At 46.3% G+C, this 140944-nt stretch overlaps 6 protein-coding genes, 1 long non-coding RNA gene and 2 other non-coding genes across 16 annotated transcripts; 4 read left to right on the top strand and 5 right to left on the bottom strand.

Annotated features, from left to right (window-relative positions):
* Window positions 1–21264: 21264 nt before the first annotated feature.
* On the bottom strand, window positions 21265–38657 carry LOC149122988 (uncharacterized). Of its 3 annotated transcripts, XR_016217344.1 has the most exons (4): window positions 38412–38657; window positions 38180–38263; window positions 25736–25847; window positions 21265–21655 (listed from the first exon to the last, which is right to left on the bottom strand). It is a non-coding gene; the product is annotated as an uncharacterized LOC149122988 (long non-coding RNA). The 3 variants fall into 3 exon arrangements; XR_016217345.1 differs by lacking the exons at window positions 38180–38263; window positions 38412–38657 and adding an exon at window positions 35717–36052; XR_016217343.1 differs by lacking the exons at window positions 38180–38263; window positions 38412–38657 and adding an exon at window positions 30394–30719.
* Window positions 38658–56761: 18104 nt separating this feature from the next.
* On the bottom strand, window positions 56762–58028 carry RPS29 (ribosomal protein S29). Its single transcript, NM_001289812.1, has 3 exons — window positions 57962–58028; window positions 57646–57745; window positions 56762–56867 (listed from the first exon to the last, which is right to left on the bottom strand). Exons 1-3 carry the CDS (start codon window positions 58021–58023, stop codon window positions 56859–56861), a joined length of 171 nt encoding a protein of 56 aa, NP_001276741.1. The 5' UTR covers window positions 58024–58028; the 3' UTR covers window positions 56762–56858.
* A 221-nt stretch (window positions 58029–58249) lies between these two features.
* On the top strand, window positions 58250–58547 carry LOC102723302 (RNA, 7SL, cytoplasmic 1). Its single transcript, NR_110379.1, has one exon.
* A 6818-nt stretch (window positions 58548–65365) lies between these two features.
* On the top strand, window positions 65366–77675 carry LRR1 (leucine rich repeat protein 1). 4 transcript variants are annotated; one of them, XM_002718227.6, is made up of 4 exons: window positions 65366–66006; window positions 70322–70420; window positions 73973–74694; window positions 77249–77675. In XM_002718227.6, the coding sequence occupies exons 1-4, from the start codon at window positions 65809–65811 to the stop codon at window positions 77487–77489; spliced, it is 1260 nt and encodes a 419-aa protein (XP_002718273.3). In that variant the 5' UTR covers window positions 65366–65808; the 3' UTR covers window positions 77490–77675. The 4 variants fall into 4 exon arrangements, with proteins under 4 accessions (XP_002718273.3, XP_051678768.3, XP_089165408.1 ...); XM_051822808.3 differs by having other exon boundaries at window positions 65684–66006; window positions 70319–70420; XM_089309282.1 differs by lacking the exon at window positions 73973–74694 and having other exon boundaries at window positions 65695–66006; window positions 70319–70420.
* Window positions 77676–81311: 3636 nt separating this feature from the next.
* LOC127484029 (small Cajal body-specific RNA 13) lies at window positions 81312–81585 on the top strand. The gene has a single exon (XR_007910810.3).
* Window positions 81586–85004: 3419 nt separating this feature from the next.
* Window positions 85005–86259, bottom strand: RPL36AL (ribosomal protein L36a like). The gene is made up of 2 exons (XM_002718228.6): window positions 86213–86259; window positions 85005–85465 (listed from the first exon to the last, which is right to left on the bottom strand). Exon 2 carries the CDS (start codon window positions 85436–85438, stop codon window positions 85118–85120), a length of 321 nt encoding a protein of 106 aa, XP_002718274.1. The 5' UTR covers window positions 85439–85465; window positions 86213–86259; the 3' UTR covers window positions 85005–85117.
* A 128-nt stretch (window positions 86260–86387) lies between these two features.
* On the top strand, window positions 86388–88942 carry MGAT2 (alpha-1,6-mannosyl-glycoprotein 2-beta-N-acetylglucosaminyltransferase). Its single transcript, XM_008269624.5, has one exon. It carries the CDS (start codon window positions 86897–86899, stop codon window positions 88238–88240), a length of 1344 nt encoding a protein of 447 aa, XP_008267846.3. The 5' UTR covers window positions 86388–86896; the 3' UTR covers window positions 88241–88942.
* A 2769-nt stretch (window positions 88943–91711) lies between these two features.
* On the bottom strand, window positions 91712–98526 carry DNAAF2 (dynein axonemal assembly factor 2). The gene is made up of 3 exons (XM_008269626.5): window positions 96633–98526; window positions 93629–93772; window positions 91712–92344 (listed from the first exon to the last, which is right to left on the bottom strand). Exons 1-3 carry the CDS (start codon window positions 98406–98408, stop codon window positions 91841–91843), a joined length of 2424 nt encoding a protein of 807 aa, XP_008267848.4. The 5' UTR covers window positions 98409–98526; the 3' UTR covers window positions 91712–91840.
* Window positions 98527–105115: 6589 nt separating this feature from the next.
* On the bottom strand, window positions 105116–140378 carry POLE2 (DNA polymerase epsilon 2, accessory subunit). 3 transcript variants are annotated; one of them, XM_070053697.2, is made up of 19 exons: window positions 140182–140378; window positions 138231–138331; window positions 135719–135794; window positions 132567–132644; window positions 132285–132378; window positions 127826–127900; window positions 124996–125079; window positions 123536–123592; window positions 123045–123093; window positions 121969–122041; window positions 119796–119968; window positions 118583–118672; window positions 118354–118408; window positions 116071–116130; window positions 115907–115984; window positions 114116–114224; window positions 113002–113178; window positions 109112–109179; window positions 105116–105557 (listed from the first exon to the last, which is right to left on the bottom strand). In XM_070053697.2, exons 1-19 carry the CDS (start codon window positions 140247–140249, stop codon window positions 105539–105541), a joined length of 1584 nt encoding a protein of 527 aa, XP_069909798.1. In that variant the 5' UTR covers window positions 140250–140378; the 3' UTR covers window positions 105116–105538. The 3 variants fall into 3 exon arrangements, with proteins under 3 accessions (XP_069909798.1, XP_089165405.1, XP_089165407.1); XM_089309279.1 differs by lacking the exon at window positions 132567–132644 and having other exon boundaries at window positions 140182–140368; XM_089309281.1 differs by lacking the exons at window positions 132567–132644; window positions 135719–135794; window positions 138231–138331; window positions 140182–140378 and having other exon boundaries at window positions 127795–127900.
* Window positions 140379–140944: the final 566 nt, after the last annotated feature.

Genomic DNA, 140944 nt, shown 5'->3' with positions numbered 1-140944 from the left:
ACAACAAAGCTTAGTGTGACATCGCCTTCCCCTGAGATCCTCGAGGATGCCCCACGGAGTTTTTCAGAAATTTGCTGTGCAGTGTCTCATAGAACAGAAGGCCAATGTCAATGACAAAGAAACAAAAAACAATACAAGCAAGCACAAATTCTTGTTAGGATCCCCAGGTTATTCTCTATTTTTGCATAATGGTTCAAAAAATAATTACATCAAAAACTAGTAAGTAAAAGAGGGAATAAATGGGAATATTTTGCTACAAAAAAACTTCAGTCATTGACACAGAACACACACCTGTGTAGGCCAAAGACTGAGATCCTTCAGACAGCTTCACGCACTCCAGCTGTGTTTGTTTGGCAACTGAAACACAGCTCTTAGGATTGCGTTTTGCTGCATACAATAGGAACTAACTACTTCATCTTCCTAAGTTAGAACTGATTTTTCTCGCAGAACCGGAAACACAGGGGCAAAGAGGCCACGATTGGAACAGCTGTTCAAGGCAAGAACCAAGGACCCAGGCTGCTTCTCACTTACTGCTCCACTGTCTTATGGCTTCTGTCCTCATAGCCACCAGATGACTGCTTTGCTTCCAGTCTTGGAGTCTTTCTTCCAAGGAAGAAGGCTAGAGGCAAAACAGCCATGCCTTCGAAATCTGCCCCCGTTTTTGTTTTTTCAGAAGAATAGCTTTCTTCAACTTCTATCACACAGGCCAGAACTCTTGTCAGTCTGTCTATAAGAAAGCTAGGGGAATGGGTCCCTTACTGCCCTGAACAAACCTGGCTTGTTAGCAAGGAACATGGAGGAGAATGATATTGGGCTGGGGTGGGAGCGACAGATGTAGCAATACGTGCCATGAGGCATGAAGAAGAAAAACCAAAAACACTAAGTCATAAAACGTTTCTAGTCTTAGGACATGACTAAAGTAGTCTTCCACAGTGGCTGTACCAGTTTACATTCCCACCAACAGTGGATTAGTGTCCCTTTTTCCCCACATCCTCGCCAGCATCTGTTGTTAGTTGATTTCTGTATGTAAGCCATTCTAACCAGGGTGAGATGAAACCTCATTGTGATTTTAATTCCCATTTCCCTGACAGCTAGTGATCCTGAGCATTTTTTCATGTGTCTGTTGGCCATTTGAATTTCCTCTTTCAAAAAATGCCTGTTCAAGTCCTTTGTCAATTTCTTAACAGGATTGTTTGTTTCGTTGTTGCTGAATTTCTTGAGCTCTTTATAGATTCTGGATATTAATCCCAAAAGGTTTTTCTTAAGAGAGCTGATCAACCAGCCCTCAAAACTCGACCCACTCAGTCCCTGAAATGAGAGACAGGGATGAGCCGCAGCAAAGTCAGCCCAGCCTCCATCGTCAGTCACCTTCACCTGACTGGACAGGCAGGATGGAGGACAGCTTAGGGCCAAGGTCCTTTTGTCTACAATAACTGTGGACAAGGGAAGGAGCTGGAGCAGAGAAAAGCCAGGCTCGGGAGAAACAAGTACTGGCAGATCCTGGTGCCCCAGTCACTCCACAATCACTCCTGCCACCTACACCATCACCAAGAAGGAAGGGATATTTGAAGATGTGTTTGCCCTTACAGTGGCCTTGCAGTTACACCCCCTACAAAGGAAACGCGTCATGAGTAGCTTAAAGCCAGTTTAGAAAAGAATGGAAAAGTCTGATGACCCTGTGCTTCTCTTCCCATTTTGTTTCACCACTACCCCTGGAGTAGCCGGTGAGTGCTGGGGAGTGAGGCCCGCCCCATCTGTTCTACTCTCAGCTGCCTACTCTCCCCATCCCCCACCCCCATCGTATCCCCAGCTGGGTACAATCCAAGTCATCTAATTCACTTCCTCCTCTTCTGTTATTCCACTTTCTGACTTCTTCCACATCATTCTCCCATAATGTTCCCGCACCTTGAAGAAATATGGTAGAAGATGGAGAGGCCCTTGAGGAAAGGGTGAGGGGGAAGTAAGAACGGGGAGATTTATGGAGCGGAGGTGAGCCTCTTCCTGTTCTCTATGTTCTCACTGCCACGGACTTTACCTTGGGGGTACTCTGTCCTAACCCCCAAGAACGCTGAGTCTCCTAGAATGAAATGGAGAAGGGGAGAGACATCTAGAGTCAGGCTTCCAGGCCGCCTTCCTGGAAAGCATGTACCGGCTCCTTCTGTCTTCCCAACCTGTTTCCTGCATCAATGGTAGAAACCAAGCATAGGCACCTTCAAGGCTGACATTGAATATGTGTGCTTGGGGAGAGAGGTCATCAAGTGTAACCCTGGAAAACCAGGACACACACACCACACACACACACACACACACACACACACACACCGCGCAATGCAGAAATAATAAAATAGCACTCACTGAGACACCCACCGAGTAATCAGCACACCTAGAAACAGAGCGCCTAGGTCCCACTCAGTGATTGGAATCATGGAATCGCAGATGAAAAAGCCTAAGAGAGGCTAAAGGACACCATCTAGAGGACGGTGGTCCAGGTCGGCACCCTCCCCGGCACCCCACTTTACAGATGAGGACATCAAGGCTCCTGCTTCAGCCTCCAGACTTCTGCACTGACCATGTTTCCCCAAGCCCAGCATGGACACAGTCCTGTCCATTAATCAGGGGGTCAATGGTCCTTTATAGATATCAGTAAAATTTCCAGATCGGGTTCCTTGGAACTGTCAGGACAGTGAATGAAACCGTGAGGCACTACATCACATTGTTTATTGCTTTTTCACAGCTCATACTGGCATCTGTTCAGCCCAAGGTTATTTAAGGCCTAATGTTCATGGTGCTGGAGTGTACAGTGAAATAAATGGAGTTGCAGCCAATGAAATGCTGGCTCAAAGCTGAGGTGTTTGAAAAATCTCAAAATCCATCTATTGGCCTATCCCAGAGCCAAGAGCTGCTGCTGTTATGTGACACAATAAAAGAGATGCTGTGTAAATTTTAAATATTTTATTGAACATAAATAATTAGAATAGCTAACCATTTTCTAACGCAGAAATATCCGGCAGCTAATGTGCACAAAGCTTTGCAGATGTTCACAAACTACAAAAATGTCAATTTTCTTTTAAGTCCCTTTTAAGCAGTTTTTTAGTCTAAAGAAGGAAACATTTATAACTATGAATAAATCGTTTGTGGTTTGGGAAAATGTTTAGGAATATTCAATAAGACATCCGTATAAATATTCAGTTATGGAGATAATTTGATTTAAATAGATGGTACTTTCAATAAATAAACATTGTTCAACATGAATAAGCATTTTGAACAACCAGCAAGCATCAGAATCCAGCTGATGTTTCATGCAAATCTCTGGAAAACATTTTATTTAGCAGTTTCTTACAGACACCACACGCTGTCGGGGATTCTTTCGCACTCTTTATTATTGGGAGCATCTGCATGAAAGAATCCACCACCATTTTCTTGCCATCTTGTCGTCTTTGCCGGGTTACCGAGCTATCTTGTGGCTTTTCAGTGGCCAAAGCTCTGGGCACAAGCTCAGGAGCCAGGTGGCCTGCATTCAGCCTGCGTCTGTCACTTCCAGCTCTGTGACCTGGAGCATTTTAACTTTGTTCAACCTCCGTATCATCATATATGACATGGAAATCATAATATCTGCCTTATAGGACCGAAGATTAAATAAGACCGAGTGAGTAGAATATCCAGAAAACACTGTACCAGGGATGGAGAGCCTTTTTTCTGACAAGGGCCATCTGGATATTTACAGCATCATTTGCAGGCCATGCAAAATTATCAACTTTAAAATCTTTAGCCTGCTTTAGATGTGTTGAACTTACAGAATTTCCCTCCTGCTGTTGCCTTGGCAAGGCCAGACCAAATGATGTCATGGTCCAGAGGTTCCTCACCCTGCACCTACCGATGACTACTCTATGTCCACATAAAACGAACATCCCAGCTGAATCACTGAAAATAGACCTTGGGCATCCATCGGTTTGGCCTGTAACTACTTCCGTGCATTGTTAATGGGACTGCAATTTGGCAACAGCTGTCAGAATGTGCACCTTTCCTTTGATCCAGGAACTGTGCACCGAGGAGTTTACCCACCAGCATCTGGCCAACAAGTGTGTCACTAGATTACATTCCAGAGTGTACACTGCTGCATTTTCATAATAGCTAAATAAGGCAACAACTTAATTATCTATCAGGAACCGATTAAGTCACTGTGATGGATACCCACTTTTAGAGATCTTAACCTTTGTACATTTGATTATTGGGTTATTATCTTTCTTCCCTGTCAGGAGAGAACATTTACCCCTGCCCCTTGCTTCAAAAGTGTCCTTCTATATAGCGTCCAGGTAAGGATACAATGCTGACCTCTCTGTGCCACTCTATGCATACAACTCAGCAGAGGTGGAGGTTCCTAGGACTTGTAATTTGAAAAAGAGTGACTGGACATGCTCCGCTCAGTGGCTCCCTTTTATTTCTTAGAAGAGAGCAGGGGTCAATGCTGTGGAGTAACAGGTTGAGCCTCTGCCTGCAGTGCTGGCCTCCCATATGGTCACTGGTTCGAGTCCTGGCTGCTCCACTTCTGATCCAACTCCTTGCTAATGTGCCTGGGAAAGCAGCAGAAGGTGGCCCAAGTTCTTGAGCCTCTGAAACCCATGTGGGAGAGCCAGAAGAAGCTCCTGACTCCTGGATTTGGCCTGGCCCAGCCCTGACCATTGCAGCCATCTGGAGAGTGAACTAGCAGATGAAAGATATATCTCTCTCTCTCCTTCTCTCTCTCTCTCTCTCTCCCCTCCCTGTATCTCTGTAACTATGAATTTCAAATAAATAAATAAATCTTTAAAAAATAAATAAAACTAAAGGCTACCATGTGCCCCACAAATATAAACTCCCTGGAGAAGGGAATCCTTTTTAAAGCTTTTATTTAATATATATATATAAACTTCATAGGTACAGGTTCTGAATTATAGCAGTTCTTTCCCCCATACCCGCTCTCCCACCCCCACTCCCATCCTACCTCCTACTCCCTCTCCCATCCCATTCTTCATTAAGATTCATTTTTAATTATCTTTATATACAGAAGACCAACTCTATACTGTCGCTCCCCCTCTTCGTGGAGGAACGACACTAAACCCTGCCTAGGCTTCATATCCGAGTCACGGCACCATTATGTCGCTCCTCCTCTTCGCGGAGGAACGACACAGGACCCTGCGCTGTTCTTTCGTCTGCTCGGCCCTTCCCAGGTTTGCTGCTGGTTCTTCCCAGGTTGGCTACCAACCCTTCCACCTCCGTGGAAGGGCGGTTCCCCCTGCCACATTCCCCACTTCCGCGGGGGAGCGGCACACCGCCGGCCGGCTCTCTCGGGGGCTGCACAGGTGTTCCCTCAGATGTTCCCCTTAGATGTTCCTGGTGCATGTCGTCTCTCTCCTCCTTTATAGTCCTTTTCCACCAATCCCAACTCTGCTACCCACACGCCGAGTATGCTGCTCTCCTCCAATCAGGAGCAGGTCCTGCTGTTTATTGGTTGAACTGGAGGCAGCTGTGTAGAAGCTGCTTCTCCCTTCTCAGCGCCATATTGTGGGAGAGCAGATGCATAGAATAAGTCTTAATTCCAGTAACTTAGTCTAGTCCGAGTTGCTCCCCACACTAAGTAAAGATTTCAACAATTCGCACCCACACAGACACACAAAGTATAAAGTACTGTTTGAAGACAAGTTTGACCATTAATTCTCATAGGACAACACATTAAGGACAGAGATCCTACATGGGGAGCAGGTGCACAGTGAGTGATTCCTGCTGTTGATTTAACAATTGACGCTCTTATTTATGACGTCAGTGATCACTCAAGGCTCTTGTCATGAGCTGCCAGGGCTATGGAAGCCTTTTGAGTCCACAAACTCCATCAGTATTTAGACAAGGCCATAAACAAAGTAGAAGTTCTCTCCTCCCTTCAGAGAAAGGTACCTCCTTCTTTGATGGCCCAGAGAAGGGAATTATATGCACCTTATTCATCAGCATATTCTGAGAACAGAACCAGGGCCCAAAACATGAATGGATGGATGGATGGACGGACGGATGGATAGATGAACAAATCATACAAATGGTGCTATTTAAAAGCATGTGATATGTCTATTTGTGCTGACATAAATGTTTCCTCTGGAGAAAGGGATCAGGAGAGAGTGTGGCAGTTTCAGTGTGTTTCTCCTGGTGCTGTTTGGATTTTCTAACCGTGCTTATGTGTCAGTTATCTGATTACAAGGGGGTAGGGTAGGAACTGTCCACAGAAGCTTATTAGGAAGCATAATTATGAACTGCTTTGTTTTCTTCTTTATACTTTATATATCAAGGTAAACATCTTTAAAAGAAATTCTCACTAGAAAAGAAGAAATAAAGGAAAGAAGAGAAGAAAGAAAAGAAAAAAGTCCATAGCAAATCCTTTGCAGAATCATCACCCTTCTGCAAATCAGGATTCTTAGTTGAAAAAAAAAAAAAAAAGAATAGAAACACTTCGGCTACATAAACCAAAAGACATGTATTTGAATGCATTAAGTGGCTGGCAAATTGATAGGCAAGCTGACGAACTAGCTTAAAAATGGGCATTGGTCGAAGGCACCCGTGAACACCACACTCATGCTGAGGACTCATGATAATGACCATGCCACCTAGCGCACTGCCACAGGTGGCCACCACCACCCGTGCTCTCTGGGCCCAACCAAGTCACCTCTGACCGTCCTGTCTCTCCAACTCACAAACGCAAGGTTCAGAGTCTAGTGCTGGAACAGCCAGTTAGCCAAGGTGTAGACATGTGCTCCGGTGAAGGGTTTGACCTGTGGGCGGCTCAGGGACAGTTCACTCCGTCGCTCTCTAACAGGGGGTCAGAGAGGTTCTCTGGAGACAGACCCTGGAAGGCAGATGGGTTTGGAGTGGAAGGATGAAAGAATCTGTTTGCTTCTGTTTCTTTCCGTGAATTATGACAAAGGACCTACCAACTGAGAGACAAATGAGACAACAGTGTTCGAGATTTGAGGGAAGAAGAAGGTGTGATACAGCACTTTTGGAGGGAGTTGTACCTACTGCTACATAATAAAATACCCCCAAAACACTGACTTGTGAGCATAAAAATCATTTATTTTCCTCCTGAATCTGGAGATGGAGTGTGCTTGGTTAGGCAGTGCTCACTGAGGGTCCCTTACAAGACAGCCGTCAGGGGGCAGGTGTCAGACTGAGAGATGAACATGCATCCCACATCCGGGTTCCTGGATGTGAGTGCCAGCTCTGCTCCCAGTTCCGTCTTCTTGGGAGAGAAGCAGTAGGTTATGGCTTAAGTAGTTGGGTTCCTGCCACCCACGTGGGAGACCCAGACCCACATGGAACCTCCAGCTGATGCAGGCACTTAGGGAGTGAACCAGCAAATGGAAGACCTCTCCCTCTCTGTCTCATCTGTCTCTCTCTGTGTCTTCTTCCCTCCCTTTCAAATATGTAAATTTTAAATTAGAAAAAAGAAAGATTGTGGTCTACTATCTGGTAGGTGGAGCTAGGGTTATCTTGAAGGCTTGTTCACAGAAAAGCCTGGCTCCTAGACTGAAAAGATTTCTCTCTCTCTTCTCTCTTGCTCTTGCTGTTTCTCTCTCTCTTTCACTCTATACATTTACTTATATTTATATATATCCACACAGAGGTACATATGTATATACATACTTACAATATGTGTGTGTACATACATATAACTAATGTGCAGTTACACAGCAGTATCAGTGTGCATTCCCAGCACCAGGAGAGGCTGGCAGACTTTACTGCCTGGCCTCAGAAGTCACAGTCTCCCTTCTCCCATGTTCCAGTCATGGAAGCAGACTTTTTTTGTGTGTGTGTGTGTGTATGAATTTTTTTTATTCAAGACTGGTAGAAACAAAATACAAACAACTTGTTATTAACATAATAGCTGCAGTTGTTAACTGCAAGAATACAGTCAAAAGGAGTATTACCAAATGTCAATTTTCTTGAAACAAAATTATCCCAGTTACCTTATGGGTAGCAAATTCTAGCAAATGAATTTATCATTTCTTATTAAAAGTACTTAAACAATTTCCAAGATTGATCAGTGTGCCACAAATAAAATAGCAGTTTATTCAAAAGAGCCCTTACCTTTCTCTTATTTTCCTAAAAGATCTGCCATATACGGGTAACTGCTAATTTCAAATTGGTTCCTCAAACCAGGTTCTTCCTGTAAATTCACATCTTAGCTTTATAGATAGTTAACTTACACTCATTGACTTTTTTTTTTTTTTTTTTTTTTTGACAGGCAGAGTTAGACAGAGAGAGAGACAGAGAGAAAGGTCTTCCTTTTCCGTTGGTTCACCCCCGAAATGGCTGCTACAGCCGGCACACTGCGCCAATCCAAATGCAGGAGCCAGGTGCTTCTCCTGGTCTCCCATGGGGTGCAGGGCGCCAGCACTTGGGCCATCCTCCACTGCACTCCCTGGCCACAGCAGAGAGCTGGCCTGGAAGAGGAGCAACCGGGACAGAATCCGGCGTCCCAACCGAGACTAGAACCCAGGGTGCCGGCGCCGTAGGCGGAGGATTAGCCTAGTGAGCCGCAGCGCTGGCCACTCATTGACTTCTAACTACTAAAGTCCTGCCTGGACTCAAGGGAAGAGTTGTAGACCCTATCTCTTCATGGGAGAAACATCCAAAAAATTTACAAAGATATTTCTAAACCACTACAGATGGAAAAAAAAATTAAAGATGTAAAAAGAAATCATAGAGCCATCTTGGGTGCTGAGCTGACTGCTAGCGTGGTATGTTTTTGTCCGTTGACTGTGGGCTCCAAGGGTCTTCCCCGGAGGGAGAACAGTTGGGTTGAACGTGGGTTTTTAGAGCCTCTATCATCTCTACGTGCACGTAGGTACTAGGAGGGCAGAGACCTGGTGCGTCTGCTGGTGGCTGATCTTGCACAAAGGGCACCTCAGTGTATCTGTACTGAACCCTGCTCTTCCTCACAGCTGTGTTCCAGCAATGCTTCCCCATCAGGGTGCCCCCCCACCACCACCTTCCCTGTCACCAACCTCACTGTATGACTCTGCACAGACCACTTGACTGCTTGCAGCGTCCATGTCCACGTCTATGAAATGAAGATTCTATGATCCTTCAGGTCCCTTTCAGGTGTCACAGTCACATCTCACTCTCTCATCCCACTCATTTCACGACTTCCAGCTACGATGCCAAAATACTTCCGCTCAGATGAAGGCACCGGCACAGGCGCCCTCGGGTTTTTACCTTACAACTGATCTGCTTAAGACACGGCCTCTGGAAACACATTGAATCTAAAAGCAAAGCGCCCTACACTCAGCAAATCCGTGTTGAATTTCAGCATGAGACCACAGAGCGAGCAGTATTGATGCTGGTGCTGCAAGGTACCAAAGAAAAAGACAGATCTCACCCATTCTTTGCCCTCCTGGGTGATCGCATCCCTTCCTAGTTATCACCCAGCCAAGTGAGATAAATATATCTCTTCTTATCTTCGCACATATGTCAGTCCCTTTTTTCCCTGAATCATTTTTGTTGCTTTTCTCTGCCCTGTCCCCCGTCTGTCTCTGCCTTTCCCATACTTGGTGTTAGAGCCAGCCACAGATCAGAGGTAGGGAGCCTCAGAGGCAGTAGAGGGGTGAGGGCAGCAGAGGTGGATCCCACTCAGCCAGGACGGCAGCAGCACTCCCTGAGCGTCCCCTGTGCCCTGGAGGCTGCAACACACCCTGGACTCAGATTTGCAAAGCCGTCAACTGTCATCAGCAGCATTTGAGAGTCTGATGAAAGGTCTCTTGCATGAAAATCACTACCCTGAGTTCAAATTCCAGATCCATTACTAATTAAATGTGTATGTAAGCTTGGATAATTTATCCCTTAACCATACCATTCCTCAATTTCTTCTAAAACAAATTAGGATGGGGACAACTGTTCCAGTGTTGTGGCACAGCAGGTTAAGCTTCTGCTTGTGACACCAGCATTCCATATCAGAGGGCCAGTTTGAATCCCAGATGCTCTGCTTCTAATCCAGCCCCTGCTACCCATGAGGGAGACCAGGATGGAGTTCCTGGCTCCTGGCTCCAGTTGGCTCAGCCCTGGCTGTTCTGGCCATTTGGGGAGTGAACCAGTGAATAGAAGATCTCTCTGTCTCTCCCTCTCTTTATTCATTTCTGTCATTCTGCCTTTCAAACAAACAAATAAACTTTTTTTTTTACATTAGAATGACAGTAGGGGCAGGCATTGGAGTGTAGCCAATTCAGCAGCTGCCTATGAGCACTGATTCAACTCCTGAATACTCCACTTCTGATCCCGCTCCCTGCTAATGCTCCTGGGAAAGCAACAGTGGATGGCCCAAGTGCTTGGGCCTCTGTCACTCAAATGAAAGAACTGGATGGAGTTCCAGGCGGTTTGTTGTTGTTGTTGTTGTTGTTGTTGTTGTTGTTTCTTTGCGGCCCGTCTGCTGCGCCAATCCGAAGCCAGGAGCCAGGTGCTTCCTCCCGGTCTCCCATGTAGGTGCAGAGCCCAAGGACCTGGGCCATCCTCCACTGCCTTCCTGGGCCACAGCAGAGAGCTGGACTGGAAGAGGAGCAACCAGGACAGAATCTGGTACCCCGACCAGGACTAGAATCCAGGGTGCTGGCACTGCAGGTGGAGGATTAGCCTAGTGAACTGCGCACCAGCCCAGGCTGTTGGTTTTGAACTGACTCAGGACCAGCCATTGTGGCCATTTGAGACTGAACCAGCTAATAGAAAATCGCTCCATCTCTCCCTCTCTAACTCTGCCTTTCAAACAAATAAATAACTCTTTTGATAAATAGATTAGGATGACAGTGCATTTGACGTCACTGGATTGTTGTGAGGATTAAATGACACAAGACACATAAAGTACTTTGAGCAATGCCTAGCACATAGTAAATGCTCAATAAATGTGATATTATCTTCCATGGTGCCATTAAAAACTCACTCCTTAAAATTAAGGCAGGGAATCTACCCTTGCTGCTAGTCCTATTCCATTCATGTTCCCAGGAAGTCCAGCCATGCTCCTGTCCTATTCTCACATGAATGAGACTGTAACCTTGGGCCCCAGAAACTAAACCTCCACCTTCGTAATCTACCCAATGTCCAATCCCTCTACCACCAACTCCCTGCCTTTAGTCTCCTTGTTGCAACTGAAATCTAGAGCCATGATGAGGTCCTACTAGGCACGAAGTAGCTATTCAATAAATACTAGTTGACTGAATGACCAGCCACCTTCTACTGGCCTCTTTGATGCTGACCTGGAATCTTAAGGGATGTGTTCCACCCTCCATGCTCTCTCCACCTGCATCCAGTGGCTGCTTCCTGGCTGCCCACACTTGAGCCCCCCTACCATCCTCTACAAATAGAATGCCCAAAACATCAGCCAAACCACTATCCTACTTCCTTCTTCTTGGCTGATTAAAGCAGATCATTAAATCACTGGGGGCTCCTCTCCAAAACACACACTCTAGTAATTCCCCTGCTCAAAGCTCCGCTCTCCAGGGCTACACCAGGATCCAGGGGGTGCATTTGCCAACATTCGCTCAGTCTCCTTCGCCTGCTGCATCACCCTCTGCAACTCTCCATGAGCGTCCCAGTGATGGCCCTGTTGTTCCTCCCCAGTGCCCAGAATCTCGGCCAAGTGTAGGTTAAGGGTCAAATCTAGGAGGCAGACCAGGCTGCCTAGACCAAAGAGTTCAGATTAAGAGAGGAACATGGGGTCGCCACCTGCGGTGCCGGCATCCCATATGGGCGCCGGTTCGAGTCCTGGCTGCTCCACTTCTGATCCAGCTCTCTGCTATGGCCTGGGAAGGCAGTGGAGGATGGCCCGGGTCCTTGGGCCCCTGCACCTATGTGGGAAACCAGGGGGAGGCTCCTGGCTCCCAGCTTCAGATCAGCCCAGGTCCGGCCATTGTGGCCAATTGGGGAGTGAACTGGTAGCTGGAAGATCTCTCTCTCTCTCTCTACCTCTGCCTCTCTGTAACTCTGCCTTTCAAATAAATAAATAAATCTTGAGAGAGAGAGAGAGAAACGTAAAATAAAGTTGAAAAAGTACAAAGAGACTACATCAAGAGACTTGGAAGGAGGCAGGCAAGTCTGAACTGGAGATTGGTATGTAAGAGTGGCACTTTTACTGGGGATCCTGGCCCAGGTACACTCATGTTGGGATGAGAAGAGTTTGGAGGTCAGAAGAAGACAAGGGAGGGAAGCACAGACTCCTTGGAAAGTCAGGAGAAAACTACACCTTTGTACAGAAAAAAAAAAAAAAGTTAAAAATCTGCATTATATTTCAAGGAATTCATAGACTTCAGAGACCCTACACTGAGCTCTCTGGGGTAGCCCTGAACTTCAAAAATCCCTGGAATGGAAGCTTACAACCAATGAGCATCTGGCATGCAGTCATCACTTAAGGAGCAGGTGTTGTGCACTGAATGCTTGTGTTCCTCAAAAATTCATTTGTTGGAGTCTAGTGTGGTTTGAATATTCGCACTCCCCTAAAACTCACATTGAAATCTAATCCCTCAGGGGCCACTGTTGTGGTTTAGGGCATCCCACCTGGGTGCTGGTTCACATCCTGGCTACTCCGCTTTCCATCCAGCTCCCTGCTAATGACCTGGGAAAAGCAGCGGCAGATGGCCCAGGTGCTTGGGCCCCTTGCTTCTCACGTGGGAAATCTGGAAGAAGCTCCTGGCTCCTGGATTCAGCCTGGCCCAGCCCCGGCCGTTGCAGCCATCTTGGGTGTGAATCAGCAGATGGAAGATTTCTCTTTCTCTCTCTCTCCTTCTTTCTGTGACTCTGACTTTCAAATAATAAAGTAAATAAATTTTTTAAAGATTCATTTACTTATTGGAAAGACAGAGTTACAGAGAGGGAGAGGCCGAGAAAGAGAGAGAGAAGTCTTCCATCCACTGTTTCACTCCCCAAATGGCTGCAATGGCCAGAGCTGGGCCAATCTGAAGCCAGGAACCAGGAGCTTCTTCCAAGTCTCCCAAACGGGTAGCAGGCACCCAAGCACTTGGGTCATCTTTCTGCTTTCCCAGGCCAGAGCAGAGAGCTGGATCGGGAGTGGCGCAGCCAGGTCTTGAACCGGTGCCCATATGGGATGTTGGCACTGCAGGCAGCAGCTTTAACTGCTTTGCCACAGCACCAGCCCCAATAAATAAATATTTTAAAAAATTTTAATCACTTAATTATGCCTGTATCCCATACCTCAACCAAAAAAAAATTAATATCCAACACAATAATCAAAAAGAAAGCTGGGCCTTTAGGAAAGTAGGGCAAAGCCCTCAAGAAAGGGAGCAGTCCCCTTAAAGAAGGGCTTGCGGGAACCAGGCAGCCCCTTTCGCTCCGGCCATGTAAGACACAGCAGCCGCCCGGTCCACCAAGAGAGGAGGCGACAGACAGGAAGGGGCCATCCTGGAAGCAGGCAACAAGCACCTAGCAGACACAAAATCTCTCAATGCCTCCATCCTGGCCTTCCTAACTTCAGAACGGTGAGAAGCAAATTTCTATTATTGATAAATTACCCGATCTAAGGGACCTTTTTAGAGCAGCCCCACAAAGCCCTCACTCACGATGTGATGACGTGAGGAGGCGAGGCCTTGCAGAGGTAACTTGGTTCAGGAAAGACCAAGAGGATGGAGCCCCATTAAGGGATTGATGCCCCGATAAGAAAAGGAAGAGACACAGGAATTGACATTGCTGCTTTCCACCGCATGAAAAGGGTGGCCCTCTGCCAGCGGGGAAGGGGATCCTCACCAAACCCTCAATCTGCCATCCCCGTGGTCTCAGACTTCCAAACCTCTAGAAACATGAGAAATGCATGTCTGCTGTTTAGGTTTACCCAGTCTAGGGTACGCTTTTGCAGCCAGTCAAGCTGAGACGGTAGCATTTAACCTACAACTCTACTCGGTTACCGGGGAGTGAAAGCAGGAGCCTGGGTGAGCATGGTACTAATGGAATGGATGACAAGGAGGGAAGTCCAGCCATTGAAGAAAGAGGTCAAAACCTATACTTTTTGACCTTTTGAATGTGGGAAGTATGAACATTTCTAATGTCGTGATCAGAGGAATGGTGACACATCCAGGTGAGAGGGTGCTTGCTAGTTTGTTTTTTTCTTTCCTTCAGTGCTCTTAGAGATACGAAGTTTGATGATTCCTTTTTTTTTTTTTTTTTTTTTTACAGGCAGAGTTAGACAGTGAGAGAGAGACAGAGAGAAAGGTCTTCCTTTTCCGTTGGTTCACTCCCCAAATGGCCGCTACGGCCGGGAGGCTGCGTCAATCCGAAGCCAGGAGTCAGGTGCTTCCTCCTGGTCTCCCATGCAGGTGCAGGGCCCAAGCACTTGGGCCATCCTCCACTGCACTCCAGGGCCACAGCAGAGAGCTGGACTGGAAGAGGAGCAACCAGGACAGAATCTGGCGCCCCAACTGGGACTAGAACCCGGAATGCCAGCGCCGCAGGCAGAGGATTAGCCCAGTGAGCCACGGCGCCGGCTGATTCATTCTTTTAAAAAGCTTTTATAAAGGGGCTGGCGCTGTGGCACACCGGGTTAACACCTTGGCCTGAAGCACCAGCATCCCATATGGGCACAGGTTTGAGTCCTGGCTGCTCCACTTCCAATCCAGCTCTCTGCTATGGCCTGAGAAAGCAATGAAAGACGGCCCAAGTCCTTGGGCTCCTGCACTTGCATGGGAAATCCTGAAGAAGCTCCTGGCATCAGATTGGCACAGCTCTGGCCATTGCGGCCATCTGGGGAGTGAACTAACAGATGGAAGACCTCTCTCTCTCTGTCTCTACCTCTCTCTGTAACTCTTTCAAATAAATAAATAAATCTTTAAAAAAAAAAAAAACTTTTATAAAGCTTGACCTTGGGAACAACAGAAAGAAAAGCCAGGGGTGGGTGTTTGCCAGGGAGGTTAAGAGGCCACTGGGAAACCAGTATCCCACATCAGAGTGCCCGGGTTTGGGTCCCGGCTTTGCTTCTGCTTCTAGCTTCCTGCTAATGCAAACCCCGGGAGGCAGCACACAATGTCTCAGTACTTGGGCCCCTGCCACCCACATGAGAGCCCCAGATAGAGTTCTGGGATCCTGGCTCCAGCCTGGTCCAGCCCTAAACGTTGTGGACATTTCAGAGAATAAAGCAGTAGATGAAAAGTCTTTCTCTGTATGTCTCTCAAATAAAATAAAAAAATAAATAATCCAGGAAAAAATTGTAAAGACAAAGATCAGGAAAGAGCTCCCACTGCTCTGGGGAAATAGAATGGGCAGAGAGCAAGGCCAGGGCAGTGACTGCTGGAGGGCAGGGGGCTTGCACACAGGGAGGGAGCAGGGTGAGGACACAGCCTGCGTGGGGGAGTCACAGAGGAGGAAGCTTGGAGCTTTGCCTCATGGAAGGAGGAGGGCCGGACTCAGCACCCTCAAGTTTCCGCAGGAGAATCTACTTTTGCCCTTGAGGTTCTTGGCCAAGGGCTGCGTATTAGAGATGGGAAGAGAGGAGCCCAATTCAGCACATGAAGAGTCTCGCTGACAGCTAGGGGAGGGTGGGAGCAAGAGAGGACGTGAGACACTTGGGGAGGGGGAGGGGATGCCAAACAGGAAGCTGTTCATGGGCCTCCATTCCAAGCTGTTTCCCCCGCTGACAAGACAGAGGGAAACAGTCAAACGGGATCAGCACAGCCCGATAGGCTCGAGCTGTGTCTTGTGGGGAGACACAAGAGTCACCCTGCAGGGAACTCAAGAGGCCCGAGCCTTTGCCTTGGGTGTTCACAGCAACAAAGCCAGATTCTCCTCTTTGGTCTGCAGTGGTGTTGGCGTCTGTGATCTCTGAATACGTCAAGCAAGATGTCATTCCTCAAGGAGGAAGCCTCCCGTGGCTGGTTTCTTGGAAGCCTGGAACGTCGTGCTTTGGCAGGAATGTGGCTGCCCAGCAGGGAGTCCTGGAGCTTTGAGCAGACCCAGCAGTCTCAGAGGCGCCGGGCGCCCAGCCTTGGAAATCTCCTTGTAAAGGAGAAAGCATGAGAATACACACTCAGGGAGGACAGGCACTGAGTACAGAGGGGTGATAAGTGTCAGAGGTTTTGCAAAGTAGACCAGAAAAGAGTGATTAGTTAAAGAGTACAGATTTTTTTTAAAGGAGGAATTTAGAGCAATGCCCAGATTTCTCGCCCAGGGAATTTGGGCTTTGATAGTATATCACTTAAATAAGAAATGGTGGGAGGGGCCAGCGCTGTGGTGCAACAGAGTAGATTAAGTCACTGCTTGTGATGTGTGGGGAGCAACTCGGACTAGACTAAGTTACTGGAATTAAGACTTATTCTATGCATCTGCTCTCCCACAATATGGCGCTGGGAGAGGAGGAAACAGCTTCTACGCAGCTGCCTCCAGTTCAACCAATAAACTGTAGGACCTGCTCCTGATTGGAGGAGAGCAGCGTACTCAGCGTGTGGGCAGCCGAGTTGGGATTGGCAGAGGAGGACTATAAAGGAGGAGAGAGAGACCATGCACCAGGAACATCTAAGGGGAACATCTATCTGAAGGAACACCTGTGCAGCCCCCGAAAGAGCCGGCCGGCGGTGTGCCGCTCCCCTGCGGAAGTGGGGAATGTGGCAGGGGGAACCGCCCTTCCACGGAGGTGGAAGGGACTGTAGCCAACCCGGGAAGAACCAGCAGCAAACCCGGGGAGGGCCGAGCAGACGAAAGAACAGCGCAGGGTCCTGTGTCGTTCCTCCATGAAGAAGGGGAGCGACAGTGATGCTGGGCTCCTGTCTCCAAGCACCAGTTTCAGTCCCAGAGACTGGCTTCAAAGGCACCTCCCTGCTAATGTAGCTTGGAAGACAGCAGGAGACTGCCCAAGGACTTGAGCCCCTGCCACCCATGGAGAAGACAAGGATGGAGCTCCAGGGCCTGCCATTGGCCTGGTCCAGCCCTGGTTGCTGCAGACAATTGGGGAGTGAACAAGTAGATGGAAGATCAATGTCTCTCTCTTTCTCTGTCATTCAAATAAATAAATAAATAAAGTATTTAAAATAAGGAAAAGAAGAAAGCAAGTGGTAGAAATTCCAGGGAACTAACATGGGAATGGAGGTTGCCAGAAGAGAGAGGAGCTCAATTCAGTTCTGGAAGTATTGGTTTCATGTACCTTTGAAAGACACAACCAACAACGTACACAAGACTACAGTTCAAGAGAGGAGGGTGGGCGGACACTTTTTGGAAGTCAGAGGTGATTGAAGTCACGTGCAAAAATAAGACTGCACAGAAAGAACGCAGAGTATAAGCAAACAAGGAGGCTGGGAACCAGTATTTCAGAATTGGGCAGCAGAGGCTGAGAAGGAACAAGACAGCAGGATTAGCGCGGAGAAGAGTGCCAAGGAAATTAAGGGAAGGATTTCAACGATGTAGCGGTCAAAAAGGTCAAATGTCCTATAAAGTTCAAAGGAAATGTCAGCTAAAACGTGTCTATTAGATTTAACCACTGGGAAGTCACGGGCAACCTTTTCAAGATGGGGCAGAAATCAGATTACTGAGGACTGGGGAGCACCAGCTGGCGAGGCCACGTGGACGGCACTTTCACAAGACTTGAAGGGAAGCAGAGGGTGGGGGCCAGGAGGGGACCGGGTGGAAGAGGCCCTGGGACACTGATGGGTGTGAGTAGTTCCCGGTGTCTTCTAATGGGAAAGACCTGTAAGTATTTCTGTTCTTTGGGAAGAAGCCAATAAAGAGGAAGAAGATTAAAATAAAATAAAATAAAATAAAAATAAAAACCAGAAGGGAAACTTGACAGTCTGACCCTAAAGGAGAATGGAGACATAGAACTTTAGCTCACAGATAAGCCTTGGTGTGGAGGACTCAGCTCCGAAGCATCGTGACAGGAGGTGAAAGCTGACACTAACACAGATGAATGTGCCCACGGGACAATGACCGTCTTTCTCTGAAAAATAATAAGTAGGCTTGTCCACAGAAAGTGAGGTAGCTGGAGAAGAGATGGGAGCCTGGGAGGAGAAGGAGGGGTGGTGAAGGCAACATCAAAGGAACCCCAAACAAGGCTATGGCCGCCACTGATGCTGGATGCCATGAACAACATCTACACCAGTACATGCACCTGTTGCATGACTACCTCCAGGATCTCTGAGAATGTCAGGTGTTAGAGATTAAGTATTTTAGGGGGGCTAGTGCTGTGGCACAGCTATTTGAAGCCTGGGCTTGCAGTGCCAGCTTCGATTATAGGCACCAGATCAAGTCTCGGTTGTTCTACTTCTGATTCAGCTCCCTGCTAATGCACCTGGGAAAGCAGTAGAAGATGGCCCAAGTCCTTGGGACCCTGCTCCCACATATGAGACCTGGGAGAAGCTCCTGGCTCCAGACCAGCCCAGTTCCAGCCTTTGCGATGATTTGGGGAGTGAATCAGCAGATAGAAGACCTCTCTCTCTCTATTGCTCTGTTTCTATCTCTCTCTGTAACTCTGTTGTTCAAATAAATAAAGCAAATCTGAGAGAGAGAGAGAGGCCGGCACTGTGGCACAGTGGATTAATCTTCTCCCTGTGGCACCGGCATCCCATATGGGTACTGGTTTTAGTCCCGGCTGCTCCTCTTCCAGTCTAGCTCTCTGCTATGGCCTGGGAAAGCAATACAAGATGGCCCAAGTCCTTGGGCCCCTGCACCCACATGGAAGACCTGAAAGAAGCTCCTGGCTCCTGGCTTCGGATTGGCCCAGCTCCAGCAGTTGCAGCCATTTGGGGAGTGAACCAACAGATGGAAGACCTTTCTCTCTGTCTCTCCCTCTCACTGTCTGTAACTCTACCTCTCAAATAAATAAATAAAATCTTAGAAAGAGAGAGACAGGAAGTATTTTCAATGTAAATAAGATATGAGTTGGAGATCTGGAGATTTTAGGACAGGTGTAGCAGACAGGTAATAGGACAGAGGAATTAAGGATAACAGCAAGAGAGAGACTGAAGGAGGATTGCACCATGAAACTGCAACTGGAATGATAAGAAATGAAACTGAGAGAGGGTTGACAGATATTGGAGGAGAGACTGGATAATATCACAACGAGGGAAAGCAGACAGATTTAAGGGGTAGATGCTGTGCTTCATGATACGGGGTGCTATCAACACATGCTGATTGTGATTATCCTATCTTGAGAAATGAGGAAGCAGCTACGAAAGCCAAGTGTGTTTATAAACTGCAGATACTCCTTTAAAGAAGTAAAATTAACTTCAACTCCTCTTTAACTGCTAACTGCCAAAGGCATGCAAGTTTTGTCAGATTAAAAAGCTAGAGGCAGTGACGTCAAGACAGATCAATGAGAAACCAGCTCCCGCTACTGACACCAGTTGAAATCAAAAGACTCAGCCGGCACTGCGGCTCACTAGGCTAATTAATCCTCTGCCTTGCGGCGCCGGCACACCGGGTTCTAGTCCCGGTCAGGGCGCCGGATTCTGTCCCGGTTGCCCCTCTTCCAGGCCAGCTCTCTGCTGTGACCCGGGAGTGCAGTGGAGGATGGCCCAAGTGCTTGGGGCCTGCACCCCATGGAAGACCAGGAGAAGCACCTGGCTCCTGGCTTCGGATCAGCGCTGACCGCAGCGCGCCGGCCGCGGCTGCCATTGGAGGGTGAACCAACGGCAAAGGAAGACCTTTCTCTCTGTCTCTCTCTCTCACTGTCCACTCTGCCTGTCAAAAAAAAAAAAAAAAGAAAAGAAATCAAAAGACTCCATACCAAGGTTGGTCCAGGACATGGCTGCTGAGATGTCAATCTAGCTTTTTTAGACAGCAGGTTGAAACATCATTCAGTTGATAGTTTCCCCCAGTGATAGCCAAAGTCATGGTCCAAGGGAAGTGGTCTGCACTGCCCTGCCATGAGGGCAAGCCACTATGAGACCTCAACTCTTCCCTCTCCTCCACCTCCTACCCATGCCTCTTGTTGGCTGAACCACATAGAAGCCAGATAGACATACCATCGAGGCAGTGTGTGCCCATCAGCCTCCCAGAAATCGGGAAGAACTGAAGAGTGACATGAATGAGAACATAGTAAATACTCAGCTGAGTCAACAAAGACTGGAAGAATCGTAGTCCCTTTGGGGTAAAATAACAAAATACCTTAAACTGGGTAGCTTATGGACTTCAGAAATGTATTCTCATAGTTCTGCAGGCTGGAAAGTCCAAGATCAAGGCATAAAGAGATTCAGTGTCCGGTGAGGGCCCTCTTCCTGATTCACAGAAGACTTCTTAGCATGCCCTTGCATGGCGGAGGGGGAAGGCAGCTCCCTGAGCACTCGTTTCATTCATGAAAGCAGAGTCTTTGTGATCTAATCATCTCCCAATGGCGACAACATGTTTACCAGCATTTTGTAAGATTTATATATTTACCAAAAAGGCAGGCTGAATGGGGGGAGAAGAGAATGAGAGAGAGAGAATCGTCCACCCACTGGTTCACTCCCCAAATGGCCACAATGCCTGAGGCTGGGCCAAGCCAAAGCCAGAAGTCAGGAGCTTCTTCCAGGTCTCTCCCTTGGGTGTCAGGGACCAATTCCCGCTGCTTTACCAAGAGCATCAGCAGGGAGCTGGATCGGGAGTGGAACAGCTGGGACATGAACTGGCACCCATATGGGATACTAGTGTCGCAGGCAGTGGTCTCACTCCAACGCTGGCCCCCATCCAAGCATTTTCAAGTCAAGAGATGTCCCTCTCTGTGAGTGAGATCCAAGCAGAAAGAATGGGCCATCAAAGAAGGAGGTACCTTTCTCTGAAGAGAGGAGAGAACTTCCACTTTAACTATTGCCTTGTCTAAATAAGATCAGAGTAGGCAAACTCAAGAGGCTTCCATAGCCTTGGCAGCTCATGACAAGAGCCTCAGGTGATTACTGACGTCATAAATAAGAGTGTCAATTGTTAAATCAACAACAGGAGTCACTGTGCACTTACTCCCCATGTAGGATCTCTGTCCTTAATGTGTTGTACTATATGAATTAACGGTATAACTAGTACTCAAACAGAACTTTATACTTTGTGTTTCTGTGTGTGTGCAAACTGTTGAAATCGTTACTTAATATATGCTAAATTGATCTTCTGTATATAAGTAAAAGGTGAAAGATTTATATGATCTGAAGAGAAACCAGAGTATGATCTTCTGTATATAAAGATAATTGAAAATGAATCTTGATGAAGAAGGATGGGAGAGGGTAGGAGGGAGGTTATAGGGGGGAAAAGCCACTATAATCCAAAAGTTGTACTTTCGAAATTTATATTTATTAAATAAAAGTTAAAAAAAGAGATGTCCCATAAAAATGCAAATATCTGGCTTTTCTTAAAAATCGGAAGATCTAGTAAATAAGTTCCCTGTATGGCCTCTAGAGGGAGCACATCTTCTCCAACTCTCCTCTGACCCTATCACCTTCACATACTGGGGCACTTCAAAAAGTTCATGGAAAATGCATATTATTTAAAAGCTACACGTGGATTTCAGAAATTTTTAGCACCACAAAAAACATCTCTTCATTCCATTTTTCCACAAACTTCATTTAACAGTGAAGGTCAAAGGCGAGTTTTCACCCTTGGGTTGTCAATCAGCATCAGGCTCGCAGGAGTGTTTTCTTAAAGCAGATGGATTTTGGACTTCTTGGGTTTTTTATTTTTTCAATTTTTTTTATTTATGTGTCTACCAAAAAGAAAAAAAAGTAAATTAATAAGGCAGAATTTTTCCTGAAAAACAGAAGAGAACATTTTCCTTATGGCAGTTACGAGTATTCTTCTGTGTTTGAATATGCATGCAAAGCACTTCTGAATCAAAAGAGCATAAGTTAAAGACCAGTCTTCTGGGGCCGGCGCTGTGGCATAGCAGGTAAAGCTGCTGCCTTCATGCCGGCACCCCAATATGGGCACCAATTCGAATCCCAGCTTCTCCACTTCTGATCCGGCTCTCTGCTATGGCCTGCGAGAGCAGTGGAAGATGGCCCAAGTCCTTGGGCTCCTGCACCCACATAGGAGTCCTCGAAGAAGCTCCTGGCCACAATGGCTCGGATTGGCCCATCTCCGGCCATTGTGGCCAATTGGGGAGTGAACCAGCGCTTGGAAGACCCCCCCCCCTTCCTTTCCTTCTCTCTCTCTATAACTTTGACTTTCAAATAAATAAATCTTTAAAAAAAAAAAAAAAGACCAGTTTTCTTTTACCTCACATAACTGTGTTACCTGCCTGGAACTCCAAACATTTAACCCTGAGAGCCTAGAACAGAGCCACGCACTCAGAAAGCAGAAAAGTCATCTGGATTTCATGTGACTTGCCCACAGGATTCTTTATGCTATGGGTTACACTTCCATGTCGGCCCTGAACGAACAAGGCCCCACCATTACCTTGTCCTCTAAGTCACTTGGGGCTTCTCAATCTAAAATGTTCTGTGGCACTGACAGGTGGCAATGTCCTCCAGGCACGTAGGAAAAAATGTCACTGGAGGGACCAGTGTTGTGCCGCATCAGGTAAATTATCGCCTGGGACACCTGCGCTGGTTCAAGTCCTGGCTGCTCCTCTGAAATCCAGCTCCCTGGGAAAGCAGCAAAGAGGGCTTTGGGCCCCTGCCACTCATGTGGGAGACCCAGAAGAAGCTCCTGGCTCCTGGCTTCAGCCTGGTCTAGTCCTGATCACTGTGCCATTTGGAAAATGAACCAGCAGATTGAAGATCTCTCTCCCTCCCTACCTCTCTCTTTCTCTCTCTCTGTAACTCTGCCTTTCAAAAAAGTAAATTAATCTATTTAAAAAAAAAAAAAAAAGGAAATGTTGCTGGAGACAAGGATGTGTGAGGCAGAGGTGAGAACAAGGACATAGGAGCCGATGAATTCATTTCATTAAACAAGTGTGGAGAGAAGAAACCAGGGGAAAGAACAGAGCTGTAGTAAGCACAAATACTTAACAACCAAGGGAAGGAAATTCAAGTGGAGAAAAACTCACACAGGGAATTGGTTCCCCAAGTGATGAAAGCGCCAAGAAGCTACATGGATGATGAGGCGACACAGAGAGCAGCACTGGCAGGAAATGCTGGCCACTGCTGGGACTGATGAGGCCTAAGAAGGAAACGCTGACCCCACAGCCAAGAAGCCAGGACGAACAGCGGGGAGACTGGAGCCAGGACAGAGGCTGCCTTCCCTGCACTGGAGTGACAGGAAAAGGACACGGTTCATAGAACCTGGAACCATGGAGCAGGCTGAGCCACTGCCAGAAAAACTGCCTGATGACTTCTGCCAGCTCCTGCTAACGGTCAGATCCACCCAGAATGCGAGTTTGATACAGCAGATCAAGGAGGGAGTAGAGAATGATTCTGGGAGCAACCAGCAAATCAATACGTAGAAATCAGATCTGGGGCAATTTAAAGGGACTCGGAGGATAAGAAGCAGAGGCCACTTAGGGCACACATGTCAGTAGTGCTTGTGTTTCGATATTGCAGGGCAAGCTTTGATTATTGGCATTCTTCACTTTTTTTAAGATTTTATTTATTTGAAAGGCAGAGTGACAGAGAAGGAAAGACAGAAAGAGAATGAGATCTTCCTCCCACTCATTCACTCCCCTATTGGCCACCACAGTTGGGGCTAGGCCAGACCAAAGCCACGACCCAGGAACCCGACCCAAGTCTCCCATGTGGGTCCAGGGGCCCAAGTACTTGGACCATCATATGCAGCCTCCCAGACCATTAGTAGGGAGCTGCATTGGAAGTGGAGTAGCTGGGCCCCCATCGGTGCTCTGATATGGAAAGCAAGCATTGCAATCAGTAGTTTAACCACTACAATCCTAAGTCTGTCTCCAGCATTCTTCTTATATTCTCAGAATTTCTGAGATACTACTTCCAAAAATCATCTGTTAAAAAGTTCCATTTGGGGGCTGGTGTTGTAATGTAATGGGTTAAGCCATTGCCTGCACCAGATGGATGCTGGTCCAAGTCCCACCTGCTCCACTTCTGATCCAGCTCCCTGCTAATGGCCTAGGAAAGCAGCAGAAAATGGTCCAAGTCCTTGGGCCCATGCACCTGCATGAAAGACCTGGAAGAAATGCCTGGCTCCTGGCATTGACCTGGCCCTGCATTACGGCCATCTGGGAGTGAACCAGCAGATGGAAGATATATATAAAACTCTGCTTTCCAAATAAATAAATAAAATACCTAAAAAAAGAAAACACCTCCATTTCAAATTATTTTTCCCAAATGGAATAGCTTTTTCCGAAGTTTCTCCTTCCTCTCTTTCTGCTAAAATCTGTATCTTCTTCATTAACTTATAATTCCAGGGCTAGCCCTGTGTCATAGTGGGTAAAGCCTCTGCCTACACTGCCAGCATCCCATATGGGCAATGGTTCAACTCCCGGCTGCTCCACTTCCGATTCAGTTCTCTGCTATGGCCTGGGAAATCAGTAGAAGATGGCCCAAGCCCTTGGGCCCCTGCACCTATGTGGGAAGACCTGGAGGAAGCTCCTGGCTTCAGACTGGCACAGCTCTGGCCGATGAGGCCAACTGGGGAGTGAACCAGAGGATGGAAGACCTCTCTCTCTCTCTCTCTGCCTCTTTTTCTCTCAGTGTAACTTTTCCTTTCAAATAAATAAATAAATATTTAAAAAACTGATAATTCCTTTTCTTCCAGAAATGTAATGAAAATAATAAATAGCTGTATGATTCTCCTCAATAATGTCCCAAATTCTGCCCCTGTACAAGCGCTCTGGATAGAATTTTTAACTCTATTTCAATCAGGAATTCAGCGGCAGGATGCTGTTCTTGTTTTTACTTTGCAATCACAAACTGTAAATCCATTCATTTGAGAAAAAGCCAGGCACTAATTTAAAATAACATCTAAGTAAAGCTGGGGCCACTCCTCTAGTGACTTGATAAGGTTTTCCATTTGAATTACCTCAAGTACAGACAGTCTATGCTTTCCAAGTTATCTGTTCCTAAATTAGGTGATTACTATTTTTAACCACATATTACATGGTCAGTGAAACAACCTGTGCTTGTTTTAAGAGAGAAAGACATTACAGAGAGATAGATTGACCTGGACCCAAAAACAAAGCAAAATAAAACAAACAACCCTAGATCTGACCTTCAGTTTCCACATTGGACAAATGACAATAATCACTGGTGCCCCAACTACTTTATAGAACTTTTGGAAGATCAAATAAGCAGCGTAGTTCCCTTACAAAATGAACTGTAAAAATGGAACTGCCAAGCCAGAATGCCCAGGGTCCAAATCCAATTCCACCACTAATTGTGTGTCCTTGAACAAATGATGCAGCTTCTTCTGTACCTAAATATCCTCGTGGTAAAATGGAAGAGTTGGGAGCCCTCACCACGGTTTGTAACGAATGAGCAGGAGTCTGGAAGCCTTGCTCCCTCCCTCCCCGGTGGGACATGGTGCAGTTTACGATCCAGAGTCCCACCGTGGATCCCACTGAGACCACATCTGAAATCCCATCCCTGTATAGCAGCCTCTTCCAGTACTCTCTATCGCGCTCTCCCTTGTCAGCTTTTACTAAAAGTATTCTTAGTAAATCTCATGTGCAGTTGTTCCCCCCACCATCCACAATCTCCCTCTCTGTGGTTACCCAAGGTCAATCTCAATTTGAAAATATTAAATGGAAAATTCCAGAAAAAAATAACTTGTAAGTTTGAAATTGTATGCTGCTCGGAGTAGCATAATGAAATCTCATGGCATCCCATTCTGTCTGAACAGACTATTATTCGTCCCTCTGCCCAGTGTATCCACACAGTACCTGCCCAGGAGTCACTTAGCTGCCACTTTAGATATTAGATCCACCATTCCACTATCACACTGCTTGTGTTGTGCAGGGTGTCAGAATCAAGATGGGATTGTTCATGTCAGACCTAGCAAAAAAGAAAGCCAGGAAATCATGAAAGAACAGATTTTATACACGACTGCCTGTTAGTAACTATAATAGACTCTGCTAGAACCACAGCCTTACACAAAGGCACAGCCATGGAGACAAAAGTGTTTCTGTCAGGCTGTCTGTCCAACAACTCTGCTCAACCTAGGACTGACGTCACTCCTGCTGTTAATAACTGTGACCAAACATCATAGTTTCGGAATATCCTATACAATCCTCTTCATTTTTTGTCTTTAAAAACCTACCCCTGGGGCCAGCACATTTAAAGCTGCCACCTGCAGTGCCCGCATCTCATATGGGTGCCGGTTTGCGTCCCGGCTGCACCACTTCCAATCCAGCTCTCTGCTATGGCCTGGGAAAGCAGAAGATGATGATCCAAGTCCTTGGGCCCCTGCACCCGCATGGGAGACCTGGAAGAAGCTCCTGGCTCCTGGCTTCAGATCAGTGCAGCTCCAGCTGTTGCGGCCAATTAGGGATTCAACCAGCAGATGGAAAACCTCTCTCTCTAATCTCTCTCTCTCTCCCTTCTTCCCTCCCTCTCTCTGCCTCTCTGTAACTTTGCCTTTCAAATAAATAAATAAATCTTAAAAAAAAAACCCTACCCTTGCCTCAACCTCTTTGCATATGCCCATAATTTGCACGGCATTCCCATTGCAATGCTATTCCCAAATAAAACTGGATTATGCTTCCATTTTAACCTCTTCATCTTTCTCCCAGCTGACAGTGGCCAAGCAAGCCTTAAGTAGCAGCCTAGTGCTGCATCACAACGCCAAAGTCATTCACCTCGCTTCATCTCATCACACAGGGACAGTGGAGCATCTCACAGCATCACAAGAGGAGCGAGTACATCATAGCAAGGTATTTTGATAAAGGGGCAGAGACTACATTCACACAATTTTTTTAAGTATGTTGCTTCAATCATTCTGGTTTATTATGTTATTAATCTCTTACAATGTCTAATATTCTAAATCAAGCTTCACACAGGTCTGCATGTTGAGGGAAAAACAGTACAGTTTGGGTTTAGCACTTTGCTGGGCTTCAGGCAACTGCTGAGGGGCTTGGAACACTCCCTCCGGCAGATACCAGTAGATTAGTGCACACTAATCACTGTTGCAGACTCTGCCTGTTGATAACCCAAACTAAGTCAGTAATCCAAACTACTCTTCCAGGCTGTTGATAATGGAGATAAAGCACTGAGCAAGGTATCTGATACATGGTAATTGCTCACAAGGCTGAGCAGAAAATGGGCCAGAAACGTGATAGGATGATCATGATGATGATGTTACAAAACCCCTAGCTCGCGGTCCAGCATGTAAAGTGCTTGGATGTCACCAGTGCATCCTAACAACTCAAACAAACTTCAACAACTCTCATTAGATCAGTCGGGGCAGTGAGAGCTCAGGGTGTACTGCTGCCCCCCAGATGGGAGAGACAGTCGGAGAGTCACAACTTCTAACAGAAGCCTCCAAAGGAACCAGTGTCAGGGTAGGAAACCTGACTCATTGCTAGAGGCTCAGAATTAGGAACTTCAGGGGGGCCGAGGCATACACAGGAGACCCTGACATTTTTTAAGTTTTCTCTCTTCTGCGTTCTCTCAGGGAAGACTCGAGAAGTCTCCTCCAGCTTCACAGCAGAGGAGGGAAAAGTAACCATTCTGCAACCAGATATTCTGTTCTGACCAAGGCCTGCCCTCAAGAGAAACCATTGCCACTGAAGCCTAACCTACCGGGATTTATCAGAACTGAACTGAGCAGTGAAAGGGAACTATCCAACTCCAGCACACCTAAGCATCTGTCCTCCACCATCTGGAGACCACCAGCAGGAACCCAGCAACACTGAACCAGGGCAAAGTGCTGTCATTAAGAAAACTGTGAAAACTCAGCTTGTTCTCCTTGCTACAAACTGTTCTTTAAAATTTTTACTTGAAAGACAGAAAAGGAGAGATAAAGACCCCCGATCTACTGGTTCACTTCACAGACATCCACAACAGCCAAGACTGGGCCAGACCAAAGCCAGGAACCCTAACCTCAATCCAGGTCTCACATGGGTGACAGGGACCCAAGTACTTGAGCCATCATCACCTGCTGCCTCCTGGGGTGCACATTAGCAGAAAGCTGGATTGGAAGGGGAGCCAGGATTTAAACCCACAAGCCCTGTCCCATATGGGATATGGGCATCCAAAATTGCATCCTTTGTTACAAAAAAATAAATAAATTCTTTACTTACTTTGAAAGTCAGAGAGGGGGGAGGAGAGACAGAGAGATCTTCCATCCACTGGTACACCCCTCAGATGGCTGCAACAGCCAGAGCTGGGTCAGACCAAAGCTGGAAACCAAAAGCTTCATCTGGGTCTCCGATGTGAGTGGCAGGGACCCAAACCCTTGGACCATCTTCCATTGCTTTTCCCAGGCCATTAGGAGGGAGCTATGCTGGAAGTGGAGCAGCCAGGACGCAAATCAGTGGCCATATGGGATGCTGGTGTCTCAGACGGTGGCTTTACCCACTATGCCACATGGCCAGCCTCCCAAGTAGCATCTTAGCTACCATGCCAAATGCCTGTTCCAGGTTTGTTTTTCTTTTTTCTTTTTGATCAATTTTTACTTTACTCTTTTGCTGCTAGAACAAGGATTACCAGATCATTCAAACTCCATTCAGAGCTGCTTTTTCTGGTCACCTGAACATAAATTACTGAGATGTTCCTGTGAATTCAGTCTTAACTGGGAGAATTTCAATAGATTTTCCAAAGTCATTAGACATTAATGGAGTCCCCAGAAATTTTTCTGAGAGTTCAACTTTTCCAAGACAAACTCTATAACTTCTTTCTCAAAGTTTTAATTACTTGGCGATGACTCTGTCCTCCTGGCAATACAATCGGAGCAAAGCCTCTGCTATAAGCTAAGACTTGAGTTCTGGTCTTGGTTCTACTTAACCTTTGTCACTGGACCTCAAATAAGATCTTGTTGATAGGCCAGTGCACTGCACTGGTTTATATGCAAAGCCAGGGCTTAAGCAGAAGTCAGCTCATGAAGAACCCTGGCAGCTCGGCCAGCCAAGAGTTGGGTCACTGGAAACGGAACTGCCCTGAGTCAAAGGACACACCTGGATCTGAGCTGCAGAACTTGCTGGCTCTAGGCTGAAAAGCCCTTCACTCTGCTCAGCTTCCAAAGTAACCAGCACTGGAGAGGGGATGGCCAAGTGGGATCAGCAACATTGCAGGTAGACCTGTGAATTTCCTGTTAGAGACGCCACCACCTGACCAGCTCTCCTCCCAGGCCAGCTGGGTAATGCAAATTGGATGCCTTCCCCAAGGAGGTTCACATCTCCCTCATGATGTATCCCAGGCAAAGAGAAAGACAGGTCTGGACCTCATAACTGGCATGGCCTTAAAGCCCACCTGATTATTATCAAACCCCTTCCATCAGTTTCTACTTGTCTCTTAATGAGAAAACTTGCTTGTGGTTTAGACAGCACCTTTCTTAGGTCCTCTAGTAATGACTCTGTCCTTTGTTCCAGACCCTGTCTAGCCCACCTGGGGCCTCATTCCTTTGCAATCACACCCTCTACTCTTACATCAGTGGATCTACTCCCAACCTGTGTGTATTGATAGTCCTCTCCCCCCAACTTAACATGGCATGATTATCCAGAACTTTTTTTTTTTTTTTTTTTTTTTGAGAGGCAGAGTGGATAGTGAGAGAGAGACAGAGAGAAAGGTCTTCCTTTTGCCGTTGGTTCACCCTCCAATGGCCGCCATGGCTGGCGCGCTGCGGCAGGCGCACTGCGCTGATCCGATGGCAGGAGCCAGGTACTTCTTCTCGTCTCCCATGCGGGTGCAGGGCCCAAGCACTTGGGCCATCCTCCACTGCCTTCCCAGGCCACAGCAGAGAGCTGGCCTGGAAGAGGGGCAACCGGGAAAGAATCCGGCGCCCCGACCGGGACTAGAACCCGGTGTGCCGGCACCGCTAGGTGGAGGATTAGCCTAGTGAGCCGCGGCACCGGCTTATCCAGAACTTTTTCTACAGATAAACGCTTCCTCTCTCCCTCTCTATGGAGCCCCCTCACCACTTGGTTAATGCCGCTCCTAGGACCATTGGCTACTATTCTCACCCTGGCTTTTATACTACATTGTCTGTTTAAGTGTTTACAGGAAGTGATAATGGAATGAACCAAACCCTTCACCAACCAAGTGGTCAACCAAATGCCACTACAGGGATACACTCAGCTCTCCACCCAGGACATCACAACTTTAGACATGCTCCATGCCTGGGGAGAAACTCGTCATCCTATGTCAGCAGGACACAACTCTAGAAGATAGATCATCATTCCTCCACCCCTCCTGGACTTATGGGGTTGATGTAATCCCATACAACACTTGCTTTATAAAAAAACAAAAGGGGGGAATATTTAGTAAAATGGTGCCATCTTCCTAAGCCCAGTCTGGCTTACAGAAGTCAGGTGACCAAATGGCCCAACCACAAGTGTCAGCTCCACCCCCACCCTAATGGGATTCGCTGCTCCCACTTCCTTACCTCTGCAAAACTATACAAGACCTGTTCTCAGGGTCAGCGCCGTGGCTCACTTGGCTAATCCTCTGCCTGCCGCGCCAGCATCCCATATGGGCGCCAGGTTCTAGTCCCGGTTGCTCCTCTTCCAGTCCAGCTCTCTGCTGTGGCCCAGGAGGGCAGTGGAGGATGGCCCAGGTATACGGGAGACTAGGAAGAAGCACCTGGCTCTCAGTTTCAGATCGGCGCAGCGCCGGCCGTAGTGGCCATTTGGGGGGTGAACCAACGGAAGGAAGACCTTTCTCTCTGTTTCTCTCACTCTCTATAAATCTACCTGTCAAATAAATTTAAAAAAAAAAAAAAAAAAAGACCTGTTTTCCCAGTACAGGCTGCTGTTCTCTCCTGCATCTCTCCTGCAGGGGGAGGCAGTCTGTCAGCTTTCCCCCACCCAACAATAAAACTTTTCCCTTAAAAAAAAAAAAAAAAAAAAAAAAAAACTTGTTGAAACTTGTTTCCTTATTTGTCACACGGTGCTAATGACGTCACTCTTTGTAGCACTGAGGTCAGATGGAAAAGCCCTTAGCAAACCGTAACTTTTAGTTGCTGCACAACGGAAAAGGGGAAAAGCCTTTTTGGAGCCATGTTTTTCAAAAAAGGCTGCGTCTCAGCTGCTGCCCTCCGTCACTTTAGATCTTTTATTCATAAGAAATGTTTCTCCCCACACCTGCTCTCCCTTTGATGAGAACAATGCGGGTATCCTTGTGCGTTCACCTGCGCCCACCTCCTTCCCCGCTCGCGGTTCAGGGCTGGTGCTGCCTTGTCTGAGGCTGCTCTCAGCCTCCCTCACACTCCCGCTTTGCTCTCCTTTACGGGGAGACACTGCCCCCAGCCAGCGCTCCAACCCTGTCCTCGAAGCAGCCACGATGCACTCATTGTGCTTTCACTTTCCACAAGGCCACGGCCCTAAGCAGAACAGAACAGCCTGCGGCCCAGGGGTAAATGGAGGCCACCTCCCCGCTCCTCAAGCACCCACTCCCCCACGTTCCACATTCCAGAGCTCACCTCCTACCTCTCACAGGGACACAGCGCATGGATAAGAACATGGGTGTAAGCAGCAAATGGATCACCCTGGAAAAGAGAGCTACCCTCTTTGAGCTTCGCTTTTCTTGTGAGGATACTATTAACCCCCTCCCGAGGCTGCGGATAGGTGTGGGATAGGACAGTGTTCGGTGTGCACTTAGGAAAGTGCCAGGGGGTCCTGCAGGTTAAGCCACTGCTTGCTAGGACCAGTCTGAGTCCCAGCTGTTCCACATCCCATGAACGTGCCTTGAAAGGCGCAGAAGACAGCCCAAGTACTTGAGCCCCTGGAACCCATGTGGGAGACCAGGATGGAGCGCTCTCTCGCTCTCTCGCTCTCTCGCTCTCTCTCTGTCTCTTTCTCTCTTTCTCTCTCTCCCTGCCTCCAGTCTCTCATCTCTGTTGTTACGTCTTGCAAATAAATAAATCTTTAAAAAGGAAGGAAGAAAGGCAGGCAGGCAGGCAGGAAGGGTGCCAGGCACACAGAAAGCTCTATGCATGTGAACCAGCAAACTAGCATTGCTGTTCACAGGTTTCAGTTCCTCCTACAAGCTGTCTGGCCTCCTGCCCCCATCCCCCTTCCTCGCCTCCCACTTCCCCGTTCCAGCATCAGGCCTGTCTCCTCTGCAGCCCTCTCTTCATTCTTGCTACATGGGCAGACAAGAAGGTCTCCCTCATCCGGACTCTCACAGTCTCTGTCTCCACCTAACCTGTCTCTCCCTCTCTCTGTAACTCTGACTTTCAAATAAATAAATCTTTTTTTTAAATGATTGCCTGCTTCCACGTAGCCCAAGCAACTTTATTTGCTAGTATTCATGGTTTGTTCTAAGTATTTTACCAAAAAGACCTGCACCCAAGCCCAGTAATAAGGATGCTGAGTTGTAAAACAGCGTAAGCACACGCCAATGAATAACATTGAAAATGAAAAGAAATACTGGCCACATTTGGTTCCCACAGTGAGCCAGCTCTTCCTTGCCTTTGTATTTTTTAGAGATGTTCTTATTTATTTTATTTGAGAGGTGGAGTTACAGAGGTCTTCCATCTGCTTGTCCACTCCCCAGATGGCCTTAACAGCTGGAGCTGGGCCCACCCAAAGCCAGGAGCCAGGAGCTGTGGTGTAGTGGGCTAAGTCTCTGCCTACGGCTCCGGTATCCCATAAGGGTGCTGGTTTGTGTCCTGGCTGCTCCTCTTCCAATACAGCTCTCTGCCAGAGCCTGGGAAGGCAGCAGAAGATGGTCGAAGTGCTTGGGCACTTGCCCAGACGTGGAAGACCCAGAGGAAGCTCCTGGCTCCTGGTTTCTGATAGGCCCAGTCCGGCCATTGAGGCCATTTGGGTAGTGAACCAGTGTTTGGAAGACCTCTCTCTGACTGTCTGTGACTCTGCCTCTCAAATAAATAAATAAAATTTTATTTTAAAAAAACTAAATCAAAGTCCCTCTCAAGGCCATTGTTGAAAGGGGGCCTATAATGAGTCCCAGAATACCTGCCCAAACAAATCTTTCCCTACCACTTTGGGATTTCAGAAAGCCCAAAATGTGAATGCATATCACACATTAACTAGGCAGCCAACAAATGCACACAGTTCTGAACAAATTAGGTACAGAGAGAACATACGTTTATGTTTTCTATATATTATATGTGTAATACAACCAACAGGAAACATTGTACCGGAAAATACAGAGAATAGGAGAAAGCTGGAGGTTTTCTCTCTAAGATCTGGAACAAAGATGCCCTCAGCACTTTTATTCAATGCTGTACTGGAAGTCTTAGCCAGCGCCATTAGACAAAAGGAAGAAATATGTGCAGATGACACAGTCTTACATATTAAAAAACACCAAAGACTTCACCAAACAGCTGTTAGGACTAATAAATTCAGCAAAGTTGCAGGATACAAAGCTAACATGAAAAGATAGTAGTGTTGTTATATACCAATGATTCATCTGAGAGAAGTCAACAACGCAATCCTATCACCCGCATGCCATGTGGGAGCGCCAGCTTCCAGTACTGCTCACTCCTGCAGGTGGCCCAGCCCTGGCTGTTGAGGGCATTTGGGGAGTGAACCAGCAGATGGAAGATCTCTCTCTCTCTCTCTCTCTCTCTCTCTCATTCTGCATTTCAAGTACATGAAACTCAATGAATAAACATTTCCTTAAAAAAGAACTACAAATGGAACTACCATAGGATCCAGCAATCCCACTACTGTCAAAGAGAAATTTGCACTCCTATTTTTATTGCAGCACTATTCACAATAGCCAAGAGATGCAAACAACCTAACTGTCCAGCCACTGGTGAACAGACAAGGAAATATGGTACATCTACACAATGGAATCCTACTCAATCATAAAAAGGATAAGATCTGGAGGCCGGAGTTGTGGCACAGCAGGTTAAGCCACCTACGGCACCAGCATTCCATATGAGCACCGGTTCAAGTCCCAGCTACTCCACTTCCAATCTAGCTCCCAGCTAATGCTCCTGGGAAAGCAGTGGAAGATGGCCAGAATACTGGGGCCCCTGCCACCCATGTGGGGGACCTAGATGGAGTTCTAGGCTCCTGGCTTTTGCTGTTCCAGTCATTTGGGGAGTGAACCAGCAGATGGAATACCTCTCTGTGTGTGTGTTTCTCTTTAACTCTTGCCTTTCACATATATAAATAAATCCTTTAAATAAATGAAATCCAGTCACCCACAACAATGTGGATGGAATTGGAGGTCATTATGCTAAATGCAATAAATCAATTACAGAAGGACAGCTACCACATGATCTCACTCATTTGTGGAATCTTTTTTCAAAAACGTGATCTCAGAGAAGCTGAAGGTATAATGGTGGTTCCCAGAGCTTGGGGAGGCAAACAGGAAAGGAAGATCGATTACTGGGTGGTAAGTTATGAGTACACAGGTATAAGAAGCTCTCCGGTTCTGGTGCTCAGTAGGGTGACTACAGATAATGTTAATATACAGCAAATTTCTCTATTTAAAAAACAAAGTGGGGGCCCGTGTTGTATAGCGGGTTAAGCCGCCACCTGCTATACTGGCATCCCATAGGGGTGCTGGTGCTGATTCGAAACACAGTTGCTCTACTTCCAATCCAGCTCCCTGCTAATGCACCTGGGAAAGCAGCAGAAGATGGCCCAAATGCTTGGGCACCTGCATCCATGTGGGAGACCTGGAAGAAGCTCCTGGCTCCTGGTTTCAACCTTGCTCAGCCCTGGCCATTGTGGCAACCAGGAAGTAAACCAGCAAATGGAAGATTCTCTCTTTGTCTCTCTCTCTGTGACTCTGGCCTTCAAATGAAAAATAAATCTTAAAAAAAAAAAAAAAACTGGAAGATAGAATTTGGATGTTTTCACCATAAATAAATGTTTAAAGATGAAGATATATTTACACTGATTGGAACGTTGCACAATGTGTGTGTGTGTGTACGCACATACATATATAAGAACATTACGTGCTATCCCATACATATATACAATTTTATATGTCTGTTAAAAATGTTTTAACAATAAAAAGAAACAAATGCAAACAGTGCTAAGCCATCTTTCGGAGGTACATTTGGGTAAGAAGAAATCAAAAAGACTGGTGAAGTACAGGTGAGTCAACCAACTTTGAACTTCAAAGCCAAAGAGGGTTTGTGTTTCAAGTTAGCTTCCTCCAGCCATGTGGGTGTGTAGGTAGGCGGCTCTGGTAGTTAGGGCCCTGCAGGACTCTACTAAGGTTGTAGACCCTCACTGGCCACCCTGGAACTGTGCCACAGAAAACATCCACAGTGTGCGCTAGCGAAAATAATTCTACAGAGATTTTCTCCACACTTCTCAGCTCACGTTGAAGGCGTTGTTATGGACTGAATATCCCTCTCCCCCAATCCATAGGTTAAAGCCCCAGCCCCTAGTGTGACAGCCCTAGCTCTCCAAAGTGTATCTGGAAATAGGGACTATAAAGAGGTAATTACGTTAAATTAAGGTCCTAAGGGTGCAGTCCGAGTCCAGCAGGACTGGTGTCCTTATAAGACAGGAAAGAGACAGCAGGAGGACAGGCACACGTAGAGGAAAGGTCGTGTGAGGGCCAAGGCAACCGCCTGCAGGCCAGGAAGCGAGGCCTCACCCGAAACCAACCCCGCCAGCTCACTGCGCCTCCAGAACTGTGCAAATACATGTCCGCTAAGCCGCTCTGTTTGTGACATTCTATTACGGTCCCCCAAGCAGACAGAGGTCTAGCTTACAACTGTCTCTCACACACACAAGAAACCCAGCAGAGAGGGGCATAGAGCCTGGACTGACCTTTGCAGAATTCTTTCCACTGGCTCCAGGATGGTGGATGAAAATCCACGAACACTCTCACGCCAGTATTTTTTTTTATAAATCCCAACACAGTTATTAAAATAGAAGGTTAGGGGGATGGCACCGCCTGCAGTGCCAGCACCCAATATGGGTGCTGGTTGGAGTCCTGGCTACTCCACTTCCAACCCAGCTCTCTGCTATGGCCTGGGAAAGCAGTAGAAGATGGCCCAAGTGCTTAGGCCCCTGCACCCACGTGGGAGACCCGGAAGAAGCTCCTGGCTCCCAGCTTCGGATTGGCTCAGCTCCAGCCATTGCGGCCATTTGGGGAGTGACCCAGCGGATGGAAGACCTCTCTCTCTGACTCTCCCTCTCTTTGTCTGTAGCTCTGCCTAAACATAAAAAATAAAAATAAAAAGTGTACGTCTAAACACAAAGATACATAAACAAAAGACAGCAGTAATAATCGCTACCGTGAACAGACTGTTAGGCGCCAGGGATGGTGATTCTTGGAGGTATAAGAAAAAACCAAAGTGCTTTTCCTATTCTCACATACTCAGTATAACACTTCTGATCGCAGATGTGTGGGGACTTCTCCCATCCACACCAAGCAATCAATTCTTCAGCAGACACCAACTGAGCGTTTTATAATTTAACTGCATTCTGACAGTGTCTGCCTGGAGCTGGTGTCAGATCCCACAGGCTAAGGGCTCCGTCCCACAAGGCCACCCTGACTTCAGGCGCCAGTTGCAAGCCCCAGGCTGCAACCTCTGTTACTCACTGATGGGCTGTAAGTCAGGGTTTCTACAACCTCCTCTTCGGGATCAATTAATTTGCTAGAGCAGCTCACAGAACTCAGGGAATCATTTTAATTGTGTTTACCCATTTATTGTAAAGGGTATTACAAAGGAGACAGATGAATAGCCAGATGGAAGAGGCATACAGGGTAAGGTATAGGGAAGGAGGTGCAGAGTTTCCATGCACTCTCCGGGCATGCTACCCACCAGACACTCTATGTGTTCAGCTGTTTGGAAGCTTCTGGAACCCAGTGATTCAAGGTTTTTATGGAAGCTTCTTTACACAGGCATAATTGATTGAATCATGGGCAACTGAAGATCAGCTGAGCCTTCAGCTCCTCTCCCCTCCTGAAGGGTTGTCTCATCATACAGTTGGTTTCCCTGGCAAGCCCACCTGCCACATACATCTGATGCTATCCAGATGCCGGCAGTCATCAATGACCTTTCTTATGCACTATTAATATGCAAGAAGATACTTACCACTTAAGTGATTCTGAGGGTGTCAGGACCTGTGTGCCAGGGACTTGGAACACAGCCCAAACACATATTTCTTAAGATATCACATTATTGGGGCTGGCACTGTGGCATAGCAGGTAAAGACACCACCTGCAGTGCCAGCATCCCATGTGGGCGCAGTTCGAGTCCCAAGTGCTTGGGCCCCTGCACCAACGTGGGAGATGTGGAAGAAACTCCCGGTTCCTGGCTTCGGATCAGCCCAGCTCCCACCATTGCGGCCATTTGGGGAGTGAATCAGTGGATGGAAGACCTCTCTCCCTCTCTCTGTAACTCGGCCTCTCAAATAAATAAATAAATCTTAAAAAAAAAAAAAAAGATACCACATTATCACAGTAGTCAATCCTAACAATAACCCTAGAAACTGTATGGCTTGGATACTATTATAATATTAACTTTTACTAACAAATAAGGAAAGGCTTAAAGAAATTCTACAGCCTGGCCAAGGTCACAGCACTGATGTCAGCTTCATGGCCTGACACCAAAGCTCTCGACACCTCCTGCCCTTTTAGAGTCTCCCATGATTGCATAAGTTTTCAATCAAATACCTTAGATACTTTCAAGGTATTTGCATTTTTTCACTGATTATCATAACATAAAAGGGTAGAAGCATGCTTACCAGATGAAAACTATTAGGAGGAGAAACAAACACAACGGCTAGCAATTTAAGTAACAAGCTGATCATCAGAAGGGCTTCGAAAAGATTCCTCATTCAGCCTGTTGACAAGTCCAAATCCCTAACTCCACCCCTGGCCCTCTTTGAAAGAACATGAACACATAAAGTTGGCAATGATTATCAAATCTCGGGCATACGAGAAGTTTTCCTAACTTTTTTAAACTTTATACTTGTTTCCTTTAAGCCTTCACAAAAAACTATCCCTTTCCTCCCATTAAGACAGGAAGCAAGAATTTCATTTTTTTAATTTGAAGAAAGGTTTGGCTGTTTCCTGCAGCTGCATATAAAGCCTTTTAACTGTGTGATTACTCTGCCATCTAGCTTCCTAAGCCCATATAGCTGTTTGTGAGATTCTCCTGGGGCTTATTAGGACTAAGCACTGTTGGGTCTAAAAGACATTGTTTTAGATCACTTCAACAAATGTTCAGTGATGTTACACACACACACGCACACACACAGCAATAATAGGAAGCATCCTACCTCCTCCACAATAGGAAATAGTCCTTGTTTGAAAGGTCAATCCACAATGTTCTAAGAGACCCCTGAGTCAATTGCGAGTTCTTCCTATAAAATAAAGGTCAGATGAGCAGCATTCTTTCTTTTAAGAATCTGGAAGGCACTGGGGGTAGGAGGGTGGGAATGATGGGAAGAATCACTATATTCCTAAAGTTGTGCTTATGAAATCTGTACTCAGGCCAGCGCCACGGCTTACTAGGCTAATCCTCCCTCTGCAGCGCCGCTAATCCCAGTTGGGGGCGCCGGTTCTGTCCTGGTTGCTCCTCTTCCAGTCCAGCTCTCTGCTGTGGCCCGGGAAGGCAATGGAGGATGGCCCAAGTGCTTGGGCCTTGCACCCACATGGGAGACCTGGAGGAAGCACCTGGCTCCTGGCTTCGGATCAGCGTAGCACGCCTGCCGCAGCGGCCATTTTGGGGGTGAACCAACAGAAGGAAGACCTTTCTCTCTGTCTCTCTCTCTTACTGTCTAACTCTGCCTGTCAAAAAAAAAAAAAATCTGTGCTCATTAAATAAATGGTTTCTTGGGGGAAAAAAAAGAATCTGGAAGGCAGATTTTGGACTTAAATTGAGTGAGGTTAACATGAAGGCCAACAGATAAAACACTGATCATCTATTTAGCAGTTCGACCAGGTCTTTTTTTTTATTTTTTATTTAGTAAATATAAATTTTCAAAGTACAGTTAATGGATTACAATGGCTTCCACCCCCATAATTCCCCTCCCACTCGCACCCCTCCCATCTCCTGCTCCCTCTCCCATTCCATTCACATCAAGATTTATTTTCAATTATCTTTATATACAGAAGATCAATTCAGTATATATTAAGTAAAGATTTCATCAGTTTGCACCCACACAGAAACACAAAGTGTAAAATACTGTTTCAGTACTAGTTATAGCATTACTTCACATTGGACAACACACTAAGGACAGATCCCACATGAGAGGTAAGTACACAGTGACTCCTGTTGTTGACTTAACAAATTGACACTCTTGTTTATGGCATCAGTAATCTCCCTAGGCTCTAGTCATGAGTTGCCAAGGCTATGGAAGCCTTTTGAGTTCACCAACTTCAATCTTATTCTGACATAGTCAAAGTGAAAGTTCTCTCCTCCCTTCAGAGAAAGGTACCTCCTTCTTTGATGGCCCCATTCTTTCCACTAGGATCTCACTCACAGAGATCTTCCATTTAGGTCTTCTTTTTTTTTTTTTTTTTTTTTTTTTTTTCCAGGGTGTCTTGGCTTTCCATGTCTAAAATACTCTCATGGGCTCTTCAGCCATATCCAAATGCCTTAAGGGCTGATTCTGAGGCCAGAGTGCTATTTAGGACATCTGCCATTCTATGAGTCTACTGTGTATCCTGCTTCCCACGATGGATCATTCTCTCCCTTTTTGATTCTATCAGCTAGTATTAGCAGACACTAGACTTGTTTGTGTGATCCCTTTGACTCTTAGACCTATCAGTGTGATCAATTGTGAACTGAAATTGATCACTTGGACTAGTGAGATGGCATTGGTATATGCCACCTTGATGGGATTGTATTGGGATCCCTGGCATGATTCTAACTCCACCATTTGGGGCAAGTCTGATTGAGCATGTCCCAAATTGTACGTCTCCTCCCTCTCTTATTCCCACTCTTGTATTTAACAGGGATCACTTTTCAGTTAAAATTTAAACACCTAAGAATAACTGTGTGTTAATCACAGAGTTCAACCAATAGTACTAGAACAAAACAAAGAGAAAATACTAAAATGGATAAAGTATTACATTGTACATCAACAGTCAGGACAAGAGCTGATCAAGTCACTGTTTCTCATAGTGTCCATTTCACTTCAACAAGTTTCCCCTTTGGTGCTCAGTTAGTTGTCGCCTATCAGGGAGAACATATGATATTTGTCCCTTTGGGACTGGCTTAATTCACTCAGCATAATGTTTTCCAGATTCCTCCATCTTGTTGCAAATGACCAGATTTCATTGTTTTTGACTGCTGTATAGTATTCTATAGAGTACATGTCCCATAATTTCCTTATCCAGTCTACTGTTGATGGGCATTTGGGTTGGTTCCAGGTCTTAGCTATTGTGAATTGAGCTGCAATAAACATTAATGTGCAGACAGCTTGTTTGTTTGCCAATTTCATTTCCTTTGGGTAAATTCCAAGGAGTGGTATGGCTGGGTTGAATGGTAGGGTTATATTCAGGTTTCTGAGGAATCTCCAGACTGACTTCCATAGTGGCTCAACCAGTTTGCATTCCTACCAACAGTGGGTTAGTGTCCCTTTTTCCCCACATCCTCTCCAGCATCTCGACTGGGTCTTATAAACTTAGCTGAAAAAAGAAAGCTTTTTCTGGAGAGTCTATGTATGTCCTATGACAGGGAGTTTCTTTAATTCGCTACCCTTAAGTTACCAAGAATAGTATTTATTCTAGAAATTTTATTGTTCCAAGGCAATGGTAATACATCCCTCAGGAAATGAGGGGAAATCGCTACCATGGTCTAAACCTGTACTTGAGATTATTTTGAAACACTGGCCTTAAGTAGATTCAACCAATATTAAGAAATAAACATCCTCGCCTCCTTCAGGCTAGTGGACCCTGGGACCAGCAGAGTATGAACAGCAAGAGCACATATAGAGACAGGCTAATCCTATACAGAATGGGACCTGCCTATTCCAGTGAAATTGCTCCTTTGTTATTAAAGGATTTGTACTCAGTTGCCCTGGAGGTCTTGGTATATTCTGTGGTTTTCCAGAGTTGTCTCACAGCATGTGCGTGGCCACACACACACACACACACACTCACTTATGTCTTTCTGTTGAAGCATCAAATTCTAAAATGATTTCCATTTTCAACTGCATACGAATAATCATATCCTTCTTATCCCATCATCAGCTTTTTTTTTTAAAGATTTATGAAAGTCAGAGCTACACAGAGAGAGGAGAAACAGAGAGAGGTCTTCCATCCTATGGTTCACCCCCAGTCAGCTACATCAGCCAGAGCTGTGCTGATCCAAAGCCAGGAGCCAGGAGCCTCCTCCGAGTCTCCCAGGAGGGTGCAGGGGCCCAAGTCCTTGGGCCATCTTCCACTGCTCTTTCAGGCCACAGCAGAGAGCTGGATTGGAAGTGGAGCAGCCTGGTTTTGAACTGGAACCCATATGGGATGCCGGCACTGCAGGCGGTGACTTAACCTGCTATGTGCTGACCCCCATCATCAGCTTTTAATGATCAATTGAAATGCAAGAAAGAAATACGAAGTCATCAGATAGACAATGTGATTTGTCAGGGAAAAAACGTGGAGGATTTAGAATTGGACCCAAAAGTTGTCTGGGTGTTTTTAATGGAAAATATTAGTTGTCTATAATACTCCCTTCTTGATTATCTGGTTCTGCAGGCTTTTGTTGTTTTTGAGCTATTCATTAATTCTGTCAATAATTGGTAATAATGCAAAAAAAAAAAGTCTTGTCTACAGACATGCAAGCAGACTCTGCCTACTGGAAAGACTGGATTTCCCTCCACCAGTAATGTTAAAGAAAAAAAGTAGGCAATGATACTTAGTCAATCCTAGTGGTACACACTGTAGGAGCACAGGGAGAAGACGCAGCACTGCTGCAGTGGGAGTGTGCAGTAGGAAAGAGACCCAACTCAACTTCAGATATAGCATGGACAAGTTGGAGTCCACAGCCAAAGAGCCAGGTGGGAGGGAGTGGGTGGAAATCACTACAAGGAAACTCCGTGGGTAAGGAGATTCTGGCTAGCCCTCCCTAACACGGTTCATGCTGAAGGCACCATCTGGGAGATGGTGGAGGATGGGGAACTCCCAGCTATCAAAGTTCTTTGCTGATACTGGACCTTCAAGGAAGTACACAGATGGGCCTCGGAGAAGCTTCAGGACCCTGACCAAGTTTGGTCAAGCAAAGAATCTCTGTAATACAAAAAGCCAGCTTTGCACACATGTGTAAGTTCATTTCCTGGCCTGTTGCTTCTGCTCTTTGAGCCCTGCCTTTAAACTTGTAACATCTTACTGTTCTCTCATCAATGAATGGGCTATATCTGTAAGAACTAACAAACAGCAGAGGAAATGAACATCAGATCATCTCAAAACTCCTTTTATTACATTTTATTTTAATTTGGGAGAGAGTGAGACAGAAAGAGAGAGGGAGCTCTCATATGCTGGTTCACTCCCCGAATGTCTGCAGTGACTGCAGCTAGGCAGGGGCTGGAGCGAGGATCCAGGAACACAATCCAGGTTTCCATAAGAGTGCGAGGAACCTTCCTACTTGAGCCATCATCGCTGCCTCCCAGGGTCTACACTAGCAGGGAACTGGATTCAGGAATCAAAACCCAGGCACGCCAATGTGGGATGCGAGTGTCTCAATTGTTCAGTTACACAACCACTCCTTTGAGATCCATCACCACCCTGCCCCATTCCTAAGGTCTAGGCATCAGTTCTTACTGTCAGTATTCCCAAGCAATTTGCAACCTTCTTGTCACCACAGGAAAACAAAATACCAGCATTCTACCTCCATTTCCCTCCAAGGAATTGAACTAGGAGTATTCCTAACTCCCTGATAAACTCTGGGGGATAATTAAGGGAAGTCATCAAAACACAGGTAGATTTTGAGAAACTCTTGGGGAAATGAAAGGATGCTTTGTACTAGTGGAGGGGAGGTGGACAGACAGGTAGCAGCCCCACGCAGCTGCAGGGAACGCAAGGAGGGAGAGAGCTGTCCACATCCTCTTCTTGTTTCCCACTCCCCAATACTCTGGGACATTCCAGCCTGCTTCCCTATCAGGACTGATTCACATCAGAATGCAAGTATCCTGAAAAGCAGAATCATGCAAGGAGCCAAGGAAAAAAGACTCAGCAGCCTTGGGAAAGTATCACTGAAAACTGTAAGACAACCATAAGGCCGGCGCCGTGGCTCAATGGCTAATCCTCCGCCTAGCGGTGCCGGCACACCGGGTTCTAGTCCCGGTCAGGGCGCCGGATTCTGTCCCGGTTGCTCCTATTCCAGGCCAGCTCTCTGCTGTGGCCAGGGAGTGCAGTGGAGGATGGCCCAAGTGCTTGGGCCCTGCTCCCCATGGGAGACCAGGAGAAGTACCTGGCTCCTGCCTTCGGATCAGCGCGGTGTGCCGGCCGCAGCGCGCCGGCCGCAGTGGCCATTGGAGGGTGAACCAACAGCAAAGGAAGACCTTTCTCTCTGTCTCTCTCTCTCACTGTCCACTCTGCCTGTCAAAAAAAAAAAAAAAAAAAAAAAAAAAAAAAAAAAAAAAAAAAAAAAGACAACCATAAGAGAAATCAGAAAACTCACCACGTGGAGGAATTTGCCATTGTGTGGCTACAGCTGTGCATGGCCTGAAGCCAGCTCTGGCTTTTGGCCTAGGTTTCCAGAAGATGATCTCTAAGCTCCTGGAATACCCAGATGCAAGCAGGGTCTTGGGCCAGCCTAAGAAGCACCACGATTCAGGGTGGGGGCTTTGGACCACACCACAATGTGAAAGGAGTAGGAGCGTTGTGTCCTCTGGTGTCCACTTGGCTTCCTCAGGGGCTGGAGACTGAGATCAGCCTTGCAGTCAGTCAGGCCTACATCATGGTAACCCAACAAAGACTCTAAGCTCCAGGCTGCTGGCTGACAATCTTCATGGGTGTTCTCACATGCCAATGCTGGGACGATCATGCTGTCTATGGTTCCAAGCACAGAAAACAGAAGTTCTGCATGGCCTACTCTCCTGGACCACGTGCTTCTTTGTTTGGGTGATTTCAACCTATATCCTTAATCCAAAATAAACCATCGCCCTGAGGGTAAGGATTGTCAGTGAGTTCTGGGAGTTCTAGAAATTATTGAAACTGGAAATAGCTTTGAGAAATTCTGAGCTTGCAGTTGGGTGTCAGAAATGGGGGAGATTGTTAGATTCCAGGAGATTTCTCCCCACTTCCCAGAAAAATCATGAATAGTCATCCATTGATTAGATCATGCCTCCCCTTTCATTAAACAACCTATATAACATTAAGCACAGTTCAGGCAGGGTGCCACTGTCCCCACCCCTTGCCCGACCTGGATGAGCCTGCACTCTGACTGTGCTGTGCATACCACTGTCTTCTCAATAAAACACTGAATGCCTGCCAATCGCTATCTTACAACTCGCTCCTAAATTCTTTCTCACAGCCAAGTAAAGAACTGGGCTACTTACTGGGCAGTGCTCACTATCCAGCACCCACTTTGGCCAAAGTCTCAGGCATCCTGACTCCCAGCCCACTGTTCCTCCTCCATTCTTTACAGCATGAATGGTCCAAGGACTCCAGCTTGTAGCCAGCGTACAGGAGTATCCCACACACTGACTGTTCAGAAATGACTTTCCCCCTTACTGGCTCTTGTCTCCCACTTGTGCAGGAAAGTGGTAACAGCATCCTGGGACACTCAGGCACTACACCTCCCAGAGAAAGGCCTGTCTTCAGGACTGGCCCTTGGCCCACTCTGGGAAGATAACCTCTGAGCCCTGCGAATATCACACCTGGTTAAAAAAAAAAAGTTGTTTTTTTCCTCTTCCTGAGGCTTTGGGCCATGCTGTGTCAGTAGGACCTCTGAGGAGCTAGGTCTGAATAGCTCAGGTCAGTGGGTACTACGTGCCGATGTGACTGACCCCAGTCCAAACCTTGGTCCCCAAGACTTGGGTGAGCTTGCCTTGCTGACAATACTTAGCATATGTTGTCATCACATAGCCCTGTTGGAAAGTTGAGCAGTATCCATGTAACTCCACTGGAGGGGACAACTGGAAGTTTCTACCCGACTTCTCAACAACTGCACCCTCTATGTCTTTTCTCCTTGCCAAACTTTACTGTTTTATGGGCTCAGAAAACAGTACTCCAGAAGACAGGTAGTTTGAAATGCTGGGAGGCCTTACAAGCTGCTTCAAAGTCTCTCTCTCTCTGAAATTCCTTCTTTTTTAAGATTTACTTATTTATTTATTTGAAAGTCAGAGCTACAGAGAATAAGATCTTCTACCCACTGGTTCACTTCCCAGATGACTGCAATGGCCACGGCTGAGCCAGGCCAAAGCCAGGAACCAGGAACCTCACCCAGGCCTCCCATGTGAGCAGCATGGGCCCAAGCACTTGAGCCATCCTCCACTGCTCTTCCCAGGCCATCATCAAGGAGCTGGATCGAAAAGTGGAGCAGCTGGGGCAGCACCGGAGCCCACATGGGATGGCATCACCAGTGGCCCCATCAACCACACCACAACACCAGCCCCTGAAATTCCATTATTTGCATTAAGACCAGAACACAATTGCCTTCCTTTCCTATCCTGAAATATCATTTTCCATGAAAGAAAAGAGGACAGAGGATGGACTTAGTTAGATTTTATCTGTCTCTTGGGCTCATTCACATTCCAAAGAGAATCATTTCACAAGCTAATTGCTATCTCTAGGTCCATTCATTCCCCTAATAATCATTTATGACCCCTCAAAATTAATCCATTCCCCATCACCCTCTCCTCCCATTGGAAAAAGTATCTGGACTTCATTGGGTTATTGGGCTATCACACTCTTGTGACTCTCCCCTATATATATTCTGGGTGAATTTGTAAGGTACACATTAAAAAACCTGGGTACCTTTTCTCCTATTTAATCTGTTGTCAGTTCATTCCAGCAAATCTTCAGATGAAGCAAGGGGGTCCTTTCCCTTCACCTCTACGCTGTAATAAGCTGTGAAACCTTACAATGGATCATCGGGCTTGAGGGTGGTTTTAGGAATCCTGAACTTTTGTTCCTCTAAAAACCCTAAAATAAACACACTATGGAAACTGACCTTTCATCAATACAATTCCAAGCAAAGACATTCTCAAAAATTTACCAATTCACACAAAAAACAGAGGCTACTACATGGAACAAATATAAATTGCATTCCAAGTTTTGATGCAGCCAAACCTTTTGCTCTGGACACATGGCCAATGAGTAGGGTGAAGAGGATGTATCTTGAGATACATCAGTCTGTGTGTGTGAGTGTTTTTTCTGTGAGTTTAGGAGTAATTACACCCTAAACAATGACCCCTCAGAATTCTCTTCTACCAACCCAAACTCCACCACTGGCGATTTTGTTAAACAGATTTATTTATTTATTTATTTGTAAGTATTTGAAAGGCAGAGTTACAGAGAGAGGTAGAGACAGAGAGAAATATTCCATCCACTGCTTCACTCTCCAAATGGCAGCAATGCCTGGAGCTGGGCCACATCAAAGCCAGGAGCCAGGAGCTTCTTCCAGGTCTCCCACGTAGGTGCAGGAGTCCAAGGACTTGGACCATCCTCTGCTGCTTTCCCAAGCACATTGGCAGGGAGCTGGATCAGAAGTGGAGCAACTGGAACTTGAGCCAGTGCTCATATGGGATGCTTGCACTGCTGGCAGTGGCTTTACCTGCTGTGCCACTGCACCTGTCCCCTACCATTGGTAATTCAAGTAAATTTCTATTCATTGTGTTACATTGACTATACAATTTGCTTTTTACAAACTTTCTGTTATATAATAGAGAACTTGACTGGCTTTTTCCTGGGAGGGAGTCTTAAAATTCTTGGCATTTACTAGTGAGTACCTTTACTGTTCGGGAGTCCCTTGGTTCACACCTGAGTTTATGCTGAGAGATGAGGTGACTCAGGAGCAGTTACTAGAAAAACTGTGCCCATTTTCTCTGTTACTATAATAAAATGTCTGAGGTTGATGACCTTATAAGGAAAAGAGGTTTGTGTAGCTCACCATTCTGGAAGTTCAAGAGCATGACAGCAGCAGCAGTCTGGCTGTGGTGAAGGCATCACAGCAGGTGGTGTCATAATTGTAGGAGGTCACGTGGCAAAGAGAGACCCTATTTCTAGGCCAGAAACCAAAAAGGCTGGGGCATGTCAAGATGTGTGCTTTTATATAATCCTCTTGCAAGAATTAACCCAAGGGCTCCTTGGAGTGCTACTTCAATCCTTTCCAAGGGTATTGTCCCCAGTGACCTAAGGACAACCCCACCAAGCCCCATGTCTTAAATATCCCACCACGTCTTCATTGCTACACTGAGGACCAAGCTTGCAACACATGTATCCCTAAGGGACACACTCAAACTACAGCAAAGACCAATTGTTGATTAAAGAATGAGTGCATTGAGCCAGCCTGACTTCAATAGTGGGGGTGAACATTCAGGTTAATCACTTGGCCAATGATTCAGTCAATCATATCTAAGTAAAAAAATAAAATTAAAAAAAAAGTTCAATAAAAACTCTGAACACTGAAATATGATGGAACTTCCCTTTTAGTGATCCATCAATGCACTAGGAGAGCAGTGAGCCCTGATTCCGCAGGGAATAGATGCAGAAGCTCTGCATTCGCAATCTTCCCATACTTCACCCTGGGTTCTCTTCACGTGACTGGTCCTGATGTGTACCCTTTATTATAAACCTCTAGGGACTGGCTCTGCACCCTAGCGGGTTAAGCTATGACCAGCATCCCATGTGTACACTGGTTTGATTCCTAGCTGCTCCACTTCCAGTCCACCTCCCTGCTAACCTGCCTGGGAAAGCAGCAGAAAATGGCCCTTGTGCTTGGGCCTCTGCACCCAAATGGGAGACTGGGAAAAATCTCCTGGCTCCGAGCTTCAGTCTGGCCCAGGTCCTGCCGTTGTGGCCATTTGTGGAGTTAACCAGCAGATGGAAGATCTCTCTCCCTCTAACTCCGCCTTTCAAATAAAATAAATAAATCTTTTTTTTAATCTAATAGAGTATCTGAAATGTAATGTATTGGAGTAAAACAGACATTTTGAGAATCTATGATTATTTATAGCACTTGTCTCTTCCACTGAGGAACAGTGTTTGGTTTTGTTTTCTCTTCACACTATTTGTTGAACTCTTTTACTTAGAGTAGTATTAACTATATGATCACTAAGTATACTGAATAATAAAACAATCATTGTAAAAATTAAGAGTAAGATTCCAAGAGGGAGGGGGAGGAAGGGTTGGAGCAAGGGTGAGACGGAGGGTGGGGGGTAAGTATCACTATGTTCTTAAAACTATATATATGAAATACATGAAATTTGTATAATAAAATTTGAAAAAATTTAAAAAATCTCTAATTGTAAGCATAGCACTTTGTTTTGTGAGCCATTCAACAAACTATGAAACACTTGGTGGGGGAGGATATCATAGAAAATCAGGTTTGCAGCCAGTTGGTCAGAAAGGCAGGTGACTGAGAGACTTCCAAAGTGTGGCTGGCTGTGCTGCCCTTTAACTTGTGGGGCCTGCAAAAACTCCAGTAGTTGGTGCAAGACTTGAATTTCAGAATACTAGTTGATGTCAGAACTCTAAATGATCGCATTTTTCTTTTCACTATTTTAACTGGTATATTTTTTTGTTTGTGGGAATTACTTAGGATCTTGCGGCATGATGAAACAAAATTTTTTCCAATAAAATGGACTTCTTTTCATATAATAGGCTTAAACTTAGTGATATGGTTGTCAAGAACAAATTAGGCCAGCGCCGCGGCTCACTAGGCTAATCCTCCGCCTTGCGGCGCCAGCACATGGGGTTCTAGTCCCGGTCGGGGCGCCGGATTCTGTCCCGGTTGCCCCTCTTCCAGGCCAGCTCTCTGCTATGGCCCGGGAGTGCAGTGGAGGATGGCCCAAGTGCTTGGGCCCTGCACTCGCATGGGAGACCAGGAGAAGCACCTGGCTCCTGCCATCGGATCTGCGGGATGCGCCGGCCATTGGAGGGTGAACCAATGGTAAAGGAAGACCTTTCTCTCTGTCTCTCTCTCTCTCACTGTCCACTCTGCCTGTCAAAAAAAAAAAAAAAAAATGAAAGAAAAAAGAACAAATTAACAAAGAGTCATTAACAAGGAGTGAATGTAAGTCATTAACAAGAAGTAACTGTATTAGAATATGTACAATGAAAGGCCCAAATAAGCAGCAGGTGTCATGCTTTGTTCTCTTTGTACTAAGGAAGCTATAAAGCGCTAATACTCAGGAGTTGTACAGCAAAGGCTCCTGCCTACAGAGAAAAATGTTCAAGGAAGCAGTGTGGTGGTGTGGTAGCTAGGCCGCTGCCTGTGGTGCCTGCATCCCATATGGGCAACGGTTCGAGTCCCACCTACTCCTCTTCTGATCCAGCTCTCTGCTATGGCCTGGTTGTGGGAGAGGGGGCATTGCCGAGGCCCAAGTGCTTGGACTCCTGCCACCCACATGGGAGATTTGGACAAAGCTCCTCGCTCCTGGCTTCAGCCTGACCCAACCCCAGCCTTTGCAGTCATCCGAGTAGTGAACCAGCAGATAGATCTGTCTCTCTCTCTCTCTTTCAAGTAAATAAATAAATCTTAAAAATAAAAAACTTAGGGGCTGGCGCTCTGGTGCAGCGGGTTAATGCCCCAGCCTGAAGCGCCAGCATCCCATATGGGAGCCAGTTCTAGTCCCAGCTCTTCCACTTCCGATCCAGCTCTCTGCTATTGGCCTGGGATAGCAGTAGAAGATGGTCCAAGTTCTTGGGCACCTGCACCTGTGTGGGAGACCCGGAAGAAGCTCCTGGCTCCTGGCTTTGGATTGGTGCAGCTCTGGCCATTGTGGTCATCTGGAGAGTGAACCATCGGACGGAAGACTTTCTCTCTCTCTGCCTCTCCTCTCTCTGTGTAACTCTGACTCTCAAGTAAAAAATAAATAAATCTTTAAATAAAAATAAAAAACCTAAACAAATATAAAATCCTGATAATACACAATTTCCTAGCTGAAGACCTCTCGTACAAGATCCAAAAAATAACCATTCTGATATTCAAAAGTAGTGTTTTTTCCAAGAACTATGAGTACTTTCTGTCCCAACAACAGATGGTTAACAAAGGAAGATGGAGAAATGAGAGAATTTAAAAGCAGCGTCCCCAAATATAGCCTCCAGTTTCCTATCAGGGATACAAAAGACACCTTCTCACCATGAGTCCTGACTGAACTTCAGTTTAAACCACCCTTGGCAAAGGACTGTTCACAACCTCAGGAGCTGTAACTATTTCACTGAACTTAGCCTGAGACCAAATCCTGCAATGGTGAAGACTGTCTTCTTTCTCTTTTATTTTTCCAGAAACCTTTTATTTAAGGAATACAAATTTCATGCATTTCATAAATAAAGCTTTGAGGAGGTGGGGCGGCATTGTGGCACAGTAGGTTAATCCTCCGCCTGTGGCACTGGCATCCCATATGGGTGCCGGTTCTAGTCCTGGTTGCTCCTCTTCCAGTCGAGCTCTCTGCTGTGGCCCAGGAAGGCAGTGGAGGATGGCCCAGGTCCTTGGGTCCTGCACCTGCATGGGAGACCAGGAGGAAGCACCTGGCTCCTGGTTTGAGATTGGTGTAGTTCCAGCCATTGCAGCCATTTGGGGAGTGAACCAATGGAAAGAAGACCTTTCTCTCTGTCTCTCTCACACACTATCCAACTCTACCTGTCAAATAAATAAATAAAATCTTTAAAAAATAAAATAAAACTTTAGGAATATAGTGATTCTTCCAACCATACCCATCCTCCCACCCTCTTCCTCCTCCCACTCCTATTCCCATTTTTATTTCTTCTGTATCCTTCATATTCTTAGTCAACAACCCTTGGATCTCCCAAGTATCTCAGCACTCTTGGGGAGACCATCTCTCTCTCTCTCTCTCTGTCTCTCTCTCTCTGCTGTTCTAAAGATGAATTACTTTTCACAAACTCTATCCTTTATTGCTCACCAAATGAATACATCATCTGTGCTAGAGGTCCACACTTAATATTCATGAATGTTAGTAAGAGTTAATTACCATCAAAGGCACAACAGATACACAAACAGCATCATGAAACAGGATTTGTGGGTTTGAGAAATAAGAACACAACGTGAACCAGACTCAATCTATGAAACGCAACTAAACAGACTATGAGGAAATGGCTTCCATTTCTTTTTATCCTTTTATTGACTTGCCTGTGATGCCGTGAATGTTCACTTTGTCAACTAGCCCTTTAATATGTAATCTTGTTATTATATAGAAAATACAAGAAAAATCCCCATTAGCATTAATATAATGACATATTACTCTTTATGGGCAACTGTTAAGGATTTTAGTAACCTACACATCGTTGTTTCCCTAGGTAAAAGCTTATTGATTTTTCCAGCACTTGTTAATATCTGATGTTTGGCAATGGCGTCTTGGTCCACACAGGGGAGCTGTTTACACGGTAAGCATAATTATTATTGGGTTGTACAATGTGCATGAGCCTACTGGTACTTACACTCTTTACAACATTATTAACCTAAGCCATTCTTTCATTGCTGCAGCAGATAAGAGCATAGACACCTACAGCGATTCCACTGTGAACCCAGGTCACATACAGTAAGAAATTAGTCATCTCCTGAGGGTGGCCTGTCCTAAAACATGCTCCCAGAGATCAATGGGACCCTGCATTACTGTTGACAGAACCACTGTAACAAGCCAGTGCCGCAGCTCACTGGGCTAATCCTCCGCCTACAGTGCCAGCACCCTGGGTTCTAGTCCCGGTCGGGGCACCGGATTCTGTCCCAGTTGCCCCTCTTCCAGGCCAGCTCTCTGCTATGGCCCGGGAGTGCAGTGGAGGATGGCCCAAGTCCTTGGGCCCTGCACTCGCATGGGAGACCAGGAGAAGCACCTGGCTCCTGGCTTTGGATTGGCGCAGCGCACCGGCCATAGTGGCCATTTGGGGAGTGAACCAACGGCAAAAGGAAGACCTTTCTCTCTCTCTCTCTCTCTCTCTCTCTCTGTCTAACTCTGCCTGTAAAAAAAAAAAAAAAGACCCACCACTGTAGCACACAGGCAGAAAGAAGCCATCAGCTGCCTCTCCCTCTTCCTCCAGACCTTAGCAACTCTAGCCACAGTCTCTGTGGAAATGTCGAGGGGAGGCTGGGTTCAGGTTGTCTCCAACACAAGAATGCAAGGACAAGATACAGGTAAAGGTCAGCAGAAAAACAAGACTTTTTCTCACCAAGTGCTACCACACACACCGCCATGAAGGAGGGAGGCTATGCTGGGAGAGAACTACACTCCTCGAGCTTCAGATCCACAAGTTTATATGAACTGGAAGCACAGGGGGTGGTGTCTGGGGTGGGGCTTATTAAGTATTCAAAGCAGTGGAGTTTGGGGCAGAGTTTGAGGATGTTCATGTTCTGCCCTTTTTTGGGAAACGGAAATGTCGCAGTGTCAGACGCATCTTGGGAGTAGGTGTCTCAGCCATGGTGATTTCATTATAATGACCTTATAAGGAGCTAAAAGTCATTACAGGGACACAGCTGGCAGCCATGTTGGTTATTTTAGTGGCGGGACTATAAACCACAAAACTTCTAAAGCTTCTGTTTCTGTTGCAAGGAAGTGGTGAGGGAGTTTGGGTGGTCTAGCGGGGCTGCAGGGAGGGGCTGCAACCCCCTGCCTGCATCAGAAGCGCGCTGCCTTTCCCAGGTTAGTGATGCTAGTGAGGCCCCCTGAAGGATGTTTCACGCCAAACCTTGAGGGGCAGCCTGCCGCGTCTGCTGAGCTGACCAAGAACACCAAAGGCACTGGTCGGGAAGACTCACCCACGGAGGAACAGGAGGGGGGCTGAGGAACAGGAAGCTGACAGAGGGTCTGTGCTCACGGGGAAAGGGGATGTTGGTCATTTTGTCCCAGAGCACGGCGTCCCCCATGTCCTTTGGGCTCCTGGGACAGAAACCACTTGAGGCCCACACAGCCATCCGTAGTCACAGGCTCTCCATCTTTGAGCAATGGTTCTCAGACCAGAGGCAGGCAGAGAACTCTTCCTCAGCAGAGAGGCACCTGGAGGCTTCAGGCCCTATGCAAAAGTGCAGTGGGTGAGTAATGAAGGGAAGCGGGTGGGCCTTACGGTACTGAAGTTCTAAAGGCTTTCAATACATCTGTCAGGGAACCCAGCACTGGTGTACAGCAATCAGAAGGTTCAGTTTAGAATCCACTTCAGAGGAAGTTGCAGCTGATACACGTGATAGGCTGAATTTAAAAAGGATTTTCAGTAAACAAAGAAAGGCAGTGCTCGCTTTAAATTATTTTCAAATTAATCAAATGACACTAAATGATAATTAGCCCATCTATATTGTTTGTCATATCCAGTCTCAATTCTCTTGTCTGAGACAGAAGACACCTGGAACCAGTACCAATGATAATCTAGTCTTTGGGTCCTATACAGATAACTGTAATCCCCCCCCCCCCACACACACACACATATACTCAACATTTCAATAAACTGAGCCTTTTATGATCTAGGTTAACCCACGAGAAACACCCAGGGGCTCAGCCTTCTCTTTTTCCTATTATCAATTTGAGTGGATATTGAGGAAGTTCAAACATCTACGCCCTTCTAATCATACCAACAGAACAAGTTTGTTCTGCCTATCCAAAAGCGCACATTGCTAAGGCACTGATGATTAGTTTCCAAGAACTATGTCCTAAAGTGCTTTAAAACTGTTGCTGTCTGAAGGTCAGGATGTCTGGTCTTTCTGTAATGCTAAAAGAAAACCCACAAAAACTGAAGAAGCAATATTGCTCAAAATAAAATCATTACCTCATCCAATAAATGCCTGCCCTATGAAATATTATGTCAGACACTGTCAGGGGCTAGGTGAAGAGGTATTCATTCAGAGAACACCAAAGATCACTCTAAAACACATCTTAGAACAGCTGAAATAATCAGGAAATGGTTATCCTGGAAATTAGCATCTTCTAGGAAAACATGGAAGAACTGCTACCTATTTAACCCATTTCTTGCAGGGAAGAGATTAAACTTGTTTTGCACAGAATCACAGATTTAATATCAGTGGGTAGCAACAGAAATCAGCAGAGGGAAGTCACAACGACACTGAGAAATAACTATCCAGTTGGTCTAAAAACAAATATGCAGTTTGGGCAAGGAACAGACTCGGCCAGCAACACTGGTACCAGGAAATTATAGTGCGGTCACTGGATACCCTATTCTACATGAATCCTAATCTGACACTGCTCTAGTTCACCCAAAGGCAATCACCACAAGCACTTTTACTCATTTTTCTTGTTGTTCAGTTTTGAAGCTGCATGGTCAAAGATGAGGTGGGGAGGATGGTAATGGTGGAGTGTGTGTGGAGGATCACATGGTGAGCCAGGAAGCACAGGCCCAGTCCAACCCACTTTTACAGCTCTCAAAAAGAATCACCTTGGAGAGCATTGTGATACAAGCTACCACCTACACATCCCATTTGACCAGCAGTTCAACTCGAAGGTGCTACACTTCTGATCCAGCTCCCTGCTAATTTATCTGAGAAAAACATTAGATGGGTTATGAGCTTGGGCCCCTGTCGGCAACATGGGAGACCCAGGTCCCAGCCCTGGCTATTAAAGCCATTTAAGAGTGAGCCAACAAATGGAACATGTCTCTCCCTCTTTCAAATCTTAAGAAACAAAAACAAAAACAAAAATCACCTTCCAAGGGTAAACCTCCCAGTTAAGTACCATTAGGCCTACCTCCTAACCACCTTGACTTAGCCCTACCCTCCCAGCACTATTAATTCAAATCAACACACCCAAAACTGAGCATCTACCATTAATATACAAGGCATCTTATCCTGTGCTGTGGCAAATATGAAACACAGCTTGATACTGGGGACATTGGGACCAGTGTTATCCTTTAACCTTAGGGTGTGTCGTGAATGTTAAGGGCATAAGCACTGATGTCAGACCAAGTTCAAACCTAGTTTCGTCACTTTGGGAGACTTAGGAGAAATTAATCTCTAAGCTGGTTTCCTCAGCTACATACTGCAGATAATATCCAGTGAAAAGTACTCAGAGTTGAAGTAATGAACCTAAAGCTCTCAGTCTAATGTGATACACAAAAAACTTAAAACAGAATCGTTACCCTAGTTAGCCTAGTAGAGAAGCCAGGCCACCCCATTCGCAGCTTTCCCACTCACCACCATCATACACACAGAGGGTCAGGATGTCCTGCTAAGTGCTTCCCTCCCACAAGCTCCCTAAGGGATCGCTCATGTCTCAGGAGTGAACAGTTCATCACATTGGCCCAGGCTCCTCCAAACAATTCTCACGACCAAGTCAAACACAGATTTGTCCTAAATCACCAATATGATTCTCCCATTTTCTGTACATCAGCTCAGCTGACCCAGCACCAGATCCAGCCTCACACCAGCTCATCCACTCCCAGAAAACTCCCCTACATTCTCATCTACCTCTTCACCCTGAGAAATCGTCCCTAAACTGCTTCCCCAACAGCAACTGCAGTTTATCATATAATCCTGATACTAAGGGTAATGGTCAGAGCTGGCTTCACTATGAAACTCCTGAAACTTAGGCATCTGTATCCCAACCTTCCAAGAGCTCCTAACATAACAGAAGAGCAACACTTGGAATCTCATTATCATCAAATTCAGGTAACAGAGCCACTATCATTAAGTCGCAGTTTCTTACTCCAGCTTCCCTCTCTTACCTTCCTTTCCATTCAATGCAAATTGTCGGGATCAACTCTCCCTTTACCAGAACACAGCTCAACTCCCAGCTCAAGATTCCCTACTTAGCTTCTAGCACACCAATTTCATGGCTTTCCTCCTTCCACGGAATTTTTTCCCAAAAGGTTCCACCCAGGAGGTACTTGGTAATCTCTGCCTAACAAGCTCTTAACCCAGACATGACTTTCTTCTGGCTTATCCAGCACCTATTTTGAAGTTGTTGAAGGTAACTTTTTATGCACTAGAGATTCCCTAGGCCTGGCACATCAGGAATTCAAATATTCTTAAGAATCTTGTCTGAGTGAAAGAACAGTACTTCTCAAACATGGATACTTATACCACCTAGATATTCCTTTTCTTCAGATACCAATTTAGTAGGGATGGGCCCAAGATTCAGCATTCCTAATTGGATCCCAGGTGATGACAATGTGACAAGTCCAACGTCTAAACTTTCTAATCATTCAAAACTCACTTCATATTAAACATACACCACCAATGTCAAACCCACCACACTACAGCTACGTTTCACCTTTTACTAACCTCCCTAGGTAAACTACTATCTAGACTGTGACTTAATCTGCACTCGCCTACCACTCCAAGTGTCCCAAAATACTGCTTTCCTCAGAAAATACACAACTGCGCTTCACATAAAGCAGGAATCCTACATAATGAACACACTTTTCAACACACCAAAAAACTGCCACTGAGAAAAAAATAAGTCAACTATTTTGAAAACAAATGCATTAAGAACACCCAAGCTTCAGAGGCAGGTGTCTGGTCCGGTGGTTAAGATGTCGGCATCCCCTAGCCAAGGGCTGAGTTTAGTACCAGCTCTACTACCTACCCCAGCTTCCCACTGACACATACCCTGGGAGGCAACAGGCCAACTAGCTAGGTTCCAGGACTGACCCCTCGGCTTTGGTATGCCCAAGCCCTGGCTGTTATGCACACTTAGGGAGCAAACTGGCAGAGAGGAGGTCTCTTCCTTGTACTCTCAACTAAATAGAAATTAAAAATACATAAAAAGGAGTTCTTTCCATAATAATTAACTTGCAGTCACTGAAACAGTCATCAACTGAAGTTCTTTATTTTATGTACAGAGAGATGGTATGACTTTCCCATAGCACTGATGTCTTGGAGGATCCATTCAAGGAAATGACTTAGTCCAACTGAAAAAAAAAAAAAAGATAGAAAGTGAATTATTTAAAATGTTTAAAATCTCAACTTGACTCTCATAAAAGGCGGCTAATTTAAGACTGTTTCAACCCAAACTGTCTACTATCAAGATTTAATTAGCTTAAGATGATACAAGGATTAACAAGTAAATTCTACTAAATACTCTACGCATGACCAATGAAGATTTCATCAAGGAGTCAGCAAGAACAGATTAGCATAGGTTGAATATTCCAAATCTGAAAATAACAAAATCCAAAATAGATTTCTGAGAGCTATCATGAAGCCAAGCAGACATTCACACCTGACTTCACATGACAAGGTCACCAAAATATTGAATTTTAGCAAGTCTTTAAGCCACGTGTACCACACAAAGGAATTTCAGGTACAGCTTTAGGTCCTACCCGTCCAACAGCACACACACGTGTGAACTGCAAACAGGTCTGGTTGCAGGCATTTGGACTAAGATTCTCAACTCGTGCTTAAGGGACTTTCAGGACCAATAAAGGCGTCCAGAGAGACTCAAAGTCAGTACAATGACGCTAGAAACGTTCTGAGTCACTGTTCAACACACACATCTGACCAGATATAAAATCGAACTTCCAAAGTAAAATCTTCATGGCTGCGTGGAAAGAAACACATGGCTCCTACAACTGGCAGAGCTGGGTCAGAACGCCGGGCCCCCACCCTTCGCGGCCGCGACAGCCCGGCTCCAACGCCCACACTAGGGGGCCGCCGCCAGCACCCCCGCTCCCACACGCGGCCCGTGCCTACCTTAATGAAGCCGATGTCCTTCGCGTACTGACGGAAACACTGGCGGCACATGTTCAGCCCGTATTTCCGGATCAGGCCGTGCCGGTTTGAGCAGACGCGGCTGTAAAAAAAAAGGAGAGATGACAGGTCTCGCAAGCCGCAAAAGCCATCCCGCCCTCCGAGCGCCGGCCGGAGCCCACCCGAGGCCTGAAATGGCGGAAGGTGCAGCTCCCATTCGGCCTCCTCCGCGTGCCACCGGCGACCTCCCCCAGTAAGGGTTCTTGGCCCCCTCGCATCCCACGGCAACCCTTCCCGAGTGCCACAGCGCATGTCTCACCAAGAGCGGGAACCCTGGCCGAATTTTCGCGGGTGGCTCCAGTAAAGCTGCTGGTGGCCCATCTTGCTTTCACGAGCGCAACGAGGCAAAAGGAAGGAGCGACCGCACGCATGCGCTCTTTCAACCTTAGAGCGACACGGCTTACCCAGAATGCAGTGCTGAAAGATGACGCGTGCGCAATGGAGCAACATTGGCTGGATTGAGCGGCGAACTGAGAGGCTGAGTCGCTGGGGTTGGTGACGTCACCGGGCCTCAGCCTTTAGTATGCTCTCGGCGCTGCCGACACTCGCCGGGCGCGGTGGCGCGCGCCTGTAGTCCCAGCTACTCGGGAGGCTGAGGCCGGAGGATCGCTTGAGTCCAGGAGTTCTGGGCTGTCGTGCGCTATGCCGATCGGGTGTCCGCACTAAGTTCGGCATCAATATGGTGACCTCCCGGGAGCGGGGGACCACCAGGTTGCCTAAGGAGGGGTGAACCGGCCCAGGTCGGAAACGGAGCAGGTCAAAACTCCCGTGCTGATCAGTAGTGGGATCGCGCCTGTGAATAGCCACTGCACTCCAGCCTGGGCAACATAGCGAGACCCTGTCTCTTTTGACTTCCGAGGAAGTAAATATTGAGAAAATGAATGATTTTACTCTATTGATTGAACCTTTGGCGTACCTTTAATTAAAATTTTACGCCTAAAAAGAACTTTTTACCTTGACTCAGCACTGACACCTACTGGGACAGACTGACAAAACAGCTCAAAATCAGCTGTAATAATCAGACTGAACGGTAGGAGTATCTTTTCTGTTTTGTTCAACAGAATCCGTTTGCGATTGTTTTTTAAATTAACACACTCCCCCAGGAAATACACTTACACCATTCCAGAAAAAAAAGAATGCAAGTCTCCTTAGCCCTTGTTGTACGTGTTTTCTCTAAATATAACTGAATTTAATGGGAGAACAAGAACTGTGCATGGCTTGAACCAGATAGCTTGATACTAAAAGAACTATGGCACAAAAAGCAGATCTCTAAGATGTCGAAGTTCCACGTAGTCATAAATAAGGTTTCTGGAAACCTAACATTGTACACGGTTTTGAAATCAAAGCTTGAACTACAAGTATAAAATGCAGCACAGGGCACAACAGTTCAAGAAACTTTTATGGGTAAACTTTTATATTAGGTTTCTGTGTACATACATAATACAATACTTCTTAAAGTTTGTTGTTTCAGGATTCTAGTGGGTTTCTCCTACCCAGTCTTTAAGTTAGGCCCTGTGTTATATGATGAAAGGGAGAGGAATTTTAAAACCAAATATGACTTGAGTTGTGCTCTCAAAACTTGCAAATCTGTTGTAGAAAGCAGAATTCTCTCAAAGAATTCTTCCAGTTAACTTTTGTGCCTCGATGACATGCATACAACTAAATATGCAAGATGTTCTATGACCAAGAACAGATGTTTTCACGAATTAGGAGAGGAGCAGAGAAGAGAGAAATTCCACCTTGGAGTACATGTGGGGGCCTTTGAGACAGACATGAAAGAATGGGATTTCTGCAGGCAGCGCTTTATGGAAGGGAACACCTGGCAAAAAGCGGCATTTGGAAAGGCTTGGGGGTTGTGAACAACCTGGCAAGAAGATGCGCAGAGGCCTATTGACAGGCAAACCTATAAAGGTATTTTATTCTAAAGCCCGACTGTGGAAGGGTCCCATGCCTTGCTTCTACAACTTTCATGGAAATGTAAATCGATTGCTTATATAGAATTTCCAAAGTCTATCTTTACCCAAAAAATGGCTAGGAGCAGACATTGACCTAGCTGTTAAGACCTCAGTTAAAACACCAGCACCCCAGGATACACTACCTGAATTTAAGTTCTGGCTCCCTTCCTGACTCCAGAAGACTGTGGACACACACCTTGGGAAGCAACAGGTGGTGGATTGCAAGGGAGACCTGGATTGAGTTTTCCGGCTTCCAGATTCAGCCTGGAAGCCCCAGCCATTGCAGGTATTTGGAGAATGAACCAGCAGGGGAGAGCTCTGTTTGCCTCACTCTCACTCTCTCTCCCTCTCAAATAAATAAATATTTTAATGAAACAAGCCTTTTAAGACAGTCCCCAGCATCATACCAGCAGCCACCCAGCAATTACATGGGAATAAGGAGCCGTGGACAGAGGTCACATTCCCTCGGCTGCTACCAGGATCCTTTTGAAAAAAAATTTTTTAAGAAAATCTGACATTTTCCCACTTACAGCCTCCTCAGACCTTTCAGAGTTGCTCTGTTTAACTATTAAAAGATAATTTTTCCAAAATAAATTCCCTCAGTGTGATGGTTAATTTTATGATGTCACCTTGCTTGGATTGAGGAACACCTGGGAGCCTGGAAAACTGTGATTTGGGGTGTCTGCGTATAGCTGCATCCTCAGCTTCTTGGTTCTGAGGCCCTCAGACTTGGACTGAGCCATGCCATCCGCCTCCGGGGCCTCCACCCTGTAGCGGATCTGTCAGGTGCATTATCACGTAAACCAATTCCCCTAACAACACCCTGTCATATATCTACGTACATATCTTACTGATTCTGCCTCTGCAGAGAACCCTGGCTGATATAAAAATACTTTCAATACTCTGATATATGATCCTTTGAGCATAAGGTAGTAAGAGGGAAAGAAAGACAAGAAGCAATTTATTACATTTGGACAATCTTAAACTATCTTGGTTTTTTAAGTAGTAGTTAAAAAAATGTTCATTCTGGTGTATATGTTGTTGTCCTTGATAGATAGTGCAAACTAGATCTCATCATACTTCTTCTTGGTTTTAGGATAAAATGACAGACACCATCTATCTCAACCAATGGGATTACCAATTTCTTTTTCAATAAGAAAGCTGACAACAAAGCATTAAAAGTTCATTTTAACCCAGTGTTTGTTATAAAGATCTTTTAGCTTAATCCCATACTCTTCTTAAAATTTCCTGGTTCTCGTCTATACTTATACTTGGCTTTTAAATGCTTCTTCAGGAACACTGCTATTGTTTGGATATGGGCCAATTGTGTTTTCCCCAACCCCCAAAGCATCCATGGAAAAGAGGCTTGGTCCCCAGAGTGGCAGTGTTGGCACCTGCTGTGGATCCTTCAGGAGGCAGAATTTGGTGGGAGGTTCTTAGGCAGTTTTCACAAGGGTTGTTATAAAGGCCCATCCTGTCTCCCTCTCTGCTTCCTGCCTCAAGAATGTGACACACGATGTGACTGCTGGTCTGATCACATTTCTGCCATTATCATCTACAGCTTGCCATCCACCAGGGGGCTCTCTCACCAGGACTCAGCCAATGCAAGTATCATGCCCTTGAATTCCACAAAATTGAGCTAAACAAGCCTCTTTAGTTCATAAGTAGCATGTGTCAAATACAAATACATTTTCCTAATATAATATTTATTGGGTTTGAGTTTCTCTCTTTTAATACAGTAAAGTACAAAGTAAAAATACACTTTAATCTCCTTGCCCAGATGTTTATTTTTGAAAAAATGAAATTAATACACTTACATAATTGAAACATTCTAACAAAATAATACAAACCACATCATGTTTTTTAATTTAAGCACATTGGAATGATCTCTTTTAAGACTATTTTTCAGAGGTGCGGGTGTGTGAAAAAAAAAAGACTATTTTTCAAAGTATCTTCCATTTTCTTTCTTAAATTGTTCTTACAATCATCTGGATCACAAATCCATAATTTTATCACTCAAAGACCTGCATCTTGAATTATCTTCAGTTTCAGAACTTTTAGAGATAGAATTTTATCTCTTCTTTAAATCACAAAAAAAAAAATCTATTTTTGCCAAAGAGCTTTCGGCTACATGTTTTGCATGCCCAGCTATTACAATGTGTATGTCAGTCCAATACCCTACTTCTTTCCAGTTTATGACAGTTCATTAGTGATTTAATTGACCGTTTTCAAATATTTATTTATTTGAAAGGAGAGTTATAGAGAGGTGCACAGAGAGAGAGAGAGAGGTCTTCCATCCACTGGTTTACTCCCCAGATGGTCACAATGGCCAGAGCTGCCCTTATCCAAAGCCAGGAGCCAGGAGCTTCTTCCGGGTCTCCCATGCAGCTGCAGGGGCCCAAGGACTTGGGCCATCTTCCATTGCTTTCCCAGGCCACAGCAGAGTTGGATCAGAAGTGGAGCAGCCGGGACTCGAACCAGCGGCCATATGGGATGCTGGCCCCCGAGGTGGCAGCTATATCTGCTACCCCACAGCACCAATTCTACCCTTTTTTAAAAGTCCAATGTTTAAGTATCAGTGTGTGCATGTGTATCTATATCCATTTAAAACAAATGTTAATAGTTTAACTATACACTTGAAAATAAAACACACATATATGCATACATTAAATATACTTTTTAAAGTCTTAGACCCCTGTGTCCATACTCTCCCTGCCCAGATCAAGTCATCCATTCTAGGGAAAATCTCCTTTTTCTTCTGAGAGGCAGACACAGAAAGAGACAGAGGGGTTTTGTCTCTGTCTCTCCTCTCTCTGTCTGCTTTTCAAATAAATAATTCTTAAGAAAAAAAATAAAGAATAAAGACAGAGAGAGAGCACACACTCCCACTCAATGTTCTTCAAATGCTCCCAACCTTTGGGGCTGGAGCCAGAGGTAGGAGCCACAAGTCAATCCAGGTTTCCCACATGGCTGGCAGGAATCCAATCCCACGTTCTATCACTGCTGCTTCCCGGGGTCTGCATTAGCAAGAAGCCAAAAACAGAAGCTGGGCCCGAGAATCAAACCCAGACACTCCAATATGGGACTCAGACATCTTCACTGGTACCTCAAACACTGGGTCACACGTTTACTCCTGGGGAATATCTTAAAGAAATAATCTGGAGCCCAATGGTGTGGTGTAGTGGGCAAAGCTGCCACCTGTGGTGCAGGCATCCCCTATGGGGGCTGGTTTGAATCCCGGCTGCTCCACTTCCGACCCAGCTCTCTGCTGTGGCCTGGGAAGGCAGAGGAAGCTGGCCCAAGTCCTTGGGCCCCTGCACCCATTTGGGAGACCGGAAGAAGCTCCTGGCTCCTGGCTTTGGATTGGCCCAACTCCACCATTGTGACCATCTGGGGAGTGAACCAGTAGATGGAGGACCTCTCTCTTTCTCTCTGCCTCTCTCTAACTCTGCCTTTCACATAAATAAATCTAAAAGAAAGAAAGAAAGAAAGAGAGAGAGAGAGAGAGAGAGAGAGAAAGAAAGAAAGAAAGAAAGAAAGAAAGAAAGAAAGAAAGAAAGAAAGAAAGAAAGAAAATATAGCAATATTTGGAATAGGGTAACTCAAAACCTCTCTTGCTGTGCCACCCAAACATTTTGGATGAAATATGACGGATTTATGGGTCAGTGTTGTGGCACAGCAAGTTAAGCCACCACCTGCACATGGGTGCCAGTTTTTATCCCAGTTGCTCAACTTCTGATCCAGCTCCCTCCTAATTTCCTGGGAAAAGCAACTAAAGATGGCCCCTGTATTAGGGCCCCTGCTACCTATGCAGGAGATCCAGATGAAGATCCTGGCTCCTGGCTCCTGGCTCTGGCCTGGCCCAGTCCTGCTGCAGACATCTGGGGAGTGAACCAGAGGATGGAAGATCTCTCCCTCTTTCTCTCTCCCTCTCTCTCTAATTCTGCCTTTGAAATAAATAATAAAATATTTTTAAAAAGAAATATAATACGTTTTAAATTAGTGTAGAGTTGACCTTCCAAGAAAGGAGGATCTCAATGCCCACGTCCTAAGCAGGGCCTTCGTGCAGCCAGGACACAACCTGAGTTCTGCCCCTGTTCCTGTGAGTCCTTTCCCCTTAAATTCTACATGCTTGCTTCAAAACCAGCTGAGGTAAGTGAGGATACCGAGTGTAAAGGACAAATTTTACCAGTGCCCTGGTAAAGAGAAAAGCAGGAAGCTGTTCAAAGGTTTCTTTGTTTCAGTCTACTAAGAACAAAACATTTGGATACACTCTAGCATGTCAGATCCAAGTATTTCAACTGTTAAAACCACCCAGCTGACCAAGAAAAAGGGGGTAAGTGGCACAAGGTCTCAAACACTGATGTTTGTCTATTTTTAAGTCTACTTAATAAAATAACTTTATTTAAAATATTGTGGGGGGGGGTCGGCGCTTGGCATAGTGGGTAAGGCTGCCGCCTGCAGTGTCAGCATCCCATGTGGGTGCCAGTTTGAGTCCTGGCTGCTGCTCCACTTCCAACCCAGCTCTGCTATGCCCTGGGAAGCAGCTGGCCCAAGTCCTTGGGCCGCTGCACCCGCATAGGAGACCTGGAAGAAGCTCCTGGCTTTGGATCCGCGCAGCTCCTGCCGTTGCGGCCATCTGGGGAGTGAACCAGCGGATGGAAGGCTCTCTCTGCTTCTCTGTAACTTTGTCTTTCAAATAAATAAATAAATGTTTTTAAAAATAAACTGTATCTTGGGAATCACAACTTGTTTTTGAAAATTTTACAATTAGGAAGAAACATTTTGGGCAGTGCAAACCACTGTCTCATGCTAAAATCATCAGTGAATTGTTATGTAGCTCTCATGTATTTAGATGAACATTTATTTACTGAATCCACGGCTCAACAACCTGGTAACACCAAAGAAAGCTTTAAGGCTTTGGGGTGGGGGTATTCTTGATATCTTTGCATGTCTATTTAAAATAACAATGTTTTTACAAGATTTAAGATTTCCCTCGCTCTCAGCTAAATCTAGAAGTCCAACGTATGCTAGTACTTTAGGCTGGTGTTTTATTATTTTCTTCTATGTCATTTCCTACTCAAATAATAGAAGTAACTCCTAGAGTTTCACGGTTTCTGAACATTGTAGTCTTTGTAGTCATGAGATTAACGGTTGCTAAATGCTGACTGGTGTCCACACTACTAGATGTACATGCAAGAACACGAAACAGCGGGAGAGTAACTGTCATTCTCATCACTAAGTTTTTTAGGACGCAGAATCAACGGGTAACACTTCAGCATAGCACATTTTCTGTAAACAGAGACATTCAAGGATGAATCATTCTGTCACGGCTGAATTGAGAACTGGTATCTATACACCAGTTTATAAATTATTTCAGAGCCAATACCCCCCAACCCCAACCCCAACCCCAACCGGCAAGGGACGGGCTGGTCGCGCAGAGCGTTATGAGCCGAGACCACGACCCTGAGACTCAGCGCCGCCCTCGCCCCAGCCCGGGGGTCGCGGGGGGTCCAGAAACACAGCCAAGCGCCCCGAGGGCCACGCGCGGCCGGGTCAGTCTCTCCATCCCAGACACCTGTCGTGGCAAAGTACCAGTTTGTTCCACGGGAATTCAGAGCCAAAAGGCCGGGACGTCTGCGACCGGAAACGTCCCGCCCTCGCCGGTTTCTAGGGCACCTATAACGTCCCAAGGGATACAGAGGGATCCCTGTCTTCCTTCAGGAAACCCAGGGGCCCGACGCATGAAACGCAAAAACCTCACGAATCCGCCCCAAACCGTTAACAGCCGCCCTCGGCTCCCACGCGCTGCGGGGAAAGGACCTTGAGCCCCTGCCAACTGCCGGTTTCCAAGGGTGCAAGCCCGGCTGTCAGACTTCGGAGCCCGCCACGCCCCTGAGGAAGACTCGGTCCCGCAAGGGAGTACGGACGCCGCCGGCCGCGCGGGACTCGAGGGGCCACGCGGGACTCGAGGGGCCACGCGCCTGGGAGAGCCCGGGACGCGGGTGCGCCCGGCGGACAGGCGCATCCGCGGGCAGCCCGCGCGCTCGAGGACCCCGGCGGCGGCGGCGGCGTCGGCGGCGGCGGCGCGGGGTGGCGGGAAGGAGGAAGTTTGAAAGTCGTGGGGCCGAGTTGTCTCTGCTGGGGCGAGATGAGGCTGCACTGCGACGTGGAGGTGGTCAGCCGCCACTTGCCGGCCTTGGGCATGAGGAACCGGGGCAAGGGCGTCCGAGCCGTGTTGAGTCTCTGTCAGCAGCCGCGGTCCCGGGCCGGGGGCGAGCCGGGCGATCGCCCCCGAGCCTGCCTGCTCATCTCCACCCTGAAGGACAAGCGCGGGACCCGTTATGAGGTGCGTGGAGGGGGCAGCAGGGGCCGTGGTCAGCCAGGCGATCGGAGCGAGAGGCGGCCGCCCTCGAGCCCCGCGCGCTCGTCTAACTCCGCGGTGGGGTGGGGTCTGCCTTGGGGGGCTTCCAGGGCTCTGGCCCCGAGTCGCGCCACCCTGGGACCCCGAAGGAAGAGGGCGTGGGGGAGTGCAGCTTTTCGTGAGTTTTCTGGTTAGTTTCTGCCGCTCGGGATCCCAAGTGTTGCTGTGCAGCCGCCCCGCCCCTTAAAGCCTGTGAATTTCAGCCTGCGTGAGTCAGGTGTGAATGAAGCAGCTGTCGCTGTTGGGGGAACCCTGAGCTAACTGCACTTAGCCTGTGTGCATTCTGTTTGTCACGGAGTCTTTTCCCCAGTTTGTTTTTCACAGGAGCCCCTGGGGTCAGTAGCCCAGCTTAGTTCAGCAGCGAAACGGCGATGCTTTGGGTTGCATCTTGACTTTTTTTCTTTTTTCAAGTTGTTGGTTATTGTCCTTTTATTTCCCTCCTTAAAATATTGCCCTGATTTCTTAGGTCCACAGCATTTGGTGCTTGAAGAGCAACAGTAAATTCTCTAGAGGCTATTGGAAGTTTACAAAGAATTTTTAAGAGCAGAAGATTTATAAAATTCCTTTTCCTCCATATCCAGCCATTGTGTGGTTCTGTGAAAACGACTGGAATACTTTTGCGTCCCCAAATACAGCCGCGAGGGGGCACTTCACCACCCACCCTTGTATCCAGCTCCTGACTGGATTGAAAGGGTTTCTGAGATGGTTTCTTTTACAGTGTTATATTCCACACTGGACATTTGTAGTTGAGGAAATGGAATGTTACTGTGTCATTGAGAGCCACCTAATTTTTTTTTTTTTTTTTTTTTTTAAGATTTATGTATTGGGGCCAGCGCTGTGGCAGAGCAGGTTAAGCCGCCACTGCAGTACTGGCATCTTATATGGGCACCAGTTTGAGTCCTGGCTGCTCCACTTCCGATCCAACTCCCTGCTAATGCACCTGGGAAAGCAGTGGAAGATGGCCCAAGTGCTTGGGCCCCAGCCCCCACATGAGAGACCCAGAAAAAACTCCTGGTTCCTGGCTTCAGCCTAGCCCAGCCCTGACTGTTGTAGTCATTTTGGGAGTGAACCAGCAGATAGAAGATCTTTCTCTGTAACTCTTTCAAATAAATAAATCAGTCTTTAAAAGAAAAAAAGAAGAAGCCCAGTTTACTTATGCCATCCTTGCTGCGTTCTCAGGAATGCTGGCATCAGGACCTAGAGCTGAGATTTGAACCCAGGCGCTCTGATGTGGGACACGGGTTGCTTAACTGCTAGGTTAAATGTCTGCTTCCCTAGTGGGGATTCTGAAGACTGACTGACTTACCTGAAAGTTAGTGTGACAGAGATCCTCCAGCCGCTTCTCTACTTCCTGAATGGACGCAACAACTGGGGCTGCGCCAGGCTGAAACGAGGAGCTGGGAACTCCTTCCAGGCCCCCAATGTGGGTGATGGGAACCCAAGCACGGGACCATCATCCACCTCTTCCCCAGCACAGGATCAAGGAGTAGCCAGGACTTGAACTGGGAATCTGGTGTGGGATGCAGCCCTCCCAGGCAGCACCTTAACCCACTGTGTCTCAACACCACCTCCCCTAGTGGAGATTTTAATCAAAATTTGGTAGTAAACCTTGAAGGTTTAGCCACAATACTCAGGACATCGTGGATGCTAAATGAATTTAGGTGGCACTAGGGTGGACCCTGAAGAATGGGTTTTCATGCTAAGTGAAGGAAATACTTAGGGGTTCTTTCTTGTTATACCCTCTGCTTTGCTGCTTCATGTCTTTAGCTACCAGCCGTCTGACTGTGACTCCTAAATCTGTATGTTAGATAGTCCTCGCCCTTAACTTTGAACTAGAATTTAGTGTCTACTGGAAATGTCTTAAGTTTTTATTTATTTGAAAGAGACACCTACAAATATCGTCCATTTCCAGATGCCTGCACTAGCCAGGCTGGGCTAGGCCAAAGACAGGAGCCCAGAACCCAATCCAGATCTCTGTAGGTCACAGGGACCCAAGTACTTGAGCCACTCCCTGCTGCTTCCCAGGGATTGCATCAGCAGGAAACAGGACTCATACCAAAGCACTCTGATATGGGATGTGGGTGTTCCAGGTGGCATTGCAACCACTGCACCAAATGCGTTCCCTCTGGGAATCTAATTGGATTGTTGCAGCATTTCAAATTATTAATACCTGGATATTAATTTTTCTTGCCACACCCAAATCTGCTTTTCTGACAGTGTTCTACATCCACATCCAGAAACCTTAAAGCCCTTGTGTTCCCACATGTGATATGGCATTAAACCCTTTTAAACTGACTTTCTAAATATGTTTCAGATTTGTGTATTTCCTTCCATTTCACCTGCGGTCTAAGCCACACCCTTCCTGGCTTGTCTCGTAAGGGATCTCTTTGATTCTCTCTCTCTCTCTCTCTCTCTTTTTTTTTTTTTTTTTGACAGGCAGAGTGGACAGTGAGAGAGAGAGAGAGAGAAAGGTCTTCCTTTGCCGATGGTTCACCCTCCAATGGCCGCTGCGGCTGGCGCGCTGCGGCCGGTGCACCACGCTGATCCAATGGCAGGAGCCAGATGCTTCTCCTGGTCTCCCATGGGGTGCAGGGCCCAAGTACTTGGGCCATCCTCCACTGCACTCCCTGGCCACAGCAGAGAGCTGGCCTGGAAGAGGGGCAACTGGGACAGAATCTGGTGCCCCGACTGGGACTAGAACCTGGTATGCCGGCGCCGCAAGGCAAAGGATTGGCCTAGTGAGCCGCGGCACCGGCCTCTTTGATTCTCTTGTCCTGCTCTCCGGCCCATCCTCACTTTCCCCCAGAGTTCGTGCTTTATTCCATGCAGTTAAGGGAAATGTTTTTTAAGAACATTTATCTGGGCCAGAACTGTGGCACAGTGGTTGAAAGCCCTGGCCTGAAGTGCCGGCATCCCATAAGGGCGCCGGTTCTAGTCCTGGCTGCTCCTCTTCTGATCCAGCTCTCTGCTATAGCCTGGGAAAGCAGTAGAAGATGGCCCAAGTCCTTGGGCCTCTGCACCCATGTGGGAGACCCAGAGGAAGCTTCTGTCTCCTGACTTCAGATCAGCTCAGCTCTGGCCGTTGTGGCCATTTGGGGAGTGAACTAGCAAATGAAAAACCTGTCTCTCTGTCTCTACCTCTCTCTGTAACTGTTTCAAATAAATAAAAATAAATCTTTAAAAAAAAAAAAAAAAAACAGAGAAGGAGAGACAGAGAAAGAGCTGCCACCTGCTCATTCACTCCCCAAGTGGCTGCAACAGCCAAGACTGGGCCAGGCCAAAGCCAGGAGCCAGGTTCCACGTGGGTGCAGGGGCCCAAGCACTTGGGCCATCTTCCACTGCTTTCCCAGGCATATTACTGGGGAGCTGGATTGGAAGTGGAGCAGCCAGGACTCCAGTTGGCACCCATATAGGAATGCAGGCTGTGCTTTAACATGCTGAGCCTCAGCACCAAACCCCTATTTTTATTTTATTTGAGAGAGAGAGACATCTCTTCCATCCACTGGTTCACCCTTCAAATGCCCACAAAATAGCTGGGGCTGCGTCAGGCTGAATCTTAAGTGCCTGGAATTCAGGTCAGGGCTCCCATGTGGATGGCAGAGACTCAACTGCTGAGCTGTCACCAGCTGCCTCTCAGGGTACACATCAACAGGAAGCTGGAATCGGAAGTCAGGCCAGGACTCGAACCTGGGAACTCCAAAATGGCATACAGGTGTCTCAAGTGACTTTTTAGCCACTGCACCAAATGCCTACCCCAAGAGGATTTTTTTTAATATTTTTATTTTCATCTACTTGAGAGGCAGAGCGACAGACGTCTTCCACCTGCTGGTTCGCTCACCAAAGGCCTGCAACAATCAGGGTTGGGCCAGGCTGAAGCCTGAGGCTTAAACTCAGTCCAGGTCTCTCCCACATGTGTGGCAGGGACCCCAACTATTTGAGCCATCACCTGTTGCCTTCTAGAGTGTACATTATGACGAAGCTGAAATCAAAAGTGGAGCTGGGGCCTTCAAACCCGAGTACTCTATTATGGGATGCAGGTGTCCAAAGCTACATCTTCATTGCTGTACCAAATGCCGGGCTCACACAAAAATGCTAAAACTTGAAAGCCTAAAACACCCCACTTAAGGACTGAGAACCAGACCCAAGCCTGACAAAGTGACTTGCACATTCTAGTTGCTATAAATGTTATTGCATAACACTACCTAGTTTTGTCCCTTTTTTTCTCGTTGATTTTAAGCAGCTGAAGGAGAACATTGAGCAATTCTTCACCAAATTTGTGGATGAAGGGAAAGCAACTGTTCGGTTGAAGGAGCCTCCTGTGGATATCTGTCTAAGTAAGGTATGGATTAGAACCATTAATAGTTAAAGTGCTTAGCTATGTTTTCTTTGAAGAAGTCTGAGCATAGTGATACCATGTATAGCTTACTGGGCTGGGCTGTTGCAGGTGTGTTGAGGATGTGACGGCACAAGAGACAGCCTCTTAAATGTGCTGTGTGCCTTGTAAAGGGCGGAGTCTGTCTAAGTAAGGCTCTCAGGATAGTTAGAGAAAGTAGGTTTGCTTCTGTGCCGGAGATGGAATCTTAACGGTGTTTGACTGAAACTATAAAGCAAGTAGCACAGGTCTACATTTTTGCCAGCTAAACCTCAGGTTCCAATTTGATGGAAGGAAAGGAATAAAATGCATCTTTTCAACATTTTTTTAAAGGTATTTACTTTTTTTCTTCCCACTTATTTGAAAGGCAGAAAGAGGCAGAAGTTTTCCATCTGCGGGTTCCATGCTTGCAACAGCCAGGGCTGGGCCAGTCTGAAACCAGGAGCCTGGGCCCCATCTAGGCTCTCACATGGGTGGCAGGAACCCAGCTCCTATCACATGTTGCCCATCAGGGTCCGCATTAGCAGGAAGCAGAGCCTGGACTTTAACCCAGGCACTCCAGTAGGGAATCTAAGTATCCCAAGTGATGTCTTAATTGCTGGGCCAAACACTTACCTCTAGAATTAATTTTCTTTTTTTTTTAAGATTTATTTGTAAAGAGAATAACACAGAAAAAGCAGTCTTCTAGCCTCTAGCTCATTCCCCAAATGGTCACAACATCTGGGGCTGGGACAAGGTGAAGTCAGAAGTGGAGAGCTCCACCCAGGTCTCCCACATGTGTGGCCCAGGCCCCAGCAGTTGGGCCATCATCCACCATCTTCCCAGGCAGATTAGCAGGACGTTGGATAAAAAGCCAAGCACTTCCAGTGTAGGATATCATTTTCCTAAGCAGTGGCTTTTTTTTTTTTTTTTTTTTTTTTTTTTTTTTGACAGGCAGAGTGGACAGTGAGAGAGAGAGACAGAGAGAAAGGTCTTCCTTTGCCGTTGGTTCACCCTCCAATGGCCGCCGCGGCCGGCGCACTGCGGCCAGCGCACCGCGCTGATCGGATAGCAGGAGCCAGGTGCTTCTCCTGGTCTCCCATGGGGTGCAGGGCCCAAGCACTTGGGCCATCCTCCACTGCACTCCCTGGCCACAGCAGAGAGCTGGCCTGGAAGAGAGGCAACCAGGACAGAATCTGGTGCCCCGACCGGGACTAGAACCTGGTGTGCCGGCGCCGCAAGGCAGAGGATTACGCTAGTGAGCCGCGGCGCCGGCCGAGCAGTGACTTTAACCTATTGTGCCAGTATACCAGCCCCTTGTCTTGTAATTAAAAAAAAAAAAAAAAAGATTTATTTATTTATTTTGAGAGCCAGTTACAGGGAGAGAAGGGAGAGACAGAGGGGGAGTGAGATCTTCTGTCTGCTGGTTCGTTCTCCAGATAAGGCAATGCCTGGAGCCAGGAGCTTCATCAGGTCTCCCACATAGGTATCAGGATCCCAAGCACTTGGCCATTTTCTGCTGCCTTTCCCAGGCCATTAGCAGTCTGTTGTCATCCTGTATTTCTAGTCCTTTCCTGCTCTCCTCAGCCCTCACATTCCAACAAAACAAGATCACTCGTCCTTCACTATACATTTTAGACAGCTCCAAAAGCGTCGTAAGATGCTAGCTGTTTTTATAGATGACTTAATTTAAATGCCATTTTGTTAGTGGTTTCTCCATCTCAGTGGGGACAGTCTCTCTTGCTTTATGTGCTCCTTTCGAGAGGGATGTCACTTTGTATGACTCTAGTCTTTGTGAGTGGCACCCTGGGTAGTTTACAGTACACGGCTTCCAGCATGGCCTATCCCAGAGGCAGTTAAGGTTCTGGTCAGTTCTTCCTAAACTCAAGTCTCACATGGAACCTGTCTTATTTTATGCTTTTATGCTTCTGCCTTTGAATAGTTTTTATTCCCCTTTATAGAACAGTTTTACTTAGAATGTATATTCTAAGCATTCTCAATGTAATTTTTTAAGGTTTATTTATTTATTTGAAAGTCAGAGTTATAGAGAGGCAGAGAGAGAGAGAGAGAAGTCTTCCATCCACTGGTTCACTTCCCAGTTGGCTGCAGTGGCTGGAGCTGGGCGGATCTGAAGCCAGGTGCTTCTTCTAGGTCTCCCACACAGGTGTAGGGGCCCAAGTCTATCTTCTGCTGCTTTCCCAAGCCATAGCAGCCTGCAGAAGTGGAGCAGCCAGGACTTGAACCCATGCCAATATGGGATGCCAGCACTGCCGGTGGTGGATTTACCACTACACCACAGCAACGGCCCCAGTTATTTACTGCCTTTCAAGTAAATAACTAAATGTTTTTAAAAAAAAGTTTTTGAAAAAAAAAAAAAAAAAAAGGCAGTTGCCCAGAAAGAAAGAGCAAGAGACAGAGAGGGAGAGAGAGAGATGGGGCTGGCATTATGGCACAATGGGTTAAGCCACAATGCAGACATCCCATACAAATGTCAGTTGGAGTCCCGGCTGCTCTGCTTCCAGTCCAGCTCCCTACTAATGCCCTGGGAAAGCAACAGAAGACGACTCAAGTGCTTGAGTTACTGCCACCCATGTAGGAGACCTGGATGGAGTTCCAGACTCCTGGATTCAGCCTGACCCTGCCCTGGCCATTGTGGCCATTTGGGGAGTGAACCAGCGGATGGAAGATCTCTGTCTCTCCCTCATCTCCCAAACTTTGCCTTTCAAGTAAAAAAAAATAAATAAAATCTTTAAAAAAGAGAGATCTTCCATCCATTGATTCATACTTCAAATGGCCACAATAGTAGGGTTGGGCCAAGCTGAAGTCAGGAACCAGGAACTGCATCTGGGTCTCCTGTGTGATTATAGGAGCCCAAGCACTTGGCCATTCTCTGCTGCATTTTCAGGCACATTATCAGGGAGCTGGATCAGAAGTGAAGCAACCAGGACTCAAACTGGCACTGTCGTGGGATGCCAGCATTGCAGGCAGTGGCTTAACCCCTGCCTCACAACACTGGCTTCTCAAAAAGATCTAAGTTGAAATGTCCAAAATCTTTTTTTTTTTTTTTGACAGGCAGAGTGGATAGTGTGAGAGAGAGACAGAGAGAAAGGTCTTCCTTTTGCCATTGGTTCACCCTCCAATGGCCACCACGGCTGGTGCACCGCCCTGATCTGAAGGCAGGAGCCAGGTGCTTCTCCTGGTCTCCCATGGGGTGCAGGGCCCAAGCACTTGGGCCATCCTCCACTGCCTTCCCGGGCCACAGCAGAGAGCTGGCCTGGAAGAGGGGCAACCGGGACAGAATCCGGCGCCCCAACCGGGACTAGAACCCGGTGTGCCGGCGCCGCAAGGCGGAGGATTAGCCTATTGAGCCGCGGCGCCAGCCCCAAATTCTAAAACATTTCTGATTTACAGCCAATTTCAATAAGTGATTGTATCACCTTCACATATATCACTCTCCAGAATTCCTTATGGGAAGAATTAGCATATATGTATTATCTAATGTGGAATTTGCAGTTGTACAACTTACTTTTATTCATTCAGGCCAACTCCAGCAGTTTAAAGCAGTTCCTTTCAACTGTGAGACTGGCTCATAGAGGCTGTGAAGTTAATGCACAACTTTCAACACTCACTCCAGTGAAGACTTCAGAATTCGAAAAATTTAAAACTAAAATGGTTATCACATCTAAAAAGGACTATCCTTTAAGCAAGAACTTTCCGTATTCTCTGGAACATCTTCAGACTTCTTATTGTGGGCTTGTCCGAGTTGATATGCGTATGCTTTGCCTAAAAAACCTTCGGAAATTAGACTTGAGTCACAACCGTATAAAAACGCTTCCAGCTACAATTGGAGACCTCATACACCTTCAAGAACTTAACCTGAATGACAATCACTTGGAGTCGTTTAGTGTAGACTTGTGTCAGTCTACACTCCAGAAGTCTCTTCGAAGCTTGGATCTCAGCAAGAATAAAATCAAGGCACTCCCTGTGCAGTTTTGCCAGCTCCGAGAGCTTACGGATTTAAAACTGGATGATAATGAATTAATTCAGTTTCCTTTCAAGATAGGACAACTAACAAACCTTCGATTTTTGTCAGCAGCTCGAAATAAGCTTCCATTTTTACCCAGTGAGTTTAAAAATTTATCCCTTGAGTACTTAGATCTTTTTGGAAATACTTTTGAACAACCCAAAGTCCTTCCAGTTATAAAGCTGCAAGTGCCATTAACTTTGTTAGAATCTTCTGCACGGACCATACTTTGTACTAGGTAAGATTTTAATGCCAACCTAGGTTTCTCATCAAACTGTTCCTTATCATAGCTCACACACTCCATTCAGCTCACTGCCCTGGTGTCATTCCAGAAAGGTCTCACCTGTCCACCCCATCTAAAGGATTATTCCCTACCTATCTACATTGTTTGATTTTTTTTTTTTTTTTTTTTTTTTTTTTGGTCATAGGATCTATTACTTGAGCTTATAAATTTTTGAGCGTTTGTTTATTTGCTGTCAGTTTTCCCTACTAAAATGAAAGATCCGTGTCGGCATGGACTTTCTTATTCTCCACTATTTCTATAGAGTCTAACATGTAGTATACTTGTCCTGGCATAAATCAGCCACTTAATATGTACTTGAATAGGGGTAGGTATTGTGGTATTGTGGCAGGTTAAGCCCCTACTTGGGGCTCCCACGTTGTATATCAGAGTGCTGGTTTGAGTCCCAGCTGCTTAGCTTCTCATCCAGCAGATAATGGCTCGAACACTTGAGTCCCTGCCACACATGAGACACTCAGAATTCTGGGCTCCTGCCTTTGACTTGGCCCAGCCCCATCTGTAGTGGCCATTTGAGGAGTGAACCTACAAATGGAAGATGACTCTTTCTCTTTGTCTTTCCCTTTCATCACCCTGCCTTTCAAACAAACAAATAAATCAATCTTTAAAAAAAAAAGATGTTAAATGAATGAATGCATTTGAATGAATGCATTGCTTTTTGAAGTGTAGTACTCTGATCTGCATCATAAGCATCACCTAGGAACTTGTCAGTGATGCAAGTACTTGGGCTACACCTCAGACCTACTAAGTCATGAGACGGGTGTAGCTGTGTGTTTCATTTTTAAAGATTGGCTTTATTTATTTGGAAGGCAAAGTGACAGAGAAAGATCTTCTATCTGTTGGTTCACTCCCTAAATGCCTGCAATGAAGCCAAAGTTTGTAACTGTATCAGGGTCTGTCACATGGTTGCAGGGGACCAGATACTTGGGCCTTCACCTGCTGCTTTCCCAGGTGCATTAGCAGGAACTGGATTGGAAATGGGACATCCAGGATGCAAACTGGCACTCCAGTATGGGATGCTTGTGTTACGGGTGGTTGCTTAACCCAGTGCATCACAATGCCAGCTCTTCTAGCTGTGGTTTAATAAGTCCTGATTCTGATGCACCCTAAAGTTTGAGAACTCCAATCTGCCATAGTGGTCAAGTGAGTAGTCTCTGGAGTCAGACTTGGTTTTGATCCCTAGCCTTAGTCCTTTGTGTGATATTAGCAATTTATTCAACCTTTTTGAATCAGTTTTCTCATTTGTGACACAATACCTACTTTACAAAGTTGTGAAGATAATTGAGCTAATCTAAGTTCAAAGCATTGGGCAGATACTAGGGTTCAGTAGCTGCTGATTCTTTCTCTCTGGTGTTGAACACTGACCACGGTTGTTTTCAGTGACACTCTGAACTCCAATTATTCCTTTTGTTCATGTTTCTTGCATGTAGGTATAGAAGTTAAGATGTGATCCAAATGGTAGGAATATCATATATATTTTTTAAAGATTTATTTATTTGAAAGGCAGAGTTATAGAGAGAGAGCTTCTATCTATTGATTCATTCCCCAAATGTCCACAACAGCTACGGCTGGGTTAGACCAAACCAAGAAGCCAGGATCTTCTTCTGGGTGCAGGGGCCCAAGCACTTGGACCATCTTCTACTGCTTCCCCAGGCACATTAGCAGGGAGCTGGATCAGAAGTTGAGCAGCCAGGGCTTGAATCAGTGTCCATATGGGATGCCATCATCACTGGCGGCGGCTTAACCCGCATCACCACAACACCAGCCCCATAGAGGAGCTTTTAAATAATATGCTAGATATATAGAGGCCAGTGGGTTAAGCTGCCACCTGCGATGCCAACATCCCACATGGGCACCAATTTGAGTCTCAGCTGTTCTATTTCCGATACAGCTCCCTGCTCAAGTACCTGGGAAAGATGGCCCAAGTCCTCAAGCTCCTGCACCCACATCGGAGACTGGATAAAGCTCGTGACTCCTGGCTTCAGCCAAGCTCAGTCCTGGCCATTGAGGCCATTTGGGAAATGAACCAGCAGATGGAAGATCTTTCTCCCTTTCTGTGTCTCTGTAACTCCGCTTTTCAAATAAATAAATGTTTATAAAAAGAGAGCAAGGAGAAATACAGATTCCTAGAGTTAACCTCAGTCCCACTGTTTCAGAATCTCTAGGTTGCTTATTATTTGTTAGGTATTTGAAGTATACATAAAGGAAAGATGACTTTTTCATTCCTGTTTTGTGGGTTATCCTATTAAGTGGCCATGCTGAAAGATATTTTATTGAATGGCATATAGACCATCTTTTAAGTTCACAATATTCCATATGCTGTTTTTAAGTATATTTTCCCCATTCTTACCAGATAAAACAATATAAGTCATTAAGTGATCATTTTATTTTTCCATCATTGTAATTCAGTGTCCTTATGATTCCTGTCCTGATACTTGAAGTTATGAATCTAGTAACATATTATAAAATATTTTTAAACATTTTTTTCCAATAGGATTCCATATGGCTCTCATATCATTCCTTTCCATCTTTGCCAAGATTTGGATACTGCAAAAACCTGTGTTTGTGGAAACTTCTGTCTGCGCTCCTTCATTCAAGGGACTACTACCATGAACCTACACGCTGTTGCTCACACTGTGGTCTTAGTAGATAATATGGGTGGTACTGAAGCACCTATTATCTCTTACTTCTGTTCTCTAGCCTGTTATGTAAATTCATCTGATATGTTAAAGTAACAAATAACACCACAAAAAAGTTCATTCACTTAGAGATTATGTAAGATTCATTCATTATTTAACAGTGTCAAATTGGAGAAAGGGAAGCTTTTTGTATACTTGCTTGAGAGGAAGACTATGTCACTCTACCATTTTAAGTCATTTGGTTCTGAACTTTTAATTTCATTAAAGCAAAATTTACTTTTATTGTGGGGTTAAGTTTTGTTTTTGTGTTTTAAACATTTATCTGTTTGAGAGGTTCTCTGATCCACTGGGTCAATCCAAAGCCTGGAGCCAGGAGCTTTTTCTGGGTCTCCCATGTGGGTGCAGGGGCTCAAGTACTTGGGCCATTTTCCACTGCTGTCAGAGACACATTAGCAGAGAAATGGATCAGAAGAGGAGCAGCTGGGACATGCACCGGTGCCCATATGTGATGCTGGTGCAACAGGCAGAGGCTTAACCTCCTACGCCACAGCCCCGGGGTTAAGTTTTTAATCTATTTGTTGCACTTGTGTGGATTTCAGTCTAAAGTTTCCAGGATAGATAGGGGTTATCCATTAAGCAGATGTTGACCCTTCAGTCACTCTGATTGTAATAATTTTCTTACCAGCTTTCCTCCTTAATTTCAATTAAAGATAGTGAGTTTGGGGGCCAGTGTTGTGGAGCAGAGGGTTAAGCCACTGCTTACTGTGCCGGCATCCCATATCTGAGTGCTGGCCTGCTTCTCATCCAGCTCTCTGCTAATATGCCTGGAAAGGCAGTGGAATATAGTCCAAGTACTAGGGCCCCCGCCATGCAAGTGGGAGACCAGAATTGAGTTCCTGGCTCCTGGCTTTGGCTTGGCTCAGGCCCAGCTATTGAGGCCATCTGGAGGGTAAACCAGATCTCTTAATCTCCCTATCTCTCTTCCTCTCTCACTGCCTTTCAAAATAAGTAACTGCTTTTAAAAAAACAAATTGAGTTTTTGTATGCAGAAAAATACACCATTTATTTATTTATTTTAGTTTATTTTATTTATTTGAAAGAGTTATAGAGAGGGGTAGAGACAGAGAGAGAAAGAGATCTTCCATCCACTGATTCACTCCCCAATTGGCCGCGACGACTGGAGCTGTGCCGATCTGAAGCCAGGAGCCAGGAGCTTCTTCCAGGTCTCCCACGCAGACGCAGGGGCCCAAGGACTTGGGCCATCTTCTACTGCTTTCCCAGGCCATAGCAGAGAGCTGGATCAGAAGAGGAGCAGCCGGGACCAGAACCGGCACCCACATGGGATGCCTGCACTTCAGGCCAGGGCTTTAACCCTCTGCGCCACAGCGCCGGCCCCAAAATACACCATTTATAAGACGTTCTAAGTTACAATGAATACTTAACTATGAAACTAGTCTATATAAGATTGAACATCCTTAACCTAGCAATCTTAAGTCCAAAATGCTCCAAACTCTGAAACTTTTTGAATGCAGGTAGGACATCACAAATAAAAAAATTCCACAACTAACTTTGTGTGACAGGTTACAGTTAAAATGCAGGACCACTAAAAATAATGCATAAAATTACCTTCAGAGGTCGGCATTGTGGCTTATAAGTGAAACCACCACCTCTAGTCCCGGCATCCCCTGTGGATGCTGGTTTGAATCCCAGCTACTCTACTTCCAATCCAGCTCTCTGCTATGGCCTGGGAAAGCAGTAGAAGATGGCCCAAGTCCTTGGGCTCCTGCACCCACATGAGAAGACCCAGAAGAAGCTCCTGGCTCCTGGCTTCGGATTGGCCCAACTCTGGCCATTGTGGCCATTTGGAGAGTAAACCAGCAGATAGAAGACCTCTCTGTCTCTCTGCCTCTGCCTCTCTCTTTAACTCTGCCTTTCAAATAAATAAATAAATCTTTAAAAAAAAATCACCTCCAGGGGCGGCACATTTGCCCTAGCTCTTAAGATACCTATTGGATTCCCATATTAGAGTCTGGGTTTGAATCCTGGATCCACTCTTGATTTCACCTTCCTGCTGATGTGCACCCTGAGAGGGAGTAGTGACAGCTCAACAGCTGGATCCCTGCCAACCATGTAGGAGACCTAGATTGAGTTCCATCTCCCAGCTTTAGCCTAGCCCAGCCAGCTGTGGCCACAGCAGACATTTGGGGAATGAGCCAGAGGATGGGAGCTCACTCTTGCTCGTTCTCAAATAAATACAGGTTTTTTTTAAGATTTATTTATTTATATGAAAGAGTTACACAGAGAAGGAGAGGCAGAGAGAGAGAGAGAGGTCCTCCATCCAGTGGTTCACTGCCCAGTTGGCTACAACGGCTGGAGCTGTGCTGATCCGAAGCCAGGAGCTTCTTCCAGGTCTCCCATGCGGGTGCAGGGGCCCAAGAACTTGGGCCATCTTCGACTGCTTTCCCAGGCCATAGCAGAGAGCTGGATTGGAGGTGGAGCACCCAGGACTTGAACTGGTGCCCATAGGGGATGCCAGCGCTGCAGGTGGCAGCTTTACCCACTACACCACAGTTCCAGCCCCAAATACATTTTTTAAAAATTACCTTCAGGGGGCTGGCATTGTGGTGCAGCAAGTTGAGCCACTGCCTGTGATGGCAGCACCCTATATGAGCACCTATTCGAGGCCCAGCTGTTCTACTTCTGATCCAGCTGCCTGCCAATGTGACTGGGAAAGCAACAGAAGATGGCCCAAGTGGTTGGGTTCCTGCTACCCTCATGGGAGACCTGGTTGGACCTCTAGGCTCCTGGCTTCAGCCTGGCCCAGCCCTGGTCATTGTAGGCATTTGGGGAGTGAATCAGAGGATGAAAGATATCACTGTCTCCCTCTCTAACTCTTGCTTTCAAATAATCTTTTGGTTTTTAAAGATTGATTTATTTATTTGAAAGGCAGCATTATAAAGAGAGCAAGAAGGCTTCCATCCACTGGTTCACTCCTGCAATGGCCAGAACTGGGCTGATTCAAAGCCAGGAGCCAGAAGCTTCTTCCTGGTCTCCCACATGGGTGTAGGGGCCCAAGGACTTGGGACATCTTGCACTGCTTTCCAGGCCATAGCAGAGAGCTGGATCAGAAGTGGTACAAACGGCAAAGGAAGATCTTTCTCTCTGTCTCTCTCTCTCACTGTCCACTCTGCCTGTCAAAAAAAAAAAAAAAGAAGTGGTACAGCCAGGTCTGGAACCAGCACCCTTATGGGATGCCGGCACTGCAGGTGGCAGCTTTACCGCTATACCACAGCGCTAGCCCCTTTCAAATAAGTAATTTTTTAAAAAAATTTACCTTCAGAGGCCGGCGCCGTGGCTCAATAGGCTAATCCTCCACCTTGTGGCACTGGCACACCGGGTTCTAGTCCAGGTCAGGGTGCCGGATTCTGTCCCGGTTGCCCCTCTTCCAGGCCAGCTCTCTGCTGTGGCCTGGGAGTGCAGTGGAGGATGGCCCAAGTGCTTGGGCCTGTACCCCATGGGAGACCAGGAGAAGCACCTGGCTTCTGCCATTGGATCAGCGCGGTGCACTGGCCGCAGCGCACCGGCCGCGGCAGCCATTGGAGGGTGAACCAACAGCAAAAGGAAGACCTTTCTCTCTGTCTCTCTCTCACTGTCCACTCTGCCTGTCAAAAAAAAAAAAAAAAAAAAATTTTACCTTCAGGCTACATGGATAAGTTGTATATGAAACATAAATTAATTTTGTGTTTTGACTTGGGTTCCATCCCTGAGATATCTTGTTAAATGCAGATATTCCAAAAATCTGAAAAAGTCCAAAATGAAGTACTAGTCCCAAGCACTTGGGATAACAAGTGCTCAACCTGTATTGTTAAGCATTCCTTATTTTGTTTCTCATATTCCTTTCTTTAAAAAATTATTTGACACCTGCAGCCTGGGCGCCTCGCAGGGTCGGAGGTCCCCAGCGCTCACCAGACTTGCAGACACAACATACTCTAGAGGGAGCTGAGGCATGGCTGCCCCAGAGCTGGGGGCTCCATGTGCAATTTTCCTCTGATAGCTCCTGGCTGCTATTGCCATGGAGATGATGGCTATGCCCTGTCATTATCGATCCACCAACAAGAAGAGAAGCTTTGCAGTCGAGATACTGTTTGGCAGATGGAGTGGTTTCTGTTGGACACTAAGTACTGCTACAAATGAAAAAAATAAATTAATTAAAAAATTATTTGAAAGGCAGAGTTAGAGGAAGAAATGGAGAGATCTTCCATCCTCTGGCTCACTCCCTAAATGGCTGCAATGGCTGGACCTGGGTCAGGCCAAAGCGAGGAGGCAGGAGCTGCTTCTAGGTCTCCCGTGTATGTGGTAGAGGCCTAAGCACTTCAGCCATTTTTTGTTGCCTTCTTAGGCACATAAGCAGGGAGTTGGATCAAAAGTGGAGCAGCCTACTTACTCTTAGCTCCTTGATAATGTGTCTGGGAAAGCAGTGGGAGATGGCCCAAGTACTCATGGGAGACCTAAAGCTCCTGGCTCCTGGCTTTGGACCAACCCGGCTCTGGCCATTGCGGCCATTTGGGGAGTGAATCAGGGTATGGAAGCTCTGTCTCTTCCTCTCTCTGCAGACTCTTTCAAATAAATCAATCTTAAAAAAAGTCAGTGCCTCCTGTTCATTCTTTTCATTACCACTGCTCTACTTCAAATCAGACTTTCTACTAGACTACTCAGCCTCAGCTTGTTTTGGGGAACAAAGGAAAGACTTAGTTTCTGGAGAAAAGCCTCCTTGGTGTTGGCATGTCATTGCTGTTTTGTGCTTGGAGGTAGGTTCTCCAAGAAAACTCTTTCAGAATAACCGCATCTATTGTCCTTAAAATGTTTGAGAATGTTTTTTGTCTTCTCAAAATTCAAATATTCGTGAATAAATTGTTTTAAATGTTAGAACAGTTATGCTCTCCAAAACAGTTTTGGGTGTGTGGCCTAGTGGTCATGATGACTGCGTTTTGCATCAGAGTGTCTGCGTTCGATTCCTGGCTCCAGCTTCGTACCAGTTAAGACCCTGGGAGGCAATGGTAATGACTCAAGTAATTTGGTTTCTGTCACCACTTGGGAGACCTAAATTCACTTCCTTCCTGCAGTCCTGGCAATTGCAAGCCATTTGGCAAATGAAACCAACAGATAGGATGCGGCTGTCACTCTGCTTCTCAAATTAAGAAAAAAGCTTCTACTCAGAGATCTTTTCTCTGAGAGGGTAGGCATTGGTCCAAAGAAATAATTATTTGTACTTAAAATTTGTATTGCTAGAGGTCAAATTCTTTTTTTAAAGATTTTTTTTTGAAAGTGTTACAGAGGTAGAAAGATAGGTCTTCCATCTGCTGGTTCACTCCTTTAAATGGCCACAACAGCTGGAGCTGAACTGAGCTGAGCAGATCAAAGCCAGAAGCCTCTTCTGAGTCTCCCATTGGGTGCAGGGGCCATCTTCTACTGCTTTCCCATATAGCTACTATGTCACAGCAGTGGCAGCTGTTTATTTTTCCTCTTACTTAATACTCAGCTTGTTTTTGGCTTTCACAGGTTATTACTAGTGTCAATTCTTTTCTGAGTTTCAGCTTTGTCTTCACTCATAAATGCTTACCTTCCACTCTTGTTAAGAACTTTAACATTTGTGTATTCCTATTGGAATGTTCTAAGTTCAAAAAGTTTATACTTTCATGGACTGGTAATTTTTTTACTTCCATTAGCTTCCTACTTTTGAGGCTGGAAGTCAACTTTAAACTCCTGCCTTTAGGGCTGGCGCCGCGGCTCACTAGGCTAATCCTCCGCCTTGCGGCGCCGGCACACCGGGTTCTAGTCCCGGTCGGGGCGCCGGATTCTGTCCCGGTTGCCCCTCTTCCAGGCCAGCTCTCTGCTGTGGCCAGGGAGTGCAGTGGAGGATGGCCCAGGTGCTTGGGCCCTGCACCCCATGGGAGACCAGGAAAAGCACCTGGATCCTGGCTCCTGCCATCGGATCAGCGCGGTGCGCCGGCCGCAGCGCGCTGGCCGCGGCGGCCATTGGAGGGTGAACCAACGGCAAAGGAAGACCTTTCTCTCTGTCTCTCTCTCTCACTGTCCACTCTGTCAAAAAATAAAATAAAATAAAAATAAAAAAAAAATAAACTCCTGCCTTTATATTTAAGACCATGTGTTGCCCAATAAACTAGCCACATGCAGCTACTTAGCACTAGATCGGAGTATAATTCAGGAACTGCATTTTTAATTTGAATAGCTGTATGTGGCTAGTGGCACAAGGTCATTTCTTCTAAGTCCTGTGGCCTAACTTGGATCTTCTGCTCCACCTACTATGTACAGGCCTGGTGTAGCCTTTTTTCTTGAAGTTCAATTGAAGTCCTTACCAGCTGCTTATCAATCAAGATTATGAAGTCACTCAACATACACAGTAACCATCCCTCATCCTGAGTTTGTTACCCACAGTCAACCAGGTTCTAGAGATATAAAATGGAAAATTCCAAAATTCAAACTTTACATTGCATGCTGTTCTGATAGCATGATGAAATCTGCCATTTGGGGCTGGCACATCATAAAATTGCCAGCATCACTACTATTGCACTTTAGTGTGTTTTTTTTTTTTTTTTTTTTTTTTTTTTTATTGGAACGGCAGAGTTACAGAGTGACTTCCCCTACAAAGCTTAAGCCTCTGGGATCCCACATGGGTGCCAATTTGAGTCCCGGATGCTCCTCTTTCAATCCACTGATGGTCTGGGAAAGCCGTGGAAGACCCAGAAAAAGACCCTGGCTCCTGGCTTCCAGTCAGCTCATTTCAGCTCAGCTCTGGCCACTGTGACCATCTGAGGAGTGAACTAGTGGACGGAAGACCTCTGTCTTTCCGTCTATAACTCTGCCTCTCAAATAAGTCTTTTAAAAAGTGTGATCAAATAACACAAACTTAAAAATCTTGCCATTCTGCTGAGAATGTAAAACCATTGGTCACCTTATAGACATGTTACTATCACATTATCAGTGTGGTGTGTCACCCTTGCACCAGGGGCCAGTGCAGCACCAGCATCCCATATGGGCACTGGTTTGAGTCCCAGCTGCTCCACTTCTGATCCAACTCTGCTATGGCCTGGGAAAGCAGTAGATGGCCCAAGTCCTTGAGTCTCTTGCACCCACGTGGGAGACCTGGAAGAAGCTCCTGCCTCCCAATCCGCCCAGCTCTGGCCATTTGGGGAGTGAACCAACAGATGGAGAACCTCTCTCTAACTCTGCCTTTCAAATAAAATCTTAAGTGATACTGGCAATTTTGTAATAGCACATTGTTATTACTGTTCTTAATCTTACAAATTAAACTATCATAGTTATAGAGGGAAAAACAGTATAGATACCATCTACAGGAAGTCTTTTTTAACATCTCCAGTTTATAAGGAGAGACTACTATGTATTTGAAACTAGCAGGAAGGCAAAGTTTAAAATGCCAGGTTTTTCCCCTATTATTTTCTATAATCAGGTTATAAGATTTGAGTCAGGATTCCTGTAAATACAAAGTTTCAATTCTTAGGAAAAGAATTCATTGTTATTAATTAACACTAAACACCCGATTCCATATATTAGCCAAAAAATACAAAAGACTTGGGTATGAATATCACTGTATTTATTTTCCTACAGGTTAATTTTTATAAAGCCTCAACATATTTGCCCCAAAATTAAGAACCAAAAAAAGAAAAGAAAAAAATCCCCCAAGTTTAGAACTGGATCACTTGGCCCTTTCTCTTCTTATCTCCACCCAGTTCAAAATGCTTGCATCTCTTAATGGCCAGCATCCTCTTGGATCTGCAGTTGGGCTCAACACATTCAAGCCGTAGCACAATCTTCTTCGTGGTTTTAGCTTTCTTCCGGAAAATTGGCTTTGTCTGCCCACCATAGCCACTCTGCTTCCGATCATAGCGCCTCTTCCCCTGGGCATACAGGGAATCCTTGCCCTTCTTATACTGGGTCACTTTGTGAGGCTGATGCTTGCCACACTTCTTACAGAAAGTCCTTCGGGTTTTAGGTACATTGACCATTTTTTTCTTTTTTCAGGACGATGAAAACTGTAGTCACAGATGTAAAACAAAGTAGCAGGCATTAGACATTTTTCGAAGTCAAAGTGCTATACAAAATAAGCTATTTATAGGAATGCAGCACTACCTAAGTGATTTAGAACCGCACCAGGCCCTCATGCGCCGCACCGTCACGTGCACACCTCTATGGAAGGCTTTTAAGCTACTGCGGCATTTACAGAACAAGACTCGCTTTAAAAAGCAAGCGCAGGAGGCCCAGTACGGTCACTTCTCTATACAAAGTGGCTTCCCTTGACGCTTAAGTTTCCTTAACTGTGGCCCAAAAAGAAAAATCGTGGCGGTGGTGCGATCTAACCTTCCACAGAGGGAGATGCTGAGACGTGAAGTTTCTTCGCTACTTCCTGCCCCACACCCACCTGCTCCATTTTCTAGCTCCCGGCTATGGCTACTCAGTACGCAACGTAGCAGGCTACGGCTATGACCCGCCCCGTTCCTTCTCCGAGAACCGCACCAGTCTGGCTTCACGCTTCCTCCCCGAAGCCCGGGCCCCGTCAGCAGCCCCGAGAGCTGACGTGTCCGTCACAAGCCGGCGTGCCTTGCGGCCCGGGAGCCGCCATGCCTGAGCGCCTTTCCCAAACGGCCACGCCGGCTCTTGACTTCAACTAAGCCAAGGCAGCAGGTGTTGCTCTCCCTTTTGCACGACGCCCTTATCCACCCCCCGGATTCTGAGCGACAGCGCCTCCCGGTCAAACGGCTACAGCCTGGCTCTCAGCTTACCGGGAAACTCAGCGACCGCACTCCTCGCCTCGCGCCGCTCGCGCCTCACAGGAAAGGGAGGGAGGAGGCGGAAGTAGGAACTGAACCTGAGCGACAGTGCCGCGAGCCAATAGGCAGCCGGCCACGGCGGCCGGGCGCCTCGGGACGCGTCTGGGAAGCGCCAACCAACGGCCTAAGGGGGCGGGACGGAGGGGTGTGGGCCAGAGGGCCGCGGCGTTCCGCGGGCAAGTCGCGGATTGTCAGAACGGTCGTCGCCGAACAGGGGCGAGGTTGCGTCGCTCGGTGCTGCCGGTCCGGGGCTCGCCTAAGAATGAGAGCGCAAAGGACGCAGGGCCGCTGGAGGCGCAGGTAACGGAGCTGGGGCGCGGTGGGTCTGCTTCCGGGACCCGTGGTGCTGAATGGAGGGGACTGAGGCGACGCCAAGCCGCGGCTCCTAGCCGCGGGGCCGCTGCTTGAGCTGCAGCTGCCAGGCGAGGATGTGTGGAGCCCGAGCGGCGTGAGGCAGCTGAGAGCCTTCGGGTCCCAGGACCCCTGGGGCCCGATATGAGTTAGCGCGGGCCGCCGCGGGGGCCAGTTCCTGCCGCTGCAGGCCAGAGCGACGGCCGCCGCCCGCCCGCCCCCTCCGTGCAGAAGCCGCCAGCTCCTTTCCGCGCCCGCCTGCCCTCTCTCCCGGTCCTGAAGACCATGAGGTTCCGCATCTACAAGCGGAAGGTGCTAATCTTGACGCTCGTGGTGGCCGCCTGCGGCTTCGTCCTTTGGAGCAGCAATGGGCGACAAAGGAAGAACGAGGCCCTTGCCCCGCCGCTGCTGGACGCCGAGCCCGCGCGGGCTGCGGGCGGCCGTGGCGGGGACCATCCCGCCGTGTCCGTGGGCATCCGCAGGGTCTCCAACGAGTCGGCAGCCCCGCTGGTGCCGGCGGCCGCGCAGCCCGAGGCGGACAACCAGACGCTGCGCTACCGGTCCCTGGTGTACCAGCTGAACTTTGATCAGACGCTGAGGAATGTCGATAAGGCTGGCTCCTGGGCCCCCCGGGAGCTGGTGCTGGTGGTCCAGGTGCATAACCGACTCGAATACCTCAGACTGCTGCTGGACTCACTTCGCAAAGCCCAGGGCATTGAAGATGTCCTGGTCATCTTCAGCCACGACTTCTGGTCCCCAGAGATCAATCAGCTAATCGCCGGAGTGGATTTCTGTCCGATTCTGCAGGTGTTCTTTCCTTTCAGCATTCAGTTGTACCCCAACGAGTTTCCGGGCAGTGACCCCAGAGACTGCCCCAGAGACTTGCAGAAGAACGCAGCTTTGAAGTTGGGGTGCATTAATGCTGAGTACCCTGACTCATTTGGTCATTATAGAGAGGCCAAGTTTTCCCAGACCAAGCATCACTGGTGGTGGAAGCTGCATTTTGTGTGGGAAAGGGTCAAAGTTCTACAGGATTATGCTGGCCTTATCCTTTTCCTAGAAGAGGATCATTACTTAGCCCCAGATTTTTATCATGTCTTCAAAAAGATGTGGAAGCTGAAACAGCAGGAGTGCCCTGAGTGTGATGTTCTCTCCCTAGGGACCTATACCGCCAGCCGGAGTTTCCACGGCATTGCTCACAAGGTAGATGTGAAAACTTGGAAATCCACAGAGCACAATATGGGTCTAGCCTTAACCCGCAATGCATACCAGAAGCTGATCGAGTGCACAGACACTTTCTGTACCTACGATGATTATAACTGGGACTGGACCCTTCAATATTTGACTGTATCTTGTCTTCCAAAACTCTGGAGAGTGCTGGTTCCTCAAGTTCCCAGGGTTTTTCACGCTGGAGACTGTGGTATGCATCACAAGAAAACCTGTAGGCCATTCACCCAGAGTGCCCAGATTGAGTCACTCTTAAATAGTAACAGACAGTACATGTTTCCAGAAACTCTAATTATCAGTGAGAAGTCTCCTGTGGTATCCATTGCCTCACCTAGAAAAAATGGAGGGTGGGGAGATATTAGGGACCACGAACTCTGTAAAAGTTATAGAAGACTGCAGTGAAAAAAAATCACAGTGGCAAAAGTGACAGTCTTCTATTTTTGATATTTGTCCAAACAGGATATACAGTTGAATAAAAGGGTTTAGGAACTGGTTTCTGCTTTAATACAAAAAAAGAATTCTTGTAAAAGGTGTCCAAATATATAGTATTCTTTTTGTTGTGTCTGATTAAGATTTAAAACTGAAGTTTTCACTTTGGGAGTTGGGTTTTAAAGCTCAAATCTGTATTGCTAAAGATTATGATTATTGTTGATACGAGGGGAAATTTTATTTAAATTGCATCTATTAATCTTTTTATCTGAAACTTTGTACACTTTTCCACTTTGAAAACTTATTTTACGTACAGCAAAATTTATTTAAAACTCATAGCAGCAAAAAGTATTATAATTAAATCATTAGAGTATTAATGGAACAAGCCGTTTCACTCCTGACACAGTTATTAGGAAAGGGATTGCTTCACTGGTTCATAATTCAGAAGTTTATGTTTTTTAAACACCTTGGCAGAAAGTCATTTGCAGTATTATGGATTCATCTATTGTGTTAAGATTTGCCTGTGCTTTGGAACCTTCACAGAACACACTTTGTTTGGAATGTATTTGAGTGATAAGAAAGTTTAAACATTGTTTTCACCTCAATATAGAAATACAATGGTCTTTTTTTTTTCATTAATGCTACCAAAATAAAGTACTCATTTTTGCATAAAAAGGTCCCTAATCATTTTGCAGAATAAGTTGTTCACTCTTTATACTGAAATTTAGCAGACATTCTAGAAATACTGCAAGTTAAAATTACATTTAATATTTGCTAACTGTACCTGGTAGAAACGAGTTTGAAATAAAACTCAGCTTATGACAGTACATTCCCTTCAGAAGAAACTGGCTTTCAAATTAGCCAGGCATAGATAATGAACAATCAGAAGCTGCTATGTAAGGGAAATACAGCCTAAATTGTTTCTGAAGGCCAGAAATGATACCAACTTCAGTGGTGCCAAATTAAACTTGTTCTAGTGCCAGATTTAACTTTAAACATACTTTTTAAAAGGACAGAAACAATAAATAGGAAATAGGTTTAACATTTAATAAAAAATTACTCAAACTAATTTGCATAAAGGTATTACTATGTCATTTTAACCTAAGAAAACTTAAATGGTCTCGACTACATAAATTTCAGATTCATAGTGTTTGAAAACTATGTATGTTCATGTAAGGCGAGGTAAATAATTCTCTATGAGCTACATTCTACCTTCAAAGTCTGTCTGATGCTCGATTTGCCTGGGGATTGTAAATGTACGTCAGGATGAAGCCAGGCTTTCTACCAGCTTTAGTACTTTGACCTAATGTCAACAGTTCAAAGGACTAAGCAAAGGCCAGAGTCTGTATTAGCTGAGTTTAGAACAGAGATACATCAGCTCAGGGTCCTGGGGGTACTGATTACATCCACAAGTATTTCCTTTTCTACATTTTCTTTAATGCTCTCCTAAAAATTTGTGAGAAATAGTGTTAGATTTTTTTTTTATTTTTTATTTTTTTTTTTTTTAAGATTTATTTGAAAGAGTTACACGGAGAGAAGAGGCAGAGAGAGGTCATCCATCCACTGGTTCACACTCCAGTTGGCCGCAACGGCCGCAGCTGTGCCAATCCAAAGCCAGGAGCCAGGAGCTTCTTCCAGGTCTCCCACACGGGTGCAGGGGCCCAAGAACTTGGGCCATCTTCTGCTTTCCTAGGCCATAGCAGAGAGCTGGATCACAAGTGGAGCAGCCATGTCTCGAACCAGCACCCATATGGGATGCCGGCACTTCAGGCTAGGGCATTAACCCGCTGCACCACAGTGCCAGCCCCAAGGTTTTCTCTTTTTAAAAAAGGCATTTATTTAAGGGAGTTAGAGAGATGGATGGATCCCCAAAATGTCCGCAATGGCTGCAGCTGGGTTGATCTGGAGCCAGCAGCTTCTTCCAGGTCTCCCAACTGAGTGCAGGGTTCCAACCACTTGGGCCATCTTCTGCCTTCCTAGGTACATCAGCAGGGAGTTAAGGGAGCTAGAGGGGAAGTGGAGCAGGTGCCCATATGGGATGCAGTAGAAGACGGCCCAAGTCCTTGGGCCCCTGCACCCACGTGGGAGACCGGGAAGAAGCTCCTCGCTCCTGGCTTCAGATCAGCGTAGCTCCGGTCGTTGTAGCCAGAGTGATCCAGCGGAAGGAAGACCTCTCTCCCTAACTCATCTTCTACTGCTTTCCCAGGCCACAACAGAGAGCTGGATTGGAAGTGGAGCATCAAGAGCAGGTATATGGGAAAAGTAAAATGTAGCTGAGGCAAAAATCCTGAATTTCATTTAGTTTATCTGCAGTTGTTAACATGGTTCATATTGGTTAGTGAAGTTCTTTCCCCTCCAGAGAGCCAGCATTGGAGCACAGTAAGTTAAGGCCGCTGCTTACTAAGCAAACATTCCATAGTAGAGTGCCAGTTCCAGTACAGGCAGCTCTGCTTTCCACCCAGCTTCCTACCACCCATGTGAGAGATCAGGATGGAGTTCTTAGCTCCTGGCTTTGGCCAGCCCCATCTCAGACCTGGTTGTTGGGACCACTGTGAACACAGGTTTCTTTCTCTGTTGCTCATTCAAGTTAAGAAAAAAGCTGCTTTAGTTGAAGCATAAATAGTGAGACTTAAAAACAATTAGTTTCTACCCCCTTACAAGGATACTAATATTTCTAGTTATTGCATTCTTGAGAAGTACTTCATGGGACAAGTTAGTATTTTGAAACTTTGAAAAAATAATGGGGCCAGCCGCCTGCAGTGCCAGCATTACATATGGGCGCCAGTTCGAGTCCAGCTGCTCCACTTCTGATCCAGCTCTCTGCTATGGCTTGGGAAAGCAGTAGAAGATGCCCCAAGTGCTTCAACCCCTGCACCCACGTGGGAGACCCAGAAGCAGCTCCTGGCTTTGGATTGGCGCAGCTCTGACCATTGCAGCCAATTAGGGAGTGAACCAGCAGATGGAAGACCTTTCTCTCTGCCTGTCCTTCTCTTTGTAACTCTTTAAAATAAATAAATCTTAAAAAAAATACACATTTAAGCCGGCGCCGTGGCTCAATAGGCTAATCCTCCACCTTGCGGCGCCGGCACACCGGGTTCTAGTCCCGGTTGGGGCGCCGGATTCTGTCCCGGTTGCCCCTCTTCCAGGCCAGCTCTCTGCTGTGGCCAGGGAGTGCAGTGGAGGATGGCCCAGGTGCTTGGGCCCTGCACCCCATGGGAGACCAGGAAAAGCACCTGGCTCCTGGCTCCTGCCATCGGATCAGCGCGGTGCGCCAGCCGCGGCGGCCATTGGAGGGTGAACCAACGGCAAAGGAAGACCTTTCTCTCTGTTTCTCTCTCTCACTGTCCACTCTGTCAAAAATAAAAAAAAAAAATACACATTTATCAGAAAAATCACAAAATTTATCTCCATAATTAAGGAAAAGGCAAAAAGACATATCTCCAATTTCTCCATCAGAGTAAAAGTTTTAATTTTATATTTTGTTGAATATCTTTGGTTTTAATGATTAACAAAAACTTAAAAGATCCCCAGATTTTTTTACTCTTAACGTTCAAATCCCAAAATTATATATAATTAGTCCAAGTCATATAGCAAGGAATTCTGAAAACTGAATGCACAGTGAGTCACATGATCTTTAATAATCTGCACACTACCATCCTGCATATTGGTTTCTTTTATGCTGTCAAAATCTGGTATATTGTGAACTGCTTTTGTGGTCAGTAATGAAGATAGATGATCTTCACGGAATTCTTTCTCTTCATTTATTACTGATTCTTTTGAAGTGTCTTTTTCTTCAGCTGAGTAAGCAGCACTCATTTCTTTGAAAACTTGAGGTTCCATTTTTGACTCAGGTTTCTGAGATTTTTCAAATAGCATCTGAGAAGCATTGAGAGACTCCTGTTCAGTTGCAGTTGAACCACAACTATCTATTTCTAGTGCTTTAGCTGCTATTGATGAGTCAGAATCAGTTGTACGAGTGATAAGATGGTCTACATTTTCCTTTTCAGTTAGATGACTTCCTTCATTGACTCTGTCTTCCTTTCCTTGAAGCTTATCAGAGTTACTAGATTCTTGTACCTGTGTCGTGAGAAAGAACAAATTAATTCTTTGCAAGAAGAGAAAATTAAATTGTATCCCCTGGAAATAAGGGTTTTTAAAAACCTTTGCAGACCTACACGTACGTTTCCAGGCTTCCCCCTGAAGTCATCCTCCAGATGCTACCACTTTTTAAAAAGAGTTATTTATTTGAAAGTTACAGAGAGAGAGGGAGAGACAAAGCTTCCATCTGCTGGTTTACTTACTCCCAGATGGCCACAATGGCCTTGGCCGAAGCCAGGAATCCCATGTGGGTGGCAGGGGCTCAAGCACCTGGATCATCTGCTGCTGCTTTCTCAGGCCATCAGAGAGCTGGACTGGAAGTGGAGCAGCCAGGACACGAACTGGCATCCATATAGGAAGTCAGCAGGGCAGGCTACGGCTTTACTCACCAGCCCTGCCAGTTATTTTTTAACAATGCAAACCTGGCATTAGTTTTCTGATTAAATCCTTTCTCTAATTCCTCATCTCCTTCAATATAAATAATCCAAGTTTTTTATAAAGGCCTACAAAACTCTTTAACAGACATTCTTTTATAAGGGCATTGTTGAATTTCTTTAATTTCTGTGATTAGAGCCACTGTTCTCTCATTTATATATCAGTCATTTGTTGTAGTCAGTAAATTATTGTGTCCAATATTGAAGACAAAATGATCAAACTGGGGCCAGTGTTGTGGTGCAGTGGGTTAAGCCACTGCTTGCGATGCTGGCATCCCATATGAGTGCCAGATGGCCCAAGTACGTGGGAAACCCAGATGGAGTTCCAAGCTCTTGGTTTCAGCTTGGCTCAGCCTTTGCCACTGCAACCATTTGGGGAGTGAATCAGCTGATGGAAGATCAGTCTTTCTCTGTAACTCTGCTTTTCAAATAAATAAAGATTAAGAAAACACCCCCCCCCCCAAAAAAAAAAAAGCAATCCAACCAAACTGAAACTGCCTCATAGGTCAGTCTTGACATAAATGTACCCAGGAAGAATGAACGAACTGACATAATTCTCAAGGTTTGAGAATGGCAAGATTTAGCATTTACTCCTGGATGAATATTCAAACTTACCAAATATTAGTTTTTTTGTTCCTCATTAGAAGGTTATTTTTGAATGAAATGAGATAATGTGAAAATGTGAACATTTAGTAAATACACAGACAAAAGTCTAAACATCACTCTTCCCTGCCATTAAATATCATTTCCTTTAAAGTTACGACATTAAGAAATCAAAATTTAATGATATCTTTAGTCACTCCTTTATAAAGCCCACTGAAATCCTTACCTCTGCATGAATTTGAATCTTTTTATCATTAACTTGAAGGACTTCAATTAATGGTGGGTTTGGTGGCACTGTCTGTCTCACTGGACAGCTCAGAACCTCTTCAAGAAACTCGTCAACATTTTCTTCGTTGACAAACAACCTTTCCTAAAAATAAAGATAACCTTCCTTAAAAGTTGGACTCAATGCAGTGTGCCTAAAAACAATTCACAAAAACTCTCATAAAGTTATGGGTTATACTTTTTAAAATATTTTAAGGTATTTTCATGTGTTGTTTTGGAGAAAGAAAATTTAGCATTGTACAGAGCAGTAGGGGTTGTACCAAGTGTACCTAAAAAGAAAAACCCTTAGTACTTTTTCTAGGTCTATTACATCTCAGGTATGTTTTTTCTTCCAGAAAATACTACATACAAATGATATTTGTTTTTCCTTTTTTCTCTTTTCCTTTTTTTCTTAAGAGTAACATCACTTCTAAGGAAATAAATGGAATCCCAACTATAAATGTATTTCAGTTCTAGAGCACTTCCTGAGTCAGCTAAGAAATATACATAACAGGATCTACTCAGATTTTGTGTGACCAGTTTACCTCTTACTTCTTAGGTAAGGGCCAACTGTAATTTATTTAGAAAAAGTGCATTTTATTTCTAAGAACTGAGATAGTCCACAGTGACACTAATATATGAGAATCAGGTAGATGCTGACATGGAAAGATTTCAAAGCTGTTAGAAAATGCAAATATAACTCTTTCACCTGAATCCCAAACACAAAGCATTCTGTTTATATTCATGACAAATGAGTAAGTATATTAGGTGTTGGGAGGAGTAATCACATTAATCATATTTAAAATTACTTAAAATCAGTTCATTGTTGCTCCAAATAATCTTCCTATACACCTTTTATATACAACTTTTATAATTACAAAATAAACAGCTAATTATTTGGCCCAAATGGGAAAAAAAAAAAAAAAAAAAAAAGACAAGTTTCAAGTCTTCTGTTCAACAGTATTTGACCTTGTAAGCACCAACCAAATAAAAGTGAACCTGGCTTTGGATCGGCACAGCTCTGGCCACTGCGGCCATCTGGGGAGTGAGCCAGCAGATGGAAGACCTCTCTCTCTTTACGTCTCTGTAACTCTGTCTTTCAAATAAATAAAATAAATCTTTTTTTTTTTTTTTAAATGAACCTCTAGAACAGAAAAACACCTCTATAGCTTTTCTACTGTCCATGTCTTGGGAAAATATACTCAGCCCTGTCTCACTGCCAGAAGCACACCAACTATTTTAACTTTTAGTAAATCCGAAATCTGTAATGGAAACGGTTATGATTAAAAGATCTGTATATACTTACCTTGTCATTCTAATAACTGATTTCAGTTTTACAGTAAAATAACACGTGGTCCCTGAGGCTCTGGGAGAATTCCCAGTGAATATTGACGGGTTAAATAAACATTTAGTATTTTTTGTGCATAAAGCAAATTTGACCTTGATAGTTAAAAAAGTCTCTTTACATAGCGGTTCTTTTCATATAATGCACATGATGATATATTCATGATATATACCTCGCTATAATGCTTTTTAAAAATTTGCTTTAATACTCACACCTGGTCCAGTACCATGGAAAGCAAAAGAATACATCATAATTCCATCAACCCTAGCAAATATTATAATTACATAATTATTAATTTCAGACTTCAAAGATAAAAAAGTTGTCCTATTTTGTTCTAGTTTCTTGGCCTAAATGTTAGCATACTAGAAAATCTTATTGAAATAAATTATAAAACAGGAACTGCTGTCCATAAAGTTTTCTTCCCACACTGAGAGTTACTTTCACACTTATTAAAACAATGACAGGAAAACGACTGCCGTTTCCTAAATTTCCTCCTTCTGATAACATAAACGTACTCAGTCTCATAAAGTAGCTTACTCAGCCTATTTTACCATTTTTGGAGGGTTTCAAATTAATCACTTCTCAAAGAGACACCCAGCTCATAAAATACAGGTGTAACCGACTAGCAAATTTCTAGAAAAACAACAGGAAAAGTAAAAGTTTCAGTATAAAGCCATGGTCAAATAATTTTTATTATATAATGTGTGTAATTAGTGTTGTTTCTGGAACATGACTCTAGATATATGTTAAAAGAGGTTAACAATCTACATGTAACTTCCATACAAAGCTATCAACTGTTCATTTATGATTTTAAACTCTTTAGAACTTCAAATTTTAAGTAGGTTTTTCAATATTTGCCAATACTTGTGCTGAATCTAAAATTCAAGAACCTCAGTAGCCTAAGAAGTATAGAACTACCAGAGAACATATGAAGTTATTCCTTCCCAGTTACTCTGCTGAGCAGGCCGGGCAACGCTCGGCCCAGTTCTAAAAGCCTTTGCCCAGGAAGAGGGCAGCTGGCGGAGGGGATGTCGAGCTCCACAACTACCCGACTTCGTTCAATACCGGCCGTGTGTTCGCTGACCAGCAGGGCCCAGAGGATGATTACAACGGACAGACGAAGAAGCACAACCCTACACTCGGGTCGGAGATGCGATTTAGAGTCACAACTTCGTTTTCCCACATAAAAGCTGTGTGACACTGGCGGAGGTCCGTGACCTCTCTGGACGTCAGCTGCTGTTATTACTGCCTTTCTAAGTTGGGAAAAAGTGCCTTAAGCACTTCCAATGTGGTCATAAACGCCTGGGGAAATACGACTAGAGTCACAGCCCTTCTGCCCAGAAGCAGGCACCCTCCGCTGCTGGCCACCCCTGCCCTCCGCTTCGCAGGCGGGGGACCCAGGAGGGCAGTGCGCACACGTCGAGGACCGGAATCCATGCGCCACTTCTTAAAAAATGCTGACTGTGCACTAGCTTTCAACGTGCATACCAATTTCTAGTATTTACAGAAAAATTAAGGGTGGCTTTATTTTGTTTAGAATACATTGAGTGGATGCCTAACAGGACACTTTAAAAGTGGCATGAAATATGTCAAAACTTAAGACTCTAAAAAGAACTGTTACCTCCAAAGATGCGTCGTTTAAGCCGTAAAACCACTGCTTCCAGTGTCCATAGCTCCCCGGAGATTTGGCCAGTTCTATCACGGCATTGTCTGAGGAAATGCTAATCACGGGCTCTCTGGTGCTCAGCTTATTCTCGGGCGCAAACTGCAGAAGGAAGGCGTAAGCCGAGTCCTGCGCGGAGAAGCACACGTGGTACCCGAGGGGGCTCACGTCCCCTCGAAGGCTTTGCGGCTGGATGCGCGGCACGCCAATGAGCAGGGTCAGGGTTTCCTCATCCTGGTTACACTGCAAGGGGGGACACACAGGTCCCCTCCTCTCGGGGCAGGGACCACCGCCCATGGCCGGGTCCGCGGGCTCGCGGCCCGAGCCCGGCCGGCGCACGCCCCCTCCTCCGGCGGGAGGCTGCCCGTCGAGGCCCAGCGCGGAGGGACCAGAGGGGTCTCCGTCCCCGTCCCCAGGAGGAGGCGGCGGCGACCCCGCGACCCCGTCAAAGTCCCGCTCCTCTCCAGCGCCAGCCGGCGGAGGTGCCACCTCGGGGCCACCTGCGGCGGGGACCCTATCGGCCGCGGTTCGGCCGGAATCCGGGGCTCCGTTCCCCACCGCGAGACCCCCGGCCAGTCCCGCCTCCTCCTCTTCCTCCTCCTCTTCCTCCGAGGCGCGGGTCGCGTCGTCAGTTCCGGCCCGGCCGGGGCTCTCTTCCGGCGCGGCGGTGGCGGCCGGCACCACGGGCAGCGTGACCACCAGCTGCCGTCGCGCCTTGTGGAACTGCGCGTGGCCGCGGCTGTCGTCCACCGGGTACGGGAGCGAGAGCCGCAGCCGGTAGTCAGGCTTCCGCGAGTCCAGGCACAGCAGCTTGCCCGTCACCTCCAGCGCCGCCTGCTCGGCCGAGCGCAACAGCGGCAGCTCGATGGTGACCACCAGCTCGTGGGGCACGGGGCTCGGGGCCGAGTCCCGGGAGCAGCGGTAGTCCTGGAGGTCCACGTGGTGGCGCTGCACCACGCTGTAGCGGGGCTCGGTGGGCGCGGGCGGCGGGGCCGGCTCCGGCGGGGACGGCGCCCGGGGCCGAGGGCCGGTGGAGCTTCCGGAAGCGGCCGGGTAGCTGTAGGGGTAGGGGAAGGCCAGGAGGGGGTCGTCTGGATCCCCCTCGGGCCGGGCCGGGGCGCCGCCGGGCAGGGGCGTGCGCAGGACGGCGGCCTCCGGGGTCCCCTTGTACTTGACCTTCAGGGTCTTGGCGTTCCTGCGGTCCAGCCTGACGCCGAACTGCTTCTGCACGGCCTCCAGGGCCGTGTCGTCCAGCATGTGGCGGAGGCGCTCGTGGCGCCGCGCCAGCGCCAGCGCGTCGGGGTGAAAGACCACGTCGTAGACGGTGTAGCGGCTGCCGCTGCGCCCCGCGTACTCGCGGGCCGGCGCCAGGCTGTAGGGCAGGATCCAGTGGCTGCCGGGCGCCCCCCGGTCGGAACCGGGCCGGCAGCTGGGCGCGCCCACCAGCGCGTTGCAGCACACGTTCACGAAGCAGCGCCGCGTCCCGTCCAGGCTGGTGCGCAGCACGTGGCCCGGCTCCGGGTGCACGAACCGCACGTCCACGCCGCGCTCCCGCTCGAGCGCGGTGATCTCCGCCTCGTAGAGCCGCCGGTTCTCCGGGTCGTTGAGCTGCTCGGCGTACTCGGAGAACATTCGCCGGAACTCGGGGTCCTGGAAGGCGGAGGTGAGCCTCTGGACCTCCTCTCCGCTCAGGTCCAAGTCCTCCAGCCGCGAGGAGGCTGCCCCTTTGGCCATGCTGCTGCCCCGCGGCTCCTCACCCTCCGGGCCAAGCCAGATGAGGGCCCGGCCGGGCAGACGCGCCGCCGAGTGCAGTGCGCGGAGCCCTGGGCAGCAGCGGCGGGTAACGGCTGGAGGCCGCGCGTGCCTGTTGCCATGGCGACAGCTCCGCCGCCCGGGGGAGGGGCAGGAATGAGCTAGGCGCCGAGGAAAGGCCAGCCGGAGCCGCTGCTGCCTTCACACCTGCCGGCCACCCTCCTGGCTGTGTTTTCTGGAGTCCTGTCCCACAGTGCATTTTCTTCTGCAGGCCGTGATTTCCAGCACTATGTGTGTTGTCCCACTCATAACGCTGTAAGATGAACTTCCCATAGAATTATAAATAATTCCCTAAATATTACTTACTCCGTAGGTGATATGTAGTTTCCTATCAAAATAGCAGGTTTTTTAAAAATTGTGTTTCCTCAGAGTGGGAGTAGACTTTAAATGCCTGCACTTTTGTGTTGACTCAGATAATCTCAGAGTATTTGACTTAGTCCTGGCAGAGTGTGTTCAAGGCAATACCATTTAGTTTGTTTGTTTGTTTGTTTGTTTTTAAGATTGATTTATTTGAAAGAGTTACACAGAAAGAGGAGAGGCAAAGAGAGTCTTCCATCCCATGGTTCACTCTCCAATTGGCCGCAACGGCCAGAGCTGCACTGATCTGAAGCCAGGAGCCTCCTCCGGGTCTCCCACATGGGTGCAGGGGCCCAAGGACTTGGACCATCTTGTACTGCTTTCCCAGGCCATAACAGAGAGTTGGATCGTAAGTAGAGCAGCTGGGTCTGGAACCAGTGCCCATATGGGATGCCAGCACTGCAGGCCAGGGCGTTAACCCACTGCGCCGGCCTCAATAGCATTTACCCTAAAGGTTTAGGAAGAATCTACAGTGGAAACAATGGAGCTAATTTTACTGCTGCCATACGATGGAATTTTATGCATTTGAAGGGATCTCATAGAAGTATATTTATTGACTGGGGTAGTTATTTAAGAATTAGTATTAGTCCGGCGCCGCAGCTCAATAGGCTAATCTTCCACCTTGCGGCGCGGGCACACCGGATTCTAGTCCCGGTTGCCCCTCTTCCAGGCCAGCTCTCTGCTGTGGCCAGGGGGTGCAGTGGAGGATGGCCAAGTGCTTGGGCCCTGCACCCCATGGGAGACCAGGAGAAGCACCTGGCTCCTGCCATCGGATCAGCGTGGTGCACCGGCCACAGCGCGCCAGCCGCGGCCGGCCATTGGAGGGTGAACCAACGGCAAAGGAAGACCTTTCTCTCTGTCTCTCTCTCTCTCTCACTGTCCACTCTGCCTGTCAAAAAAATAAAAAGAATTAGTAGTGAATCTAGTGATCGTCTGCTTTCAGCAGTACTTAGCACAGCCGGTGCTGCCGCTCCCCAGTGAGGCGGTCTCCCCAGGTTCCTCCCCTGCCTTCTCAGCGCTCGCTCTTACTCTGCCCTGCCGTCTGCCTCTGTTCAGTCTCCGGGGCTCCATCCACATTCTCCCTTCACATTGCTTACACTCACGAATACCAAACTTGTGCTTCAGGTCCTTCTTTCTAGACTTGTTTTTTATTTATTTGAAAGAATTACAGAGAGAGAGGTAGAGACAGAGATATTCCATCTGCGGGTTCACTCCCCAAATGGCTCCAATGGATAGGGCTGGGCCAGGCCAAAACTAGGAGCCAGAGGCTTCTTCTGGGTCTCCCACCTGGGTGCAGGAGCCCAAGTGCTTGGGCCGTCTTTCCCAGGCACATCAGGGAGCTGGATCAGAAGTGGAGTGGAGCCCACCAGGATTCCACCAGATGCCAATATGGGATGCCAGCACTGCAGGCGGTGGCTTAACCTGCTATACCACAACGGCGACCCCATACTTCGGGTTCTGGGTTTCAGACTCCTGTACCCAGCTGCCCATTTGACATCTCATTGAATAATTACTCATTGTCTCTCAAGCTCGAAACAACCAAAACCAGAACTCCTGACTTCTCTCCTTTTCCAAATCCCTGTCTTGCATATGATCTCTTGGCAGCATTCAAAGCAGGAGACCGTCCTGGGCTTCACGCCTATTTTTCTCTTGGCTTACAGAATGCCAAGCTCCCCTGTTCCGGCTTTGTAGCAGTTCTGCCAGTTCTCTAAGTGTGCGGATCACTCAAGGCTCTGTCCAGCACCCTCTCATCTAATCACTTCCTTTTACGATGTTATCTGAGCCCACACCTTTAAATGCCATCCATGTCAAGTCCTTTTGTTAGATAATTATTCCACATTTCTGCACTTACTATCTAGGTTATCACTAAGTCAGTGTTCCCCACGCTGCAGCAGAACATAAAATCATTGTCCCTTGAGGATATGAAGCAGCTGGCCCACTTGGGAAGAGCTGTTACTGCTGGAAGTCTAAAGATATGCATAACGCTATCTTTTTATAGGAAGATTATTTATCTAAGATTTATTCATTTGGAAGGCAGAGTTAAAGAGGCAGAGAGAGATCTGACCCAGCCTCTGCTATTGGAGCAATTTGGGGAGTGAAACAGCAGATGAAAGATCTGGGTTTTTTAATTTATTATTTATTTATTTATTTATTTTTATTTGAAAGATCTGTTTTTATCTCTCCCTCTCTGTAATTCAGCCTTTGGAATAAATAAGTCAACTTTTTTTTTTTTTTTTTTTTTTTTTTTTTTTTTGACAGGCAGAGTGGACAGTAAGAGAGAGAGAGACAGGGAGAAAGGTCTTCCTTTTTTCATTGGTTCACCCCCCCCCAAGTGGCTGCTATAGCCGGTGCGCTGCGCCGCTCCAAAGCCAGGAGCCAGGTGCTTCCTCCTGGTCTGCCCTGCGGGTGCAGGGCCCAAGGACCTGGAGTATCCTCCACTGTACTCCAGGGCCACACCAGAGAGCTGGACTGGAAGAGGAGCAACCAGGACAGAATCCAGTGGAACTAGAACCCGGGGTGCTGGCGCCACAGGCGGAGGATTAGCCTAGTGAGCCGCGGTGCCGGCCAAGTCAATCTTTTTTAAAAAGAAAAGAAAATGGTGAAACAATGCATATGTTATGACACCACTGTATAATAGGCAAAACTTGGCTAAATAACTCTGCTTAAAACCAGGCTGTACTGGGGCCGGGGCTGTGCATAGTGGGTAAAGCTGCCGCCTACAGTGCCGGCATCCCATATGGGCACCGGTTCAAGTCTCTGCTGTTCCACTTCCAATCCAGCTCTCTGCTATGGCCTGGGAAAGCAGTAGAAGATTGCCCAAATCCTTGGGCCCCTGCTCCTGTGTGGGAGACCCGGAAGAAGCTTCTGACTCCTGGCTTTGGATTGGGCAGCTGGGGCTGTTGCGGCCAATTGGGAAGTGAACCATCTGATGGAAGACCACTCTCTCTCTCTGCCTCTCCTCTCTCTGCGTAACTCTGACTTTCAAATAAATAAATAAATCCTTTAAAAAAAAAGAAATCGTAAAAAAAAAAAAAAAAAAAAAAAAAACAGGCTATACAACTGGTTTGTCAAGTTTTAAAGTAATACCTACTAATAATTTTCTTAAACAGAAAAAGAGAATGACAGTCTTGTGATGGCCCTTTGCGGGGACCATGGGTATTGTGATTGGGAGGAAATGAGGGAACTGGGGTGGGGATCTCTTTTTCCTCAAAGATGTTTTTTAGTGTGTCCCGTTTGCTGGTTCACTCTCCAAATGTCTCTTTCCAAGGCTGGAGTCAGGAGCTGGGCACTCAATCCAGATTTTCCATGTGGGTGCCATTCCCGCTGCTTCTAAGAGTCTGTATTAATAGGAAGCTGGTGTCAGGAACAGCAGCCAAGAATCCGACCTTGGCACCGTCTGTGTCCTTCCCCAAACAGAAGCCCAGGACGCCTTTCACCGCCTTCCTCTGCTGCCCCACCTTTCAGACTGCAGCTTCCTTTTCATTTCTAGACAGCACTGGTTCTGGCTCCTGCCACTTTTACTCAGGTGCTTAGCGCTTGCGTCTGGCAGCTGGCCTGCTTTAGGTAACCTGCTTTGCTTATCTCGCTTCCCCTTGTCAAATGCTTACGTGTACCCTGTCTTCGTAGCCACTACCGGTTCCTAAAAAGACCTCAGAGTACCTCAACTTTACTTGTAGAAACAGTTTCTTTTAAATGAAGGGATACTTTTATCTGATTTTTTTAAAAAGATTTATTCATGGGGACCAGCACCGTGGCGCACTGGGTTAATCTGCCTATGGCGCCGGAATCCCATATGGGCACCGGATTCTGTCCCGGTTGCTCCTCTTCCAGTCCAGCTCTCTGCTGTGGCCCGGGAGTGCAGTGGAGGAGGGCCCAAGTGCTTGGACCCCTACACCCACATGGGAGACCAGGAAGAGGCACCTGGCTCCTGGTTTCGGATTGGCTCAGCTCCAGCCATTGCAGCCATTTGGGGAGTGAACCAGCAGATGGAAGATTCTCTGTATCTCTACCTCTCTCTGTAACTCTGTCCTTCAAATAAATAAAATAAATCTTAAAAGTGGAGCAGCCTGTATCTGAACTGGCACTCATGGAATGCTGGCGTCAAGGGCAGTGGTCCAATCCACTGTGCAACATCGACAGCCCTTTTATAACCTATCAAATATAGATTTACTGTTCTCATAACAGGACCTACACCTTGTGTGTCTATTTCACGCCCACTTTCCAGGCCTATAGTTACATTTTCCTAAGCCTTCATTCCACCTGTAAACTTCAGTTTTTCCAGACTACTCTTGAAAGTAAATATATACTCTTGCTCTTCTAGCATTGAAACCCTTCTAATACTCTGAAATTTTCCACCCTCAAACCACATAGAAAATTGCCACTTTCTTCTTGCTAACTTCACATCACTACATTCGGATTAAATCTTTTCAAGGAATTCCCCTTCATGATGGTCATTTTTAAATTAATAGATCACCCTCACCCCCCAATTTAAATCTATTTCAGAGAAATTACTTAGAGATAAGGGTTGGTGTTGTGTTATAGAGGGTTAAGTCAGAGCTTGGGATGTGCCTCTTCTCTTCCAGTCCAGCTTCCTGCTAATGCACACCCTGGGAGGTGGTAGATATCTCAAGTACCTGGATCCCTGCCGCCTGTGGGGAGCAACCCGGACTGGACTGAGTTACTGGAATTAAGACTTATTCTATGCATCTGCTCTCCAACAATATGGCGATGGGAGAGGAGGCAACAGCTTCTACCCAGCTGCCTCTCACCAACTTGACAAGCTGCAGGACCTGCTCCTGATTGGAGGAGAGCAGCGTACTCGGCGTGTGGGCAGCTGAGTTAGGATTGGCGGAGGAGGACTATAAAGGAGGAGAGAGACGGCATGCACCAGGAACATCTAAGGGGAACACCTGTGCAGCCCCCGAGAGAGCCGGCCGGCGGTGTGCCGCTCCCCCGCGGAAGTGGGGAATGTGGCAGGGGGAACCGCCTTTCCACGGAGGTGGAAGGGTTGGTAGCCAACCCGGGAAGAACCAGCAGCAAACCCGGGAAGGACCAGCAGCAAACCCGGGGAGGGCCGAGCAGACGAAAGAACAGCGCAGGGTCCTGTGTCGTTCCTCCACGAAGAGGGGGAGCGACATAATGGTGCCGTGACTTGGATATGAAGCCTAGGCAGGGCTTAGTGTCGTTCCTCCATGAAGAGGGGGAGCGACATAATGGTGCCGTGACTTGGATATGAAGCCTAGGCAGGGTCCTATGTCGTTCCTCCATGAAGAGGGGGAGCGACAGCCGCCTACAGAGATGCACTTGAAGTCCAGGCTCCTGGCTTCGGCATGGCCCAGCCCCAGCTGTTGTGGGCATTTGGAGACTGAACCAGTGGATGAAAGATCTCTGTTGATCTTTCAAATAAACATGCATTTAAAAAAGAAACATCTTCTAGTCCAGGCTCTTGCAATTTTTAAGACCACTCGTTTGGAACACTCTTTGTACCTCTAACAGCTTGCTGCCTTTCAGATTCATTTCTAGACTATCATTTCATCAGCTCCATAACCTAAACAAGGGGGTGGTGCTGAGTGATCACGCACAGGACAGGAAACTTCCTGCTGTGGTTTTTCATGTGGCCCCAGCAAAGGATGAGCAGGAAAGGTGATCCCCAGTGCCGGGGGCGGAGGAGGGGGGAGGTGGGCAGGGAATCAGGCCTGGAAGGCCCAGTGAAAGGAGGCTAGGGTTCCTCGTAAAGGGAGGAGTAGGCCCCTTTGGTTTCTCTCTTCCTGTCTTCGCCCTGCTATGGGATGATGGAGCAAGAAGACCCTCCCCGCATGTGAGCCCCTCAGGTTCACACTTCCCAGTGCCCAGAACTGTAAGCCAGTCAGTTTCGGTCCTGATTTCCCAGTCTGCGGTATTACATCACAGCAGGCCAGAATGGAAAAGAACTCAAACCAAACGCTATCTTCTAACAGCTACGGGGACTGCTTTTAAGTTTTTAGTGCAAAAAGATAATTAGGTCATGAATATGGAAATACCCGGAAACAAGTTTTCACTGTCATTAGGGTAAGTTCTGTGGCTTAAATGATTTAAAGGTTGCTGAATATACTGTTAGGGGTTTTATGGTGATAAAAACCCAAGTTCGACTAAAACAATGATGAAGACAAATGTTTTTAAGAACAAAGGCTTTAAAGGCTGCTGAAAATATTTTTCCTATAAAGCTTTGTAAAGTGTACCATCATAATTTAATATCAAAATTTTCATAAAATACAAATCAAAGCAGAACATTCTAAAATTTACCATTTCATTTATTTACTTAAGATTTATTTATTTATTTGAAAGAGTTACACAGAGAGGAGAGGCAGAGAGAGGTCTTCCATCCACTGGTTCACTCCCCAATTGGCTGCAACAGCCAGAGCTGCACAGATCCAAAGCCAGGAGCTTCCTTCCAGTCTTCCCATGCAGGTGCAGGGACCCAAGTACTTGGGCCATCTTCGACTGCGTTCCCAGGCCATAGCAGAGAGCTGATCAGAAGTGGAGCAGCGGGGACTTGAACTGGTGCCCATATGGGAGGCCAGCATCGCAGGCAGTGGCTTTACCCACTACACTACTGCGCTGGCCCCAGTGTTTATCATTTCATTTAAAATTAATGTCACAATTACATAAAACAGGAAATTTATGAGTTCTGTTTCTTCAGATGGTCTTTAAGAATCTCAGAAGCCTTGAAGCTTGCTGTAAATAGAAAAAATTCATAACATTAAACATTCTGGAACCTAATTGTACATTTTTTCATATTTAGTTGTAGTTAATTTTAAAAAGTTTAAACATTGTTCACTTTCAAAGGAGGTTCCTAACAATAACCTCACACTACATTTCTACAATGTAATCAGAGAAAAATTGGGGGGGGGGGGGGGGACCAGGGAAGCCTGATATATTAACGTGACTATTTGGGCTTATGCTTTTAAAACACACACACAAAAGGTAGAATATTAGGCACATTATTACATACCCCATTTTTTTCAGTTATCAAATACATTAAATTGATCATAATTGAACTAGTTATAACTCTGAAATTTAAATAAATTTAGGAAAGTGCTGAGTATGCATACACAGATACTATATATCTAAATAAGGGGGGACAGGCTTTTGACCTAACAATCAAACCTCCAATTGAGATGCCCATGTCATATATCAGAGGGCCTGGCTCCTAGACACCCGCTTCCTGCGAATGTGCGCCCTGGGAGGCAGCTGGCTCCTGTTTTGGCCTCTGCCACTCACAAGGGAGACCTGGATTGAGTTCCCAGTTTTGGCTTGGCCCAGCCCAGCTTTTGTAGGCAGTTAGGTTATAAACCAGCAGATGGGGGCGTACTCTCTCAAAGAAAGAAATAAAAATCAAATACTCTGTTTCTGATCTTTTGTTATTATAAAATTATAATAAAACAACCATACCTACTTTTTTGCATAACTTCAAGTATACCCATATGATAAATTCTAGAAATACAATTGCTGGTATGTGCATTTTAGGTCTTAAGAAATCTTGTCCATGGCCGGCGCCGCAGCTCACTAGGCTAATCCTCCACCTTGCGGCGCCAGCACACCGGGTTCTAGTCCCGGTCGGGGCGCCGGATTCTGTCCTGGTTGCCCCTCTTCCACGCCAGCTCTCTGCTGTGGCCAGGGAGTGCAGTGGAGGGTGGCCCAGGTGCTTGGGCCCTGCACCCCATGGGAGACCAGGAAAAGCACCTGGCTCCTGGCTCCTGCCATCGGATCAGCGCGGTGTGCCGGCCGCAGCGCGCTGGCCGTGGCGGCCATTGGAGGGTGAACCAACGGCAAAAGGAAGACCTTTCTGTCTCTCTCACTGTCCACTCTGCCTGTCAAAAAAAAAAAAAGAAATCTTGTCCAATTGCCTTAATAGTTTTTTTTTTTTATCATTTTTCATTCTGACTTTGTGAAGATGTGCATTTCCCTATTACATCCCACCACTGAGTTCTTTTTTTTTTTTTTTTTTTTTTTGACAGGCAGAGTGGACAGAGAGAGAGAGAGAGAAAGGTCTTCCTTTTTTTGCCATTGGTTCACCCTCCAATGGCCGCTGCAGCTGGCGCACCGCGCTGATCCGAAGCCAGGAGCCAGGTGCTTCTGGTCTCCCATGCGGGTGCAGGGCCCAAGCACCTGGGCCATCCTCCACTGCACTCCCGGGCCACAGCAGAGAGCTGGCCTGGAAGAGGGGCAACCGGGACAGAATGCGGCGCCCCGACCAGGATTAGAACCCGGGGTGCCGGCGCCACAAGGTGGAGGATTAGCCTATTGAGCCATGGTGCCGGCAACACTGAGTTCTTAATAAAAGGACACATTGACACAGTGTCGGCCTGATCTGCTTTAACTACATTTCTAACACTCTTAAGGTGTTTCTCACTAAGAGAAACTCCAAGTAGCAGGAAGACGAGATTATTTTATCTTTAAAAAGCTTTTTCTCTCAAAAAATAAAGTTGACAACTTGTTTGATCCAGCACAGAAAAGATTCCTTAAATTTCCAATACTAAATTATAGTTTGGAAGTTAAGGCTTTTTTCATTGAGCCACAGAAGATAAAGGAACCAACGATTTCAGCTCAACAAATTGTGAGTCAATTACATGTCAAGTATTAAGCTAGATAGTATGCTAGAAACTTCAAAAAGAGCCAGCTACATAAGTGACTTCTAAGTCAGCGTGAAATAGAAATCTAAAGCGCATGGCAGTCAGGCAACACTAAGAAACGTAGCTGAAGTGCCTTATATTATTCTAGTAAATCAACTAGTTTCCTGTTATGGTTTATTTACTTAATACCTACTCATTTTAAAAGAATATAAGATGGCTTTTAGAGGTAAAAGTAATAAAATGGTAGAAGTGAGGAATTTCAGGTAAGAGGAAAACTAGTCCAACAAGACACGGGCAGGACCAGGACTTAGCACCCAGCATTCACGCCAGCAAGTCCTTGCAGCCACACAGGCGGTCGGCGAACGGCACTGTGCTTCCAGCAGTTAAAGCAAAGCACATCTGTTGGGGGTACAGCTTTCCTCAGGGGACAGTAAATGGACTTCTCTCGTCTGGAGACCTTAGGTTCCTACAACTGGTTTCCATAGCAGACAGTTTTCTATGCCTGTAGGTATTACCAAATGTCAGCTCCATATAAGTCGGTCTAAAGGTAGTCAAGATACTACATGCCCCGGGCTGACAACCCTCAGAGGACTTAATCCTGGAGTCTCTCTCTCATTCACACACACACACACACACACACACACACACACGTCCTCGGAAGCATCTGAGTCCTAGGTGAGGCTAGAGATGAGCTTGTGTCCTTACCTAAAACCATTCCAAATCGGTGCAAGCTAGGAAAACCCCAACACATTTGGCTCAAGGAGCGAGCGGCTAGGATACTGCCACCTTCATGAGAGTGTCTGCCTACAAACCAAGAACTGCCCGAGACTGACGCGGTCCTGGGATGTAGTAAGAATCAAGTACGTGTCAATGGAGAGAGCCCAAGAGGAAATTCAAGAATGGACTTGGGCCCCCGTGAGTACTGAGCAGCAAGAGTATATGCGTAACATGTTACCCCCAAGAAACAAAGAAGCTGTTAATCACGGTTTCAGGGTTGGAAAGCACAGATTATTTATCTTCTCAATTTTATACTTTTAAGAATTATTTGAAATTTTTGTTTCACCTTTGCATTTTTATTTAGACAAATATGTCCATTGCATAAATAAATAAAGACAGTTGCACTGTGTATTCAGGTTCTAGTATCTGATGAGAACCTGGTGTGTAACTACTGGCCACCCATTCTTCACCAGAGGCGGGAGCTCACAGGACCACCGAGGACTGTGACGCAGGTGGTATGGAGGTGAGCCCATGGAACCACACCTGCCAGGAGACCGCTTTCTTCTTTCCCAGGGCCACTCTGCACCCCCTGCCCCCAGCCATCGCCACACTCAACCCGGCTCCTCACCAGTCTAAGGTAGAGCCCCCAGGCTTTGAGAATCACCACATGGAGGGCAGGGCTGAGTCTGGGAAAAGAAGCATCATGGGGTCAGCCTGCAGGAACGAGCCCACCTCCACCGCTCATCCGAGAACGCCCTGAGAAAACCCTTCTTTGTCTGTTTAACACAAACGTACCCCCGAGCACCTGCAGTCCTGGGTTGCACGGCATGACCCTAGGAAGCTCAGCCTAGAACACTTCAATGGGCATCTTTTAGAATCTCAGCACACCTAGGGACTGGCAGGCTTGCGGCTCCTCGCCGTTTCTGTGGGCTCACTTACCTGTCTTCTACCGTCTTGCTGGAAGGGTAAAAAACTTTGAATGAAAATCCACTTCTTGGAAAAGAGCCCTTTGGAGAGAAAAATAGCTATAAGTGAATATTCCTACTTTTATAAAAAGTAATCCCTATTTTTAAAATCTAATACTCAAAAGTAAAGCCACAAAATGTGTAAAATGAGAGATTTTAGCCTGCTCTCCATAGAGAGAATGTGTTACTGTAAGCTCCACGTGGAGCAAGTCTCAAGTTGACGAGAGTCCAAGGCTAAGGTGACTGCAAAGGCTTCGGAGTGACGACTTAGTAGAAGACATAAACAGTGCTGTGTAGTGCTAAACATGCACCCCAGACACTCAAGCAGGTTCCAAAAGTCGTGCCCCTTCCGCGTGCCCCTAAAGCAACTGAGCTGTAAGCACACACGGTTGCCTGCTACTATGCAACTAGTTACTGAGCACATGGAGCTTCTGTAGCCCCTGCACCCAACCCAATGCCCACCCCATAGCAGGTGTTCACTAACAGAAGTACCAAGACGGATGAAACAAAGCCAAGGGCAAATTTTGGCATTGCTGAGAAGATATAAATAAGGATATAAAAAAGGAAAAACATTTTTTAAAGATTAAATATGGCCAGTGCCGCGGCTCACTAGGCTAATCCTCCGCCTAGCGGCGCTGGCACACCGGGTTCTAGTCCTGGTCGGGGTGCCGGATTCTGTCCCGGTTGCCCCTCTTCCAGGCCAGCTCTCTGCTGTGGCCCGGGAGTGCAGTGGAGGATGGCCCAGGTGCTTGGGCCCTGCACCCCATGGGAGACCAGGAAAAGCACCTGGCTCCTGGCTCCTGCCATCGGATCAGCGCAGTGTGCCGGCTGCAGCGCGCCGGCCACGGCAGCCATTGGAGGGTGAACCAACGGCAAAGGAAGACCTTTCTCTCTGTCTCTCTCTCTCACTGTCCACTCTGCCTGTCAAAAAAAAAAAAAAAAGATTAAATAGAATATTAACTTTGAGAATATACAGAGTTAAATTTAAATAAGGAAATAGCTTCATTTTGAAAGAATATTTGTTTTGTTTTGTTTTAATTTTTTATTTATTTATTTTTTTTTTGACAGGCGGAGTGGACAGTGTGAGAGAGAGAGAGACAGAGAGAAAGGTCTTCCTTTTTTTGCCGTTGGTTCACCCTCCAATGGCCGCCGCAGCCGGTGCACCGCGCTGATCCGAAGGCAGGAGCCAGGTGCTTCTCCTGGTTCTCCTGGTCTCCCATGGGGTGCAGGGCCCAAGCACTTGGGCCATCCTCCACTGCACCCCCTGGCCACAGCAGAGAGCTGGCCTGGAAGAGGGGCAACCGGGACAGAATCTGGCGCCCCGACCGGCACTAGAACCTGGTGTGCTGGCGCCGCAAGGCGGAGGATTAGCCTAGTGAGCCAAGGCGCCGGCCTTGTTTTGTTTTTTTTAAGATTTATTTATTTGAAAGAGTTAATGGGGGAAGTAGAGACAGAGAGCTCTTCCATCCACTGGTTCACTCCCCAAATGACCACAACTGAGCAGATCCAAAGCCAGGAGCCCAGAGCTGTCGCTCCCCCTCTTCGTGGAGGAACGACACTAAACCCTGCCTAGGTTTCCTATCCGAGTCACGGCACCATTATGTCGCTCCCCCTCTTCATGGAGGAACGACACTAAACCCTGCCTAGGCTTCATATCCGAGTCACGGCACCAGTATGTCGCTCCCCCTCTTCATGGAGGAACAACACAGGACCCTGCGCTGTTCTTTTGTCTGCTCGGCCCTCCCCGGGTTTGCTGCTGGTTCTTCCCGGGTTGGCTACCGACCCTTCCACCTCCGTGGAAGGGCGGTTTCCCCTGCCACTTTCCCCACTTCCGCGGGGGAGCGGCACACCACCGGCCGGCTCTCTCGGGGGCTGCACAGGTGTTCCTTCAGATAGATGTTCCCCTTAGATGTTCCTGGTGCATGTTGTCTCTCTCCTCCTTTATAGTCCTCTTCCACCAATCCCAACTCTGCTACCCATACGCCGAGTACGCTGCTCTCCACCAATCAGGAGCAGGATCAGCTCCTGCAGGTCATCACTCAAGTTGGCGAGAGGCAGCTGCGTAGAAGTTGTTACTCCCTTCTCAGCGCCATATTGTGGGAGAGCAGATGCATAGAATAAGTCTTAATTCGAGTAACAGTCTAGTCCCAGTTGCTCCCCACACAGAGCTTCTTCCAGTTCTCCCATATGTATGCAGGGGCCCAAGCACTTGGGCCATCCTCCACTGCTTTCCCAGGCACACTAGCAGGGAGCTGGATTGGAAGTGGAGCAGTCAGGACTTGAACTGGCACCCATATGGGATGCTGGCACTGCAAGTCGGGGCTTTAACCTGCTGTGCTATAGCGCTGGTGCCAGTGAGAATTTTTTTTTGTGTGTGACAGGCAGAGTGGACAGGGAGAGAGAGACAGAGAGAAAGGTCTTCCTTTGCCGTTGGTTCACCCTCCAATGGCCAGCGCACTGTGTTGATCCGATGGCAGGAGCCAGGAGCCAGGTGCTTTTCCTGGTCTCCCATGGGGTGCAGGGCCCAAGCACCTGGGCCATCCTCCACTGCACTCCCTGGCCACAGCAGAGAGCTGGCCTGGAAGAGGGGCAACCGGGACAGAATCCGGCGCCCCGACCGGGACTAGAACCCGGTGTGCCGGCGCCGCTAGGCGGAGGATTAGCCTAGTGAGCCACGGCGCCGGCCTAGTGAGAATATTTTTAAATAAAGATTATGCAAAAATCAGGCCATGAATTTCAAGCAATGAAAGCAGTCAGTTAATTGTGTTCATCCTCAGAGAAGTGGTTCTCAACCAGGGGTGACTTGATCCTTCAGGGGGCCCTTGGCAAACATCTGGAGACATTTTTGGTTGGCAAAACAGCAGGATGCTACTACTGCTCACCTCCTGGGGTACACAAGACAGAATTATGTGGTCTGAAATGTCAAAAGAGCTGGGGTTGATAAGTCCCATTTCAGAGATAGGCAGACAAAATATGTTTGACAAAAGCAGTAACCAAAATACATGTTACAAAGAAAAAAGTAATAAATAATAAACAGGGCATGGTGTTTCTAGGAATGACCCAGAAGAAAGATGTATTAAACTCTTGTGTTCACAAGTCAAGGAGGCATGAAAATTAAAAATCACTGGTAAAGGGCCAGTGCTGTGGCCCAGCAGGTTAAGCAGCCGCCTGCAGTGCCGGTATCTCATATGGGCACCAGTTCAAAACCCGGCTGCTCCACTTCCAAACCAGCTCCCAGGTAACACACCTGGGAAAGCAGAAGAAAATGGCCCATGTATTTGGGTCCCTGCACTCACATAGGAGACCTGGAAGAAGCTCTTGGCTTCTGTCTTCAGCCTGGCCCAGCACTGGTCATTGCAGTCATTTGGGAGTAAACTAATAGGTGGAAGATCTCTCTCTCTCTCTCTGCCTCTCCCTCCCACTCTGTAACTGTCTTACAAATAAATAAATAAATCTTAAAAAAAAAAACCTGACTTGTGAAAGTATTACTATGTTTGACATAAACAACTGTGTTTTATCACTGCTTATGAAGTATTTGCTCAGTCGGTCATATTTCAGTAGAAATTCCCAATGGCTTTAACATTATGAAATAAAGTTTCCATGTAAAAATTAAAGGTATCCCATTATAAGCTACGTTGAAGGGGAAAATACTCATGTAGATGCATTTTTCTAGAGTCATTTTACAGTCACATAGTCATACTTTACTAAAAGTAATGTAAGGAATTTTCTGTGTATATCACTTCAGTGTTTCATTAATTGCATGTTTTTACTCCAACAATACTTTCATTAAGTATTTTTTAAATGGAAAGAAATGTTCTCAAATCTTGACAAATAACAACTATCCCAGGTTAAGCACATTCTTACAGGGTTTATGCAGAGGCATCCAGTATTGGTCACAGTGAAAGGGTCATATTTGTCTGCGATGACAAGTAGATCAGGCACCGGATACACTCTCAGAGTATAATCATACGCCCAGTACACCGGGCTGACGTAAAGAGGTAGTGGGGTCAGATGGCCTTGGGATAACAGAGTCTTTACAAACTATGAAAGAAAACAAACTGCAGTTAATTTGTAAACATGAAAATAGCCAAAGAATTCAAATGAATATTAATTACCAACAGAACATGGAAAATTGAGAAACAATTAGGAAAGCTTCGAACCAGAGCACTTTGGGAAACACTGGTATCAAGTGAAAGGAAATATCTTCTATTTTAGGGACAAGGGTCTAGGGTTTTCATTTAATACTGTGAGCCATGAAAACAACTCCCTCAGGAGTCATACTGGATCAGTTGTATTTGTAGCTGTACAATAAACTATTTTATTAATTCTGTTGATTGAAAAATAACTTCATAGCTTGGGTGAAACCAAGGATCAATATTCAGGCTATGTAAATGAAATATTATGAAAGGAATGATGAAAATGTTCCACAGGCTCTAATCCCACACTTCTTAGATGTCCACACGTAGGCAGGGGTTGACAGCTCTATGATGGGGGAGGGAGTCTTCAGAATTTTATGGCAAGTGTGTGTCACGAAAAGACAAGTCAGAGATTTTAGATTTGTTTTGCACCAAAATCAACTTATCTTTGAATTCAGTTTTTCCACAAAATTTTTCAAGTACCCTTCTAGGTCAGGGACCACTGGCACTGCAAAATAAAATACTACACATCCGTGTAATCAACATAAATATAAACAGTTTATTTAAACAAATATATTTTGAGGTACAATTTAAGGGTTTTATAGGCAAAAAAAGAAAGCTCAAAAAAATATCTTGCTTGTGCCTGTCTCTCCTCTCTGGCCGGGAGTGGACAGTTTCAGTGGAAGGCTGAGAAACACCCCCTGGCTAGCATTCACAGCAGTGTGTACAAATGCTCTTGCACCACAAATAAACACTAACACAAGGACACATTACCCGTGACTCAACAAAATTTCATACAGTAGCGTGGAAGACAGCTTAACAAAGATGACTCTGTTACTTACGTGATTAGGAATATCCAGGTTGCTGCTAGGAAAACGCACACAGTTCCTGCACATTTTATTCACTAAGTCTTCACGAAAGACAATGATTTCTTGTGTACAATACTGAATCCTGAAATGAAAACAGCAGTTGAAGCTTTCTCAGAAAGCCGAGATCATCTTAAAGGCCAATGTCTCACACTACAGCGCCACCCACGCTCGTAGCAAGTGATCACGCAAAACTCAGTTCCTTACTGAATTCTCAGTATGTGCCTGGCGCTGTTCTAGGAGTGAACGAACAGAACAAAAACCCTGGCCCTCCTGCAGTTTATGATCTAACGAGGGGTGGCAGAGAAAGTAAACCAAAAACCTGGTATTTCTCCAGTGTGCTGGAAAATGACTACGTAATGGGAGAAAGAAAGGACAGGCTAGGAGGGCTCCCGTGGGAGACGGGGGACGGGGGACGTGCAGCAGCTTGGGGTATTGGGATGAAAATGGAGGCAGGGCTTACAGTGAGGAGGATGAGTGAGCCACGTGCTCACTGGTGCGAGGGCTTCCTCAGGCCCAGATCAGAGGGAGAACACGGAAGCCCGAAGGCTGGAGCACGCCCGGCACGCTGGAGGGCCAGAGGGAGGCAGGGCGGAGGGAGCAAAGGGTTGGAGGGGGAGACAGAGCTGACGGGGGCAGGGAACGCAAGGCCTTGCTGCGCACTGCAAGGACGTGGGCTGCTACTGAACGACCGCTCTCGGGGCCAGGGAGGGAGCGCGCTGCCGCCCTCACTCCGACGATGGTGAGAACAGAGTGCGGAGGGGAAGGGGTAGAAGGAAGAGACTGGGTAGGAGGCTTCACAGCACTCCAGGCAGCTGGTCACAGAGCGCGAGGCAGAGACGAGTGGCCGGATTCTGCGAATATTTTCAAGTCGACAGGACTTGTTGAGAAACTGCATGTGAGGAAAAACATCCAAACTGGAAGACAAAAGGTGCCATGGACTAGGATGCAACAGGCTGGTAAACGCGGTGCTGGCGGAGGAGGAAGATCAGAAGTTCATGGTCAAGGTGTCTACTAGACACTCAAGAAGCTGCGGGGTGTGCAGTGAGACACAAAGGCTGGAGAAAGGTCTGTGCTGGAGACAGAAATGTGACAGCTGCCAATACTGAGATGGCATTTAAAGCTACAGGAGTAGATAAACTCCCTGAAGGAGTGAAGATAGGCAGGAAAGAATGAACCAAAGACTGACCCTTAGGGTGTTCCCTCGGTAAAAGCCTATGATGACGTGATGACCACAACCAGTGACTATGCAATCTTCATGCTTCCACTGTAACTGTGCTTAAAGGACACATAAGGAGAGTATTTTTACACCACTCATCCAATCACTCAAGCATCAACATCATTATTAGTGAATTACTTAATATAGTTAAACTATGTTCAAGTTTCAGGAAACCTAAAGTAGATAAAAGGAATTTTCCTTTTGGTTTTATTCATTAACAGTCAAAAATCAGATATTAGAATTTTTGTGAATGATGTGGAAGAGACGGGCACCAGGAAGGTCCCCAAGAAAAAGAGGAAATAGTCCGCCAAGGAGGAAGGGCCTGAGGAGGCCGCCCCCAGCAAGAGCAGTGCCAAGAAAAAAAAAAAGCTCCATAAAGCATCCCAGGAAGACTGACAAGCACGGACATTCCCTGCACCTGCGAGGGGTACCCTTTCCCGCCCTGTGTCCTTGCCCCAATAAAAACATCACAAAAAAAAAAAAAAAAAAGAATTTTTTTTTTATATTTTAAATGAAAGGAAAAAAGCTTAAAATATGCTGTTATTTACCTGCAAGGATTAGTGGTAAAAACTGAAAATGGTACTCTCTGTCTGAATTCATTAGTGATGCTGTCAGCAAGTGGCGGCCTGTGAAAACAAGTTATTTACTACAGAACGTATTTTTACAATTTTATAAAACTTTCTAGATTTGCAGATACTTGAATCACACTTACCTTGGTAAGATGGAACCAAATCCAGGATCTTCTGGACCAGGTACAAACACAAAACGACTACTGCAACAAAATTCAACATAATTGATTAAGAAAAAAATACATACAGTAGCCTAAACAACAAATCTTTGCCTTTAAGGAGTTATGAATTTTTTTTTTTTTTTTTTTTTTGACAGGCAGAGTTAGACAGTGAGAGAGAGAGACAGAAAGGTCTTCCTTCCGTTGGTTCACCCCCCCAAATGGCCGCCATGGCCAATGTGCTGCGCCGATCTGAAGCCAGGAGCCAGGCGCCTCCTCCCAGCCTCCCATGCGAGTCCTCCCAAGCACTTGGGCCATCCTCCACTGCCCTCCCGGGCCACAGCAGAGAGCTGGACTAGAAGAGGAGCAACCGGGACAGAATCCGGCGCCCCAACCAGGACTAGAACCTGGGGTGTCATTTGCCACAGGCAGAGGATTAACCAAGTGAGTAGCGGCACCAGCCATGAATTTTTTTTAAAACTAAGTTTTAGGAGCCGGTGCCGTGGCAATAGTAGGCTAAGCCTCCTTCTGCAGAGCCAACATCCCATTCAGGGCACTGATTCCAGTCCCGGCTGCTAAACTTCTAATCCAGCTCCCTGCTAACAGCCTGGGAAAGCAGTGGAGGATGGCCTAAGTGCTTGGGCCCGTGCACCCACATGGGAGATGTGGAAGAAACTCCTGGCACCTGGCTTCAGATTGGCCCAGCTCCAGTTGTTGCCACCATTTGGGGAGAGAACCAGTGGAGGGAAGATCTCTCTCTCCCTCTCTCTGTAACTCTGCCTCTCAAGTAAATAAATGAACTACTGAGGCAGATATTTAGCCTAGAAGTTGAGAGGTCACTTGGAACACCTGCATCCCATAGTGGAGAGCCTGGGTTTGAGTCCTGGCTTTGCTCCCAACCTCCGCTTCCTGCTAATGTGCACTGTTGCAGGCAGCAGGTGCTGGCTCAAGTAATTGGGTCTCTACCACCCACATGGAAAACCCAATGGAGTTCTAGGCTCCTAGCTTCAGCTTGGTCCAGCTCTGGCTAGTGCAGGCATGTGGGGCATAAATCAGTGGATGGGACATTTCTCTTTGCCTCTCAGTCTCTCCCTTTCAAATTAAAAAAATACATAAAAATTAAAACAAAAAACCCCACAAATCAGCGAAGTAGTAAAAGTCTCCAGACCAACACGGTCCAACACAGTGATGACAGAAATGTCCTGTATCTGGCCCAAGCACACTGCCAGTAGCTGGCGTGGCTGATGGTTGAATTTTAAATTTTATTTAACTTTAGTTAATGTAACCTTAAATATAAAAATGCAAAGAGATACGTGTGGCTAGTGACCATTAGGTTGAAGAGTGAAGCTCTAGATCCTTAATATCACCAAAGAACTCAAATTATTATCACTCCTTTTGACCTTTTCATTATAAATTTCTAGTACAGTAACATACATTATTATGACATGAGGACAATCTTATTTCTTAGCCCCTTTAATTTTCTTAATTTTCCCTTTCTACCATTAGACTTTTTTTCCCAAAAAAAAATTATTTATTTATTTATTTGAAAAGCAGAGTTAGGGCCGGCGCTGTGGCTTACTAGGCTAATCCTCCACCTGTGGCGCCGGCACCCTGGGTTCTAGTCCCGGTTGAGGCACTGGATTCTGTCCTGGTAGCTCCTCTTCCAGTCCAGCTCTCTGGTGTGGCCCGGGAGTGCAGTGGAGGGTGGCCCACGTTCTTGGGCCCTGCACCCGAATGGGAGGCCAGGAGGAAGCACCTGGCTCCTGGCTTCGGATTGATGCAGCCCCACGGCCATAGTGGCCATTTAGGGGTGAACCAACAGAAGGAAGACCTTTCTCTCTGTCTCTCTCTCTCTCTCACTGTCTAACTCTGCCTGTCAAAAAAGAAAAGAAAAGGAGAGTTAGAGAAAGAGAGAAGAAGAGACAAAGAGAGAGATTTTCATCTGCTGGTTCTCTCTTCAAATAGTCGCAATGGCCAGGTCTGGGCCAGGCCAAAGCCAGGAGCTAGGAGCAGAGTCCCAAACACTTGGGCCATCACCCACTGCTTTCTCAGGTGCATTAGCAGGGAGCTGGATCTGAAGTGGAGCAGCCAGGACTTGAACCAGTGCCTATATGGGATGCGGGTGCTGCAGGCTGTGGCTTTAACCTGCCACACGACAGCACCGGCCCCCCATTCATTTCTTAATAAGCATAGATGTAAACCTTAGGATTAATTTATGCTTTTAAATAAAACAATCTGAATAAAAAATACAGCAGTATAGATCATTACCTTTGGTGAATATTTGGGTATTCACATATTATGTCTGCCAAAGTTTTTAGGGCATCTAAAATTTTAAAGAGATATTAAATTGAATTTACATTAAACACTAAAAATCAAATTATATTTGATTAAATACAGCCTATATCTATTGAATTAAATGAAAATATTATGATGGATTTCTTGTTAATTTAGTTTATATACGTATAGAAACATTTCTTATTAAACGGATCCTCAATACCTTTTAAAGCTTGAACTTGATTTTTTCCATATGGTGCCGATGAAAAATTACCACAAAGAATAAAGCAGGTTGGAGGTGCTGGTGAATAGCCTAAAATTAAAAGAATAAATGAGCATTACTTCTATAGTCTAGAAATCAAGATAAAATCTTGTAAACCTGTTTTTATTCTTTTAATAACAATAATATTTAAAATAATAGTTCAACAGTACCACTTATTGATCACCTACTATGTGCCAGTTCCTTCACTGGCTTACTTAATCTTCAAAACATCCCTATAAGCTTTAAGTAACCTATAGCCAATCTTACTAGATTCCAAAACCCAAGTTCTTATCTCCTCTGTTTTAAACTCAGGATTAATTCTTACTTATCAATGAACACACCACACACACACATTCACACATTTTTCAAATGTAAAAAGCTGATTTTTTAAGGATTTATTAATTTATTTGAGAGGTAAAAGTTACAGAGAGGGAGACAGAGAGAAAGAGAGTCTTCCACCTGCTGGTTCACTCCCCACATGGCCACGACGGCCGGAGCTGTGCTGATCCAAAGTCAGGAACCAAGAACTTCTTCTGGGTCTCCCATGTGGGTACAGGGGCCCAAGCACTTGGACCGTCTTCTACTGCTTTCCCAGGCCATCAGCAGGAAGCTGGACTGGAAGAGGAGCTCCTGGAAATTGAACTGGTGCCCATATGGGATGATGGCGCTGCAGGCAGAGGCTTAATTTATTGTGCCACAGCACTGGCCCCAAAAGCTAAATCTTTAAAATGAAACCTGGGGCTGGCATTGTGGCATCTGATATGGGCACAGATTTGAGTCCTGGCTGCTCAACTTTCAATCTAGTTCCCTGCTAATGCACCTGGGAAGGTAGCAGAAGATGGCCCAAGTTCTTGGGCCCCTGCCACCCACTGGGAGACTCGAATGGAATTCCAGGGTCTTGGCTTTGGCCTGGCCCAGCCCTGGCTCTTGTGGCTATTTGGGAAATGAACCAGTGGATGGAAAGTATCTCTCTCCCTTTCTATCTCTGTCTCTCACTGTCTCTCTAGCTCTGCATTTCAAATAAATAATTTTTAAAAAAAAACCTTATTTTAAATCTCTCACTTCTGATTCAGTTTTTACAGATAAAAAAAGATACTTTTTTAAAAGCATTTAGTTTTAAGACGTTAATCCTCATAATTGTTCAGAAAAGAAAAGAAAAAAATGTAACACCTACCAGAGAACATTGTGTGAAGTTTTTCCAATACTTCTACTTGGTCCAACCATACATCAGATATGAACACAAACATGGCATCTTTATTCTCATCTTCTAGTTGTTTTAGTTTTGCAGAAGTCTTCACTGATGTACTAGAAGGTCCTCCAAAAAAATTAATATTCCCATAGTATGCCCTATGTAATTATAAGTCACAAAATTACTACCTGCTGTGACAGTCTATTGAAATATCTTCCCAATAATTTCCCAATAATTTTACACATAGCTTCTTTTTATGTAATGACATTATTTTCCATCATGAGTAGTACTAATGTACTATCTATTTTATTTTTAAAGATCTATTATTTATTTGAGAGAAAGAGTTATAGACAGAAAGAGGGAGAGACAGAGAGAAAGGTCTTCCATCAGCTCATTCACTCCCCCAAATGGTTGCAAAGGCTAGAACTAGGCTGATCCGAAGGCAAGAGCCAGGAGTTTCTTCCAGGTCTCCCACATGGGTGCAGGGGTCCAAGCACTTGGGCCATCCTCCACTGCTTTCCCAGGACATTAGCAGGATGCTGGATCAGAAGCGGAGCAGCCAGGACTTGAACCAGCACCCATATGGGATGCTGCCACCAGAGGTGGAGACTTAACATACTATGCCACAGTGCTGGCCCCAATAATTTTATATAAAAAAATCTATTAAAGCAAATATTAAATATTTCCTTTTAAGTTGAAAGTAGGAGAGGGGCTGGCGCTGTGGCGCAGCGGGTTAAAGCCCTGGCCTTAAGCGCCGGCATCCCATATGGGCACCGGTTCTAGTCCTGGCTGCTCCACTTCCAATCCAACTCTCTGCCATGGCCTGGGAAAGCAGAAGAGAATGGCCCACGTCCTTGGGCGCTGCACCCACGTGGGAGACCCGGAGGAAGCTCCTGGCTCCTGGCTTCAGATGGGCACAGCTCTGGCCGTTGCAGCCAGTTGGGGAGTGAACCAGCAGATAGAAGACCTCTCTCTCTGTCTCTACCTCTCTGTAACTCTTTCAAATAAATAAATAAATCTTAAAAAAAAAAAGGGGGGGGGGGAATGAGTTCTTAATTTTAACTACTTAACAGAAGCCTCAAAATGAACATTAACCATTTGCCCAAGCAACTCCACTTCTAGAAATCTGCCCAAGCAATTTCACTCCCAGAATGTTTACTCCCAAGGAACAAGGATTTATACAAAGACTAACTTATATCCCAGTACTGTGAAAAATTGGAAGCGACCTTAAAGTTTGTCAAGAAAGGGTCAGCAGGAATCTGGGATAACCAACGCACTCCCAGCCTCTACTACACTACTCCCATTCTACACTAGCTGACCCCTCACACGTGCACAGCTTAAATGTTACAACCCGTCAGGGAGAAGCCAAAAGAGGTTTGATTTCCCCATTATATACGTTCCAAAGAAAACCTAACCTTGTTGTCAAAAGTCAAAACTGGCACCAGAAGCTCTCACTCAAAGATGAGCTGGCTTGATAAGTGGTTGTACTCTTAGGATGGTCAACACCTTCCCCTGGTAGCCGCCATAGAAAGAATAAAAGCTATGCAAAAGCTGACCTGCCAGTGACCACCAACCAGAAAACATGGGCCTAGCACCCAGAGTCTATAGGCATATTAGGACTAGAATCTTAATCCTTACCCTTCTGTTTGCAATGGTCACCATCACCATAGAATCTCAAAGTTAGAAAGCAACTACTTTAACTTGCTCAGTAGCAGCAAATTCAAATGCTTACAGGCTCCAGGAAGGTAACGCTAAATATCCAAGTAGCGGACAACTGATCTCAACCAAGGAACGTATATGTGTCGTACCCAACCTGGGCTATCACCGCTCTGTAACTACTGCCAGGTGAGAATTCAGGCACTTTACTGGCAGATCTGATTGTTCAAGAGAATTCAGGAATCTAGACTTTTATGAGAAATCTTCTAAAGCAAGACAGAGAGATGGGAAATCTTTCCCAATTAAAGCCGAAGTAAAAAGATGATATTATAACTAGCTTTGAGCCAATCCACCAATTTTTACATTGCATACAAAAGCCAGTCTTCTTACTTTCCATTTTGATACAAAATCTAAGATCTTGTAATAAATACAATATGATATCTAACATTTGCTACTCCCAGCATCACAAAATTCCTATAAAATTCAATCAAACATTTTATACCTGGTGGTACTAGAGGGCTCAGTGGGTGGAAATCCAAAGGCATTGACATGAAACACTTGATCTTCAAACCAACCTGAAAAAAGGTAACAAATCATTTTCATTTGTCCAATTCTTGTTTGAAAGAAAAAAAAAATGATGATACACAAAGCAAAAATACCAGAGTCTCATGTGCTATGAACTAAACTGTAGAAGTTGCAAATCTCACTCGGCTGATAACAATTTCGGATCTATTTGAAGTCTCAGTTCTATAAATAAAAGTTCATTACATAGAAGTGGCTTTTTGGCACAGAGGTTAAGAAATGGCTTGGGACACCCACATCCGATATTGGAGTACCTGGGTTGGAGTCTTGTATTGCATGTGATTCTAGGTGCTTGTTAATATGCACCCTGGGAGGCAGCAGGTGATGGCTCAAGTAAATGGATCTCTGCTACTCACAGGGGAGACCTAGATTCAGTTCTGAGATCCTAGCTTCAGTTTGACCCAAACCTGGCTGTTGCAGGCACATGGGGAGTGCACCAATTGATGGGGGAATATGTCTGTGTGCATGTGTCTGCCTTTCCAATAAAAATAAGAACTGATTAAAGTTCATTAAATAGGAATGAACTTGGAAGTAAAATGACTCAGAAGTAACATTTCACTTTTCAATTTCATCTGTTGGCATACAGAGAGGTTAGACACATAGATTAGAAAATGTTTACTTTATTACCCTAAGCAAAGTCCTGCTTTGGGCTTTTTTTTTTTTTTTTTTTTTTTTTTTAGTTTTATTGGGATATAATTCACATATAATAATCGGGATATAATTTCCATACCATACAATTCACTCTCAATCTAAAGGGCACAATTCTGTGGCTTTCACAATATTTATAAGTTGTGCAGCTGTCACCACTAATTTTGGAACATTTTGATCACCCCAGAAAGGTTCCTATTAGCCTTTTCTCAATCTAAGAATTATTTGATGTTTCCAAAAATGCTCTTTCATAATCAATGTTCTCACAATCAAATTAACTTTTTTATCCATTGCAGAAACAGTTTTAACGATACATGAATGAGGACAGGAAAAGAGCACCTGACTTACCTTCTGCTAAGACAAAGCAAGTCTCTGTGTAGAGACCACTATGGAACTGGTGCACAGCAGCTGAGGAAAACAGTTATTTTCCTGTGTGTGGAGCAGTGAGAAACACGTGTTCTGAGGCCTAATAACAGATTCAAAATACCAGATTTAAGACTTCACATTCTTCACAGCTGAAACTGTGGACTGACCATACCTTAGGCCACAGCTTTGAACAATTTGGGGTCTGAGTGTCCCCATGTTTAACTCAAGTTGTTGCCTGGTATTACCCATAGTTTAGAGCACTCTTAACACGTTACGACCTTCTTCAGTGATGTGTACGGATTCTCCACGGAGGGGAAATTAAAGCTGCTGTGTGCCTGTGTAGGATTATGTCTCTATCTTTCTCAGCTACCACAGATGCAAGTTAGACTGGCAACCTAAGCAGATACATTTGAACATTACTTATTATCATTTTCCCCAATTCATGTAATGTAGACTTTAAAAGGAAAGGATATAGCCTTAGTAAGATCTAGTTGTACTGTTCCAGTAGGATCTTCCAGAAAAAATTTTCCCTAAAAAATGTTGAAAAGAAATATATTCACACTTATATAAAAACAAATACAATCAAAAATAATTAAAATACTGACATGCTTGACAACAGGATACAGAACAGTAAATTTTAAAAGTCAGCAATTTCTATTTCTGGCTTTTCTACTACTTGTAAATCTAGTAACCTCAGGCTATCACTTAAAAGTGAGATTCATCTTTTATATAAATATTTTTCAGTTTTTTTTAAAGTATTAGATATGCCTAGGAGGGCAGGTTGTGTGTGTGTGTGTGTGCGTGTGTGTGTGTATGTGGTTTGTTTGTTCTTTTTTTAGGATTTATTTATTTATTTCAAATGCAGAGTTACAAAGTGTCAGAGTCAGACAGAAAGAGAGAGAGAGAGAGATCTTCAATCCACTGATTCACTCCCCAAATTGTTGCAACGGCAGAGCTAGGCTGATGTGAAGCCAGGAGTCAGGAGTCAGGAGCTTCTGCTGGGTCTCCCACACAGGTGCAGAGGCCCAAGAACTTGGGCTCTCTTCTACTGCTTTCCCAGGCCACAGAAGAGAGCTGGATCAGAAGTGGAGCAGCTGGGACTCAAACCAGTGCCCATATGGGATGCCAGAACTGCAGTTGGTGGCTTTACCCACTATGCCACAGCACTAGCCTCTATATAAATACATTAAAAAAATAAATAAACAGGGGCCAGCGCTGTGGTACAGCAGACTGGACTGCTGTTCGCAATGCTGGCATCCTATATGGGTGCCAGTTTGAGTCCTGACTGCTCCACTTCTGACGCAGCTCCCTGCTAATGGCACCTGGGAAGACAGCAGAAGATGGCTCAAGACCTTGAGCCCCTGCACCACTGTGACTCCCAGATGAAGCTCCTGGCTTTGGCCTGGCCCAGCTTTGACTGTTGCAACCATCTGGGGAGTGAAACAGTGGATGGAGGACCTCTCTCTCTCTCTCTGTCTCTTCTCTTTCTGTGTAGCTCTGACTTACAAATAAATAAATAAAAATCTTAAAAAAAAAAAAAAAAAAAACTAACAACAAAACAAGCAAGATTCAGCCTCCTCACAGGAACCCCGGGGAAGGACCAATACAGACAGAGACGTGGCAGGGAGGACACTGGCTGGCCACAAGGAGGGCCTCGCCGGGTGCTTCCATCTACGAGAGCCCACAGCTCACTAGGGGTGAGGACGTGGGCTGCTGCCTTGCCTCTTCAGAAACCCCAGAGGTCCCTGGGGCCTAATTTCAGGTTCCTGGACAGACACTCCTTCCTGACATCTACTCAGGAGAGCAGACACACGTGGGAAGGTCCATGGTGACCAAGGTGAGTTTTCAGTGAGGGGTATGTTCCTGTATCCCCGTAAAATGTTCTGTGGTACCAACATGTCACCAAGAGTGATGCTCACGAAGTTCTACTCACCTCTTTTAACTGTGTTATCATTCCAAGAACAATCACATCTCCGACTTTGGAGGTACTACCCAATAAGGTTTCTATTGTTTTAAGCTAAAATAAAATAAAACAAATTCTTAGAGATTAAAAATACACTCTTTTAAGAAACTAATCCTACAAGTAACAAATTTTTTTTTTTTTTTTTTTTTTTGACAGGCAGAGTGGACAGTGAGAGAGAGAGACAGAGAGAAAGGTCTTCCTTTTGCCGTTGGTTCACCCTCCAATGGCCGCCGCTGCAGCCGGCGCACCGCGCTGATCCGATGGCAGGAGCCAGGAGCCAGGTGCTTTTTCCTGGTCTCCCATGGGGTGCAGGGCCCAAGCACCTGGGCCATCCTCCACTGCACTCCCTGGCCATAGCAGAGAGCTGGCCTGGAAGAGGGGCAACCGGGACAGAATCCGGCGCCCCAACCGGGACTAGAACCCGGTGTGCCGGCGCCGCAAGGTGGAGGATTAGCCTCTTGAACCACGGCGCCGGCCAACAAGTAACAAATTTTAACTATATGATTGGTTCTAGTCCCGGTTGGGGCGCCGGATTCTGTCCCGGTTGCCCCTCTTCCAGGCCAGCTCTCTGCTATGGCCAGGGAGTGCAGTGGAGGATGGCCCAGGTGCTTGGGCCCTGCACCCCATGGGAGACCAGGAAAAAGCACCTGGCTCCTGGCTCCTGCCATCGGATCAGCGCGGTGCGCCGGCTGCAGCGGCGGCCATTGGAGGGTGAACCAACGGCAAAAGGAAGACCTTTCTCTCTGTCTCTCTCTCTCACTGTCCACTCTGCCTGTCAAAAAAAAAAAAAAACTATATGATTGGCTATTTATAGTTATAGTAAAAAAAAAATCAAACTTTAATCATGTCCTAAAGGAAGCTAAAATATCAAATGGACTTATCTATTGGGCTGGAAGAATTATGCCTGAAGACCCATTGTATTATTCAGGTCCTTAACAATGACTGAAGTTTCACACAACATCATTCTGAATAATGATAATTACATTTATCTTTTAGGAGAGAGAAAAGTATCAGTTTTTTAATTTTATTTGTTCAGCACCTCTCCAAAACCGGTGGGCTATTTTAAGTTATACTCTACTTTCATTGGTGTTTTTGAAATCTTGCCATGATTATTAACATTCTTAACAGAAAGTTAAAAGTACCAACAACTGAGCCACCATTTAAAAAATTCTTTCCAGTTTTTCCTTTACATAATCCTAATTATTTGTAAACATACACATATATAATTTATTAGCACACACCAACAGTTTGTATTTGCAAAGATGACATCACAGAATTTGTATTACTCTGCAACCTTTTTACTTTCCATTTTAAAAAAAAATCATTTAATCATTTATTTGAGAGAGACAGACATGTATATGAAGTCTTCCAAGAGTTCAGAGAAACTGCGTATTACTATAAAATAAAAAGACAAAAACCATTTATGGATTTCAAAAATTTCTTGCACCAAAATAAACTTTCAATCTCATTTTCCCACACTTTTTGAATTATCTTCATATATAAAATCTAAGGATGGTCTTTGGTATGGAAATAAAATACTGCAATACAATTTATACTCTAATAATAAAGTTAAAAGCAGAAACTGTCAAACACTACAAACGTTTTCTCCTTATGGTGCAGTCACTGAACACGATGCTAACCATTATTTAGTACCACTGTTGCAGTTTCTATCAGACTGTTCATCATAGTGAAGAGTCAGCTCATATGGTAGAGAATAAAAGCAACATTAGAAGAGGCTGGGCCTCTTCAAAATTTATATAGAGGGGCAGGCGTTTGGCCTAGTGGCTAAGATGCTGCTTAGGATGCCCACCCCGCCTTCCCTATCAGAGTACTTAGGTTTGAGTTCCAGCTCTGGCTCCTGATTCCAGCTTCCTGCTAATACGAACCCTGGGAGGCAGCTGGTGTGGGTTTAAGTACTTGAGTTCCTGCCACCTACAAGGGAGACCCGATTAAGTTCCAGGTTGTCGTGGACAACTGGGGAGAAGTCCAGCAGATGGCAGACTGATACCTCCCTCTCTCCCCCCCTCCCCAGTAGAAGATCGATCTCTCTCTCTCTCTCTCTCTCTCTCTCTCTGCCTCTCAAATAAGTAAATAAGTCATATGGAAATGGTAAAGCCTCGACAGAAGTAGCTAAGGACTACATCCCAGCAGTGTTCTTCATGCTGCAGAAACAGAGCCACCGATGGACTGACAGCGGCCAAGCATCTTGCTGGAACAAGAGTGACAGTGCTATCTCTCTGCTTTCCAAAGCCTAAAAGTGGCCAGAACACACACTTTTACTTTAATCAACAAAAACATCTTCGCTCTCCTCTCCATTCCGCAGATCTCATCCACCTTGCCCAGTCGGTGTTCTCTCATTCATTCGTGAACGGTATTTCCTTAGCACCCTAAGTCAAGTTTTCCTTCCAACTCATACAGCCTGTTTGAGTTGGACGAGTGCGTGATGGCCAGGAGAGGGATGGACCAGGATTTGGAGATGAGTGGGGGCAAGAAGGTTATGTTGCAAGTTGCTCAGAAAGCCAGCAGAGTACCCAGCAGATGCACTTGGAGGTCTCAAAGTCTATCCCGGAGGCTGGGGAGTAGCTGGGGGCTCCCATGCTACCAGGGCCTGCCTCTGAGAAGGAAGCCGTAGCTCCCGTTAGACTGTTGGACTCAGGGCACTGGGCACAGACGTTAACAAGTTAGCTAGTCAAACAGTACCAGCAGTTTGTGTCCATTTAAAATCCAACCAATTAAACGTGAGCAATAAATATTAAACTTATTACTTACACCCCCCAAATAACCAGGATAACATTCCAACCTGGAATTTGCTGCCGCTTTCATCAGGCTGAGAACCTATCACTGGAGGAGTAAATAATTCATGCCTGTGGGTCCGCTAGAAAAAAGGAAGATTCACATGAATTACTGAAACAGACATTTAAAACTAAAGTGCATTGAAAGACTACACCGATGAAACACTGTCCTTAAAATTAATGGTATGATTACCTCTTTCCAACCAATTTGGAAATCCATATATGCTTTAATAATGAACAAACATCTAGAAATGTAACTTTGAAAATTTACTTATTTATTTGAGAGTTGGAGACAGAGAGAGAGAGAACTGCTGGTTCACTCCCCAAATGCCCAGGACCATGGAGCTAGGCCAAGCCAAAGCTAAGAGCTGAGAGCTGGGAACATAATCCAGGTCTCCCACGCAGGCGGCAAGAACCCAAGCAGTCATGCCATCACCACTGCCTCCCAGGATCTGCATTAACAGGAAGCTGGAGTCAGAAAACAGAGCCAGGAACTGAATCCAGGCTCTCTGATGTGGGATGTGGGCACCCGAACCTTAATTGCTAGGCCAAGTGGTTGCCCCAAACATATAATTTTAAAGATAAAATATACATATATTTTTTTAAAAAGCTATCTCAAAAGGTCTGCCGTGGGGCAGGTATTACAGTGTGGCTGGGTAAGCCACAGCTTGGGATGCCCACATTCCACATCACCGTGCCAGTTCAAGTCCCAGCACCTCTGTTTCCTATCCAGGTTCTTGCTAAGGCAGCAGACGATGGTTCACGAGCTTGGGCTCCTGCCACCCACAGGGAAAATCTAGATGGAGTTCCAGGCTCCTGGCTTCAATCTGACCCTGTTCTGGCTGTTTCAAGCACTTGGGGAGTGAACCAGCACATGGAAGATATCTCTCTATTTTTCCCTCTCTCTCTTTTTCCCTCTCTCTCTCTGTCACTCTCTTTCAAATAGATGAAAATAAATAAATGAACATTTAAAAAAAAAAGTTGGGGCCAGTGCTGTGGCATAGTGGGCTAAGCCTCTGCCTGCAGCACCAGCATCCCATATTTGAGCCAGTTTGTGTCCTGGCTGCTCCTTTTCTGATCCAGCTCTCTGCTATGGCCTGGGAAAGCAGTAGAAGATAGCCCAAGTCCTTGGGCCCCTGTACCAGCATGGGAGACCCAGAAGAAGCTCCTGGCTCCTGGCTTCAGTCTGGCCCAGCTCAAGCCATTGGGGCCATTTGGGGAGTGAACTAGAGGATGGAAGTGCTTTCTCTCTGTCTCCCTCTCTCTCTGTAACTGTCTTTCAAATAAATAAAATCTTAAAAAAAAAAAAAAATAGGTCTGTGTGCTTGGCAGCAGTGTACTCTGGGCTGAGGATATGAGATTTGAAAACCACACACCAAACGTCACCCTCAGAGCACCGAGGCTAGGGGAAGGACCAAAGGACCATGGGGGCTGACTGCTACCCCTTCCTCCCCCCGCCCCTGCCCCACACAAGGGGTCATTTAGCAAGATCCTAAATGGTAAACAAGACCTAGCTAGTAAGAAATAAGAGGAGGCTGAGACAAGACATTTTGGAGAGAAAAAGGATGGTGTCTCTTTCTTTCTCTTTGTCTGTCTGCCTTCAAATATTAGAATAGAGACTGTATCTAACTGGAAATCAAGAAGGGCTTAAGAAGGGGCCAGTGCTGTGGCACAGTGGGTTAATCCTCTGCCTGCAGCCCTGGCATCCTATATTGGCACCGGTTCTAGTCCCAGCTGCTCCACTTCCAATCCAACTCTCTGCTATGGCCTGGGAAAGCAGTAGAAGATGGCCCAGGCACTTGGGCCCCTGTACCCATGAGGGAGACCCAGAGGAAGCTCTTGGCCCCCAGCTTCGGACTGGTCTGGCTCTGGCTGTTGTGGCCATTTGAGGAGTGAACCAGCGGAAGGAAGACCTTTCTCTCTGTCTCTCCCTCTCACTGTCTGTAACTCTACTTCTCAAATGAATAAATAAAATATTTTGAAAAAAAAAAAAAAAAAGAGAGAGAGAGAGAGAGAAGGGCTTCAGAAAGGAAGAGGAATCTGAGGAGGGCCTTCTAAAACCAAGATGGATTCAACAGCAGAGACAAGAGGAAGAGGAAGCAACAGAATAAAGTCACAGAAGTGCACAAAAAAAGAAACAGTAATTTGTATTTCAGTTTTCACTTCCACAAAGTGTGACTGGAAGAAAAGGAGAGCTCAGGCCAGCCACGTGTGAGAGTAGACCTTGAGCAGCAAAGATCATTTGTATTTCACTCAGTAGCAGCAAATGCCCTTGAAAAACTCACGTGTGAAATAGTGACACGGTCAGAGCTGCTCTTCAGGATTACTCTGGCCCCGTCCCAGAGGCAGCGGGGCTGGGAGAGGACAGCCAGCCCCCGGGTCCCTTCTCATCAAACCCTATTCAGTGCTGACTCCTGCGGGCCACCATCCTCTCCCTGAGCACCTCTTGTGCTTCTGTCACGTCCACCAGCCCAGCCTGGCCACCAAATCCTATCCCCATGGCCTTTCTTTCTCGGGGGTCTCACCCTTGCACTGTCACTCTATGCAGATGCCCACCCCTGCGCCCACCCCCCCAGCCAGGTGTTTCTGCAGACGTATGTTTCACCTGACACCCTCCTGGCAATCCTAACTGCAATGCTCTAGAGAGAACCTGCCAGCATCTTCCGTAAGATTCCCTTACACCTAACACGTTAGCATTATCCCACCGTCTACCCTCAGACGCAAAGCCTCAGTGGTCTTCGATTCCTTGCCTCTCCGTTCTCCTTCTCTGCCAGTCAGTCACCGTGAACTATGATGTCCCCTGTTCCAGTGCTGTTCCCTCGTTTCATCCCACTGCCACCTCCTTCAACAAGGCTACCATTTATGCCAAGGCTGTCTGTCTGCTCTCACACCCTGATCCATCTCAACATCGGCTGGCATGGGAAACACACAAATCCCAGCTCTGATGACGTCTCTGACAGCCGGGGCTGCTGGTGTCTGGAGAACAAGTCCCAGCTCCCAGGACTGGTATCCAAAGCACGCCCATGATCGAGCTCCTGCTTGTCTTTCCAAACGTATCCCACGTGACTCCTGCCTGCTCACTGCTTCCTGCTCAGAGGCCATTTTTTTCCCCTTTTGTTGAGATTTCTGCACACTGTTACCATCATTTTTCCCCATTTGCACAAGGTTGATGCAACAAAGTCCCTGTCAAATGTCTTCATTTCCTTGAAGCCGTTCCTGGTTTTTATCAGATACATTCTACTCTATCTATTTTACAGCATGAATGAAATTCTACCTTATATTTCATTTCAGCAAATGTCTTCCACTTTACAGACTGTCAGTACTTGAGGGTAGAACGGGCACAAGTTGAGCCCCAGAGCCAGATAGACTGAATTCCAGCCCTGTCTGTAAGTCCTAACTGTGATCTCTGAGCAAGTTACTAACCTTCTTGGGGCCACGGTTTCTTCATCTGTGATATGGGGATAACCACAGAACTTATACAGGGTTAAATGAGGCAAATAATATATAAAATGCACAAAGAGCATGGCTTATTGATATCATGTAGTAAATGTTAGTGATTATTTTTTATTGCCATCATTATTATTAAGGAGAAGCTATCTTTTCATCTCTGCATCCCCCAGACCATCTCAAGTACAGAGACTCCAGTAACAGTCAATATTGAGTAACTAATTACAAAGTTCCATCCTTTAAATATCCTTGAGAGTTCCCTAAGCTAAAATAGTCTCTCTCTTAAAAAAAAAAAAAAAAAAAAAAAAAAAAAAAAACATTTAGGGGCTGCCTCCCACAATGCTGGCATCCCATATGGGTGCTGGTTCAAGTCCTGGCTGCTCTACTTCTGATCTAGATTCCTGCTAATGCACCTGGGAAAGCAGTGGAGGACGGCCCAAGTGCTTGGGCCCCTGCACCCACGTGGGAGACCCAGAAGAAGCTCCTAGCTCCTGGCTTCAGTCTGGCCCAACCCTGGTCATTGGGGCCATTTGGGGAGTGAACCAGCGGATGGAAGATCTCTCTCTGTGTCTCTCCCTCTCTCTGTAACTCTGTCTTTCAAATAAATAAATAAATAAACCTTAAAATCAATAAGTAAATAATTTATTTGAAAGGCAGAGCAACAGAGAAAGAGGGAAAATGGGAACGGGGTGAGGAGGAAAGAGGGAAAATGGGGGGGGAGGAGGGGAGTGATTGTCCATCTGCTCATTCAATCCCCACATGGCCACAACAGACAGGACTAGAAGAGGCCAAAGCCAGGAGCCAGGAACTCCATCTGGATCTCCCACATGGGTGCCAGGGGCCCAAGTGCTTGGACCATCTTCTGCTGCCTGTCTAGGCCCATTGGCAGGGAGCTGGTTTAGAAGTGGAGCAGCCAGAACATGAACTGGGATGCCAGCATGGCTTAACCTGCTGTGCCAAGATGCTGCCCGCTAATCTCTGTTCTCCCCCTAATTTACCTAGCATTCCCACCCAACTTACCTGGTGCAAAATGATGTATCGTTCACGAAACAGCTCTGCTTTATCTCTGGCTGTTCCAAACAAATTTGGTGCAGGGTGGTTGGTCATTAACAGACTGGAAGAAAGGAATACCTGTGTTTCACTCTCATAACATAAAAATGAGACAAAAGTCAAACATGAAAATATACATGAAAAATATATATCTGAAACTAGCTTGAAATCAAATAATACACTTACAGAAGAAAATATACACCCTTCTGTATGCATCCAAAATAACTTAAAATCAATAGGTAGTACACTTACGGGAGAAACTTTTTTCTTTCTGTATTGTACACAAAGCGTGGAATATCAAATGCTCCTATGATATTGAAAATATGTTCTCTGAAAAACATGCCACACAGAGACTTGAATTACTAACACATAAGTACTGCTGGTGAACACATAACTGGATTATAATTCTATCTTTCTTCATGTAATTTTCACATTTTTCTGATAATGTCAAAAATAATACAGGATAAAATTTTTAGCTTGGGCATTTTCCTTTAAATAAACAATAAAGCATTGTCAATATTCTCCAGAAAAACAATATTCTCCAGTTAACTTCAAATTAAGAACACCACTTGCCAAAGAAGGACATTTATATATAAAACAGCTACATCTTAAATAAATTGTTCCCATTTGTGCTACTTTTATGAATTATGAGATAATTAAAAGTATGATTCTCTCTGTCTCTCTCTCTCACTGTCCACTCTGCCTGTCAAAAAAAAAAAAAAAAAGTATGATTCACATTCAACAATGTTTTAAATTCAAAATATTCAAAAATGTCCCAGAAAAAGCTGTGGAATAGAAAAAGAGTCCTCCAGGCCAAAGCTGTGGCATAGCAGGTAAAGCCACCTCCTGTGACCCACTATCCCAAGGAAGGGCCAGTTCAAGTCCCAGCTGCTCCACTTCTGATCCAGCATTCCTGCTAATGTGCTGGGAAATCAGCAGAGGATGATCCAAGTATTTATGGCTCTGCCACCCACATGGGAGACCCGGCCATTACACCCATCTGGGGAGAAAAACAGCAAATGGAAGAGCTCTCTGCCTCTCTCTCTGTATTTCTGCAGAGAGATCTTCCACTCAATGGTTCACTCCTCAAATGGCTGTGACTACCCGGGCTGGCCAGGCCAAAGCCAGGAGCCAGGAGCTTCTTCTGGGTCTCCACATGGGTACAGAGGCCCAAAGACTTGGGCCAGCCTCCCCTGCTTTCCCAGGTGCATGAGTAGGGAGTTGAATTGAGAGTGGAACAGCCAGGACTCACACAGGTGCCCATATGGGATGCCAGCACTGTATGGCTTTAAACCATTTCACCACAATGCCAGCCCTAATAAATAAATTAATCTCTCTTTAAAATAAAGAAGAACCCCCCAAAGTTTTGGCCATATCCCTGACATTCATATATACAAGGATACTTCAAAAATTCATAGGAAAATGGAATTGAAAGCTAATTTTGATGCATAAACCTTTTGAAATGTACAGTTTTTTGATGATACACATTTTCCATGAACTTAGTAGAGACTTCTCATATAGTGTTAGAGATGGAAAACCAACAAAATTTAATTTCAGACACAGTCACAGACCATGTAAAGAGATTAATAAACATTCATGACACTATTGCAAAAAGAGCCCACCTTAAAAAGTGTCCTCTAAAATTCTGTTTTTCTCCCAAATTGAAAATAGTCTAAAAGGTTCATGCCACCCTGGTGGTCATAAGTGTGCAGTAGCTCACAATCAGTGGATTTGAAGAAAACCTCATTTCCAGGCACAGATCCACTTGGCAAGTCACTTAACTTGTTATGTCATTTCTTCATCTACAAAAAACCAAGGCTCCTTCTTGCACTAAAACATAATGACTTTCTGAGAACTGAGGACTCAAACATCTTTCATCATTCAGTCCCTACTGGACCTCTATGTTGGTGGCTATGATATATAAATAGCCTGTCAGGGGCTGGTGTTGTGGCATAACAGGTTAAACTGCTGCCTGTGACAACAGCATCCCATATGGGCACTGGTTTGAGACCTAGCTTCTCCATTTCTGATCCAGCTCTCTAATGTACCTGGGAAAGCAGTAGAGGATGGCCCAAGTCCTTGGGTCCCTGCACCCACATTGGGGACCCACATGAAGCTCCTGGCTCTGGCCTGGCCCAGCCACAGCCACTGTATCCATTAGGGCAGTAACCTAGCATAGAGAAGATCTCACTCACTTTCCTTCTCTCTCTAGGTAACTCTGCCTTTCAAATAAACAAAATAAATCTTTAAAAAAAAAAAAAAGGCAAAAAGATAAGCAAAGTCTTTGCTTTTTTAAAAAAAAGAGCCTGACAGAAACAACAGGTAATTTAGGATACACAGAAGTAATGCCTATTTTAGGATTATAATTCCTAAATTATAGTACAATCATTTTGAACTTCCTATGATGGTTTTAAGAGCATTTCACTGCATTCTAGTTTTTTAAATAATGAGCGTGCAAGGGTAAAATTAAGGATCCACAATTTCTCTCTCTTTTTTTTTTTTTTTTTTTTTTTTGCTTCTCTTTATTTATTTGAGAGGCAGAAAGACGGAGAATGCTTCCATCTAGTGGTTCACACCCCAAATGACTACAATAGAACAACGGCAGACCAGGTTGGGACAATGCCAGGAATACAATCCCAGTCTCCATGTGGGTGAGCACAGCTTCTCAGGGACTGCATTAGCAGGAAGCTGGGGTGAGGATCCAGTGCTGGGTATGGAACCCAGGATCCAAAGTGCGACATGAGTGTCTCTACTGCTAGGCCCTGCCTGTTACGGTGTTGCGGGCATTTGGGAAATTTACCAGGCATCTCTCTGTCTCTGTCTCTGTGTTTCTCCATCTTTCAAATAAATAAAAAGAACTTTCAAACCTAAAACTCTCTCTCTGCCCATTTTCCCATATGGTTTCCTCTCAATTAAATCCCATGAATTTGGAAGTAACACACCCATAGAAGGAGAGGAAAAAATAAAAACCAGAAAATGTACTGCCATATAAATTCTTAAATGTAAAAACATTCAATAGTAGAGTCATAAAATGAAGGTTCTACCCTCATTTGCCATTCATTGTGTACCCATGCTACGGTGCTAAACTTCTCTGGGCTCAGTTCTTTCCTAAGGGCAAAAGTAAATCATATTCCTGAATAGTGAATTCAACCCATCCATAGCATACAGAATAAAAAAATCAGATTGCTTATGTAAGCAGCAAACGTATAAACACTATAATCTCAAATGCAAGGAAAAAAACAGAATAATTTAATAATAAAGTTTCTAATTCAGGCTAAAAGAAACACTGAAATAACAACATCCACCATTGTAAAAATGCAAATGCTGATCACTAATTATTTCCCTAAGAAAACAATTACAAGTAACACCTCCAACCAGGAAAGAAGTAAATTTCATCCACATACATAGTTTCATCTACTGATTTACTGCATTCCTGGACCGCTGTTTCCACTACAGATCGCTCGATCATGCTTGATGATACTGAAAAGAGAAACCCAAGTCAAATTTATAAACATGCTTAAAAATTATTTCTTTCCATAGATCTTTTGTCAGGACCAGCACTGAGGTGACCTGCTTGCGACAAGACATCCCATACTGAAGGGCTGTTCCTGTCCTGGCTTCTCTGCTTCCAATCCAGCTCCCTGCTAATGCGCCTGGGAAAGCAGTGGAAGATGGCTCAAGTATTTGGGCCTCCACCACCCATGTGGGAGATCAGGAGGAAGTTCCTGGCTCCTGGCTTTAGCTGGGCCCAGCACTGGCTGTTGCGGCCATTTGTGAAGTGAATGAATGGATGAAAGATCTGTTTCTCCTTCTCTCTGTCACTCTGCCTTTCAAGTAAATCTATAAATCTTTTTTAAAAAAAAACATATGGTCACATGCCTTTATTTTCTAGATTGTTTAGTAATACACAGGTAATTCAAGAAATGATAGAAAATGGAATTTAAAAATGGTTCCTGGCTGGCATGGTGGCGCAGCAGCTTAAACTGTGGCCTGAAGTGCCAGCATCTCATATGGGCGCCAGTTCAAGTCCCAGCTGCTCCACTTTCCATCCAGCTCCCTGCTAATTCACCTGGGAAAGCAGTGGAGGACAGCTCAAGTCCTAGGGCCCTTGCACCCATGTGGACGAAGTTCCTGGCTCCTGGCTTCAGCCTGGCCCAACCTGGTCAGTGCTGCCATTTGGGGAGTGAACCAGAGGATAGAAGATTTCTTTCTCTCTTTCTCACCTTCTCTTGCTCTCTGAAACTCTGCCTTTCAAATAAATATATCTTTAAAAAATAAAATTATTTGGGTGAAAGTTTTTTTCATAGTATGTATTTTTTTTATTTTTATTTTATTTTATTTTTTTTTTGACAGGCAGAGTGGACAGTGTGAGAGAGAGACAGAGAGAAAGGTCTTCCTTTGCCGTTGGTTCACCCTCCAATGGCCTCCGCGGCTGGCGCGCTGCGACCAGCACACCGCGCTGATCCGATGGCAGGAGCCAGGTACTTCTCCTGGTCTCCCATGGGGTGCAGGGCCCAAGCACTTGGGCCATCCTCCACTGCACTCCCTGGCCACAGCAGAGAGCTGGCCTGGAAGAGGGGCAACCAGGACAGAATCCGGTGCCCTGACCGGGACTAGAACCCGGTGTGCCGGCACTGCAAGGCGGAGGATTAGCCTAGTGAGCCGCGGTGCTGGCCAGTATGTATTTTCCATAACTTTTCACAGATCCCTTATACAAATATTTTGCAAGGCCAAGGCTAACATCCAGGAACTCCATCTGGGTATCCGCTGTGGGTGGCAGTGACTCAAGTATTTGAGCTATCATCGGCTGCTTCCCAGGCAACCTAACAGGAAGATAGGTTGGAAGTAGAGTAGCCGCGACTCAAATTTCCTGTCCAGCATGGGATGTGGCATCCCAAGCATTGGTTTAACTGGCTAGGTCACAACCAACACCCTTCCCACTTCCAGTTTTAAAAAGGTTACGTTAGTAGTTCTTAATCACACTGCTACATTTTAGCAGCCATGTGAGTAACAATAACAACAATAATAGCTAGCATTTATTAAGCATTTTGTTAACATGCAGCACTATACTTAGGACTTTACAAGCATTATTTCCTTACACAGATGGCCTATATGACTGATTGTTAATATGCCCATCTCCTGTGGATGGTGAAAACGCAACTTCAAGAAGCTAAACAACGTGCCCAGGAACACAGATTGGAAGGTGCGGATAGCAACACAAACCCAGGCTTGATTCCAGAGTGGACCCCCGTAAGCACTATGGTATATGTTCTTGCGTAAAACACCAGCTACCACCTTGACTACTGTATAACAAGGACAAGCATCACTTTATGAATTTTCAACTCTAAAGGACCCTTTAAACAAAAGGTGTAATTAAAATCCTACCTTTAGAAGTAAAACCAAGAAATAACAACTGCTTCCGTAGGACGGACCATGTCAGTGCCCATGTAATTGTAATTAAAGAGACTGGCACCTACACAACATGAGAGCCGCATCCACTTCTATCCCTCAGGGCACTGGAAGCACTGGGCTTTTTTGTGTGTAGGCCCATGCTTTGGGAACTAGATGAAGTATCAGCCCTGCTCACTTTCATCTCTTTTTCTCCCAAACTTTTAAGAGTCCCTAACTTAAGACACAGTAGCAGGCACGTGGAGAGACAAGGGTGACCATAAAGGACCAGAGCAGATCAGAAGTCAAACTCCACCAGGTGGGGGGGGGGGGGGCAGGAGAATAAAAGGGTCTCTGGGGAATAGCCTGAGGCTCCAACTAAAGATTCTCCCCCTAGGGAAGAAAAGCTCCCACACTCAGCTCCTCCGTCAGGGACGACTGGATACTGAATGCTCCCCTTCCCTCCGGCTCATCTAGAAACCCAAGGAAGCGCGCGAACCGCAGTAACGATGAGGCGCTCTCACTTACAGGGCTGCTTTTCAACCGCATCGATGATCCTGTCCAACGCATCTTCAAGCTCTACCTCATTGACAGACTGAAGCGCTTCTGTGAGGTATTTAATAGCTTCGCTGATAACGGAAGGAAGAAAAGATGAAGCCATTCAGTGGAAGTGAAAATTTTTGTGCCCCCAAAATGGCAAACACTCATCAGTCCAGGTTTTATCTTCAATGCACCTCTGTGAAAAGACCCTAAGCTAAGGACTCAACTAAGCCACACATACACTCCTGGCAGACAGAAAACACAGACAGCTTTGCAGGAACTTGTTAAGAGGGAAGAGCTAATACACGGCCGGCGCCGCGGCTCACTAGGCTAATCCTCCGCCTTGCAGCGCCGGCACACCGGGTTCTAGTCCCAGTCGGGGTGCCGGATTCTGTCCCAGTTGCCCCTCTTCCAGGCCAGCTCTCTGCTGTGGCCAGGGAGTGCAGTGGAGGATGGCCCAAGTGCTTGGGCCCTGCACCCCATGGGAGACCAGGAGAAGAACCTGGCTCCTGCCATCGGATCAGCGCGGGGCACCGGCCACAGCGCACCGGCCGCGGCAGCCATTGGAGGGTGAACCAATGGCAAAGGAAGACCTTTCTCTCTGTCTCTCTCTCACTGTCCACTCTGTCTGTTCAAAAAAAAAAAAAAAAAAAAAAAAAAAAGAGCTAATACAGAAGTTGCCACCCACAAAGCTCCAACGTGTCTTACTCTCTATTTACCCGCTACAGGGCATCGCAGCTAGCAGCTTTAAGCATATTTCTGATAGAAATAATGGACAAACAACAGTTTAGTATTAGCCAAACTCTTAAGTGAAAAGAAATGAAAGTTAACTGAGCAATTACTTCTATACTCAAAAACTCAATTAGTAGAACGAAATCCATTATTTTTTTCCCAGGACACATTCAGTCTTGCCCTGTTCACCATTAATCCAAAAACAAAGTTTAAAAAGTCCCACAGGGATGTTTGATGCACCCACTCCAACATGGTTAGGACTTTCACAGGCTATGCGAGAGTACCTAGATTCCAATCTCAGCTCTGTTTCTGATGCCAGCTTCCTGCTAATATGCACCCTGGGAGGCCGCAGGCCAGGTCCCTGCCACCCACGTGGAACACGTGGATGGATTTCTGGCTCAGTCTGGCTTGGTCTGACTGAGCAATGATCTAGTGGATGGGAGCTCGCTCTCTGCCTTTCCAGTAAAGCACATATAGAATTTCTAAAGGTAAAAAGTCCCATAAGACAACTAGAAACCAAGAAATTCTACACACACAGAAGTAATCAAAACCTGGTACGGAAAAGTATATCCAGTCCAGCAGGTATTTAAATGTGTATAAAATATTGTATTCTAAATAGCAAGAAATTCTGGAGAAGTTCCTTGCATAGGTTCTACAGAAAAAAAAAAATGGATACACCCGGAAAACCTGACTTTCAAAGAAGCTATACTCAGACCACACCTAGACACCTAGAAGCACGCTTCAACGCTATCCATCTTAACTCTCCAGGAAATAATACTTGATCCCAGGCTGGAAGGGTTGGGCGCCGGGTACAGCCCCTGCCCCCAGAGGACAGCACTGACAGGCGAGTCCCATTCGTGTCAGTCCCGGAGATGCCCCGCGAACGACTCTCGCCGAGCAGAGGCGGAGTCCTGGGGAGGCCCAGAGGTACCCGAGTCACAGTGCCCTGCTTCTCTGGCTCAGTGCAGCAGGTGCATTAGAGCCTCGCCCCGCCCAGCCTCATTTCGACTCCGCGCCAGCGCCGCCCGGTCCAAGCGTTCGCAGCCTCAAGCCGGCTTCTTAAGAACGTTTTAAGGGTGTCTGTCATTTAAAGCCGAGCCCCTCTCGGCGTGCAGCGAGCCGCTGCGGAGCGCCCCGCTGCCCCCCGCGCGTCAGCCGGGCCCTGGTCCTAGCCTCCCTGCTGCTCAGGCTGCCGCGGCCGACTCACCCCCGCAGCAATAAGCCGCGTAGCTTGAAGGCGGAGAGCACCCGGCTCCGCACTCTCTCCGGCGCCATGTTCGCGATTTGGCGCCACGGCTGAAGCTCCGCCCCTTCCCGGGAGGTCCCCGACTCGCCTCCGCCTCTTGGGGAGGGGGCTCCCCACCTAGGCTCCGCCCCTTCCCGGGAGGTCCCCGACTCGGCTCCGCCTCCTCTCAGGAGCTCCCCACCTAGGATCCGCTCCTTCCCGGGAGGCCTCCAACTCGGCTCCGCCTCCTCGCCGGAGCTCCCCGCCCAAGCCCCGCCCTTTCCGGGGGATCCCCGACGCGGCTCCGCCTCCTCGCAGGAGCTCCCCTCCTAGGCTCCGCCCCTTCCCGGGATGTAAGCCGGCCAGTCCGCTGCGCGCTGGGGCGTGCTAAGAGCCGGCTGTGCGATTCCTCGCAGCTGGCGGGCGGCGACAGCGCCCTTCCTGCTTTCCTCGACCTTCTATGACTCCGGACCCCATCCTCCTCCCCTCCGAAGAGGCCGTGAGAACTGCTGGGGTACCCAGTGGCTGCAGGGGGCCCCGTGGTGTGTTCCCCACTTCACTCAGGTCCCCGAAATACGCTGTGCACATTGACTGCAAGGCGGGCGTTAGAGCGGCTTGTTCCAGTCCCGGCTGCTCCGCTTCAGATCCAACTCCGCTAATGCGCCTGGGGAAGCAGCTGAGGATGTGACAGAGCTCCCGGCTCCCGGCTCCCGGCTCCCGGCTCCCGCCAGGTCCAGCCCACGCC

This window comes from Oryctolagus cuniculus, chromosome 12 (assembly GCF_051225735.1).
Source record: "Oryctolagus cuniculus isolate XC-2025 breed Fujian yellow rabbit chromosome 12, ASM5122573v1, whole genome shotgun sequence".
NCBI classification, from domain to species: Eukaryota; Metazoa; Chordata; class Mammalia; order Lagomorpha; family Leporidae; genus Oryctolagus; species Oryctolagus cuniculus.
Note: the sequence above shows the minus strand (reverse complement) of the source record. Positions and strands in the feature narration are given on the sequence as shown.

Coding starts and splice junctions, on each gene's coding strand:
- MGAT2 (XM_008269624.5), top strand. CDS start 86,897: ATGAGGTTCCGCATCTACAAGCGGAAGGTGCTAATCTTGACGCTCGTG.
- LRR1 (XM_051822808.3), top strand. CDS start 65,809: ATGAGGCTGCACTGCGACGTGGAGGTGGTCAGCCGCCACTTGCCGGCC. Junction 70,421..73,972: donor TGGATATCTGTCTAAGTAAG/GTATGGATTAGA, acceptor TTATTCATTCAG/GCCAACTCCAGCAGTTTAAA. Junction 74,695..77,248: donor CGGACCATACTTTGTACTAG/GTAAGATTTTAA, acceptor TTTTTCCAATAG/GATTCCATATGGCTCTCATA.
- RPL36AL (XM_002718228.6), bottom strand. CDS start 85,438: ATGGTCAATGTACCTAAAACCCGAAGGACTTTCTGTAAGAAGTGTGGC.
- RPS29 (NM_001289812.1), bottom strand. CDS start 58,023: ATGGGCCACCAGCAGCTTTACTGGAGCCACCCGCGAAAATTCGGCCAG. Junction 57,746..57,961: donor GGCCAGGGTTCCCGCTCTTG/GTGAGACATGCG, acceptor TTTTTTTTACAG/CCGCGTCTGCTCAAACCGGC.
- POLE2 (XM_070053697.2), bottom strand. CDS start 140,249: ATGGCGCCGGAGAGAGTGCGGAGCCGGGTGCTCTCCGCCTTCAAGCTA. Junction 138,332..140,181: donor CGCGGCTTATTGCTGCGGGG/GTGAGTCGGCCG, acceptor TTCCGTTATCAG/CGAAGCTATTAAATACCTCA. Junction 115,985..116,070: donor TTTGGTTCCATCTTACCAAG/GTAAGTGTGATT, acceptor TTGTTTTCACAG/GCCGCCACTTGCTGACAGCA.
- DNAAF2 (XM_008269626.5), bottom strand. CDS start 98,408: ATGGCCAAAGGGGCAGCCTCCTCGCGGCTGGAGGACTTGGACCTGAGC. Junction 93,773..96,632: donor TAAACGACGCATCTTTGGAG/GTAACAGTTCTT, acceptor CTTTATTTTTAG/GAAAGGTTGTTTGTCAACGA. Junction 92,345..93,628: donor AGATTCAAATTCATGCAGAG/GTAAGGATTTCA, acceptor CTCACGACACAG/GTACAAGAATCTAGTAACTC.